This window comes from Xenopus tropicalis, chromosome 3 (assembly GCF_000004195.4).
Source record: "Xenopus tropicalis strain Nigerian chromosome 3, UCB_Xtro_10.0, whole genome shotgun sequence".
Taxonomy (NCBI): Eukaryota; Metazoa; Chordata; class Amphibia; order Anura; family Pipidae; genus Xenopus; species Xenopus tropicalis.
In genome coordinates, this window is record NC_030679.2 from 1,057,303 (window position 1) to 1,177,855 (window position 120,553).

At 51.3% G+C, this 120,553-nt stretch overlaps 3 protein-coding genes across 11 annotated transcripts; 2 read left to right on the forward strand and 1 right to left on the reverse strand.

Annotated features, from left to right (window-relative positions):
• Window positions 1–1,599: 1,599 nt before the first annotated feature.
• On the forward strand, window positions 1,600–77,342 carry abcc9 (ATP binding cassette subfamily C member 9). Of its 8 annotated transcripts, XM_031898431.1 has the most exons (41): window positions 14,088–14,297; window positions 18,790–18,945; window positions 19,879–20,020; window positions 20,218–20,339; window positions 24,884–25,050; window positions 25,151–25,393; window positions 26,112–26,300; window positions 26,393–26,569; window positions 28,261–28,416; window positions 29,093–29,227; window positions 30,039–30,201; window positions 30,622–30,662; window positions 30,854–30,996; window positions 31,528–31,636; window positions 32,178–32,288; window positions 32,544–32,616; window positions 32,692–32,797; window positions 37,255–37,287; window positions 37,661–37,699; window positions 38,724–38,825; window positions 39,016–39,100; window positions 39,919–39,999; window positions 48,894–49,031; window positions 50,015–50,140; window positions 52,011–52,104; window positions 52,636–52,883; window positions 53,123–53,286; window positions 53,932–54,001; window positions 54,162–54,319; window positions 55,431–55,523; window positions 57,340–57,442; window positions 61,968–62,069; window positions 62,304–62,424; window positions 62,550–62,680; window positions 64,731–64,809; window positions 67,101–67,209; window positions 70,150–70,253; window positions 70,335–70,468; window positions 71,599–71,661; window positions 75,092–75,255; window positions 77,040–77,342. In XM_031898431.1, the coding sequence occupies exons 2-40, from the start codon at window positions 18,804–18,806 to the stop codon at window positions 75,227–75,229; spliced, it is 4,734 nt and encodes a 1,577-aa protein (XP_031754291.1). In that variant the 5' UTR covers window positions 14,088–14,297; window positions 18,790–18,803; the 3' UTR covers window positions 75,230–75,255; window positions 77,040–77,342. The 8 variants fall into 8 exon arrangements, with proteins under 8 accessions (XP_031754289.1, XP_031754291.1, XP_031754295.1 ...); XM_031898429.1 differs by lacking the exons at window positions 14,088–14,297; window positions 75,092–75,255 and adding an exon at window positions 1,600–1,837; XM_031898428.1 differs by lacking the exon at window positions 75,092–75,255 and having other exon boundaries at window positions 14,091–14,297.
• Window positions 77,343–84,981: 7,639 nt separating this feature from the next.
• kcnj8 (potassium inwardly rectifying channel subfamily J member 8) lies at window positions 84,982–91,822 on the forward strand. Its single transcript, NM_001102855.1, is given in 3 exon segments — window positions 84,982–85,354; window positions 88,527–88,974; window positions 90,545–91,822. Coding segments are annotated over 2 exon segments (1,242 nt in total). The 5' UTR covers window positions 84,982–85,354; window positions 88,527–88,621; the 3' UTR covers window positions 91,434–91,822.
• Window positions 91,823–109,918: 18,096 nt separating this feature from the next.
• On the reverse strand, window positions 109,919–116,379 carry kiss2 (kisspeptin 2). 2 transcript variants are annotated; one of them, XM_031897746.1, is made up of 3 exons: window positions 116,294–116,379; window positions 112,363–112,486; window positions 110,005–110,379 (listed from the first exon to the last, which is right to left on the reverse strand). In XM_031897746.1, exons 2-3 carry the CDS (start codon window positions 112,475–112,477, stop codon window positions 110,051–110,053), a joined length of 444 nt encoding a protein of 147 aa, XP_031753606.1. In that variant the 5' UTR covers window positions 112,478–112,486; window positions 116,294–116,379; the 3' UTR covers window positions 110,005–110,050.
• Window positions 116,380–120,553: the final 4,174 nt, after the last annotated feature.

Here is a 120,553-nt window from a genome sequence, read left to right on the forward strand (position 1 = left end):
TGGGATAGTCTCAGTGCCTTCTGGATTATAGAGTTTTAAGAGATCGTTTAATATATATATGAGTTTAGGTTGGGGAGATTCGTGGGTTTTGGGGGGGAATTGTGCATAGGGGGGAGGATCACAGGGGAGGGCAGTATAGAGGGGGGAGGATCACAGGGGAGGGCAGTAATAGGGGGGTAGGACCACAGTGGAGGGCAGTATAGAGGGGTAGTATCACAGTGGAGGGCAGTATGGGGGGTAGGATCACAGGGGAGGGTAGTATGGGGGGGTAGGATCACAGGGGAGGGTAGTATGCGGGGGTAGGATCACAGGGAGGGCAGTATGGGGGGTAGTATCACAGGGGAGGGCAGTATAGGGGGGTAGTATCACAGGGGAGGGCAGTATGGGGGGTCGTAAAGTATCACAGGGGAGGGCAGTATAGGGGGGTAGGATCACAGGGGAGGGCAGTATGGGGGGTAGGATCACAGGGGAGGGCAGTATGGGGGCACGGTAGTATCACAGGGGAGGGCAGTTATTAGGGGGGTAGTATCACAGGGTGAGGGCAGTATAGGGGGGTAGGATCACAGTTGAGGGCAGTATAGGGGGGTAGGATCACAGTGGAGGGCAGTATAGGGGGGTAGTATCACACTGGGAGGGCGTATGGGGGGTAGGATCACAGGGGAGGGCAGTATGGGGGGTAGGATCACAGGGAGAGGGCCAGTAATGGGGGTAGGATCACAGTTGAGGCAGTATGGGGGGGTAGTATCACAGTGGAGGGCAGTATAGGGAAGGTAGTATCAACAGGGGAGGGCAGTATAGGGGTAGGATCACAGTGGAGGGCAGTATAGGGGAGTAGTATCACAGGGGAGGGCAGTATAGGGGGGTAGTATCACAGGGGAGGGCAGTATGGGCGGGTAGTATCACAGGGGAGGGCAGTATGGGGGGATGGATCACAGATGGAGGGCAGTATAGGGGGGTAGTATCACAGGCGGAGGGCAGTATGGGGGGTAGTATCACAGGAGGAGGGCAGTATGGGGGGTCAGGATCACAGGGCAGGGCAGTATAGGGAGGTAGGATCACAGGGGAGGGCAGTATGGGGGGGTAGGATCACAGGGGAGGGTAGTATGGGGTAGGATCACAGAGGGAGGGTTAATATGGGGGGGGTAGGATCACAGGGGGAGGGCGTTATAGGGGGGTAGTATCACAGGGGAGGGTAAGTTATGGGTGGGTTAGGATCACAGGAGAGAGGGTAGTAGTTATGGGGGTAGGTCACAGGGCGAAGGCAGTATAGGGTAGTATCACAGGGAGGGTAGTACTGGGGGTTGGATTCCAGGGGAGCGCAGTATAGGGGGGTAGTATCACAGGGGAGGGTAGTATGGGTGGGTAGGATCACAGGGGAGGGTAGTATGGGGGGGTAGGATCACAGGGGAGGGCAGTATAGGGGGGTAGTATCACAGGGGAGGGTAGTATGTGGGGGGTAGTATCACAGGGGAGGGATGTATTGGGGGGCGGTAGGATCACAGGGGAGGGTAGTATGGGGGGGTAGTATCACAGGGGAGGGCAGTGTGGGGTAGGATGAAGCTATTAGGGGTGCTGGGGACAGAGTTTGGGGGTACAGCTGGGTGGGAGGCAGGAATATGGGTCTCTGGATGGCAGATGCTCTGGGTTTCCCTTCCATTCTCCTGCTCGGTGAGCGAGCCCCCCCTCCCAACCCCCAACGCTATACATGCTGCAGATTGCTCTCTCGGCTGATTCCCTGGGACTGGAGGATTCCGTCAGTGGAGGTCACAGCATTTGCAGCAGCTCCTCGGGCCGAGCGGAGGCAGAAACCAATGGACTGATCCCCCCTTTCCTACTGGTAGGTCCCCCCAGTGACTGGGTGATTGCCCCGGGGTACATTGGCCTCAGAACCAACATTCTTTTATCTACTCGCTTCTGCCCCAGGATCTGGTGTCTTCGTTGTACCCCGGGAAACGTGCCATAGGCTCTGTGTGTCCCATAGGCTCTGTGTGTCCCATAGGCTCTGTGTGTCCCATAGGCTCTGTGTGTCCCATAGGCTCTGTGTGTCCCATAGGCTCTGTGTGTCCCATAGGCTCTGCGTGTCCCGTAGGCTCTGCGTGTCCCACAGGTTCTGCGTGTCCCATAGGTTCTGTGTGTCCCATAGGCTCTGAATGTTCCATAGGCTCTGTGTGTCCCATAGGCTCTGTGTGTCCCATAGGCTCTGTGTATCCCATTGGCTCTGTATGTCCAATAGGCTCTGTGTGTCCCATAGGCTCTGTGTGTCCCATTGGCTCTGTGTGTCCCAAGGCTCTGTGTGTCCCATAGGCTCTGCGATGTTCCCATATAGGCTCTGCGTTTTATGTCCCATAGGCCTGCCGTGTTCCATTGGCTCTGTATGTCCCATAGGCCTCTGTATTGTACCCAGAAGGCTCTGAATGTGTCCCAAGAAGCGTCTGTGTGTGCCCATAGGCCTGTATGTCCCATAGGCCTCTGTATGTCCCATAGGTCTGATGTCCCCATAGGCTCTGTATGTCCCATGGCCTCTATATTGTCCCAATTAGGCCCAGTATGTCCCATAGGCTCTATATAGTCCCTAGGCCCTGTATTGCCCATAGGACTCTGTATGTCCATAGGCTCTGTAATGTTCCATAGGCTTCTGTGTGTCCCTTAGGCTCTGTATGTCAAACATAGGGCTTATATGTCCCATAGGCTCTGCGATGTTCCATAGGCTCTGCAGTGTCCCATAGGCTCTGTATTGTCCATAGGCATCTATCAATGTCCCATGGCCTGATATGCCCCCAATAGTCTCTGTATGTCCCAATAGGCTCAGTGTGTCCCAGAGGCTTGTTGTCCCATAGGCTCTGTATGTCCCATAGCCCTGCTATGTTTCCCATAGGCTCTGTTATGTCCCATAGGCCCGCTATGTCCCATAGGCTCTGTATGTCCCATAGGCTCTCATATGTCCCGATAGGCTCTGTAATGCCCATATCAGGCTCTGTATGCCCTATAGGCTCATGTATGCTCGCCACTAGGCCCTGTATGCCCTAGGCTCTGTATGTCCATGGCCCTTGTATGCACATAGCTCTGTATGTCCCATAGGCTCAGTATGTCCAGAGGCTCAGTTATGTCCATTAGGCTCTGTATTCCCATAGGCCCTGTAATGTCCCATAGGTCTGTATGTCCCATAGTCTCTGTAATTCCCATCAGGCCACTGTAATGCCCTATAGGCCCTGTATGCCCTATAGGACTCTGTATGTCCAATAGCCCGTGTATGTCCCATAGGTCTAGTATGTCCCATAGGCTCTGTATGCCCCATAGGCTCTATATGATCCCATAGGCTCTGTATGTCCCATAGGCTCTATATGTCCATAGGCTCTGTATGCTCCCAATAGGCTCTAGTGTTGTCCCATAGGCGCTGTAATGTCCCATACGGCTCTGTATGTCCCATAGGCTGCTGTATGATCCATAGGCTTGTATGCGCCATTAGGCTTCTGTATGTCCCATAGGCTCTGTCTATGTTCCCATAGGCTCTGTGTGTCCCATCAGCGCTGTGTGCTCCCATAGCGCTGATGTGTCCATAGGCTCTGTATGTCCCATAAGCTCTGTAATGTTCCCATAGGCTCCTGCCGTGTCCCATAAGCTCTGTATGGCCCATAGGCTGCTGCGAATGTCCTATATACTCTGTAGTCCCATAGGCCCAATGTAGTAAACCATAGGCTCTGTATAGTTCCCATAGGCTCTGGTATGTCCCACTAGGCCCTGTATGTCCCATAAGGCTTCGTGTCATGTCCATAGGCTCTTGTTATGTCCCATAGGGCTCTGTATGCCCTATAGGCTCTATATGTCCCATAGGCTCTGCGTTGTCCCATATTTTGCTCTGCTGTTTACCCATAGGCTATGCGTTATTGTCCCATAGGCTCTGCTATGTCCCATAGTGGCTCTGTATGTTCCCCATAGTCTCTGTATTTTCCCATTAGGCTCTATATGTCCCATAGGCTCTGTACTGTCCATAGGCTCTGTGTGTCCCATAGGCGCTGTTAATGTCCCATAGGCTCTTGTATGTCCCATAGGCCCTCTGTAAGTCCATAGCTCTGTATGTCCCATAGGCTCTGTAATGCCCCATAGGCTTCTAACTGTCCCATAGGCTCTGTATGCTTCCATAGGCATCTGTGTGTCCCATAGGCGCTGTGTGTCCCATAGGCTCTGTATGTCCCATAAGCTCTGTATGTCCCATAGCTCTGCGTTCTGTCCCATAAGCTCTGTATGCCCCATAGGCTCTGCGATATGTCCTATAATACTCTGTTATAGGTCCCATAGGCCTGTATGTCCCATAGGCCCTGTAGATCCCATAGGCTCTGTATGTACCCATAGGGCCTGTATGTCCCTAGGCTCTGTATGTCCCATAGGCTCTGTATGTGCCCATAGGATCTGTGATGTCCCATAGGCTCATTGTATGCCCTATAGGCTATATATGTCCATAGGCTCTGCCGTGTTCCCATAGGCTGCTGTGTGTCCATAGGCTACATGCGTGTCCATAGGCTCTGTATGTCCCATAGCTCTGTATGTCACCATAGGCTTCTGCGGTTGTCCCATAGCTCGTATGTCCCATAGGCTCTGTATGTCCCATAGGCTCTATATGCCTCATAGGCTCTGTATGTCCCATAGGCTCTGTATGCCCTATAGGCTCTATATGTCCCATAGGCTCTGCGTGTCCCATAGGCTCTGCGTGTCCCATACGCTCTGTATGCCCCATAGGCTCTGTATGTCCCATAGGCCCTGTATGCCCCATAGGCTCTGTATGTCCCATAGGCTCAGTATGTCCCAGAGGCTCTGTATGTCCCATAGGCTCTGTATGTCCCATAGGCCCTGTATGTCCCATAGGCTCTGTATGTCCCATAGGCTCTGTATGTCCCATAGGCGCTGTATGCCCTATAGACCCTGTATGCCCTATAGGCTCTGTATGTCCCATAGGCCCTGTATGTCCCATAGGCTCTGTATGTCCCATAGGCTCTGTGTGTCCCATAGGCTCTGTATGCCCTATAGGCTCTATATGTCCCATAGGTTCTGCGTGTCCCATAGGCTCTGTATGTCCCATAGGCTCTGTATGTCCCATAGGCTCTGTATGCCCCATAGGCCCTGTATGTCCCATAGGCTCTGTATGTCCCGTAGGCTCTGTATGTCCCATAGGCTCTGTATGGCCTATAGGCTCTGTATGTCCCATAGGCTCTGCTTGTCCCATAGGCTCTGCGTGTCCCATAGGCTCTGCGTGTCCCATAGGCTCTGCATGTCCCATAGGCTCTGCTTGTCCCATAGGCTCTGCGTGTCCCATAGGCTCTGCGTGTCCCATAGGCTCTGTATGTCCCATAGGCTCTGTATGTCCCATAGGCTCTGTATGTCCCATAGGCTCTGTGTGTCCCATAGGCTCTGTATGTCCCATAGGCTCTGTATGTCCCATAGGCTCTGTGTGTCCCATAGGCTCTGTATGTCCCATAGGCTCTGTGTGTCACATAGGCTCTGTATGTCCCATAGGCTCTGTATGTCCCATAGGCTCTGTGTGTCCCATAGGCTCTGTATGTCCCATAGGCTCTATATGTCCCATAGGCTCTGCGTGTCCCATAGGCTCTGCGTGTCCCATAGGCTCTGTATGTCCCATAGGCTCTATATGCCCCATAGGCCCTGTATGCCCCATAGGCTCTGTATGTCCCATAGGCTCAGTATTCCAGAGGCTCTGTATGTCCCATAGGCTCTGTATGTCCCATAGGCCCTGTATGTCCCATAGGCTCTGTATGTCCCATAGGCCCTGTATGTCCCATAGGCTCTGTATGTCCCATAGGCTCTGTATGTCCCATAGGCTCTGTATGTCCCATAGGCTCTGTGTGTCCCATAGGCTCTGTATGTCCCATAGGCTCTGTATGTCCCATAGGCTCTGTGTGTCCCATAGGCTCTGTGTGTCCCATAGGCTCTGTGTGTCACATAGGCTCTGTATGTCCCATAGGCTCTGTGTGTCCCATAGGCTCTGTATGTCCCATAGGCTCTGCGTGTCCCATAGGCTCTGCGTGTCCCATAGGCTCTGTGTGTCCCATAGGCTCTATATGTCCCATAGGCCCTGTATGCCCCATAGGCTCTGTATGTCCCATAGGCTCAGTATGTCCCAGAGGCTCTGTATGTCCCATAGGCTCTGTATGTCCCATAGGCCCTGTATGTCCCATAGGCTCTGTATGTCCCATAGGCCCTGTATGTCCCATAGGCTCTGTATGTCCCATAGGCTCTATATGTCCCATAGGCTCTGTATGTCCCATAGGCTCTGTATGCCCTATAGGCTCTGTATGTCCCATAGGCCCTGTATGCCCCATAGGCTCTGTATGTCCCATAGGCTCTGTATGTCCCATAGGCTCTATATGCCCCATAGGCCCCTGTATGCCCCATAGGCTCTGTATGTCCCATAGGCTCAGTATGTCCCAGAGGCTCTGTATGTCCACATAGGCTCTGTATGTCCCATAGGCCCTGTATGTCCCATAGGCTCTGTTTGTCCCATAGGCTCTGTATGTCCCATAGGCCCTGTATGCCCTATAGGCCCTGTTATGCCCTATAGGCTCTGTATGTCCCATAGGCCCTGTATGTCCCATAGGCTCTGTATGTCCCATAGGCTCTGTATGCCCCATAGGCTCTGTATGTCCCATAGGCTCTGTATGTCCCATAGGCTCTGTATGTCCCATAGGCTCTGTATGTCCCATAGGCTCTGTGTCTCCCATAGGCGCTGTAAGTACCATAGGCTCTGTATGTCCCATAGGCTCTGTATGTCCCATAGGCTCTGTATGCCCCATAGGCTCTATATGTCCCATAGGCTCTGTGTGTCCCATAGGCGCTGTGTGTCCCATAGGCTCTGTATGTCCCATAAGCTCTGTATGTCCCATAGGCTCTGCGTGTCCCATAAGCTCTGTATGCCCCATAGGCTCTGCGTGTCCTATATACTCTGTATGTCCCATAGGCCCTGTATGTCCCATAGGCTCTGTATGTCCCATAGGCTCTGTATGTCCCATAGGCCCTGTATGTCCCATAGGCTCTGTATGACCCATAGGCTCTGTATGTCCCATAGGCTCTGTATGCCCTATAGGCTCTATATGTCCCATAGGCTCTGCGTGTCCCATAGGCTCTGCGTGTCCCATAGGCTCTGCGTGTCCCATAGGCTCTGCGTGTCCCATAGGCTCTGTATGTTTTTCCCCATTTTGGGGCTCTGGTATGTCCCATAGGCTCTATATGCGCCCATAGGCTCTGTATGTCGCATAGGCTCTGTACTGCCCTATAGGCTCTATATGTCCCATAGGCTCTGCGTGTCCCATAGGCTCTGCGTGTCCCATACGCTCTGTATGCCCATAAGGCTCTGTATGTCCCATAGGCTCTGTATGTCCCATAGGCTCTGTATGCCCCCATAGGCTCTGTATGTCCCATAGGCCCTGTATGCCCCATAGGCTCTGTATGTCCCATAGGCTCAGTATGTCCCAGAGGCTCTGTATGTCCCATAGGCTCTGTATGTCCCATAGGCCCTGTATGTCCCATAGGCTCTGTATGTCCCATAGGCTCTGTATGTCCCATAGGCCCTGTATGCCCTATAGGCCCTGTATGCCCTATAGGCTCTGTATGTCCCATAGGCCCTGTATGTCCCATAGGCTCTGCGTGTCCCATAGGCTCTGTATGCCCCATAGGCTCTGTATGTCCCAAGGCTCTGTATGTCCCATAGGCTCTATATGTCCCATAGGCTCTGTGTGTCCCATAGGCTCTGTGTGTCCCATAGGCTCTGTAGTCCCATAGGCTCTGTATGCCCCATAGGCTCTGTATGCCTATAGGCTCTGTATGTCCATAGGCCCTGTATGTCCCATAGGCTCTATATGTCCCATAGGCTCTGTATGTCCCATAGGCTCTGTATGTCCCATAGGCTCTATATGTCCCATAGGCTCTGCGTGTCCCATAGGCTCTGTGTGTCCCATAGGCTATGCGTGTCCCATAGGCTATGCGTGTCCCATAGGCTCTGTATGTCCCATAGGCTCTGTATGCCCCATAGGCTCTGTTTGCCCCATAGGCTCTATATGTCCCATAGGCTCTGTATGTCCCATAGGCTCTGTGTGTCCCATAGGCGCTGTGTGTCCCATAGGCTCTGTATGTCCCATAAGCTCTGTATGTCCCATAGGCTCTGCGTGTCCCATAAGCTCTGTATGCCCCATAGGCTCTGCGTGTCCTATATACTCTGTATGCCCCATAGGCTCTGCGTGTCCTATATACTCTGTATGTCCTATAGGCCCTGTATGTCCCATAGGCTCTGTATGTCCCATAGGCTCTGTATGTCCCATAGGCCCTGTATGTCCCATAGGCTCTGTATGTCCCATAGGCTCTGTATGTCCCATAGGCTCTGTATGCCCTATAGGCTCTATATGTCCCATAGGCTCTGCGTGTCCCATAGGCTCTGCGTGTCCCATAGGCTCTGTATGCCCCATAGGCTCTGTATGTCCCATAGGCGCTGTGTGTCCCATAGGCTCTGCGTGTCCCATAGGCTCTGTATGTCCCATAGGCTCTGTATGTCCCATAGGCTCTGCGTGTCCCATAGGCTCTGCGTGTCCCATAGGCTCTGCGTGTCCCATAGGCTCTGCGTGTCCCATAGGCTCTGCGTGTCCCATAGGCTCTGTATGTCCCATAGGCTCTGCTTGTCCCATAGGCTCTGTGTGTCCCATAGGCTCTGTATGTCCCATAGGCTCTGTATGTCCCATAGGCTCTATATGTCCCATAGGCCCTGTATGTCCCATAGGCCCTGTATGCCCCATAGGCCCTGTATGTCCCATAGGCTCTGTATGTCCCATAGGCTCTGTGTGTCCCATAGGCTCTGTATGTCCCATAGGCTCTATATGTCCATAGGCTCTGCGTGTCCATAGTCTGCGTGTCCCTAGGCTCTGTATGTCCCATAGGCTCTATATGTCCCATAGGCCCTGTATGTCCCATAGGCTCTGTATGTCCCATAGGCTCTGTATGTCCCATAGGCTCTGTATGTCCCATAGGCTCTGTATGTCCCATAGGCTCTGTATGTCCCATAGGCCCTGTATGTCCCATAGGCTCTGTATGTCCCATAGGCTCTATATGTCCCATAGGCTCTGTATGTCCCATAGGCCCTGTATGCCCCATAGGCTCTGTATGCCCTATAGGCTCTGTATGTCCCATAGGCTCTGTATGCCCCATAGGCTCTGTATGTCCCATAGGCCCTGTATGCCCCATAGGCTCTGTATGTCCCATAGGCTCTGTATGTCCCATAGGCTCTGTATGTCCCATAGGCTCTGTATGTCCCATAGGCTCTGTATGTCCCATAGGCTCTGTATGTCCCATAGGCTCTGTATGTCCCATAGGCTCTGTATGTCCCATAGGCCCTGTATGCCCTATAGGCCCTGTATGCCCTATAGGCTCTGTATGTCCCATAGGCCCTGTATGTCCCATAGGCTCTGTATGTCCCATAGGCTCTGTATGCCCCATAGGCTCTGTATGTCCCATAGGCTCTGTATGTCCCATAGGCTCTATATGTCCACATAGGCTCTGTATGTCCCATAGGCTCTGTGTGTCCCATAGGCGCTGTATGTCCCATAGCCTCTGTATGTCCCATAGGCTCTGTATGTCCCATAGGCTCTGTATGTCCATAGGCTCTGTATGCCCCATAGGCTCTATATGTCCCATAGGCTCTGTATGTCCCATAGGCTCTGTGTGTCCCATAGGCGCTGTGTGTCCCATAGGCTCTGTATGTCCCATAAGCTCTGTATGTCCCATAGGCTCTGTATGTCCCATAGGCTCTGTATGTCCCATAGGCCCTGTATGTCCCATAGGCTCTGTATGTCCCATAGGCTCTGTATGCCCCATAGGCTCTGTATGTCCCATAGGCTCTGTATGTCCCATAGGCTCTATATGTCCCATAGGCTCTGTATGTCCCATAGGCTCTGTGTGTCCCATAGGCGCTGTATGTCCCATAGGCTCTGTATGTCCCATAGGCTCTGTATGTCCCATAGGCTCTGTATGTCCCATAGGCTCTGTATGCCCCATAGGCTCTGTATGTCCCATAGGCTCTGTATGTCCCATAGGCTCTGTGTGTCCCATAGGCGCTGTGTGTCCCATAGGCTCTGTATGTCCCATAAGCTCTGTATGTCCCATAGGCTCTGGGTGTCCCATAAGCTCTGTATGCCCCATAGGCTCTGCGTGTCCTATATACTCTGTGTGTCCCATAGGCTCTGTGTGTCTCAAAGCCTTCTGCCCAAACCCCCCCCCCCCACATTATCCAGAACCCCCTTTCACATGGTACAGTTCCCCAGTAATATACCTTTCCCCTCCCATTTATATAACATTGCCCCCAACCATTCCATTACAGCCCCCCCCCCCACTCCCCTTTGCAAGGATGCTGCTCCCCATAACCCCCCGTGTCTCTCTGTTCCCTATACTGCTCCCCCCCCCCCATCATCCTGCTGGTCCGGTAGTCACCATTCTTCTGCCTTACGTTGTGGTGGGACCCACATAAACCCCCCCCCATATGGGCTAATTTGAGCCAAGATGTCTTAGTGCCCAAGTGGCAATGCTGCCCGGCCCAGTGCCCTGACTGCCCCCCCCCCACAACTCACGCACCAACAGAGACCCCAGTGCCCATGGGGTACGGATCTCCCCTTGTTGCATGGTAGCAGCTCCCCTGCCCAGTGGCCAGTATGCCCATAGTGAGTGCCAGTTACGCCCATAGTCAGTGCCAGTTACGCCCATAGGGAATACCAGTCATGTGCATAGTGAATGCCAGTTACGCCCATAGTGAGTGCCAGTTACGCTCATAGTGAGTGCCAGTTACACCCATAGTGAATGCCAGTTACGCCCATAGTGAGTGCCAGTTACACCCATAGTCAGTGCCAGTTACACCCATAGGGAATACCAGTCACGTGCATAGTGAATGCCAGTTACGACCATAGTGAGTGCCAGTTATGCCCATAGTGAGTGCCAGTTACGCCCATAGTGAGTGCCAGTTACGCTCATAGTGAGTGTCAGTTACGCCCATAGTGAGTGTCAGTTATGCCCATAGTCAGTGCCAGTTACACCCATAGGGAATACCAGTCATGTGCATAGTGAGTGTCAGTTATGCCCATAGTCAGTGCCAGTTACACCCATAGGGAATACCAGTCACGTGCATAGTGAATACCAGTTACGACCATAGTGAGTGCCAGTTATGCCCATAGTGAGTGCCAGTTACGCCCATAGTGAGTGCCAGTTACGCCCATAGTGAATGCCAGTTACACCCATAGTGAGTGCCAGTTACACCCATAGTGAGTGCCAGTTACGCCCATAGTGAGTGCCAGTTACGCCCATAGTGATGTCGTTACGCCATAGTGAGTGCAGTTACGCCCATAGTGAGTGCCAGTTACACCCATAGTGAGTGCCAGTTACACCCATAGTGAGTGCCAGTTACGCCCATAGTGAATGCCAGTTACGCCCATAGTGAGTGCCAGTTACGCCCATAGTGAGTGTCAGTTACGCCCATAGTGAGTGCCAGTTACGCCCATAGTGAGTGCCAGTTACACCCATAGTGAATGCCAGTTACGCCCATAGTGAGTGCCAGTTACGCCCATAGTGAGTGCCAGTTACACCCATAGTGAATGCCAGTTACGCCCATAGTGAGTGCCAGTTACGCCCATAGTGAGTGCCAGTTACGACCATAGTGAGTGCCAGTTATGCCCATAGTGAGTGCCAGTTACGCTCATAGTGAGTGCCAGTTACGCCCATAGTCAGTGCCAGTTACACCCATAGGGAATACCAGTCATGTGCATAGTGAATGCCAGTTACGCCCATAGTGAGTGCCAGTTACGCTCATAGTGAGTGCCAGTTACGCCCATAGTGAGTGTCAGTTACGCCCATAGTGAATGCCAGTTACACCCATAGGGAATACCAGTTACACCCATAGTCAGTGCCAGTTACACCCATAGGGAATACCAGTCACGTGCATAGTGAATGCCAGTTACGACCATAGTGAGTGCCAGTTACACCCATAGTGAATGCCAGTTACGCCCATAGTGAGTGTCAGTTACGCCCATAGTGAGTGCCAGTTACACCCATAGGGAATACCAGTCATGTGCATAGTTACGCCCATAGTGAGTGCCAGTTACGCCCATAGTAAGTGCCAGTTACACCCATAGTAAGTGCCAGTTACGCCCATAGTGAGTGTCAGTTACGCCCATAGTGAATGCCAGTTACGCCCATAGTGAGTGCCAGTTACGCCCATAGTAAGTGCCAGTTACGCCCATAGTAAGTGCTAGTTACGCCCATAGTAAGTGCCAGTTACGCCATAGTGAGTGCCAGTTACACCCATAGTGAGTGCCAGTTACGCCCATAGGAAATACCAGTCACGTGCATAGTGAATGCCAGTTACGACCATAGTGAGTGCCAGTTACGACCATAGTGAGTGCCAGTTATGCCCATAGTGAGTGCCAGTTACGCCCATAGTGAATGCCAGTTACGCCCATAGTAAGTGCTAGTTACGCCCATAGTAAGTGCCAGTTACGCCATAGTGAGTGCCAGTTACACCCATAGTGAGTGCCAGTTACGCCCATAGGAAATACCACTCACGTGCATAGTGAATGCCAGTTACGACCATAGTGAGTGCCAGTTATGCCCATAGTGAGTGCCAGTTACGCCCATAGTGAATGCCAGTTACGCCCATAGTAAGTGCCAGTTACGCCCATAGTAAGTGCCAGTTACGCCATAGTGAGTGCCAGTTACACCCATAGTGAGTGCCAGTTACGCCCATAGTGAGTGCCAGTTACGCCCATAGTGAGTGCCAGTTACGCTCATAGTAAGTGCCAGTTACGCCCATAGTGAGTGCCAGTTACGCCATAGTGAGTGCCAGTTACACCCATAGTGAGTGCCAGTTATGCCCATAGTGAGTGCCAGTTACGCCCATAGTGAGTGCCAGTTACGCTCATAGTGAGTGCCAGTTACGCCATAGTGAGTGCCAGTTACGCTCATAGTGAGTGCCAGTTACACCCATAGTGAGTGCCAGTTACGCCCATAGTGAGTGCCAGTTACGCCCATAGTGAGTGTCAGTTACGCCCATAGGGAATACCAGTCATGTGCATAGTGAATGCCAGTTACGCCCATAGTGAGTGCCAGTTACACTCATAGTGAGTGCCAGTTACGCCCATAGTGAGTGTCAGTTACGCCCATAGTGAGTGCCAGTTACGCCCATAGTGAGTGCCAGTTACGCCCATAGTGAGTGCCAGTTACACCCATAGTGAGTGCCAGTTACGCCCATAGTGAGTGTCAGTTACGCCCATAGTGAGTGCCAGTTACGCCCATAGTGAGTGTCAGTTACGCCCATAGTGAGTGCCAGTTACGCCCATAGTGAGTGTCAGTTACGCCCATAGTGAGTGCCAGTTACACCCATAGGGAATACCAGTCATGTGCATAGTGAATGCCAGTTACGCCCATAGTGAGTGCCAGTTACGCTCATAGTGAGTGCCAGTTACGCCCATAGTGAGTGTGAGTTACGCCCATAGTGAGTGCCAGTTACGCCCATAGGGAATACCAGTCATGTGCATAGTGAATGCCAGTTACGCCCATAGTGAGTGCCAGTTACGCCCATAGTGAGTGCCAGTTACGCCCATAGTGAGTGCCAGTTACGCCCATAGTGAGTGCCAGTTACGCCCATAGTGAGTGCCAGTTACGCCCATAGTGAGTGCCAGTTACGCCCATAGTGAGTGCCAGTTACGCCCATAGTGAGTGCCAGTTACGCCCATAGTAAGTGCCAGTTATGCCCATAGTAAGTGCCAGTTACGCCCATAGTAAGTGCCAGTTACGCCCATAGTGAGTGCCAGTTATGCCCATAGTAAGTGCCAGTTATGCCCATAGTAAGTGCCAGTTATGCCCATAGTAAGTGCCAGTTACGCCCATAGTGTGTGTCCCATATGCTCTGTATGTCCCATTGGCTCTGTGTCCAATTGGCCCTACTCAGAGCTGCACTCACAGTTACACTCACTCACAGTTACACTCACTCACAGTTTTACTCACAGTCACACTCACAGGCTCCAGGTCGGTTACTTCATTGACTAGGGGGGGTAAGACGGCAGCTCCGCCGGTTGTTGCGCCCCCTGGGGTCGGTGTGGGGCAGTTGACCGCAGGAGAAGAGGTCGGACCCCCAGTTCCCCCCCAGGGAATGTCCCGGAGCAGTCGGAGAGAAACCCGATAGGAGCAGCAACTGATCTCAGAGCCTAAATATATCCCCTGAGCCCCCCCGCACCCACACTCCGCTACCCGGGGCCCTACAGCAGGTAAGGGCTCTCCCACTCACTGTGCCAGGGGCAGGGGGACCCCAACTGATCGGCCGGGGGTGCTGTGACCTTTGGAAAGGGACCGAGTGGGGGCAGTGGGTGGGACCATCTATGTGGGGGGGGGGGGCAGAATCAGTTCCGTGCTGGCAGGGGAGGGGGCAGAATGTCAGTACTGAGCTGGGAACCTGCCCCATGTCCCGGCCGGGAGCTGCACTAGGGTATTGGGGTTCTTCTTATTCCGCCCCCCGAATCAGGTAATGGGGTCGCACGGAATGTTCCTCTTCTTCCAGTGTCACTGGTGTCCCCCCCCCCCACCCAGTGTGTACAGCCACCCCCCACCCAGTGTGTACAGCCCCCCCCCACCCAGTGTGTACAGCCCCCCCCCCACCCAGTGTGTACAGCCCCCCCCCCACCCAGTGTGTACAGCCCCCCCCCCCACCCAGTGTGTACAGCCACCCCCCACCCAGTGTACAGCCCCCCCCACCCAGTGTGTACAGCCCCCCCCCACCCAGTGTGTACAGCCCCCCCCCACCCAGTGTGTACAGCCCCCCCCCCACCCAGTGTGTACAGCCCCCCCCCCCACCCAGTGTGTACAGCCCCCCCCCACCCAGTGTGTAGCAGCCCCCCCCCCTCTGATTCTATGCGCCCCCCCCCCAGTGTTACACTTTGTGTCCCTGGGTGTCTGGCACTGCCCATAGGTGCCCAATGAGTATTCCCAGCTAATAATGTGGGGGGGCAGGAATAATATATTATACAGTTACATTATGTGCATATATGATATGGGGGTTACACTGTGACAGTGGGGGGGGGAAAGATGGGGGTATATCTGTGCCTATATATTATACAGTTACATTATGTGCATATATGATATGGGGGTTACACTGTGACAGTGGGGGGGGGCTGGGGGAAAGATGGGGGGTATATCTGTGCCTATATATTATACAGTTACATTATGTGCATATATGATATGGGGGTTACACTGTGACAGTGGGGGGGGGGAGGGAAAGATGGGGGGTATATCTGTGCCTATATATTATACAGTTACATTATGTGCATATATGATATGGGGGTTACACTGTGACAGTGGGGGGGGGGCTGGGGGAAAGATGGGGGGTATATCTGTGCCTATATATTATACAGTTACATTATGTGCATATATGATATGGGGGTTACACTGTGACAGTGGGGGGGGGGCTGGGGGAAAGATGGGGGTATATCTGTGCCTATATATTATACAGTTACATTATGTGCATATATGATATGGGGGTTACACTGTGACAGTGGGGGGGGGGGGGCTGGGGGAAAGATGGGGGTATATCTGTGCCTATATATTATACAGTTACATTATGTGCATTTATGATATGGGGGTTACACTGTGACAGTGGGGGGGGGGGGAAAGATGGGGGGTATATCTGTGCCTATATATTATACAGTTACATTATGTGCATTTATGATATGGGGGTTACACTGTGACAGTGGGGGGGGGGGGGAAAGATGGGGGGTATATCTGTGCCTATATATTATACAGTTACATTATGTGCATATATGATATGGGGGTTACACTGTGACAGTGGGGGGGGGGGGGCTGGAGGAAAGATGGGGGTATATCTGTGCCTATATATTATACAGTTACATTATGTGCATATATGATATGGGGGTTACACTGTGACAGTGGGGGGGGGGGGGCTGGGGGAAAGATGGGGGGTATATCTGTGCCTATATATTATACAGTTACATTATGTGCATATATGATATGGGGGTTACACTGTGACAGTGGGGGGGGGGGCTGGGGGAAAGATGGGGGGTATATCTGTGCCTATATATTATACAGTTACATTATGTGCATATATGATATGGGGGTTACACTGTGACAGTGGGGGGGGGCTGGGGGAAAGATGGGGGGTATATCTGTGCCTATATATTATACAGTTACATTATGTGCATATATGATATGGGGGTTACACTGTGACAGTGGGGGGGGGGGGAAGATGGGGGGTATATCTGTGCCTATATATTATACAGTTACATTATGTGCATATATGATATGGGGGTTACACTGTGACAGTGGGGGGGGGGGGCTGGGGGAAAGATGGGGGGTATATCTGTGCCTATATATTATACAGTTACATTATGTGCATATATGATATGGGGGTTACACTGTGACAGTGGGGGGCTGGGAAAGATGGGGGTATATCTGTGCCTATATATTATACAGTTACATTATGTGCATATATGATATGGGGGTTACACTGTGACAGTGGGGGGGCTGGGGGAAGATGGGGGTATATCTGTGCCTATATATTATACAGTTACATTATGTGCATATATGATATGGGGGGTTTACACTGTGACAGTGGGGGGGGGGGGCTGGGGGAAAGATGGGGGGTATATCTGTGCCTATATATTATACAGTTACATTATGTGCATATATGATATGGGGGTTACACTGTGACAGTGGGGGGGGGGGGGAAGATGGGGGGTATATCTGTGCCTATATATTATACAGTTACATTATGTGCATATATGATATGGGGGTTACACTGTGACAGTGGGGGGGGGGGGGAAAGATGGGGGGTATATCTGTGCCTATATATTATACAGTTACATTATGTGCATATATGATATGGGGGTTACACTGTGACAGTGGGGGGGGCTGGGGGAAAGATGGGGGGTATATCTGTGCCTATATATTATACAGTTACATTATGTGCATATATGATATGGGGGTTACACTGTGACAGTGGGGGGGCTGGGGGAAAGATGGGGGGTATATCTGTGCCTATATATTATACAGTTACATTATGTGCATATATGATATGGGGGTTACACTGTGACAGTGGGGGGGGGGGCTGGGGGAAAGATGGGGGTATATCTGTGCCTATATATTATACAGTTACATTATGTGCATATATGATATGGGGGTTACACTGTGACAGTGGGGGGGGGGGGGAAAGATGGGGGGTATATCTGTGCCTATATATTATACAGTTACATTATGTGCATATATGATATGGGGGTTACACTGTGACAGTGGGGGGGGGCTGGGGGAAAGATGGGGGGTATATCTGTGCCTATATATTATACAGTTTCACATTAATGTGCATATATGATATGGGGTTATACTGTGACAGTGGGGGGGGGGCTGGGGGAAAGATGCGGGGGTTATATCTGTGCCTGTATATTATGACAGTTACATTATGTGGCATATATGATATGGGGGTTCATACTGTGGGACAAAGTGGGGGGGGGGCTGGGGAAAGAATGGGGGGTATATCTGTGCCTATATACTTATACAGTTACATTATGTGCATATATGGATATGGGGTTACACTTGTGACAGTGGGGGGGGGGGGGCCTGGGGGAATAGATGGGGGGTATATGCTGTGCCTATAGATTATACAGTTACATTATGTGCATATATCGTATATGGGGGTTACACTGTGACAGCGTGGGGGGGGTTGGGGGTAAAGCATGGGGCGCGATATATCTGTGCCTATATATTATAACAGTTACAATTATGTTGCATATATGATATGGGGGTTACACTGTGACAGTGGGGGGGGGGGGGAAAGATGGGGGGTATATCTGTGCCTATATATTATAACAGTTACATTATGTGCATATATGATATGGGGGTTACACTGTGACAGTGGGGGGGGGGGGGGGGGCTGGGGGAAAGATGGGGGTATATCTTGCCTATATATTATACAGTTACATTATGTGCATATATGATATGGGGGTTACACTGTGACAGTCGGGGGGGGGGGGGAGGGGGAAGATGGGGGGTATATCTGTGCCTATATATTATACAGTTACATTATGTGCATATATGATATGGGGGTTACACTGTGACAGTGGGGGGGGGGGGAAGATGGGGGGTATATCTGTGCCTATATATTATACAGTTACATTATGTGGCATATATGATATGGGGGTTACACTGTGACAGTGGGGGGGAAAGATGGGGGTATATCTGTGCCTATATATTATACAGTTACATTATGTGCATATATGATATGGGGGTTACACTGTGACAGTCGGGGGGGGGGGGAGGGGGAAAGATGGGGGGTATATCTGTGCCTATATATTATACAGTTACATTATGTGCATATATGATATGGGGGTTACACTGTGACAGTGGGGGGGGGGGGAAGATGGGGGTATATCTGTGCCTATATATTATACAGTTACATTATGTGCATATATGATATGGGGGTTACACTGTGACAGTGGGGGGGGGGGGAAAGATGGGGGGTATATCTGTGCCTATATATTATACAGTTACATTATGTGCATATATGATATGGGGGTTACACTGTGACAGTGGGGGGGGAAAGATGGGGGGTATATCTGTGCCTATATATTATACAGTTACATTATGTGCATATATGATATGGGGGTTACACTGTGACAGTGGGGGGGAAAGATGGGGGTATATCTCCCCTCAGAACCCGGTGGGTAGAATGATAATATTAACTCTTTCCTGACTCAGATTTCCCCAGAGAGATGAGCCTCTCCTTCTGCGGCAGTAAGAATTTCTCGTACAACGTTAATGCCGGGGTGCTGAACAACATCTGCTTCCTGGATGCCCTGAATCTGGTGCCCCACGTCTTCCTGCTCTTTATCACCTTCCCCATATTATTTATAGGTGAGTACCTACCCGCGCGCCATGGATTGCCCCCCCACAGAGAGGGGGGGTTCGTTTAGGTCTGAGCATTGAGAATAGGCCTCTAATGCTCTGATTGGCTACAGGTGGGTCTGGCCCTGGGAATGTTCTAATGCTCTGATTGGCTACAGGTTGGTCTGGCCCTGGGAATGTTCTAATGCTCTGATTGGCTACAGGTTGGTCTGGCCCTGGGAATGTTCTAATGCTCTGATTGGCTACAGGTTGGTCTGGCCCTGGGAATGTTCTAATGCTCTGATTGGCTACAGGTTGGTCTGGCCCTGGGAATGTTCTAATGCTCTGATTGGCTACAGGTTGGTCTGGCCCTGGGAATGTTCTAATGCTCTGATTGGCTACAGGTCGGTCTGGCCCTGGGAATGTTCTAATGCTCTGATTGGCTACAGGCTGGTCTGGCACTGGGAATGTTCTAATGCTCTGATTGGCTACAGGTTGGTCTGGCCCTGGGAATGTTCTAATGCTCTGATTGGCTACAGGTTGGTCTGGCCCTGGGAATGTTCTAATGCTCTGATTGGCTACAGGTTGGTCTGGCCCTGGGAATGTTCTAATGCTCTGATTGGCTACAGGTTGGTCTGGCCCTGGGAATGTTCTAATGCTCTGATTGGCTACAGGCTGGTCTGGCACTGGGAATGTTCTAATGCTCTACCTCAGGTAGATCAGAACAATATTCCTTGAGCCTATTTGCCAATTTCTGGGTCAGTATTGGTAGATCTGCCATCCAGCAACAGCTCCACCTATTGGTCACTAGAGTGCAATGCAGCAGAAAGTACCAAATTCTATGGCAGCTTCTTGTCCTACAGATTACTGGGTTAACAAAGACCATATTGGGGGGGGGGGTTCAATATCAGTCTGTCTAATGGTATTAATTGGATATTTCTTTTGTTCCTCTGGAATTTCCAGGCTGGGGAAGCCAAAGTTCCAAGGTTCAGATCCATCACAACACTTGGCTGCATTTCCCGGGACACAACCTACGATGGATCTTAACGTTCGCCCTCCTGTTTGTTCACGTGTGCGAAATCGCCGAAGGCATCGTATCCGACGCGTAAGTCTCAAAGTTTAACCCTTCCAGCTACAGGCTGGGCATGGCACCAACTGGCCACCGTAGGGCCCCATATTTCCCCTCAGTGATACATATGAGAGTGAGCTGTTGTGTTTTTTGATGAGATCCCTGATTTTGTTATTAGTCTTTTTCGTCTTTTAAAAATTATAAAATATAATTTAATTGTTGTTTTTCCCTAGAAAAATGTCATCGTGCCACTTGCACCTCTTCATGCCGGCCATCATCGGATTTATAGCGGCCACCACTTCCATCATCTATTATCACAACATCGAAACGTCCAATTTTCCCAAACTGCTACTAGGTAGGAGGAGCCTTCTACCACTCCCAGCATGCAATGGCATCCAGAAACAGCAATGAAATTGTGCCCCCCAGTGGCCAGAATAAAAAATGCATCTTTGTTTTACTGAGCAGTAACCTTGGCTCAGCCGTAGGGTCCAGACTGGGATTCAAAACAGCTCCCCCCCCCAGCCCAATAAATAGTGACTGTCTGTGGCACCTTACAGCCCCCCTGGCATTCCCAGTACCCAGAGGCACAAACAGCCCCCCCAGCCCAATAAATAGTGACTGTCTGTGGCACCTTACAGCCCCCCTGGCATTCCCAGTACCCAGAGGCACAAACAGCCCCCCCAGCCCAATAAATAGTGACTGTCTGTGGCACCTTACAGCCCCCCTGGCATTCCCAGTACCCAGAGGCACAAACAGCCCCCCCAGCCCAATAAATAGTGACTGTCTGTGGCACCTTACAGCCCCCCCGGCATTCCCAGTACCCAGAGGCACAAACAGCCCCCCCCCAGCCCAATAAATAGTGACTGTCTGTGGCACCTTACAGCCCCCCTGGCATTCCCAGTACCCAGAGGCACAAACAGCCCCCCCAGCCCAATAAATAGTGACTGTCTGTGGCACCTTACAGCCCCCCCGGCATTCCCAGTACCCAGAGGCACAAACAGCCCCCCCCCCCAGCCCAATAAATACTGACTGTCTGTGGCACCTTACAGCCCCTCTGGCATTCCCAGTACCCAGAGGCACAAACAGCCCCCCAGCCCAATAAATAGTGACTGTCTGTGGCACCTTACAGCCCCCCCTGGCATTCCCAGTACCCAGAGGCACAAACAGCCCCCCCAGCCCAATAAATAGTGACTGTCTGTGGCACCTTACAGCCCCCCTGGCATTCCCAGTACCCAGAGGCACAAACAGCCCCCCCCCCAGCCCAATAAATAGTGACTGTCTGTGGCACCTTACAGCCCCCCCGGCATTCCCAGTACCCAGAGGCACAAACAGCCCCCCCAGCCCAATAAATAGTGACTGTCTGTGGCACCTTACAGCCCCCCCCTGGCATTCCCAGTACCCAGAGGCACAAACAGCCCCCCCAGCCCAATAAATAGTGACTGTCTGTGGCACCTTACAGCCCCCCCGGCATTCCCATTACCCAGAGGCACAAACAGCCCCCCCAGCCCAATAAATAGTGACTGTCTGTGGCACCTTACAGCCCCCCTGGCATTCCCAGTACCCAGAGGCACAAACAGCCCCCCCAGCCCAATAAATAGTGACTGTCTGTGGCACCTTACAGCCCCCCCCTGGCATTCCCAGTACCCAGAGGCACAAACAGCCCCCCCAGCCCAATAAATAGTGACTGTCTGTGGCACCTTACAGCCCCCCCGGCATTCCCATTACCCAGAGGCACAAACAGCCCCCCCAGCCCAATAAATAGTGACTGTCTGTGGCACCTTACAGCCCCCCTGGCATTCCCAGTACCCAGAGGCACAAACAGCCCCCCCAGCCCAATAAATAGTGACTGTCTGTGGCACCTTACAGCCCCCCCTGGCATTCCCAGTACCCAGAGGCACAAACAGCCCCCCCCCCAGCCCAATAAATAGTGACTGTCTGTGGCACCTTACAGCCCCCCCGGCATTCCAGTACCCAGAGGCACAAACAGCCCCCCCCCCCAGCCCAATAAATAGTGACTGTCTGTGGCACCTTACAGCCCCCCTGGCATTCCCAGTACCCAGAGGCACAAACAGCCCCCCCAGCCCAATAAATAGTGACTGTCTGTGGCACCTTACAGCCCCCCCCTGGCATTCCCAGTACCCAGAGGCACAAACAGCCCCCCCAGCCCAATAAATAGTGACTGTCTGTGGCACCTTACAGCCCCCCCGGCATTCCCATTACCCAGAGGCACAAACAGCCCCCCCAGCCCAATAAATAGTGACTGTCTGTGGCACCTTACAGCCCCCCTGGCATTCCCAGTACCCAGAGGCACAAACAGCCCCCCCAGCCCAATAAATAGTGACTGTCTGTGGCACCTTACAGCCCCCCCCTGGCATTCCCAGTACCCAGAGGCACAAACAGCCCCCCCAGCCCAATAAATAGTGACTGTCTGTGGCACCTTACAGCCCCCCCGGCATTCCCAGTACCCAGAGGCACAAACAGCCCCCCCAGCCCAATAAATAGTGACTGTGGCACCTTACAGCCCCCCTGGCATTCCCAGTACCCAGAGGCACAAACAGCCCCCCCCCCAGCCCAATAAATAGTGACTGTCTGTGGCACCTTACAGCCCCCCTGGCATTCCCAGTACCCAGAGGCACAAACAGCCCCCCCCCCAGCCCAATAAATAGTGACTGTCTGTGGCACCTTACAGCCCCCCCCTGGCATTCCCAGTACCCAGAGGCACAAACAGCCCCCCCAGCCCAATAAATAGTGACTGTCTGTGGCACCTTACAGCCCCCCCTGGCATTCCCAGTACCCAGAGGCACAAACAGCCCCCCCAGCCCAATAAAATAGTGACTGTCTGTGGCACCTTACAGCCCCCCTGGCATTCCCAGTACCCAGAGGCACAAACAGCCCCCCCCAGCCCAATAAATAGTGACTGTCTGTGGCACCTTACAGCCCCCCTGGCATTCCCAGTACCCAGAGGCACAAACAGCCCCCCCCCCAGCCCAATAAATAGTGACTGTCTGTGGCACCTTACAGCCTCCCTGGCATTCCCAGTACCCAGAGGCACAAACAGCCCCCCAGCCCAATAAATAGTGACTGTCTGTGGCACCTTACAGCCCCCCCGGCATTCCCAGTACCCAGAGGCACAAACAGCCCCCCCAGCCCAATAAATAGTGACTGTCTGTGGCACCTTACAGCCCCCCTGGCATTCCCAGTACCCAGAGGCACAAACAGCCCCCCCAGCCCAATAAATAGTGACTGTCTGTGGCACCTTACAGCCCCCCCCCGGCATTCCCAGTACCCAGAGGCACAAACAGCCCCCCCCAGCCCAATAAATAGTGACTGTCTGTGGCACCTTACAGCCCCCCGGCATTCCCAGTACCCAGAGGCACAAACAGCCCCCCCAGCCCAATAAATAGTGACTGTCTGTGGCACCTTACAGCCCCCCCGGCATTCCCAGTACCCAGAGGCACAAACAGCCCCCCCCCCAGCCCAATAAATAGTGACTGTCTGTGGCACCTTACAGCCCCCCCCGGCATTCCAGTACCCAGAGGCACAAACAGCCCCCCCAGCCCAATAAATAGTGACTGTCTGTGGCACCTTACAGCCCCCCTGGCATTCCCAGTACCCAGAGGCACAAACAGCCCCCCCAGCCCAATAAATAGTGACTGTCTGTGGCACCTTACAGCCCCCCCGGCATTCCCAGTACCCAGAGGCACAAACAGCCCCCCCAGCCCAATAAATAGTGACTGTCTGTGGCACCTTACAGCCCCCTGGCATTCCCAGTACCCAGAGGCACAAACAGCCCCCCCAGCCCAATAAATAGTGACTGTCTGTGGCACCTTACAGCCCCCCCCCGGCATTCCCAGTACCCAGAGGCACAAACAGCCCCCCCCAGCCCAATAAATAGTGACTGTCTGTGGCACCTTACAGCCCCCCCGGCATTCCCAGTACCCAGAGGCACAAACAGCCCCCCCAGCCCAATAAATAGTGACTGTCTGTGGCACCTTACAGCCCCCCCGGCATTCCCAGTACCCAGAGGCACAAACAGCCCCCCCCCCCCCAGCCCAATAAATAGTGACTGCCTGTGGCACCTTACAGCCCCCCTGGCATTCCCAGTACCCAGAGGCACAAACAGCCCCCCCAGCCCAATAAATAGTGACTGTCTGTGGCACCTTACAGCCCCCCTGGCATTCCCAGTACCCAGAGGCACAAACAGCCCCCCCAGCCCAATAAATAGTGACTGTCTGTGGCACCTTACAGCCCCCCTGGCATTCCCAGTACCCAGAGGCACAAACAGCCCCCCCAGCCCAATAAATAGTGACTGTCTGTGGCACCTTACAGCCCCCCCGGCATTCCCAGTACCCAGAGGCACAAACAGCCCCCCCCCCCCAGCCCAATAAATAGTGACTGCCTGTGGCACCTTACAGCCCCCCTGGCATTCCCAGTACCCAGAGGCACAAACAGCCCCCCCAGCCCAATAAATAGTGACTGTCTGTGGCACCTTACAGCCCCCCTGGCATTCCCAGTACCCAGAGGCACAAACAGCCCCCCCAGCCCAATAAATAGTGACTGTCTGTGGCACCTTATAGCCCCCCTGGCATTCCTAGTACCCAGAGGCACAAACAGCCCCCCCAGCCCAATAAATAGTGACTGTCTGTGGCACCTTACAGCCCCCCTGGCATTCCCAGTACCCAGAGGCACAAACAGCCCCCCCCCCAGCCCAATAAATAGTGACTGTCTGTGGCACCTTACAGCCCCCCTGGCATTCCCAGTACCCAGAGGCACAAACAGCCCCCCCCCCCAGCCCAATAAACAGTGACTGTGGCACCATAAAGGGGAAGGTGGGATTTTGGGGTTCAGTTGAAGTGCTGGGGATGCTGGGGACCTACTGTCTATGTTTTATCCCGGCAGCGCTCTTTCTCTATTGGGTGCTGGCGTTTATCTCAAAGACCATCAAGCTGGTAAAGTACTGTGAGAACGGGATTGGGCTCCACCAACTGCGTTTCTGCATCACGGGGATCATGGTCGTTCTCTATGGGCTCCTCATGGCGGTCGAGATTAACGTTATCCGCGTGCGGGTTCGTATGTATTAATCTCCGTGGGAATTTACCCCCAGGACAATTATGTCCAAACTCTTCCATTAGTAATGGGTTTTTCTCTACTTTTGTTTATTTGTAGAAATATGTGTTTTTCTCGAGCCAACAGAAGGTGAAGCCCCCCGAGGACCTGCAGGATTTGGGGGTGAGGTTCTTACAGCCCTTCGTCAACTTGCTGTCCAAGGCCACTTACTGGTGGATGAACCCCCTGATCATTTCAGCGCACAAGCGCCCCATCGACCTAAAGACCATCGGCAAGTTGCCCATAGCTATGAGGGCCCTCACCAACTATCTCAGCCTGAAGACCGCCTACGAAGAACAGAAGGTGAGAAGTCAGATTTACCATAAATAGGGCAATAAGGCTCCATCTATCCTGCAACTTTGGCCACTCCATCCGGGGGGGGGGGTTTATAATTGGAAACCCCTGAAATTCTGTTGGGGGGGGTCTCATTGTAGAGGTTCTTGATGGACTCTGGTCAGCCCTATGTAGTTTCTGAGCTTTTAGTAATCTGGAACATTTCTCTACTTTGTGTTTGAGCCTTGGCCAATCAGAACGCTCGATCAGAAGTGATGAGCCTTGGCCAATCAGGACGCTCAATCAGAAGTGCTGAGCCTTGGCCAATCAGAACGCTCAAGTTCTGACATATTTCCCATTGTCATTGGTTATGGATGAAGAGCCACATTTAAACGATGTCACTTCCAGGATTGGACAGTCCTGTCATTGATTAGTTGTATTTAATCAGGGTTTAATCACGCCCCCAGCCAGTGCTCCGCCCCTTCCTCCGTGCGTGCATAAGCAGATGTGTTCGGAGGAAGGCCAGCTGGGATTGGGTCTGGCCCAGTGTCCCGCTGGCCCAGTCCAACCCTGTATAAAGATACCAGGGCTATTGGAATATCAGGGGGACTGTCCCCAATGTTTCACACAACTTTTCATCTTTTATGAAATGGCTCTTGACCCCCATTGGGCCCATTATGGTTCTGTGCCCTCGGTGTGGTCCAGTCCCCCCACAACAATCCAGTACTCTTTAACCCCTTCCTTGCAGAAGAAACTGGTAGACCGGCCCCATAAAGACCCGTCTATCTGGAAGGCCATCTACAGAGCCTTTGGCCGGCCCATTCTCCTGAGCAGCACCTTCCGGTACTTGGCCGATCTGTTGGGATTCGCCGGTCCGCTCTGTATCTCCGGGATTGTCCAGCTGCTGGATAGTCGGAACAAAGGCCCAACGGATCAGGTGACCAACGCTGACTTTCTGATTATCTGGTTGTTTCTATTCAATATATCAATATATTCACGTTCAAGTTGATGTTTCTCCTCTTCCCGTAGGATTTCCCCAAGACCAATTTCAGCAGCGTCTATTTCCTCTCCTCCAAGGGGTTAATCGAGAATTATTACGTCCTCGCTGTTCTGCTCTTTCTGGCCCTCATTTTGCAAAGGACCTTTCTGCAAGCCTCCTATTATGTTACCATAGAGACCGGCATTAACCTGCGAGGTGCCTTACTGGTAATGTATTCCCTACGAAATTATAGGGATTCCGCTATTTGTCGGGGGAAATTTGCCGATAATATGGAATTATTTATGGTTATTACGTGTAAATATAGGTAGGGAATCTCATTCTGTTCTATAAATATGTTACCAGTCAGTATCTAATATACTGTCTAATATAGGCCAAAGTGCTGTAATTATAAAGGAAATGTTATTTGCCTAAATGAGGGAATGTATTTCCTTGTACCCGTGTGACTGTCTCTGCTTCCTTTGACACAGGGGAGTTTATTTCCTGGTACCCGTGTGACTGTCTCTGCTTCCTTTGCACGGGGGAGTGTATTTCCTGGTACCCGTGTGACTGTCTCTGCTCCCTTTGCACGGGGGAGTGTATTTCCCGGTACCCGTGTGACTGTCTCTGCTTCCTTTGCACGGGGGAGTGTATTTTCTGTTACCCGTGTGACTGTCTCTGCTTCCTTTGCACGGGGGAGTGTATTTCCTGGTACCCATGTGACTGTCTCTACTTCCTTTGCACGGGGGAGTGTATTTCCCGGTACCCGTGTGACTGTCTCTGCTTCCTTTGCACGGGGGAGTGTATTTCCCGGTACCCGTGTGACTGTCTCTGCTTCCTTTGTACGGGGGAGTGTATTTCCTGGTACCCGTGTGACTGTCTCTGCTCCCTTTGCACGGGGGAGTGTATTTCCCGGTACCCGTGTGACTGTCTCTGCTTCCTTTGCACGGGGGAGTGTATTTCCCGGTACCCATGTGACTGTCTCTGCTTCCTGTGCACGGGGGAGTGTATTTCCCGGTACCCATGTGACTGTCTCTGTTTCCTTTGCACGGGGGAGTGTATTTCCCGGTACCCATGTGACTGTCTCTGCTTCCTTTGCACGGGGGAGTGTATTTCCTGGTACCCGTGTGACTCTCTCTGCTTCCTTTGCACGGGGAAGTGTATTTCCTGGTACCCGTGTGACTGTCTCAGCTTCCTTTGCACGGGGGAGTGTATTTCCTGGTACCCTTGTGACTGTCTCTGCTTCCTTTGCACGGGGGAGTGTTTTTTCTGGTACCCGTGTGACAGTCTCTGCTTCCTTTGCACGGGGGAGTGTATTTCCTGGTACCCGTGTGACTCTCTCTGCTTCCTTTGCACAGGGGAGTGTATTTCCTGGTACCCTTGTGACTGTCTCTGCTTCCTTTGCACGGGGGAGTGTATTTCCTGGTACCCGTGTGACTGTCTCTGCTTCCTTTGCACGGGGGAGTGTATTTCCCGGTACCCTTGTGACTGTCTCTGCTTCCTTTGCACGGGGGAGTGTATTTCCTGGTACCCATGTGACTGTCTCTGCTCCCTTTGCACGGGGGAGTGTATTTCCCGGTACCCGTGTGACTGTCTCAGCTTCCTTTGCACGGGGGAGTGTTTTTTCTAGTACCCGTGTGACAGTCTCTGCTTCCTTTGCACGGGGGAGTGTATTTCCTGGTACCCGTGTGACTATCTCTGCTTCCTTTGCACGGGGGAGTGTATTTCCCGGTACCCTTGTGACTGTCTCTGCTTCCTTTGCATGGGGGGAGTGTATTTCCTGAATGGCTGGTTTACAATTACAGCACTGCTGCTTGGCAGAACCTTTGAAAGTGAAATGAACTGGGGTTATTATGTAATGATTCGATGCCATTAATATGCCACAGATGAGACATGTCTAATGTTGGGCACTTTTTTGCAGTCTATGATCTATAACAAGATATTGAGGCTCTCAACGTCCAACATGTCCATGGGAGAGATGACCTTGGGGCAGATAAATAATCTGGTTGCCATAGAAACCAACCAGTTGATGTGGTTCTTATTCCTTTGCCCTAATCTCTGGGCAATGCCAATTCAGGTAGGGAATGAGTGTGTAAGTACAAGTAACATTAAACAGTGGAGCAAAACTGCTGCTTATGTTTTATGCTGAGTTGATACATTGCTAATTCGAGTACAACTGATTACCGCCGGGGTATAAAAGGCTCAAATACTAAAACAAGACAGTTTGGTCATTTTGTTGCATTTTATTCTCACCTATAACGATCCTAAAAATCATTCATCCGCTCTTCCATTTCTCTCCCAATGGTTTAGAGATCAGAGTTTGCTTCATGACAAACTTTTTTGTTCAAGAATTCAGTGAGCTCCAAGGCAATCGAATCCAGTTCTCTCCCGAGGGAGGGAGATTTTTCTGGGCAAAATGTCGACAAATCATATTAGTTTCTAAATATATTGAAAACTATATTGTGGATTCATTAAGGAACCAGTCATTTGGAAGGTTTCTATTGAGAAATATAGGCTTAAACTTGACTTTTATCTCTTACCAAGTTTTAGTTCCCATTCAAGTAGAGCTCGGCCTTTACATGTCTGTGCATTTACCCTCAGCTCTACTGTGTTCAGCCATGTCCTATTTCTTATCCAGTAAACCCCTACCCATTGTATTAAATGGAGCCTTAGCCAATGACTATTGAGGCTTAGTTAGAAAGCTCCTACATTCAGGAGACTTCTTAGAGTTTGAGTGATTGTCTCTTTTTCAGATTATAATGGGTGTGATCCTCCTGCACAAACTGGTCGGCGTCAGTGCCCTGGTTGGCGCGGCTGTCATTGTTCTGCTGGCCCCCATGCAGTATTTCATTGCCACAAAACTTGCCGAGGTTCAGAAGAACACATTGGTGAGTCCAATCTGCTCACCAGCCAGTTCGTATACTTCAGACTTTAAGTTATGTGGCTTTTGTATTGCGAATTTGAGGGATATGTTGCCTTTGTGAGATCATGAGGTTCAAAGCTTCCCCACCAGCTGTAACTGTTAGACCCCCTCACTATTTATTTTCTATTTACAACCCTCCTTCTCAGAGACCCTGAGCTCACTTTAACCCCTGTAGTGTCTAGCTACTAACTGCAGATGGGCCCAGGTAAACTCTAACACCAGTAATGTCGTGGAATGTATAAGTTATAAAGGGCAAGCCCTGCTAAATGGACCTACCTATGTGCTTTGTTTCCTTGATTGGCCTGTTGGGAACTTATGGGCTTCATTGGTTTATAAGCCCCCCAGACCAAGTAAAGTGGGGCAGACTGTGGGTGGAGCACAAACACTGATCTCCTCAGCATCTAAAAATTGCCACTGACAATTATGCTCCACTGGCAAGTAGACTATGCTACACAGGGTCGGACTGGGGGGTGAAGGGCCCAACGGGGCTCCTGCCGGGGCCCAATCAGGCCCTGATGCTACAGGATCCTTATTCTATACCCCTGCTTTATTGCCTTGTATGAGTTTTGTGTGTCTTGTAGAATATTAAATCTTCACCAAGGCTGTGGGGCCCTAAATAAAACTTTGCTCCAGGGTGAACTAACCCTACTGCCCTACTACTGCCCTATATACATGAAGGTCGTGGTTGTGAAGTCCTCAGCTACAATGGGGTCTCAATGAGGTCTTTAACTTCCTGTGCTGGGTGGCCCCTGACATTGTAACCTTCTATCTTCAAGGACTACTCCACGGAGCGTTTGAAGAAGACCAATGAGATCCTGAAGGGGATCAAGCTCCTCAAGCTCTACGCCTGGGAGAACATCTTCTGCAACAGCGTCGAGGAGACCCGAATAAAGGAACTGAAGAGCCTCAAGACCTTCGCCCTCCACACGTCCCTCTCCAGTACAGAACAAATAACGGCTTTATATTTGATACTTAGATTAAGGGGTGCATGTCCCCCTGAGAAATAGGGCTCCCACATACCCAACCTTGGTAGACCCGTGTAAATGGGAACTGCTATACCCAGGATTCCCAGCTGTCTGAAGAGTAGCAAAGAGATTTAATTGGTTTAACAGTTTTCTGAATGTCAATGATTTGCCATGCAGTTTAGGTCTCTAGTGATGAAAGGGTTAAACACCCTCCTTTAGCTGTTGCCCCCCCACAACTGAGGGGCTTATGTATTTACAAGCAGAGAAGTGATGGGCAAACAGACATATATACATTTTTTAAGTGTATAAGCGCCTAATTTAACCCCCTCTTCTCTGGCCGCTCTAGTTAACCCCTTCAGAGCCTCATATCCATGTGTTTTTTTTTTCTTTTCAGTCTTCATGAATGCGGCCATTCCCATTGCGGCGGTGCTCGCGGTAAGATCACTTTTTTCATCTCGAATCTATTTTCAAATAGAGTAGGTCCCGGCCAAACGGAATCCGAATCCTAATTAGCATAAATTAGCATATGCTAATTAGCATTCGGAAAGGGTTAAATGGTCAGGGGAAAAAAATTATAGTCCAGAGGGGGGAAGAATAGAATTTTACCATGGAATTGTTTTCCGTAGACATTCGTGACTCATGCGTACGTAAGCTCCTCCCACCTAACGCCGGCCAATGCGTTTGCGTCGCTCTCCTTGTTCCACATCCTGGTGACGCCGCTCTTCCTGCTCTCCACGGTGGTCAGATTCGCAGTAAAGGCGCTTGTGAGGTAAGTAAACTAAGGATATCCACTTATATTTCATGATACATTGCCCTAATTGGTCTTTTTACCAGTAGAAAATGCCCATTGGCCAAGGTGGGATTAGTGGGGGACACTCATTGGTGATTTCCTTTCCAATCAGTCATGTGGCCCTCGGCCGGACTCATTTAATCATGGGGGTTCTGGTTGCACAAGGGGTTGGTCTGATTGGTGGGCCACAGAGTGAGGTCTTCTGAGGGAAGTCCATTATTGATTGGTCAATGTAGCAGTGGGTGTGGCTACCATAGCTGCCAGGGTTCTGATGGCCCCTTGGCCCCAGGATATGAAGAAAAAAAGGAACCTGTGCTCTCAATGGGAATACAGCATTGCATTCTGGGGGAAATATCTCCAATTGGCTTTATAGTCCAACCTCTTTCTCTCAGACCCAAGTGGAGGCCCAATGCTAACTAGTTGGCTTTCAGAAATTTCCAGACAGTACAAATTAACCCATATGGGGTCATTTATATTGGAATTTGTTTGTTTTTTTTCCCCCCCCACCAGTGTCCAGAAGCTGAACGAGTTCTTCACCAGTGATGAGATCAGGGAAGACGGATTCAGGAATGGAGAGACCACCCTGCCCTTCGAATCTTGCAGAAAACACCCTGGAATTGTGAGTTCCTGGCTGTAAATTGCTCAGTCTGGGTGATTTTTGGGCACACCCACAGGGCACCATGGCCACGCCCTCTACTGTCCCAGTCACACCCCCTTGATCATCGCCCACTGTGGAAATAAATACAGTTAACTCAATGAAAATCCAGGAGGGCTGACTGGCCTGTGAGTCTCCTGCTAGAGCCCGTTCCATGTATCTATTGCAAGTGATCTAAAAAGGCCCTTTTTTCCCCCACTGGTCCCCTGGAGCCAACTCTTCTAGACCTAGAGTTTATGGGGTATCTCTACTTAACCCCAGAGAAAGATAGGGATGGGCTATGGGGGGGCTATAAATCATTAGTCCTTAACAAATATAAGAGACCTGGGGGCCCACTTAGGATTGGTAGGTGCTGTGCCGGGCCCTAAATAACATGTATCCCCTGGTTGCACCTACTTGCCCTTATCTATACTGGGGACACCCAAGTAATGGGCGAGTGAACCCCCCCTTGGGGCCCCTTTCCATGATCTTTACCGACAGCCATCTTTGTTTTTGTATTTCCCAGCATTCCAGAGCCTTTAACAGGAAACAGCCCCTGAGGTACCAAATGGATAAATACGACCAGGCTCCCAAGAGACAGGTCCGAACGTCGGACACGGAAGATGCGGCGCTGAAGGTTTGAATTCGCCGACTTACCTGTGTTTTTGTTAAGCCCCTCCCATGGGTGTCAGGTTCAGCTGGGCGGGGTTATGTATGATTTCAGGGGTGGAATAAGTCTGCCCCTTTAAGAGGAGGGATTATGACTAATGGTGGAAGGGAAATTCCTTAGGGATGATAATGGGGGGTATAAAAGGGGTGAGTTGTACCCTCGGCTCAGGGGGTGCCCATCAGGACTCACTAATAACGTCTCTTTGTATCTACCTGGGGGTAGGTGTGCGGCGGCTTTTTCTCTTGGGGCACCGGATTGGCCACGTTGGCCAACATAGACATCCAAATACCTACAGGTAAGTCTTTCCCTCCAACACAACATTATTTGCCCCAGATGCCTCCACCCTGACTGGGTTTCCTCTCTAATTAAGGGGAACTAACGATGATTGTGGGGCAAGTCGGCTGCGGCAAGTCCTCCCTACTGCTGGCGATACTGGGGGAGATGCAGACGCTGGAAGGGCGAGTGGTTTGGAACAAGTAAGTTGCACTGAGTGGGGTATTAAGGCAGGGAGGGGGCAGTTGCATTATGTACATTCCTTTATATTACCCCCTATCAATTTCTGCACTCATGGGGGGGGTAAAGTACCCCCTACTGTAAATGATAAGGATATTAGCAGTCACTGAGGGGTTCTGTGCCCCCCATATAAAGGCACAAGGCTACAGGCTGAGTTATACAGGGAACTCTGAGTATCACTCATGTATTATAAGGGATACTGTACCCCCTACTGTAAATGATAAGGATATTAGCAGTCACTGAGGGGTTCTGTGCCCCCCATATAAAGGCACAAGGCTGCAGGCTGAGTTATACAGGGAACTCTGAGTATCACTCATGTATTATAAGGGATAATGTACCCCCTACTGTAACTGATAAGGATATTAGCAGTCACTGAGGGGTTCTGTGCCCATATAAAGGCACAAGGCTGCAGGCTGAGTTATACAGGGAACTCTGAGTATCACTCATGTATTATAAGGGATAATGTACCCCCTACTGTAAATGATAAGGATATTAGCAGTCACTGAGGGGTTCTGTGCCCCCCATATAAAGGCACAAGGCTGCAGGCTGAGTTATACAGGGAACTCTGAGTATCACTCATGTATTATAAGGGATAATGTACCCCCTACTGTAAATGATAAGGATATTAGCAGGCACTGAGGGGTTCTGTGCCCCCCATATAAAGGCACAAGGCTGCAGGCTGAGTTATACAGGGAACTCTGAGTATCACTCATGTATTATAAGGGATAATGTACCCCCTACTGTAAATGATAAGGATATTAGCAGTCACTGAGGGGTTCTGTGCCCCCCATATAAAGGCACAAGGCTGCAGGCTGAGTTATACAGGGAACTCTGAGTATCACTCATGTATTATAAGGGATAATGTACCCCCTACTGTAAATGATAAGGATATTAGCAGTCACTGAGGGGTTCTGTGCCCCCCATATAAAGGCACAAGGCTGCAGGCTGAGTTATACAGGGAACTCTGAGTATCACTCATGTATTATAAGGGATAATGTACCCCCTACTGTAACTGATAAGGATATTAGCAGTCACTGAGGGGTTCTGTGCCCCCCATATAAAGGCACAAGGCTGCAGGCTGAGTTATACAGGTAACTCTGAGTATCACTCATGTATTATAAGGGATAATGTACCCCCTACTGTAAATGATAAGGATATTAGCAGTCACTGAGGGGTTCTGTGCCCATATAAAGGCACAAGGCTGCAGGCTGAGTTATACAGGGAACTCTGAGTATCACTCATGTATTATAAGGGATAATGCACCCCCTACTGTAAATGATAAGGATATTAGCAGTCACTGAGGGGTTCTGTGCCCCCCATATAAAGGCACAAGGCTGCAGGCTGAGTTATACAGGGAACTCTGAGTATCACTCATGTATTATAAGGGATAATGTACCCCCTACTGTAAATGATAAGGATATTAGCAGTCACTGAGGGGTTCTGTGCCCCCCATATAAAGGCACAAGGCTGCAGGCTGAGTTATACAGGGAACTCTGAGTATCACTCATGTATTATAAGGGATAATGTACCCCCTACTGTAAATGATAAGGATATTAGCAGTCACTGAGGGTGTGAGTTATTACACCCAGTGGGAATAGGGGCACATTATAAGGAAGATTACAGAAACCATTGAGTTTATCCTCACCTTCCGGTACCTCTGAGCTGGGCCGGGAGTCACCCTGTTCTGTTTAGTGCTGGTTCGGTGCTGGTTCCGTGCTGGTTCCGAGCTGGTTCCGTGCTGGTTCCGAGCTGGTTCCGTGCTGGTTCCGAGCTGACCTGTTAGACGTTTCAGTTGAACCAGACACAATGACATCTCACTGCCCCTTACAGACTGGCCGATGGGGAGAGCAGTACAGACGGACAATTAAGGTAACGATGTTGATAACGAATCATTGCCCTTTTTGTTGCATTGAACTTATAACGATTACTTACATCCCATTGGCCATTGCTGCCCAACCAATAATCTGTCTGATACCGAACTCTCCGGGAGCCATAATGTATAACATTATCATTATTGTCCTATGACATCATTTTGTCCTGTTTTCATTGGACACATTCCGAGGCGGAGTCTTAGTGGGGGGGCAGTTGGTGGGGCGATTGCCTTAAGCTGGACATACACTGAAAGTTCTGCTCGTATTCCCAATATGCCGACCCTGAGGTGGGAAATATCAGGTCAATCCAATCGTTTGGCCTTAGAGCTAACAATCGCATCATCATTGCTGCACAAACGAGAATATCTGCCCAATTTGTAGCCAGGTGTCGGCCAGGTAGGCCCATTGGAATGCCCCATAAAAGGGCAGATAAGCTGCTGACTTGGATTTGATAAGCCCAATGGGCAGCTAAATTCTGCCCCTGGGTGGCCACCTTTACTTGCCCTTGGGCCAGTGATCAGATGAGACATGGGGGGGGTCAGTAGTGGGGTCAGTAGTGGGGTCAGTAGTGGGGTCAGTAGTGGGGTCAGTAGTGGGGTCAGTAGTGGGGTCAGTAGTGGGGTCAGTTGTAGGGTCAGTAGTGGGGTCAGTAGTAGGGTCAGTAGTGGGGTCAGTAGTGGGGTCAGTAGTGGGGTCAGTAGTGGGGTCAGTAGTGGGGTCAGTAGTGGGGTCAGTAGTAGGGTCAGTAGTGGGGTCAGTAGTAGGGTCAGTAGTGGGGTCAGTAGTAGGGGTCAGTAGTGGGGTCAGTAGTGGGGTCAGTAGTGGGGTCAGTAGTGGGGTCAGTAGTAGGGTCAGTAGTGGGGTCAGTAGTGGGGTCAGTAGTAGGGTCAGTAGTGGGGTCAGTAGTGGGGTCAGTAGTAGGGTCAGTAGTAGGGTCAGTAGTGGGGTCAGTAGTAGGGTCAGTAGTAGGGTCAGTAGTGGGGTCAGTAGTGGGGTCAGTAGTAGGGTCAGTAGTAGGGTCAGTAGTGGGGTCAGTAGTGGGGTCAGTAGTGGGGTCAGTAGTAGGGTCAGTAGTGGGGTCAGTAGTGGGGTCAGTAGTGGGGTCAGTAGTGGGGTCAGTAGTGGGGTCAGTAGTGGGGTCAGTAGTAGGGTCAGTAGTAGGGTCAGTAGTGGGGTCAGTAGTGGGGTCAGTAGTGGGGTCAGTAGTGGGGTCAGTAGTGGGGTCAGTAGTAGGGTCAGTAGTGGGGTCAGTAGTGGGGTCAGTAGTAGGGTCAGTAGTGGGGTCAGTAGTGGGGTCAGTAGTGGGGTCAGTAGTGGGGTCAGTAGTGCCCGGCCTATACACAAGGAAGTGCAACTGGAAATGAGAAGGTTCAGCTTATCCTTAAACAATACTTTGCCCCTACACATCTGCCCCTAAACCAACTGCCCTGCCCCACTGGGCTCTCACCCCCCCCCCCCCCCCATACGCAGAATTCCCCCTACAGCCCATTTGTTCTACTGGTTCCCTACATCTTCCTCTCTCAGATCATATGGAACTTACTTTGCCTTTATCCATCTTTTCATATTTACCCCTGGATACTCCCATGCCACCCTTTCATGCCCCCCCAACAGTAGCCATCCCTTTGTGCCAATGTGCCAGTAGCCAAGCTCTCATCCCTTTGTGCCAATGTGCCAGTAGCCAAGCTCTCATCCCTTTGTGCCAATGTGCCAGTAGCCAAGCTCTCATCCCTTTGTGCCAATGTGCCAGTAGCCGAGCTCTCATCCCTTTGTGCCAATGTGCCAGTAGCCGAGCTCTCATCCCTTTGTGCCAATGTGCCAGTAGCCAAGCTCTCATCCCTTTGTGCCAATGTGCCAGTAGCCAAGCTCTCATCCCTTTGTGCCAATGTGCCAGTAGCCAAGCTCTCATCCCTTTGTGCCAATGTGCCAGTAGCCAAGCTCTCATCCCTTTGTGCCAATGTGCCAGTAGCCAAGCTCTCATCCCTTTGTGCCAATGTGCCAGTAGCCGAGCTCTCATCCCTTTGTGCCAATGTGCCAGTAGCCGAGCTCTCATCCCTTTGTGCCAATGTGTCAGTAGCCGAGCTCTCATCCCTTTGTGCCAATGTGCCAGTAGCCGAGCTCTCATCCCTTTGTGCCAATGTGCCAGTAGCCAAGCTCTCATCCCTTTGTGCCAATGTGCCAGTAGCCAAGCTCTCATCCCTTTGTGCCAATGTGCCAGTAGCCAAGCTCTCAATGCTTTGTGCCAATGTGCCAGTAGCCAAGCTCTCAATGCTTTGTGCCAATGTGCCAGTAGCCAAGCTCTCAATGCTTTGTGCCAATGTGCCAGTAGCCAAGCTCTTAATGCTTTGTGCCAATGTGCCAGTAGCCAAGCTCTCAATGCTTTGTGCCAATGTGCCAGTAGCCAAGCTCTCAATGCTTTGTGCCAATGTGCCAGTAGCCAAGCTCTCAATGCTTTGTGCCAATGTGCCAGTAGCCAAGCTCTCAATGCTTTGTGCCAATGTGCCAGTAGCCAAGCTCTCATTGCTTCCTGGTCTATCTGTTCCCTTCTGTAGATTTGGCTCCCAGAGACGGGCCCCGGGCAGTAGGTGAGCTCTCTTGGTTTGATAAGTTGCCATTAATTCCTCCCCCTGCGGCCACTAACCGCTTCCCCACTTGCCCCACTTGCCCCAACCCTAACGCTTACGTTGGAATTATGGGAATTTATGGAGGAAAAGAAGCCATTTGTGTCCAAATATTGGACTTTTCACTCAACCCTCTAGGGACCAATGAGAAGACTGCTTGCTGCTATTGGCTACTGCTGTTACCGCATTATTCCAATTATTTCCACCCAACCCCGTAACTATGGCAACAGCGACATGGTGGTGCCCCCTCCATCTCCATCTTTATTACCCCAAAGGTGCTTTTTTGTAATTACAATTTCCACCTTTTCAACACTGAACCTTCTTTGCCGACTTGCAGTGCAAATGGCTGGGATTCTGCCTGTGGATCCGAGAGAAGGTACCGTTGCCCCGTGTGACCCATTTGCTTTCTGTGCCGCTAACGCCTCTCACTGTCTGTTGTGCTGTGATATTTACCCCTAACTGTGGGGGGTGTCCGCCACTCTTCCAATGGCGCCGGTCCGATTGGAAGGTAATTGCCCCCCCCGTGTCCGTGATCTGTACGGAGATTCCTCTTGTGGCGCTGTCTGTTACCAAATAGACATCCAAGAACATGAAGGAAGTTTCCCTTTAGCACTTCCTGTCCCAAAGAGCGCAAGAGGAGCTGATATCACTAATTACCTGCCCACTGAGAAGCCCCTGACAATGAGCTGATCAAAGGCTGGATTCGGGAATTACTTTGCGTTGAACCCACTTTTTAGGATTTTGACTTCAAACTAATGTTTTTGTTATCCTCTATTCTTTCCTAATTCCCACAGGTCTCTCCTTCGTTCTTCATTCTCCTGCTGCTCTATGGGGGGTGGGGGGCTCTCCATAACGAGACCTTGCGGCCCCCCCTGCTGTGTGTTATGAGTAGTGCTATAGACATAGAAATCTGCCCAACAGAACAATAATGATCCACAGCTCAGGGTTTCCACTAGGGTTGGACTGGGCTGGTGGGGCGCCAGGAAAAACCCCGGTGGGCCCCGTGGCCCCTGCTAACCCAGGCCTGATCCCACCCATCAATAACTGGGGTGCAGACCATCGGGGTGGCGGGGGAAGGGGTGTGTTGCAGCTCTGGACTGGGGTGGAGGGCCCCCAGGTGGCAGCCCCGGTGGGCCCCGGGCACCCCAGTCCAACACTGGGTACCAATTCCTCCTGTATATTTCTAATATATCTAATATATTTTGTTTGGGTAACTGGCACCGCCAGTGGGGGCTTATTGTGGGGGCCCCAAAGCTTCACTAAACTATTTGGTAGATGACTGGGCCTGGCTACCTCTACCTCCACCACTGGTTTTGCCATTATAGTAACGGTGCCCTGCAATTGGACGGGGGTTATTGAGTCGATGTCACATGACTTATTCTTCCCGCGTTACTTTATAGCAAGAACAGACACTCGGTGGCCTACGCAGGACAGAAACCGTGGCTCCTAAATGCCACTTTAGAAGAGAACATCACCTTCGGGAGTCCTTTCAACAAGCAAAGGTGACTCACTTACTAAGTGGCTACTGCTCCTCGGGGGCGGGGCTGAACAAATAGCTTAATGTTATTTCAGGGGTGGGATTATTGCAGTTGCTTGGAGCCATGTACCCAGATATCTGAGCAATGCCCGTCGGGCACACCCATAGTCTCCCAATTAAATCTATCACATTCTGATGGGCTGTCTCTCCTGAAGGTACAAAGCTGTCACGGACGCCTGCTCCCTCCAACCTGATATCGACCTGTTGCCATTTGGAGACCAAACTGAGATTGGAGAGAGGGTAATTTCAAATCAATTTATGTTTTGGGGGTTATTTCCCAGGGTAGGACCCACCTATAGCTAATTAGGGTATTAGAATGTTCTCAGGGCCGGACCAACCTGTAGCCAATCAGAGCATTAGAACATTCCCAGGGCCAGACCAGCCTGTAGCCAATCAGAGCATTAGAACATTATCAGGGCCAGACCAACCTGGAGCCAATCAGAGCATTAGAACATTCCCAGGGCCAGACCAACCTGTAGCCAATCAGAGCATTAGAACATTCCCAGGACCAGACCAACCTATAGCCAATCAGAGCATTAGAACATTCCCAGGGCCAGACCAACCTGTAGCCAATCAGAGCATTAGAACATTCCCAGGGCCAGACCTATCTGTAGCCAATCACAGCATTAGAACATTCCCAGGGCCAGACCAACCTGTAGCCAATCAGAGCATTAGAACATTCCCAGGGCCAGACCAACCTGTAGCCAATCAGAGCATTAGCACAGCATGGATTGGTTAGTATTGTAACATACTGTTACACAGTTGCAGTTTCCCGTATCGGGGGGGGGGGGGGGGATACCAGTGACACAGGGGTCTGTATGTCGGACCCCCTTTGAGATGATTTTACAAAAAACCCAATACCAATTATAAGAGAAATAAGAAATGGGCCGGTTCTGAGAATGTTTCTCACAGTCAGAAACTTGTTACTTTGTTGCACAAAAAGAGCCTAAAGGGGAAGATGTTTGGGTTCCGTTCTATCAGCTGTTTGTTCCGCGCCGGCACCTGCCAAGGTTCCCTTCCCGTTATTTTGTCTGAGACGCAGATTGTTTCCTCCTCAGGGAATTAACCTCAGCGGGGGCCAACGGCAGCGCATCTGTGTAGCCCGGGCCCTCTATCAGAACACCAACATCGTCTTTCTGGTAAGAACCCCCATTCCTTTCATTGTGTTCCTGGTAAGAACCCCCATTCCTTTCATTGTATTCCTGGTAATAACCCCCATTCCTTTCATTATGTTCCTGGTAAGAACCCCCATTCCTTTCATTGTGTTCCTGGTAAGAACCCCCATTCCTTTCATTGTGTTCCTGGTAAGAACCCCCATTCCTTTCATTGTATTCCTGGTAAGAACCCCCATTCCTTTCATTATGTTCCTGGTAAGAACCCCCATTCCTTTCATTGTGTTCCTGGTAAGAACCCCCATTCCTTTCATTGTATTCCTGGTAAGAACCCCCATTCCTTTCATTATGTTCCTGGTAAGAACCCCCATTCCTTTCATTGTGTTCCTGGTAAGAACCCCCATTCCTTTCATTGTGTTCCTGGTAAGAACCCCCATTCCTTTCATTGTATTCCTGGTAAGAACCCCCATTCCTTTCATTATGTTCCTGGTAAGAACCCCCATTCCTTTCATTGTGTTCCTGGTAAGAACCCCCATTCCTTTCATTGTATTCCTGGTAAGAACCCCCATTCCTTTCATTCTGTTCCTGGTAAGAACCCCCATTCCTTTCATTGTATTCCTGGTAAGAACCCCCATTCCTTTCATTGTATTCCTGGTAAGAACCCCCATTCCTTTCATTGTGTTCCTGGTAAGAACCCCCATTCCTTTCATTGTGTTCCTGGTAAGAACCCCCATTCCTTTCATTGTGTTCCTGGTAAGAACCCCCATTCCTTTCATTGTGTTCCTGGTAAGAACCCCCATTCCTTTCATTGTGTTCCTGGTAAGAACCCCCATTCCTTTCATTGTATTCCTGGTAAGAACCCCCATTCCTTTCATTGTGTTCCTGGTAAGAACCCCCATTCCTTTCATTGTGTTCCTGGTAAGAACCCCCATTCCTTTCATTGTATTCCTGGTAAGAACCCCCATTCCTTTCATTCTGTTCCTGGTAAGAACCCCCATTCCTTTCATTGTATTCCTGGTAAGAACCCCCATTCCTTTCATTGTATTCCTGGTAAGAACCCCCATTCCTTTCATTGTGTTCCTGGTAAGAATCCCCATTCCTTTCATTGTGTTCCTGGTAAGAACCCCCATTCCTTTCATTGTGTTCCTGGTAAGAACCCCCATTCCTTTCATTGTATTCCTGGTAAGAACCCCCATTCCTTTCATTGTGTTCCTGGTAAGAACCCCCATTCCTTTCATTGTGTTCCTGGTAAGAACCCCCATTCCTTTCATTGTATTCCTGGTAAGAACCCCCATTCCTTTCATTGTGTTCCTGGTAAGAACCCCCATTCCTTTCATTGTGTTCCTGGTAAAAAAAAAAAACATTCCTTTCATTGTGTTCCTGGTAAGAACCCCCATTCCTTTTATTGTGTTCCTGGTAAGAACCCCCATTACTTTCATTGTATTCCTGGTAAGAACCCCCATCCTTTCATTGTGTTCCTGGTAAGAACCCCAATTCCTTTCATTGTGTTCCTGGTAAGAACCCCCATTCCTTTCATTGTATTCCTGGTAAGAACCCCCATTCCTTTCATTGTGTTCCTGGTAAGAATCCCCATTCCTTTCATTGTGTTCCTGGTAAGAACCCCCATTCCTTTCATTGTATTCCTGGTAAGAACCCCCATTCCTTTCATTGTGTTCCTGGTAAGAACCCCAATTCCTTTCATTGTGTTCCTGGTAAAAACCCCCATTCCTTTTATTGTGTTCCTGGTAAGAACCCCCATTACTTTTATTGTGTTCCTGGTAAGAACCCCCATTCCTTTTATTGTGTTCCTGGTAAGAACCCCCATTCCTTTAATTGTGTTCCTGGTAAGAACCCCCATTCCTTTCATTGTGTTCCTGGTAAGAACCCCCATTCCTTTTATTGTGTTCCTGGTAAGAACCCTCATTCTTTTCATTGTGTTCCTGGTAAAAAAAAACCCCATTCCTTTCATTGTGTTCCTGGTAAGAACCCCAATTCCTTTTATTATGTTCCTGGTAAGAACCCCCATTCCTTTCATTGCGTTCCTGGTAAGAACCCCCATTCCTTTCATTGTATTCCTGGTAAGAACCCCCATTCCTTTCATTGTGTTCCTGGTAAAAACCCCATTCCTTTCATTGTGTTCCTGGTAAAAAAAAAACCCCATTCCTTTTGTGTTCCTGGTAAAAAACGCCATTCCTTTCATTGTGTTCCTAGTATAAAAAAACCCCATTCCTTTCATTGTGTTCCTGGTAAGAACCCCCATTCCTTTCATTGTGTTCTGACCCCCATTCCTTTCATTGTATTCCTGGTAAGAACCCCCATTCCTTTCATTGTGTTCCTGGTAAGAACCCCCATTCCTTTCATTGTGTTCCTGGTAAGAACCCCCATTCCTTTCTTTGTATTCCTGGTAAGAACCCCCATTCCTTTTATTGTGTTCCTGGTAAGAACCCCCATTCCTTTCATTGTATTCCTGGTAAGAACCCCCATTCCTTTCATTGTGTTCCTGGTAAGAACCCCCATTCCTTTCATTGTGTTCCTGGTAAGAACCCCCATTCCTTTCTTTGTATTCCTGGTAAGAACCCCCATTCCTTTTATTGTGTTCCTGGTAAGAACCCCCATTCCTTTCATTGTGTTTTTGGCAAGAACCCCCATTCCTTTCATTGTATTCCTGGTAAGAACCCCCATTCCTTCCATTTTGTTCCTTGTAAGAACCCCCATTCCTTTTTATTATGTTCCTGGTAAGAACCCCCATTCCTTTCCTTGTGTTCCTGGTAAGAACCCCCATTCCTTTCCTTGTGTTCCTGGTAAGAACCCCCATTCCTTTTTATTATGTTCCTGGTAAGAACCCCCATTCCTTTCATTGTGTTCCTGGTAAGAACCCCCATTTCTTTCATTGTGTTCCTGGTAAGAACCCCCATTCCTTTCATTGTGTTCCTGGTAAGAACCCCCATTCCTTTCTTTGTATTCCTGGTAAGAACCCCCATTCCTTTTATTGTGTTCCTGGTAAGAACCCCCATTCCTTTCATTGTATTCCTGGTAAGAACCCCCATTCCTTTCATTGTGTTCCTGGTAAGAACCCCCATTCCTTTCATTGTGTTCCTGGTAAGAACCCCCATTCCTTTCTTTGTATTCCTGGTAAGAACCCCCATTCCTTTTATTGTGTTCCTGGTAAGAACCCCCATTCCTTTCTTTGTATTCCTGGTAAGAACCCCCATTCCTTTCTTTGTATTCCTGGTAAGAACCCCCATTCCTTCCATTTTGTTCCTTGTAAGAACCCCCATTCCTTTTTATTATGTTCCTGGTAAGAACCCCCATTCCTTTCCTTGTGTTCCTGGTAAGAACCCCCATTCCTTTCCTTGTGTTCCTGGTAAGAACCCCCATTTCTTTCATTGTGTTCCTGGTAAGAACCCCCATTCGTTTTATTATGTTCCTGGTAAGAACCCCCATTCCTTTCATTGTGTTTTTGGCAAGAACCCCCATTCCTTTCATTATATTCCTGGTAAGAACCCCCATTCCTTCCATTTTGTTCCTTGTAAGAACCCCCATTCCTTTTTATTATGTTCCTGGTAAGAACCCCCATTCCTTTCCTTGTGTTCCTGGTAAGAACCCCCATTCCTTTCCTTGTGTTCCTGGTAAGAACCCCCATTCCTTTTTATTATGTTCCTGGTAAGAACCCCCATTCCTTTCATTGTGTTCCTGGTAAGAGCCCCCATTCGTTTTATTATGTTCCTGGTAAGAACCCCCATTCCTTTTATTATGTTCCTGGTAAGAACCCCCATTCCTTTCATTGTGTTCCCGGTAAAAACCCCCATTCCTTTCATTGTGTTCCTGGTAAGAACCCCCATTCCTTTCATTGTGTTCCTGGTAAAAAAAACCATTCCTTTCATTGTGTTCCTGGTAAGAACCCCAATTCCTTTTATTATGTTCCTGGTAAGAACCCCCATTCCTTCCATTGTGTTCCTGGTAAGAACCCCCATTCCTTTTATTGTGTTCCTGGTAAGAACCCCCATTCCTTTTATTGTGTTCCTGGTAAAAAAAAACCCATTCCTTTCATTGTGTTCCTGGTAAGAACCCCCATTCCTTTTATTGTGTTCCTGGTAAGAACCCCCATTACTTTTATTGTGTTCCTGGTAAGAACCCCCATTCCTTTCATTGTGTTCCTGGTAAGAACCCCCATTCCTTTTATTGTGTTCCTGGTAAGAACCCCCATTCCTTTCATTGTGTTCCAACCCCCATTCCTTTCATTGTGTAAGAACCCTAATTCCTTTTATTATGTTCCTGGTAAGAACCCCCATTCCTTTCATTGTATTTCTGGTAAGAACCCCCATTCCTTTCATTGTGTTCCTGGTAAGAACCCCAATTCATTTTATTATGTTCCTGGTAAGAACCCCCATTCCTTTTATTGTGTTCCTGGTAAGAACCCCAATTCCTTTTATTGTGTTCCTGGTTAGAACCCCAATTCCTTTTATTGTGTTCCTGGTAAGAACCCCCATTCCTTTTATTGTGTTCCTGGTAAGAACCCCCATTCCTTTTATTGTGTTCCAGGTAAGAACCCCCATTCCTTTCATTGTGTTCCTGATAAGAACCCCCATTCCTTTCATTGTGTTCCTGGTAAGAACCCCCATTCCTTTTATTATGTTCCTGGTAAGAACCCCCCATTCCTTTCATTGTGTTCCTGGTAAGAACCCCCATTCCTTTCAATGTGTTCCAACCCCCATTCCTTTCATTGTGTTCCTGGTAAGAACCCCCATTCCTTTCATTGTGTTCCTGGTAAGAACCCCCATTCCTTTCATTGTGTTCTGACCCCCATTCCTTTCATTGTGTTCCTGGTAAGAACCCCCATTCCTTTTATTATGTTCCTGGTAAGAACCCCCATTCCTTTTATTGTGTTCCTGGTAAGAACCCCCATTCCTTTCATTGTGTTCCTGGTAAGAACCCCCATTCCTTTCATTGTATTCCTGGTAAGAACCCCCATTCCTTTCATTGTGTTCCTGGTAAGAACCCCAATTCATTTTATTATGTTCCTGGTAAGAACCCCCATTCCTTTCATTGTGTTCCTGGTAAGAACCCCCATTCCTTTCATTGTATTCCTGGTAAGAACCCCCATTCCTTTTATTGTGTTCCTGGTAAGAACCCCAATTCCTTTTATTGTGTTCCTGGTAAGAACCCCCATTCCTTTTATTGTGTTCCAGGTAAGAACCCCCATTCCTTTTATTGTGTTCCTGGTAAGAACCCCCATTCCTTTTATTGTGTTCCAGGTAAGAACCCCCATTCCTTTCATTGTGTTCCTGATAAGAACCCCCATTCCTTTCATTGTGTTCCTGGTAAGAACCCCCATTCCTTTTATTATGTTCCTGGTAAGAACCCCCATTCCTTTCATTGTGTTCCTGGTAAGAACCCCCATTCCTTTCAATGTGTTCCAACCCCCATTCCTTTCATTGTGTTCCTGGTAAGAACCCCCATTCCTTTCATTGTGTTCCTGGTAAGAACCCCCATTCCTTTCATTGTGTTCTGACCCCCATTCCTTTCATTGTGTTCCTGGTAAGAACCCCCATTCCTTTTATTGTGTTCCTGGTAAGAACCCCCATTCCTTTTATTGTGTTCCTGGTAAGAACCCCCATTCCTTTCATTGTGTTCCTGGTAAGAACCCCCATTCCTTTTTATTATGTTCCTGGTAAGAACCCCCATTCCTTTCCTTGTTTTCCTGGTAAGAACCCCCATTCCTTTCATTGTGTTCCTGATAAGAACCCCCATTCCTTTCATTGTGTTCCTGGTAAGAACCCCCATTCCTTTCATTGTGTTCCTGGTAAGAACCCCCATTCCTTTTATTATGTTCCTGGTAAGAACCCCCATTCCTTTCATTGTGTTCCTGGTAAGAACCCCCATTCCTTTCATTGTATTCCAACCCCCATTCCTTTCATTGTGTTCCTGGTAAGAACCCCCATTCCTTTTTATTATGTTCCTGGTAAGAACCCCCATTCCTTTCCTTGTGTTCCTGGTAAGAACCCCCATTCCTTTCCTTGTGTTCCTGGTAAGAACCCCCATTCCTTTTTATTATGTTCCTGGTAAGAACCCCCATTCCTTTCCTTGTGTTCCTGGTAAGAACCCCCATTCCTTTTTATTATGTTCCTGGTAAGAACCCCCATTCCTTTCATTGTGTTCCTGGTAAGAACCCCCATTCCTTTCCTTGTGTTCCTGGTAAGAACCCCCATTCCTTTCATTGTGTTCCTGGTAAGAACCCCCATTCCTTTCGTTGTATTCCTGGTAAGAACCCCCATTCCTTTTATTGTGTTCCTGGTAAGAACCCCCATTCCTTTCATTGTATTCCTGGTAAGAACCCCCATTCCTTTCATTGTGTTTTTGGCAAGAACCCCCATTCCTTTCATTGTGTTTTTGGCAAGAACCTCCATTCCTTCCATTTTGTTCCTGGTAAGAACCCCCATTCCTTTTATTGTGTTCCTGGTAAAAACCCCCATTCCTTTCATTGTATTCCTGGTAAGAACCCCCATTCCTTTCATTGTGTTTTTGGCAAGAACCCCCATTCCTTTTTATTATGTTCCTGGTAAGAACCCCCATTCCTTTCCTTGTTTTCCTGGTAAGAACCCCCATTCCTTTTATTGTGTTCCTGGTAAGAACCCCCATTCCTTTCCTTGTTTTCCTGGTAAGAACCCCCATTCCTTTTATTATGTTCCTGGTAAGAACCCCCATTCCTTTCATTGTGTTCCTGGTAAGAACCCCCATTCCTTTCATTGTGTTCCTGGTAAGAACCCCCATTCCTTTCCTTGTTTTCCTGGTAAGAACCCCCATTCCTTTTATTATGTTCCTGGTAAGAACCCCCATTCCTTTCATTGTGTTCCTGGTAAGAACCCCCATTCCTTTCATTGTGTTCCTGGTAAGAACCCCCATTCCTTTTTATTATGTTCCTGGTAAGAACCCCCATTCCTTTCCTTGTTTTCCTGGTAAGAACCCCCATTCCTTTTATTGTGTTCCTGGTAAGAACCCCCATTCCTTTCATTGTGTTCCTGATAAGAACCCCCATTCCTTTCATTGTGTTCCTGGTAAGAACCCCCATTCCTTTCCTTGTTTTCCTGGTAAGAACCCCCATTCCTTTTATTATGTTCCTGGTAAGAACCCCCATTCCTTTCATTGTGTTCCTGGTAAGAACCCCCATTCCTTTCATTGTATTCCAACCCCCATTCCTTTCATTGTGTTCCTGGTAAGAACCCCCATTCCTTTTTATTATGTTCCTGGTAAGAACCCCCATTCCTTTCCTTGTGTTCCTGGTAAGAACCCCCATTCCTTTCCTTGTGTTCCTGGTAAGAACCCCCATTCCTTTTTATTATGTTCCTGGTAAGAACCCCCATTCCTTTCATTGTGTTCCTGGTAAGAACCCCCATTCCTTTCCTTGTGTTCCTGGTAAGAACCCCCATTCCTTTCATTGTGTTCCTGGTAAGAACCCCCATTCCTTTCCTTGTGTTCCTGGTAAGAACCCCCATTCCTTTCCTTGTGTTCCTGGTAAGAACCCCCATTCCTTTTATTATGTTCCTGGTAAGAACCCCATTCCTTTCATTGTGTTCCTGGTAAGAACCCCCATTCCTTTCCTTGTGTTCCTGGTAAGAACCCCCATTCCTTTCATTGTGTTCCTGGTAAGAACCCCCATTCCTTTCCTTGTGTTCCTGGTAAGAACCCCCATTCCTTTCCTTGTGTTCCTGGTAAGAACCCCCATTCCTTTTTATTATGTTCCTGGTAAGAACCCCCATTCCTTTCATTGTGTTCCTGGTAAGAACCCCCATTCCTTTCCTTGTGTTCCTGGTAAGAACCCCCATTCCTTTCATTGTGTTCCTGGTAAGAACCCCCATTCCTTTCGTTGTATTCCTGGTAAGAACCCCCATTCCTTTTATTGTGTTCCTGGTAAGAACCCCCATTCCTTTCATTGTATTCCTGGTAAGAACCCCCATTCCTTTCATTGTGTTTTTGGCAAGAACCCCCATTCCTTTCATTGTGTTTTTGGCAAGAACCCCCATTCCTTCCATTTTGTTCCTGGTAAGAACCCCCATTCCTTTTATTGTGTTCCTGGTAAAAACCCCCATTCCTTTCATTGTATTCCTGGTAAGAACCCCCATTCCTTTCATTGTGTTTTTGGCAAGAACCCCCATTCCTTTCATTGTGTTCCTGGTAAGAACCCCCATTCCTTTCATTGTGTTTTTGGCAAAACCCCCATTCCTTTCATTGTTTTCCTGGTAAGAACCCCCATTCCTTTTAGTGTGTTTTTGGCAAGAACCCCCATTTCTTTATACTTTTATTCCCCTAAAAAGGGGGCTTACCCGGGTCAGTACCACATGATATAGTTATATATTATGGTTGGGCAGGGCTTTAGGTTCCCTCGCTAATAGACTCCCCCAATGTCCTGTGTCACCCCCCCCCCCCACTGGGGATCCTGCTCTTCTCACACAGGGGACAAGGAAATGGCCAATTATCCCCCAGCTGGGTGGGGGCTGCGTGGGAATATTCTCTGCTTATGTGGGAAGTTATTAAAGAGCTGGGGGTCCGGCACAAACACCCCCCCCCATGTGTCCGCCAGCAAAGTGACTGACACTGGTGGGGGGGGGTTGTGATTGTGTCCCTTGCAGTTCATGTTTAACCCTTTAGCAGCTGATCAGAGAGGGGCAACCTAGTGTGGGGCTGGAATGTGACGGGGTCATTAGGGGGGTGCAACTATTTTTTACCCATGGTGCCGCACTTTCCCTACTGATTCCGGGGTCACTGCCGCCATTCTCTAGGGGTCTCTGCCCCAGTTGCACCCGGTTGGGCGCCATTGCGCTTGGGCTTTGACACAAATCAGGAGGAATTTGCATTTCAGAGTTTGGGGGGGTAGCGCTGATTCTGGGGGCACGTTCAGAACCTCCCTGTTTGTGTCGCCCCAGGACGACCCGTTTTCTGCCCTCGATATTCATCTGAGCGACCACCTCATGCAGGAAGGGATCCTGAAGTTCCTCAGAGAAGATAAACGGACCGTGGTGCTGGTCACCCATAAACTGCAGTATCTGCCCCACGCAGACTGGGTAAGGTGCCACCCTCACCCCGTCACATTCCCAGTAGCCCCTACCCAGTGAGCTTACACTCTAATGTCCCTATCCCATTGCCATCAGCCCCTGCCCCAGTGAGCTTACAATCTAAGGCCCCTATCCCATTCCCATCAGCCCCTGCCCCAGTGAGCTTACAATCTAAGGTCCCTATCCCATTCCCATCAGCCCCTGCCCCAGTGAGCTTACACTCTAATATCCCTATCCCATTCCCATCAGCCCCTGCCCCAGTGAGCTTACACTCTAATGTCCCTATCCCATTCCCATCAGTCCCTGCCCCAGTGAGCTTACACTCTAATGTCCCTATCCCATTCCCATCAGCCCCTGCCCCAGTGAGCTTACAATCTATGGTCCCTATCCCATTCCCATCAGCTCCTGCCCCAGTGAGCTTACACTCTAAGGTCCCTATCCCATTCCCATCAGCCCCTGCCCCAGTGAGCTTACACTCTAAGGTCCCTATCCCATTCCCATCAGCCCCTGCCCCAGTGAGCTTACAATCTAAGGTCCCTATCCCATTCCCATCAGCCCCTGCCCCAGTAAGCTTACAATCTAAGGCCCCTATCCCATTCTCATCAGCCCCTGCCCCAGTGAGCTTACAATCTAAGGTCCCTATCACATTCCCATCAGTCCCTGCCCCAGTGAGCTTACAATCTAAGGTCCCTATCCCATTCCCATCAGTCCCTGCCCCAGTGTGCTTACAATCTAAGGTCCCTATCCCATTCCCATCAGTCCCTGCCCCAGTGAGCTTACACTCTAAGGTCCCTATCCCATTCCCATCAGTCCCTGCCCCAGTGAGCTTACAATCTAAGGTCCCTATCCCATTCCCATCAGCCCCTGCCCCAGTGAGCTTACAATCTAAGGTCCCTATCACATTCCCATCAGTCCCTGCCCCAGTGAGCTCTCAGTACTTTACATGACTATGCCGCTCTGTTAATTCTCTTGTGTTGCTGGAATTTATCTAGATAATTGCTATGAAGGATGGGTCAGTGCTCAGGGAGGGCACATTAAAGGATATTCAGAATAACGATAACGAGCTTTATGAGCACTGGAAGACTCTAATGAACCGCCAGGACCAGGAACTGGAGAAGGTAATTACTGAGTGTTTATAACGACGGATAATGAATGTTTATCTGGAAGGACTGTGAGTGGCCTTGGGCTGTATAAACCAAAGCTTTTTATCCGTTTCATTTCCACTTTATGAGTTTCTAAAAACCCCGTAATCCAACTCCAATCGAATCCTCCCATCCAGCCCGGGGCTATTTATATCCAATGGAAATACAGAAGGTTTGGGCTGTAAATACTTCTGCCTGCGAAACAAACCTGAGACTGTTCTAGGGCAAGGGGGGCACTTTATCTGTCTGTCAGTGGGTTCTACTTCCCTGCTGGGACAATATTGCCCTACTGTCTGTATCTCGCCTTAGGGCAATGGCTCCTGGGGAGGTTAGTTACCCCTAGTTAGGTCTTGGGGTAATTAAATCTCCTTCACAGGAAACTCTGGGAATTTATTGCCAGTGGATAGGCATTTCAGAAGATTAGTCACCGAGGTCTAACCATGGCCAACCAATCTCCCCATGTACCATTGTCCTACTGTCTCCATCTTGTGCTACTGTCTCCATCTTGTCCTACTGTCTCCATCTTGCCCTACTGTCCCCATCTTGTCCTACTGTCTCCATCTTGCCCTACTGTCTCCATCTTGTCCTACTGTCTCCATCTTGCCCTACTGTCTCCATCTTGTCCTACTGTCTCCATCTTGTCCTACTGTCTCCATCTTGCCCTACTGTCTCCATCTTGCCCTACTTTCTCCATCTTGCCCTACTGTCCTTTTCTTGCCCTACTTTCTCCATCTTGTCCTACTGTCTCCATCTTGCCCTACTGTCCCCATCTTGCCCTACTGTCCCCATCTTGCTCTACTTTCCCCATCTTGCCCTACTGTCTCCATCTTGCCCTACTGTCTCCATCTTGCCCTACTGTCTCCATCTTGCCCTACTGTCCCCATTTTGCCCTACTGTCCCCATCTTGCCCTACTGTCTCCATCTTGTCCTACTGTCTCCATCTCGCCCTACTGTCCCCATCTCGCCCTACTGTCTCCATCTCGCCCTACTGTCCCCATCTCGCCCTACTGTCTCCATCTCGCCCTACTGTCCCCATCTTGCCCTACTGTCCCCATCTTGCCCTACTGTCCCCATCTTGCCCTACTGTCTCCATCTTGTCCTACTGTCTCCATCTTGCCCTACTGTCCCCATCTTGCCCTACTGTCCCCATCTTGCCCTACTGTCCCAATCTTGCCCTACTGTCCCCATCTTGTCCTACTGTCCCCATCTTGTCCTACTGTCTCCATCTTGCCCTACTGTCTCCATCTTGCCCTACTGTCTCCATCTTGCCCTACTGTCCCCATCTTGCCCTACTGTCTCCATCTTGCCCTACTGTCCCCATCTTGCCCTACTGTCCCCATCTTGCCCTACTGTCTCCATCTTGCCCTACTGTCTCCATCTTGCCCTACTGTCCCCATCTTGCCCTACTGTCTCCATCTTGCCCTACTGTCTCCATCTTGCCCTACTGTCCCCATCTTGCCCTACTGTCTCCATCTTGCCCTACTGTCTCCATCTTGCCCTACTGTCCCCATCTTGCCCTACTGTCTCCATCTTGCCCTACTGTCTCCATCTTGCCCTACTGTCCCCATCTTGCCCTACTGTCCCCATCTTGCCCTACTGTCTCCATCTTTTCCTACTGTCCCCATCTTGCCTTACTGTCCCCATCTTGCCCTACTGTCCCCATCTTGTCCTACTGTCTCCATCTTGCCCTACTGACTCCATCTTGCCCTACTGACTCTAAGCATATTGCTCTAATGTTTCCATATTGCAACTCCTTCTATGACCCACCTAAATACAACAGTTTTGGGGCCCTAGATGTTTGCGGCTATTGGCATTTTCTCCATGGCACTAACACATGTCACCGTAGGACTCAGACGCAGACCAGGTGACGATGGAAAGAAAAACTCTCCGGAGAGCAATGTACTCGCGGGAAGCCAAAGTCCAAGCTGAGGAAGAAGAAGGTAATTAAATCCTCGTTAATGTCTCATTCTCCAACCCTTACCCCGTACCCTGCCCGAACACCAATGCCATGGCTAGTTGGTCCACAAGCTTCCCTAACCATCACTTGGTTGTCATGGTTCTCTCCCTTCTACTCCCCTCTAATTGCCCCCCACCCATTGGCTAGTGTTTAGTCCTAATGGCTTAGCTCTCAAGGGGCACCAATCACAACTCTACATAGATGTCTCTTACACAAGGACGTACTAGGGTCCCATTAACTCTTACACAAACACATTAGGCTTTTCATGGGCACGCTCTCAGGCCCAGTTGACCAAACTCTAAGGGCTCCCCACCAGGTACTGGAGGGTCGTTACTAATAGATCAATTGGGCACCACTACTGATAACCTTGCTCCAGGGGTACTTGAACAAAAAAAAATCCAAAACCCATACCCTAGAGCTCTTTCTTCTCACAGGGACCATGACCATGTGATCCTCACAAAGGTGGCCAGTAGTTAAAGCCTTAATATACACTCTCTCTGCTTGACATTTCCAGAGGAGGAAGAAGAGGAAGATGAAGATGAGACCATGTCCACGGCCATGAGGCTGAGGACCAAGTTCCCTTGGAGAACGTGCTGGAGATATCTCACCTCTGGGGGATATCTCTTACTCTTCCTCATGATATTCTCCAAGCTTCTGAAACACTCGGTGATCGTGGCCATTGACTACTGGCTGGCCAGTTGGACGTCAGAAACCAGCAACATCAGTTACGCCCAGAGCGATAACGTAACGTCAGCCAGTGAGGTAATTGCCCCAGTTACTGTAATGCACTGTATTGGGTTCATTAGCTGAGGAACCTTCCATAGAGTGTTCTGGTTCCTCTCAGTACATCTAAACCTACACCCACCCATACAGCCTGGCCAATCACATTGCAACAAACTAGTGAGACATTGGTACCTACGGGCGGGTAGGAGGAGAGTCTGTTACTATGTATCTGATAGAGAAACACATAACCCCTATGTATGTTCTGGCCCATTGTGCAGCTCAGCAGCATCCAGAGCTACTATGTAACCGGGTTCAGCGTCCTCAGTGCCACGGGAATAGTCCTCTGCCTCATCGCATCATTGACTGTGGAGTGGATGGGTCTCAACGCAGCCAAGAACCTTCACCATAACCTACTGAAGAAGATCATTCTGGCACCAATTCGGTAAATAATAATATTTCCCACAATAAGGAACCCCTTCCTGTGCTGATGGTGAGATCTCCTTTCCTCCCCACCCCCAATGTATCACTCATTCCCCCTCTCTTGGTAGGGAACCCCATAACCTGATTGCCCTTACAGTAAGGAACTTCTTTCTATGCTGATGGTGAGATCCCCTTTCCTCCCCACCCCCAATGAATCACTCATTCCCCCTCTCTTGGTAGGGAACCCCATAACCTGACTGCCCTTACTGTAAAGAACCCCTTCCTATGCTGATGGTGAGATCCCCTTTCCTCCCCACCCCCAATGTATCACTCATTCCCCCTCTCTTGGTAGGGAACCCCATAACCTGACTGCCCTTACAGTAAGAAACCCCTTCCTATGCTGATGGTGAGATCTCCTTTCCTCCCCACCCCCAATGTATCACTCATTCCCCCTCTCTTGGTAGGGAACCCCATAACCTGACTGCCCGTACAGTAAGGAACCCCTTCCTATGCTGATGGTGAGATCTCCTTTCCCCCCCCACCCCCAATGTATCACTCATTCTCTTGGTAGGACACCATAACCTTACTGCCCTTACAGTAATGAACTTTGGGGGGGGCTCCCTGTCCAGTATTTACAGTCACTCTTTATTCTTTCTGTTCTCATCAGGTTCTTTGACACCACTCCTCTTGGTTTGATCCTAAACCGATTTTCGGCCGACACAAACATTATAGATCAGGTGAGAATGTAAGAACCCTATGGGCGCCAGAGAATGGCTGCCCAACCCTTTCTACTGATTGTCCTGGGGTTCTGATTGGGGAGGGTAGACACCCCCTGTGATATTACTATATGGGGAATAGTGGGAGGTTTGGGGTTGTAACGATGTTCCTTTCCCGTAGCACATCCCCCCCACCCTGGAGTCACTCACAAGATCGACCCTGCTGTGTCTCTCAGCCATCGGAGTAATTTCCTACGCCACCCCCATCTCCATGGTGGCTCTTCTTCCCCTCGGCGTGGCTTTCTACTTCATCCAGAAATACTTTAGAGTTGCCTCCAAGTAAGTCCCGGGGGAGACCAACCTGCTGCCATGGATATGAGCATGTATTGCTGGACAAGGCCTAGTGGTATGGCTATAGCACCCAGAGGTGCTCCAGGTCCAAAGACTCATAGGGCCACAGCTCCATGTAAAGCCTTCAGCCATTGCTTTCTCCACCAATGGGAGAGCTCTCACATCTCTTCTGACCTCCATCATTTGGGCTCAACCAGAAGCCTCCTTAGCTTTCAACCATCATATGGGCTCAAGGAGAAGCCTCCTTAGATTTTATCCATCATATGGGCTCAACCAGAAGCCTCCTTAGCTTTCATCCATCATATGGGCTCAATGAAAAGCCTCCTTAGATTTCATCCATCATATGGACTCAACCAGAAGCCTTCTTAGCTTTCATCCATCATATGGGCTCAATGAGAAGCCTCCTTAGCTTTCATCCATCATATGGGCTCAATGAGAAGCCTCCTTAGCTTTCATCCATCATATGATCCATCATATGGGCTCAATGATGGCCTCCTTAGCTTTCATCCATCATATGGGCTCAACCAGAAGCCTCCTTAGCTTTCAACCATCATATGGGCTCAAGGAGAAGCCTCCTTAGATTTTATCCATCATATGGGCTCAACCAGAAGCCTCCTTAGCTTTCATCCATCATATGGGCTCAATGAAAAGCCTCCTTAGATTTCATCCATCATATGGACTCAATGAGAAGCCTCCTTAGCTTTCATCCATCATATGATCCATCATATGGGCTCAATGATGGCCTCCTTAGCTTTCATCCATCATATGGGCTCAACCAGAAGCCTCCTTAGCTTTCAGCCATCATATGGGCTCAATGAGAAGCCTCCTTAGCTTTCATCCATCATATGGGCTCAACCAGAAGCCTCTTTAGATTTCATGTATCATATGGGCTCAATGAGAAGTCTCCTTAGCGTTCATCCATCATATGGGCTCAACCAGAAGCCTCCTTAGCTTTCATCCATCATTTGGGCTCAATGAGAAGCCTCCTTAGCTTTCATCCATCATATGGGCTCAACCAGAAGCCTCCTTAGCTTTCATCCATCATATGGGCTCAACCAGAAGCCTCCTTAGCTTTCTGCCCTTTGTGTCCTCTATGCAGGGACCTTCAGGAACTCGATGACAGCACCCAGCTGCCCCTGCTGTGCCACTTCTCCGAGACGGCAGAAGGACTCACCACCATTCGGGCCTTCAGGTAAGGGGGTGGGATGAGGAACTTTGCGTTCATCCATGACCCAACCTCATCAGAGGTCAGTTTAGGATGTCCCTGTTCTCAGCCAATCAGTAGCCTCCCAGCAGGGCCAGTGGGACTAATACAGTAAAGGAATAGGGGGGGGGCTGAAAGGGAACATAAGGAAGTGCTACTTTACAGAAAGGGGGGTAGGTACAGGGAACAGCCTCCCAGCAGGGCCAGTGGGACTAATACAGTAAAGGAATAGGGGGGGGGCTGAAAGGGAACAATGTTTGATACATATCGGGGCTGATCTGAGGGGCGGAGCATATGGCGTTGCTCACAGACAGTTCCCATATTTAGTGCAGGCAGTTCCAGCTGGACTCTCTGTGTATTTACAGCAAAGGTGGAACATTTCAGCACTTAACCACCCCCCCCCCCAGGCTGGAGTCATCTCTTTCTGGGAAGAAGTTCAGTCATTAGCGGGTCGGCCATGACCCAGACCTGGGGTTGGAGGGGAGGAATCTCTGTACGTTGAGTGAGTAGAACAGAAGGTTCCGGGTCGGTAAGGGGGGAAGGAACGCAGGCGAGGGCTCCCCTACGGCAGCCAAGTTCTATCACTTGGGAAGAATGTTCCAACTCCCTCTGATTCCAGACTAAATCCTTATGATAAATGTGCGCCCCTCTGTCCCTACCGGCCCCTCTGTGCCCCCATTCCTTCCTTACAAACTAAATTCTGTAGAACTCGCCCCCAATCTGTCCTCCACCCCCCAAATTCATTCATTTCCCTGAACCCAAAATCGACCCACAACTTGTTCTGCGGAACAGAAGGGAGAGATTGAGGCATCGGCTCCTATATAAATATTTATATATAGACTATTTCTCCCCTTTAGGTGTTACAGGGGGTGATAGGGCTGAACCCCAAGATATCGGGGTTCATTTGAATGAGCTATTGGGGGTAAGTGGGTTCATATGACTGAGGCATTGGGGGGTAAGTAGGTTCATATGAATGAGGCATTGGGGGGTAAGTAGGTTCATATGAATGAGGCATTGGGGGGTAAGTAGGTTCATATGAATGAGGCATTGGGGGGTAAGTAGGTTCATATGAATGAGGCATTGGGGGTAAGTAGGTTCATATGAATGAGGCATTGGGGGGGTAAGTGGGTTCATATGAATGAGGCATTGGGGGGTAAGTAGGTTCATATGAATGAGGCATTGGGGGTAAGTAGGTTCATATGAATGAGGCATTGGGGGGGTAAGTGGGTTCATATGAATGAGGCATTGGGGGTAAGTGGGTTCATATGACTGAGGCATTGGGGGGTAAGTAGGTTCTTATGAATGAGGCATTGGGGGGTAAGTAGGTTCATATGAATGAGGCATTGGGGGGTAAGTAGGTTCATATGAATGAGGCATTGGGGGGTAAGTAGGTTCATATGAATGAGGCATTGGGGGTAAGTGGGTTCATATGAATGAGGCATTGGGGTAAGTGGGTTCATATGAATGAGGCATTGGGGGTAAGTAGGTTCATATGAATGAGGCATTGGGGGGTAAGTGGGTTCATATGAATGAGGCATTGGGGGGTAAGTAGGTTCATATGAATGAGGCATTGGGGGGTAAGTGGGTTCATATGAATGAGGCATTGGGGGGTAAGTAGATTCATATGAATGAGGCATTGGGGGTAAGTAGGTTCATATGAATGAGGCATTGGGGGGTAAGTAGGTTCATATGAATGAGGCATTGGGGGGTAAGTGGGTTGATTAGAGAGTTGGAAGAGACTGACAACAGTTCTGCATCAGTAAAGCCCCAGTAGTTGCCCCATTAACCCCTTTCCTCCCCTCAGGCACGAAGCCAGATTCAAGCAGCGGATGCTGGAACTGACCGACACCAATAACCTGGCCTACCTGTTCCTCTCTGCGGCCAATCGGTGGCTGGAGGTCCGAACGGTACGTAATGTACTTACCCCTGGGGGTCCGACGGTGCATAATGTTGTATTTACCCCTGGGGGTCCAAATGGTGCGTAATGTTGTATTTTCCCCTGGGGGTCCGAACGGTACGTAATGTACTTACCCCTGGGGGTCCGAACGGTGCGTAATGTTGTATTTACCCCTGGGGGTCCGAACGGTGCGTAATGTTGTATTTACCCCTGGGGGTCCAAATGGTGCGTAATGTTGTATTTACCCCTGGGGGTCCGAACGGTACGTAATGTACTTACCCCTGGGGGTCCGAACGGTGCGTAATGTTGTATTTACCCCTGGGGGTCTGAACAGTGCGTAATGTTGTATTTACCCCTGGGGGTCTGAACGGTGCGTAATGTTGTATTTACCCCTGGGGGTCCGAACGGTGCGTAATGTTGTATTTACCCCTGGGGGTCCGAACGGTGGGTAATGTTGTATTTACCCCTGGGGATCCGAACGGTGCGTAATGTTGTATTTACCCCTGGGGGTCCGAACGGTGCGTAATGTTGTATTTGCCCCTGGGGGTCCGAACGGTGCGTAATGTTGTATTTACCCCTGGGGATCCGAACGGTGCGTAATGTTGTATTTGCCCCTGGGGGTCCGAGCTGATGCATTCATTGGCTCTTACATTGTGTTCCGTTCCATTGGATCCATTTCCATTTTATCTAATTACATTGAATGCAGTTCCATTGTATTTTGTTCCATTGGATCCAGTTCCATTGAATCCAGTTCCATTGTATTTCGTTCCATTGGATCCAGTTCCATTTTATTTTGTTCCATTGGATCTAGTTCCATTTTATTTTGTTCCATTGGATCTAGTTCCATGGAATCCTGTTTCATTGTATTTCGTTCCATTGGATCCAGTTCCATGGAATCCTGTTTCATTGAATCCCGTTCCATTGGATCCAGGTCCATTGTATTCAGTTCCATTGGATCCAGTTCCATTGTATTTTGTACCATTGGATCCAGTTCCATTGTATTTTGTGCCATTGGATCCAGTTCCATTGTATTCAGTTCCATTGAAACCAGTTCCATTGTATTTCTTTCCATGGAATCCCATTTCATTGAATCCAGTTCCATTGTATTTCTTTCCATTGTATTTCTTTCCATTGGATCCAGTTCCATGGAATCCTGTTTCATTGAATCCTGTTCCATTGGATCCAGTTCCATTTTATTTTGTTCCATTGGATCCAGTTCCATTGTATTTCTTTCCATTGGATCCAGTTCCAGGGAATCCCATTTCATTGAATCCAGTTCCATTGTATTTCTTTCAATTGGATCCAGTTCCATGGAATCCTGTTTCATTGAATCCCGTTCCATTGGATCCAGTTCCATTTTATTTTGTTCCATTGAATCCAGTTCCATTATATTTTGTTCCATTGGATCCAGTTCCATGGAATCCTGTTTCATTGAATCCAGTTCCATTGGATCCAGTTCCATAGAATGCCGTTTCATTGAATCCAGTTCCATTGGATCCAGTTCCATGGAATCCTGTTTCATTGAATCCCGTTCCATTGGATCCAGTTTCATTGTATTCAGTTCCATTGGATCCAGTTCCATTTTATTTTGTTCCATTGGATCCAGTTACATTGTATTTCTTTCCATTGGATCCAGTTCCATGGAATCCCATTTCATTGAATCCAGTTCCATTGTATTTCGTTCCATTGGATCCAGTTCCATGGAATCCCATTTCATTGAATCCAGTTCCATTGTATTTCGTTCCATTGGATCCAGTTCCATGGAATCCAGTTCCATGGAATCCCGTTTCATTGAATCCAGTTCCATTGGATCCAGTTCCATAGAATGCCGTTTCATTGAATCCAGTTCCATGGAATCCTGTTTCATTGAATCCAGTTCCATTGAATCCAGTTCTATTGTATTTCTTTCCATTGGATCCAGTTCCATAGAATGCCGTTTCATTGAATCCAGTTCCATTGGATCCAGTTCCATGGAATCCCATTTCATTGAATCCAGTTCCATTGTATTTCGTTCCATTGGATCCAGTTCCATGGAATCCCGTTTCATTGAATCCAGTTCCATAGAATGCCGTTTCATTGAATCCAGTTCCATTGGATCCAGTTCCATAGAATGCCGTTTCATTGAATCCAGTTCCATTGGATCCAGTTCCATGGAATCCCGTTTCATTGAATCCAGTTCCATTGGATCCAGTTCCATAGAATGCCGTTTCATTGAATCCAGTTCCATTGGATCCAGTTCCATGGAATCCTGTTTCATTGAATCCAGTTCCATTGAATCCAGTTCTGTTGTATTTCTTTCCATTGGATCCAGTTCCATTTAATCCAGTATCTGAGTAGTATATACACAATCAGTATATATATATATATTCATGTCTGCTCGGTGTAACTGCCCCTTTAATTCCCCCAATGGAAGTGTTACATTTGGGCAGTTTCCAGCCCGTGTTTGTGTACAAAGTGCCCCGGGGTTGGTTTGGATCCAGTTGCACAAACAGTTCCACCATTTGGTGTTTTTCCACTGGGGGTGCAGCTCGGGCAGCGGAGAGAGTTGACCCCTCGGGCCGAGGATCTAAATATTTGTACAAAGACAAGAAGTTTATTTGATAGGGACACGGGGGGGGGGGGGGGGCTCAGATCCCCCGACACCTCTGGGTGAGTCCAAAGCAAATACTGGCAGTTTCCCAGGTGTCTCTGTGCGACTCCCCCCCCCCCCCCGGCCCATAACTCCCTGCGGCTCATAACTCCCTGCGGCCCATAACTCCCTGCGGGGGGGGGGTGAGTTTGCTTTTTTAATGGTCGTTCATTAAAGGAAAAGTAAATAATAAATCACTTACCTGATACCCCGGGCGCCTGATCACCTGTATTTTTATGGCAGTGGAGCTTTAAATAAGAGTCCTGCCTGCTCTGTGTACATGGGATCAGGGCTGGGGGGCCATCAACACATAAACAACACCCCCCCCAAATCATATATCAGCAGCTAAATTGACCAATCATATCCCGGTGCAAGAATTCTGCTCTAGAAAGGGGTAATTTGCTCATTCTGCCCTACTGCCACCTGTTTATGGAGTTCAACCGGAGAGCCTTATTGAAGGTTTATATGCCCTTTAATCTGCCATCTTGACTGTGCCCATCACTCCCTGGTTTCCCCGCAGGCAGAATAAACAAAGGAAATATTTAGGCTGTCGCTCTCTCTCCTCTGGTGAATGTTATCGGCCACTTACAGCCCCATAAAGACTTTATATGTTTGTCTCTTTAGGGAAGATTTGGTTTGTTTCCATGAGTCCAACAGATGCAGTTTTATTCCTTCCATAGAACAACCTGCTCCCCGGGAAATGCCCCAGCGCCGAAATAGCTGGTTGGGGACAGTAGGACAAGATGGGGACAGTAGGGCAAGATGGGGACAGTAGGACAAGATGGGGACAGTAGGACAAGATGGGGACAGTAAGACAAGATGGAGACAGTAGGACAAGATGGGGACAGTAGGGCAAGATGGAGACAGTAGGGCAAGATGGAGACAGTAGGGCAAGATGGAGACAGTAGGACAAGATGGAGACAGTAGGGCAAGATGGAGACAGTAGGGCAAGATGGAGACAGTAGGACAAGATGGAGACAGTAGGGCAAGATGGAGACAGTAGGACAAGATGGAGACAGTAGGGCAAGATGGAGACAGTAGGACAAGATGGAGACAGTAGGGCAAGATGGAGACAGTAGGACAAGATGGGGACAGTAGGGCAAGATGGGGACAGTAGGGCAAGATGGGGACAGTAGGGCAAGATGGAGACAGTAGGGCAAGATGGAGACAGTAGGGCAAGATGGAGACAGTAGGACAAGATGGAGACAGTAGGGCAAGATGGAGACAGTAGGACAAGATGGGGACAGTAGGGCAAGATGGAGACAGTAGGACAAGATGGAGACAGTAGGACAAGATGGAGACAGTAGGGCAAGATGGAGACAGTAGGGCAAGATGGAGACAGTAGGACAAGATGGGGACAGTAAGACAAGATGGAGACAGTAGGGCAAGATGGAGACAGTAGGGCAAGATGGGGACAGTAGAACAAGATGGAGACAGTAGGACAAGATGGAGACAGTAGGACAAGATGGAGACAGTAGGGCAAGATGGAGACAGTAGGGCAAGATGGAGACAGTAGGACAAGATGGAGACAGTAGGGCAAGATGGAGACAGTAGGGCAAGATGGAGACAGTAGGGCAAGATGGAGACAGTAGGACAAGATGGGGACAGTAAGACAAGATGGAGACAGTAGGGCAAGATGGAGACAGTAAGACAAGATGGGGACAGTAAGACAAGATGGAGACAGTAGGGCAAGATGGAGACAGTAAGACAAGATGGGGACAGTAAGACAAGATGGAGACAGTAGGGCAAGATGAGGACAGTAGGGCAAGATGAGGACAGTAGGGCAAGATGGGGACAGTAGGGCAATATGGGGACAGTAGGGCAAGAGGGAGACGGCAGTAGAAACATTATCATTTTGTTGGTGCCTTTGGTTTGGGCCAAGTTCTAACACAATGTTTCCCTTCAGGACTATCTCGGAGCCTGTATTGTTCTGACGGCAGCTGTTTTCTCTATAACGTATGGACTTGACTCTGGGATCGTTGGATTGGGCCTCACATACGCGCTAACGGTAGGTTTGGTCGTTAGATGATAAATATCGGTTGGTTTCTGACATGGAGGCCGTGGAACAAGTTGGGGCTCCACCTCCATTATCTCATGACCCAATGATGGACCGTTGGCAGGTCACCCGAGGCCTTCTACTGAAGGTCCCACCATTCCCAGGCAGGGCGCACTTATCTACATGAAGGTGAGGAGATGAGAGATGATTGGTTGACCTGAGGTACAATGTCTGTTGTTGGTGCAGGTGACAAATTACCTGAACTGGGTCGTTCGGAACCTCGCGGACCTGGAAGTGCAAATTGGAGCCGTGAAGAAAGTCAACAGTTTCTTGAACATTGAATCGGAGTGTTACGAGGGGTCGATGGGTAAAGTCTTCATTTTGTCTCACTGGGGGAGGTTCTGTGCTGGGTCCAAAACAAATACCTGTAAATACACAGGTTCTGTGGGCCCAACACCTGGTACCGTCTGATCTTTTCTCTCACTATTGCAGAGCAGCAACAGGTGCCGGAGGACTGGCCCCAGAGCGGAGAGATAAGGATCAGCGACTTGTGCGTCAGATACGAGAATAACCACAAGCCGGTTCTGAAGCACCTCAAGGCCTACATTAAACCGGGCCAGAAGGTACCGACCCAAGTGCCACTCCATAGGCAGCCAAATCCAATGAACTGTCCCATGAGTATCCGAGATATGAGACCTGAGTATCAATAATATGGTGTTTATACAGTAAGGATACACTAGCTATACAGTAAGGATATAGTATTGATACACTAGCTATACAGTAAGGATATAGTATTGATACACTAGCTATACAGTAAGGATACAGCAGTGATACACTAGCTATACAGTAAGGATACAGCAGTGATACAGTAAGGATACAGTAGCTATACAGTAAGGATATAGTATTGATACAGTAGCTATACAGTAAGGATACAGCAGTGATACAGTAAGGATACAGTAGCTATACAGTAAGGATACAGCAGTGATACAGTAAGGATACAGTAGCTATACAGTAAGGATATAGTATTGATACAGTAGCTATACAGTAAGGATACAGCAGTGATACAGTAAGGATACAGTAGTGATACAGTAAGGATACAGTAGCGATACAGTAAGGATATAGTATTGATACAGCAGTGATACAGTAAGGATACAGTAGTGATACAGTAGCTATACAGTAAGGATACAGCAGTGATACAGTAAGGATACAGTAGCGATACAGTAAGGATACAGCAGTGATACAGTAAGGATACAGTAGCGATACAGTAAGGATACAGTAGCTATACAGTAAGGATACAGTAGCGATACAGTAAGGATACAGTAGCTATACAGTAAGGATACAAGTGCTATACAGTAAGGATACAAGTGCTATACAGTAAGGATACAGTAGCTATACAGTAAGGATACAAGTGCTATACAGTAAGGATACAGTAGCTATACAGTAAGGATACAGTAGCTAAACAGTAAGGATACAGTAGCTATACAGTAAGGATACAAGTGCTATACAGTAAGGATACAGTAGCGATACAGTAAGGATACAGTAGCTATACAGTAAGGATACAAGTGCTATACAGTAAGGATACAGTAGCGATACAGTAAGGATACAGTAGCTATACAGTAAGGATACAGTAGCGATACAGTAAGGATACAGTAGCTATACAGTAAGGATACAAGTGCTATACAGTAAGGATACAGTAGCTATACAGTAAGGATACAGTAGCTATACAGTAAGGATACATCAGCTATACAGTTAGGATACATTAGTGATACAGTAGCTATACAGTAGTGATACAGTAAGGATACAGTTGCTATACAGTAAGGATATCATATTGATACAGCAGTGATACAGTAAGGATACAGTAGCTATACAGTAAGGATACAAGTGCTATACAGTAAGGATACAGTAGCTATACAGTAAGGATACAGTAGCTATACAGTAAGGATACATCAGCTATACAGTTAGGATACATTAGTGATACAGTAGCTATACAGTAGTGATACAGTAAGGATACAGTTGCTATACAGTAAGGATATCATATTGATACAGCAGTGATACAGTAAGGATACAGTTGCTATACAGTAAGGATATCATATTGATACAGCAGTGATACAGTAAGGATACAGTTGCTATACAGTAAGGATACAGTAAGGATATAGTATTAATACAGTAGTGATACAGTTGCTATACAGTTAGGATACAGGTGCTATACAGTAAGGATATATTAAGGATACAGTTGCTATACAGTAAGGATACAGGTGCTATACAGTAAGGATATATTAAGGATACAGTTGCTATACAGTAAGGATACAGTTGCTATACAGTAAGGATATATTAAGGATACAGTTGCTATACAGTAAGGATACAGTTGCTATACAGTAAGGATACAGGCAATTGGGTTCCATGTCCTCCTTAAGGAGCTAAAGTCTTGGGATTTTACAGAGGATTTGAGTTCTGTACAGCCCCCCCTCCCCTTGGGTATAAAGGGTTAAATGGGGGTTATTGTTTCTTTTCATTTATTTAGAGAATCTTCAGGCTGAAATTTGTATCCCGTGACCCCTCTGTTCTGTGACCCCTGACGTTTATATCCCCTATATATTTATGGTTGCCGGGGGGGGGGGGGCGCTTTTGCCTCAATCTGATTGGGTTCCTGGGGACCATGTGACTGTGTTGCAGGTGGGAATCTGCGGCCGAACCGGGAGCGGCAAATCTTCCCTGTCCCTCGCCTTCTTCCGAATGGTGGATATATTCGACGGTAGGTTCCCATATACACCCCTGTTATTGCCCCCCTACTGTATCCCTCTCCCTGGGGCAGTATTAGCACTAAGGGCAAGTTCCCCAAGTTATAAATCGACTGCTATTTTCCATCTGCATTAATCATGGCAAAGTATTGCCCCAATCCCCTCTATTTTGTATCATATTCTGCCCCCAGCAACACAAAATGCTCTCTGGTCGTCACGGTCGCTGACCCCGCTGCCATTAAACACATGGACTGTGAGGCTTCTAGGGATTTCGTTAATTACCCCTTTTATCTTATGGCTTATTACACCCTGGTATCTGCCCCCCCCCCCCCCCCCCCTGCTGCACAAAATGCCATTGTGTGGCTGCTGCATTTGCTGTACTCAATAGGCCAGTTTGCTCAGGATAGATAGAAACACTTGGGACTGATGTACCTAGTAGGTCAGGCCTCATTGCTCAGTGGGCTTTGGGGGTACCACAACAACTCCCAGCACCCCCTGACAGCAGCACTTTTATTGTGCCCCCCCCCCCCCCACCAGACAGCCTTTAGAATTAGAACCCTCCCTGGGAATAGTTTTACTCTACAGATGAAACCAATGGACAGGGGGCAGCTATCAGCCCCAGATACCCCCCTGCCCCCCCAGACAGCCTTTAGAATTAGAACCCCCCTCCCTGGGAATAGTTTTACTCTACAGATGAAACCAATGGACAGGGGGCAGCTATCAGCCCCAGATACCCCCCTGTGCCCCCCCGACATGCCTTTAGAATTAGAATCCCCCCCGGGAATAGTTTATATTCTACAGACAGGGGGCAGCTATCAGCCCCAGATACCCCCCTGCCCCCCCGACATGCCTTTAGAATTAGAATCCCCCCTGGGAATAGTTTATATTCTACAGACAGGGGGCAGCTATCAGCCCCAGATACCCCCCTGCCCCCCCGACATGCCTTTAGAATTAGAATCCCCCCCGGGAATAGTTTATATTCTACAGACAGGGGGCAGCTATCAGCCCCAGATACCCCCCTGCCCCCCCGACATGCCTTTAGAATTAGAATCCCCCCCGGGAATAGTTTATATTCTACAGACAGGGGGCAGCTATCAGCCCCAGATACCCCCCTGCCCCCCCGACATGCCTTTAGAATTAGAATCCCCCCCGGGAATAGTTTATATTCTACAGACAGGGGGCAGCTATCAGCCCCAGATACCCCCCTGCCCCCCCAGACAGCCTTTAGAATTAGAATCCCCCCCGGGAATAGTTTATATTCTACAGACAGGGGGCAGCTATCAGCCCCAGATACCCCCCTGCCCCCCCGACATGCCTTTAGAATTAGAATCCCCCCCGGGAATAGTTTATATTCTACAGACAGGGGGCAGCTATCAGCCCGAGATACCCCCCTGTGCCCCCCCGACATGCCTTTAGAATTAGAATCCCCCCTGGGAATAGTTTATATTCTACAGACAGGGGGCAGCTATCAGCCCCAGATACCCCCCTGCCCCCCCAGACAGCCTTTAGAATTAGAACCACCCCCCAGAAATAGTTTCTACTCTACAGATGAAACCAATGGACAGGGGGCAGCTATCAGCCCCAGATACCCCCCCGCCCCCCCCCCCCCCCCCAACCGTGAGTAATATCCCAGAACATGAGGTGATGTCTGTTCCCTTAACAGGAATATCCCCGGCATGTAAATATTATTGAGGCTTCTGCTCCTCAGGGACAAATAAGGGAATAGAGGGCCGGGGGGGGGGGGCCGGGGGGGGGGGGGTGACAGCCGGCGGTGTTGGAAGATTTCAAGCAGGAATGAGACCTACACTGTGTGTCTGGGATTATTATACTCAATATACACGGCTGGGGGGGGGGTTCTCCTGTCTGTTATGCGTGGGGGGCTCAGCCACCTCTGCGCTTCCTGCAGTGCAAGCTCCTCCTACAGGGGCAATTGCTGAGTCATTAGTCATTGGCTGAGGGGGGTTACATGGTGTCAGGGCAGCTGGACATCTTCATGCCCCTTCCAACCCTCAAACTTACCCCCAAGAGGTATTATTATCAATAGGAGGGTATTGTCTGCCTTAGAGTAGATATAATTGTTAGGGGTTCTAGTGGATCAGTTGCAGTACCGCAGCCCCCCAGTACCTGCCAGTCATAAATGCCCCCCCCATAGGGCAGCAACAGAACAGCGCCACCCTTCCGTTTGTGCAGCAGGGAGGGGGGGAAATGGAATCCCAGGTGGGTCGGGATTGGTTCTAATCACATATATGGGGGGGCTGGGGGGGTCGGGCCAGGGGCCAAAGGTCACCGCTCTTTTCTTTTGCAGGGAAAATTGTTATAGACGGAATAGACATTTCCAAACTGCCCCTAAATACCCTGCGCTCCAGGCTCTCCATCATCCTGCAGGACCCCATCCTGTTCAGCGGCTCCATCCGGTCAGTAACGGGCAGGGGGAGATGGGGCAGTAATGTATGGGGCTGGGGCAGTCATGGGTTAATCAGGGGCTGGGGCAGTAATGTATGGGGCTGGGGCAGTCATGGGTTAATCAGGGGCTGGGGCAGTAATGTATGGGGCTGGGGCAGTAATGGGTTAATCAGGGGCTGGGGCAGTAATGTATGGGGCTGGGGCAGTCATGAGTTAATCAGGGGCTGGGGCAGTAATGTATGGGGCTGGGGCAGTAATGGGTTAATCAGGGGCTGGGGCAGTAATGTATGGGGCTGGGGCAGTCATGAGTTAATCAGGGGCTGGGGCAGTAATGTTTGGGGCTGGGGCAGTAATGGGTTAATCAGGGGCTGGGGCAGTAATGGGTTAATCAGGGGCTGGGGCAGTAATGTGTTGGGCTGGGGCAGTAATGTATGGGGCTGGGGCAGAAATGGGTTAATCAGGGGCTGGGGCAGTAATGTGTGGGGCTGGGGCAGAAATGGGTTAATCAGGGGCTGGGGCAGTAATGGGTTAATCAGGGGCTGGGGCAGTAATGTATGGATCTGGGGCAGAAATGGGTTAATCTGGGGCTGGGGCAGTAATGAGTATGGCTCTGGGACTGGGGCAGTAATGGGTTAATCAGGGGCTGGGGCAGTGATATATGGATCTGGGGCTGGGGCAGAAATGGGTGAATCAGGGGCTGGGGTAGCAATGGGTTAATCTGGGGCTGGGGTAGTAATGGGTTAATCAGGGGCTGGGGCAGTAATGGGTTAATCTGGGGCTGGGGTAGTAATGGGTTAATCAGGGGCTGGGGCAGTGATATATGGATCTGGGGCTGGGGCAGAAATGGGTGAATCAGGGGCTGGGGTAGCAATGGGTTAATCTGGGGCTGGGGTAGTAATGGGTTAATCAGGGGCTGGGGCAGTGATATATGGATCTGGGGCTGGGGCAGAAATGGGTGAATCAGGGGCTGGGGTAGCAATGGGTTAATCTGGGGCTGGGGTAGTAATGGGTTAATCAGGGGCTGGGGTAGTAATGGGTTAATCTGGGGCTGGGGTAGTAATGGGTTAATCAGGGGCTGGGGCAGTAATGGGTTAATCAGGGGCTGGGGCAGTGATATATGGATCTGGGGCTGGGGCAGAAATGGGTGAATCAGGGGCTGGGGTAGCAATGGGTTAATCTGGGGCTGGGGTAGTAATGGGTTAATCAGGGGGCTGGGGTAGTAATGGGTTAATCTGGGGCTGGGGTAGTAATGGGTTAATCAGGGGCTGGGGCAGTAATGGGTTAATCAGGGGCTGGGGCAGTAATGGGTTAATCAGGGGCTGGGGTAGTTATGGGTTAATCTGGGGCTGGGGTAGTAATGGGTTAATCAGGGGCTGGGGTAGTAATGGGTTAATCTGGGGCTGGGGCAGTAATGGGTTAATCAGGGGCTGGGGCAGTAATGTATGGGGCTGGGGCAGTAATGGGTTAATCAGGGGCTGGGGCAGTAATGTATGGGGCTGGGGCAGTCATGAGTTAATCAGGGGCTGGGGCAGTAATGTTTGGGGCTGGGGCAGTAATGGGTTAATCAGGGGCTGGGGCAGTAATGGGTTAATCAGGGGCTGGGGCAGTAATGTGTTGGGCTGGGGCAGTAATGTATGGGGCTGGGGCAGAAATGGGTTAATCAGGGGCTGGGGCAGTAATGTGTGGGGCTGGGGCAGAAATGGGTTAATCAGGGGCTGGGGCAGTAATGGGTTAATCAGGGGCTGGGGCAGTAATGTATGGATCTGGGGCAGAAATGGGTTAATCTGGGGCTGGGGCAGTAATGAGTATGGCTCTGGACTGGGGCAGTAATGGGTTAATCAGGGCTGGGGCAGTGATATATGGATCTGGGGCTGGGGCAGAAATGGGTGAATCAGGGGCTGGGGTAGCAATGGGTTAATCTGGGGCTGGGGTAGTAATGGGTTAATCAGGGGCTGGGGCAGTAATGGGTTAATCTGGGGCTGGGGTAGTAATGGGTTAATCAGGGGCTGGGGCAGTGATATATGGATCTGGGGCTGGGGCAGAAATGGGTGAATCAGGGGCTGGGGTAGCAATGGGTTAATCTGGGGCTGGGGGTAGTAATGGGTTAATCAGGGGCTGGGTAGTAATGGGTTAATCTGGGGCTGGGGTAGTAATGGGTTAATCAGGGGCTGGGGCAGTAATGGGTTAATCAGGGGCTGGGGCAGTGATATATGGATCTGGGGCTGGGGCAGAAATGGGTGAATCAGGGGCTGGGGTAGCAATGGGTTAATCTGGGGCTGGGGTAGTAATGGGTTAATCAGGGGCTGGGGTAGTAATGGGTTAATCTGGGGCTGGGGTAGTAATGGGTTAATCAGGGGCTGGGGCAGTAATGGGTTAATCAGGGGCTGGGGCAGTAATGGGTTAATCAGGGGCTGGGGTAGTTATGGGTTAATCTGGGGCTGGGGTAGTAATGGGTTAATCAGGGGCTGGGGTAGTAATGGGTTAATCTGGGGCTGGGGCAGTAATGGGTTAATCAGGGGCTGGGGTAGTTATGGGTTAATCTGGGGCTGGGGTAGTAATGGGTTAATCAGGGGCTGGGGTAGTAATGGGTTAATCAGGGGCTGGGGCAGTAATATGTGGGGCTGGGGCAGTAATGGGTTAATCTGGGGCTAGGGCAGTAATGGGTTAATCAGGGACTGGGGTAGTAATGGGTTAATCTGGGGCTGGGTTGAAGGGTTTATGGGTCAGCACTTGGGTCCCACTCTCAGGGCTGGAAGTAAGGAGGAGGAGCCAATGAAGGTTACAGCACAGGTATTACTTCCCCTTTAATCCCGAGCCTACTTGCTTGTTCCCCTGTAATTATCTTTCCTCTGTAACATGAAAGTCACATGTCCTGCCCCTCAGGGAACTACAGCTCCCAGCATGCCTAGCGAATCCCCATTCAGCCCCACTTTGTGCCCCTTTGTGCCCAGGTTCAACCTGGATCCCGAGTGCAAATGCAGCGACGAGCGGCTCTGGGAGGGGCTGGACATCGCGCAGCTGAAGAACCTGGTGAAGGCGCTGCCCGGGGGTCTGGGTAGGTGGGGGAACTCCTGGGGGGCAATTGGCTTTCTGCCCATGCCTGCCCTCTGTTAACCCTTTCATGGCCGCATTGCAGATGCCATGGTGACAGAAGGAGGGGAGAATTTCAGCGTGGGGCAGAGGCAGCTGTTCTGCTTGGCCCGGGCCTTCGTACGGAACAGCAGCATCCTCATTATGGACGAAGCCACGGCCTCCATTGATATGGCCACTGTGAGTACCCCCCCCGTGTGTGGCTTCTCCCATAGAGAAACATGGGGAGTAAATGTAGATGCCTCCCTGCACATCTACAGTAGGTTTCTGTTTGTGTGTGTGACATCCCTAAGCACTGCCCTGAACTACTGACTGCCCCCAACTACTGACTGCCCCCAACTACTGACTGCCCCCAACTACTGACTGCCCCCAACTACTGACTGCCCCCAACTACTGACTGCCCCCAACTACTGACTGCCCCCAACTACTGACTGCCCCCAACTACTGACTGCCCCGAACTACTGACTGCCCCCAACTACTGACTGCCCCGAACTACTGACTGCCCCGAACTACTGACTGCCCCGAACCCCAAACTACTGACTGCCCCGAACTACTGACTGCCCCGAAGTACTGACTGCCCCGAACCCCGAACTACTGACTGCCCCGAACTACTGACTGCCCCGAACCCCAACTACTGACTGCCCCGAACCCAGAAACTACTGACTGCCCCGAACTACTGACTGCCCCGAACTACTGACTGCCCCGAACTACTGACTGCCCCGACACTGACTGCCCGAACCCCGAACTACTGACTGCCCCCGACTACTGACTGCCCCGAACCCCAAACTACTGACTGCCCGAACCCAGAACTACTGACTGCCCCGAACTACTGACTGCCCCGAACTACTGACTGCCCCGAACCCCAAACTACTGACTGCCCCGAACTACTGACTGCCCCGAAAGTACTGACTGCCCCGAACCCCGAACTACTGACTGCCCCGAACTACTGACTGCCCCGAACCCCAAACTACTGACTGCCCCGAACCCAGAACTACTGACTGCCCGAACTACTGACTGCCCCGAACTACTGACTGCCCCGAACTACTGACTGCCCCGAACTACTGACTGCCCCGAACCCCAAACTACTGACTGCCCCGAACCCCAAACTACTGACTGCCCGAACCCAGAAACTACTGACTGCCCCGAACCCCAAACTACTGACTGCCCCGAACCCCGAACTACTGACTGCCCCGAACCCCAAACTACTGACTGCCCCGAACCCCGAACTACTGACTGCGATATGGTGGGGCCCATGGGACAAAATAGACTTTGTAGGGCCCCATTATAAAACCCCCCACTTTCTTTTGCAGGAGAACATTCTGCAGAAGGTGGTAATGACGGCATTCGCCGACCGAACCGTAGTCACCATCGCAGTAAGTACCGGGGTGTCAGCCTTAGTATTAAAGGGGATGTAAACCCAAAGGTATTATTCTGCCTAATAACAGAAAATCGTTGTGCCTGTCCCTTTCCCTTCCCTGCACTGCTGGTTCTGACTCCTGATACAACTCCCCAATATCCATTCATTCCTCATTCTCACTGGGTTTATAGTTATGTGTAACTGTCACTGTGTCTGTCCCTTTCCCTTCCCTGCACTGCTGGTTCTGACTCCTGATACAACTCCCCAATATCCATTCATCCCTCATTCTCACTGGGTTTATAGTTATGTGTAACTGTCACTGTGTCTGTCCCTTTCCCTTCCCTGCACTGCTGGTTCTGACTCCTGATACAACTCCCCAATATCCATTCATTCCTCATTCTCACTGGGTTTATAGTTATGTGTAACTGTCACTGTGTCTGTCCCTTTCCCTTCCCTGCACTGCTGGTTCTGACTCCTGATACAACTCCCCAATATCCATTCATTCCTCATTCTCACTGGGTTTATAGTTATGTGTAACTGTCACTGTGTCTGTCCCTTCCCTTCCCTGCACTGCTGGTTCTGACTCCTGATACAACTCCCCAATACCCATTCATTCCTCATTCTCATTGGGTTTATAGTTATGTGTAACTGTCACTGTGTCTGTCCCTTTCCCTTCCCTGCACTGCTGGTTCTGACTCCTGATACAACTCCCCAATACCCATTCATTCCTCATTCTCTCTGGGTTTATAGTTATGTGTAACTGTCACTGTGTCTGTCCCTTTCCCTTCCCTGCACTGCTGGTTCTGACTCCTGATACAACTCCCCAATATCCATTCATTCCTCATTCTCACTGGGTTTATAGTTATGTGTAACTGTCACTGTGTCTGTCCCTTTCCCTTCCCTGCACTGCTGGTTCTGACTCCTGATACAACTCCCCAATACCCATTCATTCCTCATTCTCTCTGGGTTTATAGTTATGTGTAACTGTCACTGTGTCTGTCCCTTTCCCTTCCCTGCACTGCTGGTTCTGACTCCTGATACAACTCCCCAATACCCATTTCATTCCTCATTCTCTCTGGGTTTTATAGTTATGTGTAACTGTCACTGTGTCTGTCCCTTTCCCTTCCCTGCACTGCTGGTTCTGACTCCTGATACAACTCCCCAATACCCATTCATCCCTCATTCTCACTGGGTTTATAGTTATGTGTAACTGTCACTGTGTCTGTCCCTTTCCCTTCCCTGCACTGCTGGTTCTGACTCCTGATACAACTCCCCAATACCCATTCATCCCTCATTCTCACTGGGTTTATAGTTATGTGTAACTGTCACTGTGTCTGTCCCTTTCCCTTCCCTGCACTGCTGGTTCTGACTCCTGATACAACTCACCAATATCCATTCATCCCTCATTCTCACTGGGTTTATAGTTATGTGTAACTGTCACTGTGTCTGTCCCTTTCCCTTCCCTGCACTGCTGGTTCTGACTCCTGATACAACTCCCCAATACCCATTCATTCCTCATTCTCACTGGGTTTATAGTTATGTGTAACTGTCACTGTGTCTGTCCCTTTCCTGCACTGCTGGTTCTGACTCCTGATACAACTCCCCAATATCCATTCATTCCTCATTCTCACTGGGTTTATAGTTATGTGTAACTGTCACTGTGTCTGTCCCTTTCCCTTCCCTGCACTGCTGGTTCTGACTCCTGATACAACTCCCCAATACCCATTCATTCCTCATTCTCACTGGGTTTATAGTTATGTGTAACTGTCACTGTGTCTGTCCTTTCCCTTCCCTGCACTGCTGGTTCTGACTCCTGATACAACTCCCCAATATCCATTCATTCCTCATTCTCACTGGGTTTATAGTTATGTGTAACTGTCACTGTGTCTGTCCCTTTCCCTTCCCTGCACTGCTGGTTCTGACTCCTGATACAACTCCCCAATATCCATTCATTCCTCATTCTCACTGGGTTTATAGTTATGTGTAACTGTCACTGTGCCTGTCCCTTTCCCTTCCCTGCACTGCTGGTTCTGACTCCTGATACAACTCCCCAATATCCATTCATTCCTCATTCTCACTGGGTTTATAGTTATGTGTAACTGTCACTGTGTCTGTCCCTTTCCCTTCCCTGCACTGCTGGTTCTGACTCCTGATACAACTCCCCAATATCCATTCATTCCTCATTCTCACTGGGTTTATAGTTATGTGTAACTGTCACTGTGTCTGTCCCTTTCCCTTCCCTGCACTGCTGGTTCTGACTCCTGATACAACTCCCCAATATCCATTCATTCCTCATTCTCACTGGGTTTATAGTTATGTGTAACTGTCACTGTGTCTGTCCCTTCCCTGCACTGCTGGTTCTGACTCCTGATACAACTCCCCAATATCCATTCATTCCTCATTCTCACTGGGTTTATAGTTATGTGTAACTGTCACTGTGTCTGTCCCTTTCCCTTCCCTGCACTGCTGGTTCTGACTCCTGATACAACTCCCCAATACCCATTCATCCCTCATTCTCACTGGGTTTATAGTTATGTGTAACTGTCACTGTGTCTGTCCCTTTCCCTTCCCTGCACTGCTGGTTCTGACTCCTGATACAACTCCCCAATATCCATTCATCCCTCATTCTCACTGGGTTTATAGTTATGTGTAACTGTCACTGTGTCTGTCCCTTTCCCTTCCCTGCACTGCTGGTTCTGACTCCTGATACAACTCCCCAATACCCATTCATTCCTCATTCTCACTGGGTTTATAGTTATGTGTAACTGTCACTGTGTCTGTCCCTTTCCTGCACTGCTGGTTCTGACTCCTGATACAACTCCCCAATATCCATTCATTCCTCATTCTCACTGGGTTTATAGTTATGTGTAACTGTCACTGTGTCTGTCCCTTTCCCTTCCCTGCACTGCTGGTTCTGACTCCTGATACAACTCCCCAATACCCATTCATTCCTCATTCTCACTGGGTTTATAGTTATGTGTAACTGTCACTGTGTCTGTCCCTTCCCTGCACTGCTGGTTCTGACTCCTGATACAACTCCCCAATACCCATTCATCCCTCATTCTCACTGGGTTTATAGTTATGTGTAACTGTCACTGTGTCTGTCCCTTTCCCTTCCCTGCACTGCTGGTTCTGACTCCTGATACAACTCCCCAATATCCATTCATCCCTCATTCTCACTGGGTTTATAGTTATGTGTAACTGTCACTGTGTCTGTCCCTTTCCCTTCCCTGCACTGCTGGTTCTGACTCCTGATACAACTCCCCAATACCCATTCATTCCTCATTCTCACTGGGTTTATAGTTATGTGTAACTGTCACTGTGTCTGTCCCTTTCCCTTCCCTGCACTGCTGGTTCTGACTCCTGATACTTTGCTGCATTTGCCTGTCTCTCCCACTTGCCCCTTTGCCTGTCTCTTTTCTCTCTCTCTCTGTCTCTCTCTGTAGCACCGTGTCTCTTCCATTCTGGACGCAGATCTCGTATTAGTCTTTTCCGAGGGTATTTTGATAGAAAGTGACGCTCCCGGCACTCTACTCGCCAACGCCGACGGTCTCTTTACTTACCTGGTTAAGAGTCACAAGTAGATTGGGCCCAGTCTGCTGCCCGGCCGGTCGGTACCTAATTGCCCCCCTGCCCCAATTTATTGTAATTGTCGGCCCAGTTATTTCTATCCAGTACCAGTACCAGTACATATGCAGCTCTGGATCTGCCCCATATCGCTGGCACCCCCAGGGCAGTATGGACATTCCCCCCAGGAGAGACCACCCTGCCCGACTGTCCCCCAATTACGAATGGGGGGGGCACATTGCCGAGTGAAATTCCAGAATGACACAATGTTTAAAGGAATTCCCCAGTGTGATCTAAAGGCCCCCGGAGACTGTGCAAAGGGTGGGGGTCTCCCAGGGTGGGACAGTCTTTAGACCACCCATAATGCTGCTGGGACAGATTATTCTGACCCCCCCACACAAAGAGTTAAGTGGATTCTCCATATTTATTTCTGTGATCACCCCCCACCCCCCCACATTCTCCCCAATGTGCAACAAAGCCAACTTGGCACAATAAGCCCCTTATTAATTTTATTGCCTCTCCCTGTACATTTCCCAGTACTGAGCTTATAGGGCTATATATATATATATACATTGAATTCTGTCCCTTGGGGGGGGGGGGTGATCCAGTGGGTCTGGACCTTATTTCTCCCTAACACAGCATTACATTTAGTCCCCCCAGATCCCTGGAACAGCCCCCCCATAATGAGAGAGAGTGTGGGATACAGTGAATGAGGTACAGGAAGGGTCAGTATAGAACCAGGGAGACCCAGACCATTAGAGAAGTTACAAAGGCAGAGTTAGGGGGCACTGGGGGGCCAATGTCACCCCCTTCCCACTATAGAAACCTACCGCTGTATAGGGTGCACTGTCAGTTCTCCCCACATATCAGTATGTATCGTTTCTCCCCATTGGCCATGGAGCTGTAGAATGGTCAGTTCTGACTCAGTAGAACCATTTATAATGGAGATGGTCAGTTCTGACTCGGTAGAACAATATATAATGGAGCTGGTCAGTTCTGACTCAGTAGAACAATATATAAAGGAGCCGGTCAGTTCTGACTCAGTAGAACAGTTTATAATAGAGCTGGTCAGTTCTGACTCAGTAGAGCTGTTTATAATGGAGCTGCTAAGTTCTGACTCGGTAGAACAATATATAATGGAGCTGATCAGTTCTGACTCGGTAGAACAATATATAACGGAGCTGGTCAGTTCTGACTCGGTAGAACAATGTATAACGGAGCTATAGAACAGTCAGTTCTGACTCGGTAGAACAATGTATAACGGAGCTATAGAACGGTCAGTTCTGACTCGGTAGAACAATATATAACGGAGCTGGTCAGTTCTGACTCGGTAGAACAATGTATAACGGAGCTATAGAACAGTCAGTTCTGACTCGGTAGAACAATGTATAACGGAGCTATAGAACAGTCAGTTCTGACTCGGTAGAACAATGTATAACGGATCTATAGAACAGTCAGTTCTGACTCGGTAGAACAATGTATAACGGAGCTATAGAACGGTCAGTTCTGACTCGGTAGAACAATATATAACGGAGCTATAGAACGGTCAGTTCTGACTCAGTAGAACAATATATAACGGAGCTATAGAACGGTCAGTTCTGACTCAGTAGAACAATATATAACGGAGCTATACAACAGTCAGTTCTGACTCAGTAGAACAATATATAACGGAGCTATACAACAGTCAGTTCTGACTCGGTAGAACAATGTATAACGGAGTTATAGAACGGTCAGTTCTGACTCAGTAGAACAATGTATAACGGAGCCGGTCAGTTCTGACTCGTTAGACCCAATTAGCCGGTGAGTAACTATTCTCCCCCCCCCCAGCACCGGGTTCACACCATCCTGACGGGGGACGTGGCGATCGTGATGCGCCGGGGGAACATTCTGGAACACGACACCCCGGGGAACCTCCTGGCGCAGGAAGACAGTATTTTCGCCTCCTTCGTCCGCGCCGACATGTGACCCCTTTTCTACCGGATTTTTATAGAATTTTTTGTGTATTTTATAAGAAATAAAAGGAAGTTTCTATTTTGTATTTCAACTCACGGAGGAGTCGGAGTCGGACCTCTCGCTCTTTCCTGTTTGTATCTCGCACGGAAATAAACGCCCGGTACCGGGGAAACAGCAGCGTCTGGTTATTTGTCATCCGGGGTCACCGGGGGGCCCCCACCCCTTAATCAGGGATCCCCCCCTTTAGTTAGGGATCTGCCCCCCACCCCTTAGCTAGGGACCCCCCACCCCTCAGTTAGGGACCCCCCCACCCCTTAGTTAGGGACCCCCCCAGCCCTTAGTTAGGGACCCCCCCACCCCTTAGTTAGGGATCCCCCCCACCCCTTAGTTAGGGACCCCCCCACCCCTTAGCTAGGGATCCCCCCCACCCCTTAGTTAGGGACCACCCTTAGTTATGGACCCCCCACCCCTTAGTAAGGGATCCCCCCACCCTTAGTTAGGGACCCCCCCACCCCTTAGTTAGGAATCCCCCCACCCCTTAGTTAGGGATCCCCCCACCCCTTAGTTAGGGACCCCCCCCACCCCTTAGCTAGGGATCCCCCCCACCCCTTAGCTAGGGATCCCCCCCACCCGTTAGTTAGGGACCACCCCTTAGTTATGGACCCCCCACCCCTTAGTTAGGGACCCCCCACCCCTTAGTTAGGAATCCCCCCACCCCTTATTTAGGCACCTCCCCCCCACCCCTTAGTTAGGTACCTCCCCCCCACCCCTTAGTTAGGTACATCCCCCCCCACCCCTTAGATTGGGATCCCCCCCTTACTTAGGGACCTCCCCCCCCTTAGTTAGGGACCCCACCACCCATAGTTAGGGACCCCCCCACCCCTTAGCTAGGGATCCCCCCTTAGTTAGGGACCTCCCCCCCACCCCTTAGTTAGGGACCCCCCCTTAGTTAGGGACCCCCCCCCTTAGCTAGGGATCCCCCCTTAGTTAGGGATCGCCCCCACCCCTTAGTTAGGAACCTCCCCCCTTAGTTAGGGACCTCCCCCCCACCCCTTAGTTAGGGATCGCCCCCACCCCTTAGTTAGGAACCTCCCCCTTAGTTAGGGATCCCCCCCACCCCACAGTTTGGGATCCCCCCCCCTTAGTTAGGGACCTCCCCCCATTTAGTTAGGGACGCCCCCACCCCTTAGTTAGGTACCTCCCCCCCACCCCTTAGTTAGGGATCTGCCCCCCTGGGGGTATAAGCCAACCTGGGCTGCACCACTGACCACGCCCCTAACCATCTTCCACCTCCCTCTTCCACTCAGACCCCACCCACTGTACAAGCCCAGCCCCTTTTGCTGTCTATACAGAGTCAGACTGAGCCAATGGGGTACTGGGCCCCCAATGACCCAGGCCCACACCCCCTGCCACAAAATGTGGGGTGTTAGTAATGGGGTGGGGCCTCGAATGTGGTGGGGGGGCCCCAAGCAGCAGCCCCAGTGGGCCCCTGACACCCCAGTCTGACACTATGCCCCCTAATCTACCCTTTGCTTTCCTCTACCCTGGGGCCCCTGATTCCAGCACCCACTGTACCCACTGTACCCCACTCAGCGACAGGAATATCTGTGACCAATCAGGACCCTCTCGCCAGAGCCAATGAGAGAGCAGCATATGAAAGCGAAGTTGCCCCACTTGGTGCCAATGGCACTTGGGGCATTTAAAGGCCACTTTTACCTCCTGGGTCCGTGTAAATCCCTTTATAGGGGACACAGTCTATAGTCCCCGCCCCCCCAGCTTCCACCAATCAGAGCTTTGTCTGTGGGAGGCTGCTGGGAGTTATTAGGGACGCGCCGAGGATTCGTCCAAATCCCAAAGATCTGGATTGGCTCCTCACTTGTGGATGTGGACCAATCAGAATCTGGTACCAAATGTTGGATCCAGCCAATCCCTCGCTACCGAGGGGATGCTGGGACCCCCAATGCAAAAGCCCTTCCTCTCTCCCCCCCCCCGCCCATGAGAAGCACTGCCCCATCAGAACCGAACCAGAACCCTAGTCATGTGACCAGTCATGGAGATTCTGAGCAGCCTGTGTAGGGCAATACAACTCCCAGTGCCCCTGAGCAGTCTGTGTAGGGCAATACAACTCCCAGTGCCCCTGAGCAGTCTGTGTAGGGCAATACAACTCCCAGTGCCCCTGAGCAGTCTGTGTAGGGCAATACAACTCCCAGTGCCCCGGCCAGCCTGTGTAGGGCAATACACTCCCAGTGCCCCTGAGCAGCCTGTGTAGGGCAATACAACTCCCAGTGCCCCTGAGCAGCCTGTGTAGGGCAATACAACTCCCAGTGCCCCTGAGCAGTCTGTGTAGGGCAATACAACTCCCAGTGCCCCTGAGCAGTCTGTGTAGGCAATACAACTCCCAGTGCCCTGAGCAGCCTGTGTAGGGCAATACAACTCCCAGTGCCCCTGAGCAGTCTGTGTAGGGCAAAACAACCCCAGTGCCCCTGAGCAGCCCGTGTAGGGCAATACAACTCCCAGTGCTCCTGAGCAGTCTGTGTAGGGCAATACAACTCCCGGTGCCCCTGAGCAGCCCGTGTAGGGCAATACAACTCCCAGTGCCCCTGAGCAGCCCGTGTAGGGCAATACAACTCCCAGTGCCTGAGCAGTCTGTGTAGGGCAATACAACTCCCAGTGCCCCTGAGCAGCCTGTGTAGGGGCAATACAACTCCCAGTGCCCTGAGCAGTCTGTGTAGGGCAATACAACTCCCAGTGCCCCTGAGCAGCCTGTGTAGGGCAATACAACTCCAGTGCCCCTGAGCAGTCTGTGTAGGGCAATACAACTCCCAGTGCCCTGAGCAGCCCGTGTAGGGCAATACAACTCCCAGTGCCCTGAGCAGCCCGTGTAGGGCAATACAACTCCCAGTGCGCCCTGAGCAGCCCCGGTAGGGCAATACAACTCCCAGTGCCCCTGAGCAGTCTGTGTAGGCAATACAACTCCCAGTGCCCCTGAGCAGCCCGTGTAGGGCAATACAACTCCCAGTGGCCCCTGAGCAGCCCGTGTGGGCAATACAACTCCCAGTGCCCCTGAGCAGCCCGTGTAGGGCAATACAACTCCCAGTGCCCTGAGCAGCCTGTGTAGGGCAATACAAACTCCCAGTGGCTCCCTGAGCAGTCTGTGTAGGGCAATACAATCCAGTGCCCCTGAGCAGTCTGTGTAGGGCAATAACAACTCCCAGTGCCCCTGAGCAGTCTGTGTAGGGCAATACAACTCCCAGTGCCCTGAGCAGTCTGTGTAGGCAATAAACTCCCAGTGCCCCTGAGCAGTCTGTGTAGGGCAATACAACTCCCAGTGCCCCTGAGCAGTCTGTGTAGGGCAATACAACTCCCAGTGCCCCTGAGCAGCCTGTGTAGGGCAATACAACTCCCCCAGTGCCCCTGAGCAGCCCGTGTAGGGCAATACAACTCCCAGTGCCCTGAGCACCCGTGTAGGGCAATACAACTCCAGTGCCCCTGAGCAGCCTGTGTAGGGCAATACAACTCCCAGTGCCCCTGAGCAGCCTGTGTAGGGCAATACAAACTCCAGTGCCCCTGAGCAGCCCGTGTAGGGCAATACAACTCCCCGTGCCCCTGAGCAGTGCCTGTGTAGGGCAATACAACTCCAGTGCCCCTGAGCAGCCTGTGTAGGGCAATACAACTCCCAGTGCCCCTGAGCAGCCCGTGTAGGGCAATACAACTCCCAGTGCCCCTGAGCAGTCTGTGTAGGGCAATAACAACTCCCGGTGCCCCTGAGCAGCCTGTGTAGGGCAATACAACTCCCGGTGCCCCTGAGCAGCCCGTGTAGGGCAATACAGACTCCCAGTGCCCTGAGCAGCCGTGTAGGGCAATACAACTCCCAGTGGCCCCTGAGCAGCCTGTGTAGGGCAATACAACTCCCAGTGCCCTGAGCAGTCTGTGTAGGGCAATACAACTCCCAGTGCCCCTGAGCAGTCTGTGTAGGGCAATACAACTCCCGTGCCCCTGAGCAGCCTGTGTAGGGCAATACAAACTCCCAGTGCCCCTGAGCATCTGTGTAGGGCAATACAACTCCCAGTGCCCTGAGCAGCCTGTGTAGGGCAATACAACTCCAGTGCCCCTGAGCAGCTTGTGTAGGGCAATACAACTCCCAGTGCCCCTGAGCAGCCTGTGTAGGGCAATACAACTCCCAGTGCCCTGAGCAGCCCGTGTAGGGCAATACAACTCCCGGTGCCCCCTGAGCAGCCCGTGTAGGGCAATACAACTCCCAGTGCCCCTGAGCAGCCCGTGTAGGGCAATACAACCCGGTGCCCTGAGCAGCTCGTGTAGGGCAATACAACTCCCAGTGCCCTGAGCAGTCTGTGCAGGGCAATACAACTCCCAGTGCCCCTGAGCAGCCTGTGCGTGCCCTGAGCAGTCTGTGTAGGGCAATACAACTCCCGGTGCCCCTGAGCAGCCTGTGTAGGGCAATACAACTCCCGGTGCCCCTGAGCAGTCTGTGTAGGGCAATACAACTCCCAGTGCCCCTGAGCAGCCCGTGTAGGGCAATACAACTCCCAGTGCCCCTGAGCAGCCCGTGTAGGGCAATACAACTCCCAGTGCCCCTGAGCAGCCCGTGTAGGGCAATACAACTCCCAGTGCCCCTGAGCAGTCTGTGTAGGGCAATACAACTCCCAGTGCCCCTGAGCAGTCTGTGTAGGGCAATACAACTCCCAGTGCCCCTGAGCAGCTCTGTGTAGGGCAATACAACTCCCAGTGCCCCTGAGCAGTCTGTGTAAGGGCAATACAAACTCCCAGTGCCCCTGAGCAGCCGTGTAGGGCAATACAACTCCATGCCGCCTGAGCAGCCTGTGTAGGGCATACAACTCCCAGTGCCCTGAGCAGTCTTGTAGGGCAATACAACTCCCAGTGCCCCTGAGCAGCCCGTGTAGGGCAATACAACTCCCAGTGCCCCTGAGCAGTCTGTGTAGGGCAATACAACTCCCAGTGCCCTGAGCAGCCTGTGTAGGGCAATACAACTCCCAGTGCCCTGAGCAGTCTGTGTAGGGCAATACAACTCCCAGTGCCCCTGAGCAGTCTGTGGTAGGGCAATACAACTCCCAGTGCCCCTGAGCAGTCTGTTTAGGGCAAATCACAACTCCAGTGCCCCTGAGCAGTCCGTGTAGGGCAATACAACTCCCAGTGCCCCTGAGCAGCCTGTGTAGGGCAATACAACTCCCAGTGCCCCTGAGCAGCCCGTGTAGGGCAATACAACTCCCAGTGCCCCTGAGCAGCCTGTGTAGGGCAATACAACTCCCAGTGCCCCTGAGCAGTCTGTGTAGGGCAATACAACTCCCAGTGCCCCTGAGCAGCCTGTGTAGGGCAATACAACTCCCAGTGCCCCTGAGCAGCCCGTGTAGGGCAATACAACTCCCAGTGCCCCTGAGCAGCCCGTGTAGGGCAATACAACTCCCCAGTGCCCTGAGCAGTCTGTGTAGGGCAATACAACTCCGGTGCCCCTGAGCAGTCTGTGTAGGGGCACATACAACTCCCGGTGCCCCCTGAGCAGTCTGTGTAAGGGCAATACAACTCCCAGTGCCCCTGAGCAGCCTGTGTAGGGCAATACAACTCCCAGTGCCCTGAGCAGCCCGTTAGGGCAATACAACTCCCAGTGCCCCTGAGCAGCCCGTGTAGGGCAATACAAGTCCCAGTGCCCCTGAGCAGTCTGTGTAGGGCAATACAACTGCCCAGGGTGCCCCTGGAGCAGCCCGTGTAAAAGGCAAATACAACTCCAGTGCCCCCTGAGCAGTCCTGTGTAGGGCAATACAACTCCCAGTGCCCCTGAGCAGCCTGTGTAGGGCAATACAACTCCCAGTGCCCCTGAGCAGTCTGTGTAGGGCAATACAACTCCCAGTGCCCCTGAGCAGTCTGTGTAGGGCAATACAACTCCCAGTGCCCCTGAGCAGTCTGTGTAGGGCAATACAACTCCCAGTGCCCCTGAGCAGTCTGTGTAGGGCAATACAACTCCCAGTGCCCCTGAGCAGTCTGTGTAGGGCAATACCAAACTCCCAGTGCCCCTGAGCAGTCTGTGTAGGGCAATACAACTCCGCAGTGCCCTGAGCAGCCCGTGTAGGGCAATACAACTCCAGTGCCCCTGAGCAGCCCGTGTAGGCAATACAAACTCCTATAGTGCCCCCTGAGCAGCCCGTGTAGGGCAATACAGCTCCCAGTGCCCCTGAGCAGCTGTGTAGGGGCAATACAATCCCAGTGCCCTGAGCAGTCTTCGTGTAGGGCAATACAACTCCCAGTGCCCCTGAGGCAGCCCGTGTAGGGCAATACAAACTCCAGTGCCCCTGAGCAGTCTGTGTAGGGCAATACAACTCCCAGTGCCCGAAGTGTCCTGTGTAGGGCAATACCAACTCCCACTGCCCCCTGGACAGCCTGTGTAGGGCAATACAACTCCCGTGCCCTGAGCAGCCCCGTGTAGGGCAATACAGCCCGTGTAGGTAGGCAATACAACTCCAGTGCCCCTGAGCAGCCTGTGTATGGGCAATACACTCCCGGTGCCCCTGAGCAGCCCCGGTGTAGGGCAATAAACAAACTCCCAGTGCCCTGGCAGCCCGTGTAGGGCAATACAACTTCCCCGGTGCTCCTGAGCAGCCTGTGTAGGGCAATAACAACTCCCAGTGCCCCTGAGCAGTCCTGTGTAGGGCAATACACCTCCCAGTGCCCCTGAGCAGGACCCGGTAGGGGCAATACAACTCCCAGGCCCCTGAGCAGCCTGTGTAGGGCAAATACAAACTCCAGGCCCTGAATTGTCTGTTTAGGGCAATACAACTCCCAGTCACCTGGTAGGGCAATACAACTCCCAGTGCCCCTGAGCAGTCTGTGTAGGGCAATACAACTCCCAGTGCCCCTGAGCAGTCTGTGTAGGGCAATACAACTCCCAGTGCCCCTGAGCAGTCTGTGTAGGGCAATACAACTCCCCGTGCCCCTGAGCAGTCTGTGTAGGGCAATCAACCCCAGGCCCCTGAGCTAGCCCGTGTAGGGCAATACAACTCCCAGTGCCCCTGAGCAGTCTGTGTAGGGCAAACACTCCAGTGCCCTGAAGCAGTCCTGTGTAGGGCAATACAACTCCCAGTGCCCCTGAGCAGTCTGTGTAGGGCAACATACACTCCCGTGCCCCCTGAGCAGTCTGAGTAGGCATACAACTCCCAGTGCCCGAGCAGTCTGTGTAGGGCAATACAACTCCCATGAGCATCTGTGTAGGGCAAACATACAACTCCGCGTGCCCCTGAGCAGTCTGTGGTGAGAGGCAATACAACTCCCAGTGGCCCTGAGCGGGCCCCGGTAGGGCAATTACAACTCCCAGTGCCCGACAGTCTGTGTAGGGCAATACAACTCCCGGTGCCCCTGAGCAGTCTGTGTAGGGCAATACAACTCCCAGTGCCCCTGAGCAGCCTGTGTAGGGCAATACAACTCCCAGTGCCCCTGAGCAGTCTGTTCCGTCCCAGTCTATACAAATATTTATATAATGATAACCTGAACCAGAACCGGAGCCAGAGATCAGTCGGTGCCCTCTGTGCCCAGGGAGTGGGGGTATTGGGGTTCAGCCCCCCCTCCCAGCCCCCCCCCCCCCGGTCGCCCCCCCTGAGCCACAGGCTGGAACATCTGCTCCGGACCCACAGATTCCTCCCCTTGACGTCAGTGCCGGGGGCTCTCACTGCTTAAAGGGGAAATGGCAGGAAAGTTTGTAAAGTGAGAGGCTGAATAGAGGGGTCCCACCGGCCGGACTCACAGCCTGACTGGGACAGGGGCATCTCTGGGCAGGGAGGGGCATCTGTGGGCAGGAAGGGGCATCTGTGGGCAGGAAGGGGCATCTGTGGGCAGGAAGGGGCATCTGTGGGCAGGCAGGGGCATCTCTGGGCAGGCAGGGGCATCTGTGGGCAGGCAGGGGCATCTGTGGGCAGGGAGGGGGCATCTCTGGGCAGGCAGGGGCATCTCTGGGCAGGGAGGGGGCATCTCTGGGCAGGCAGGGGCATCTCTGGGCAGGGAGGGGGCATCTCTGATCTGGGCAAAGGGCATTCGGGAGACCATATCAACAATACCGGGGAGGCTGGAACCAAGCCCGGCTGTGGGCAAAGGGCAACTGACTCCAGGAGCTGCCACTCTGCCCCCGACACAGAAACCTCCAGTCTGCGCTGCAATGTGGCCCCCAGGTATGTTCCCTTCTTCCTTTACTTGCCCTCAGGGGTCTGTTACTTGCCCTCAGGGGTCTGTTACTTGCCCTTATTGATCTGTAACTTGCCCTCAGGGATCTGTTACTTGCCCTTATTGATCTGTAACTTGCCCTCAGGGATCTGTTACTTGCCCTCAGGGGTCTTTCTTGCCCTCAGGGATTTGTTACTTGACCTCAGGGATTTGTTAATTGCCCTCAGGAATCTGTTACTTGCCCTCAGGGATCTGTTACTTGCCCTCAGGGATCTGTTACTTGCCCTTATTGATCTGTAACTTGCCCTCAGGGATCTGTTACTTGCCCTTATTGATCTGTAACTTGCCCTCAGGGATCTGTTACTTGCCCTCAGGGGTCTTTCTTGCCCTCAGGGATTTGTTACTTGCCCTCAGGAATCTGTTACTCTCCCTTTATTTTGGTAGAGAAATGAGAGGGGGGAAAGGGTTATTTGCCCCCCCCCCCATATTTAGGGGCAGTAACAAAGCCTCGGTGGGTAAGAGACACAGTTTGTGCTGATCTGGGGGTGGGGGTTAATGGGATTGTGCGGCCAAACTGGGCAGCTGAGGGGGTACTTAAAACCCAGTTGATGGATGGAGGTTCTGTTCTCTGTCTCTGTCCAATATATCCACCATGCAGTACCCCAATACTGTGCCCCCCAACCTTTCCCACCCTACAGTGCCCCCCAACCTCTCCCACCCTACAGTGCCCCCCAACCTTTCCCACCTTACAGTGCCCCCAACCCTCCCACCCTACAGTGCCCCCAACCTCTCCCACCCTACAGTGCCCCCCAACCCTCTCCCACCCTACAGTGCCCCCAACCTTTCCCACCCTACAGTGCCCCCCAACCTCTCCCACCCTACAGTGCCCCCCAACCTCTCCCACCCTACAGTGCCCCCCAACCTCTCCCACCCTACAGTGCCCCCCAACCTCTTCCCACCCTACAGTGCCCCCCAACCCTTCCCACCTACAGTGCCCCCAACCTCTCCCCAACCCCTACAGTGCCCCCCAACCTCTCCCACCCTACAGTGCCCCCCCAACCTTTCCCACCCTACAGCTGCCCCCCAACCTTTCCCACCCTACAGTGCCCCCCAACCTCTCCCACCCTACAGTGCCCCCCAACCTTCTCCACCCTACACTGCCCCCCAACCTCTCCCACCCTACAGTGCCCCCCAACCTCTCCCACCCTACAGTGCCCCCAACCTCTCCCACCCTACACTGCCCCCCAACCTCTCCCACCCTACAGTGCCCCCAATCTCTCCACCCTACAGTGCCCCCAATCTCTCCCACCCTACAGTGCCCCCAATCTCTCCCACCCTACAGTGCCCCCAACCTCCCACCCTACAGTGCCCCCAACCCACAGTGCCCCCAATCTCTCCCACCTACAGTTCCCACCCCTAACAGTGCCCCAATCTCTCCACCTACAGTGCCCCCAAATCTCTCCCCCCTACAGTGCCCCCCCAACTCTCCCACCCTACAGTGCCCCCAACTCTCCCCACCCTACAGTGCCCCCCAACCTCTCCCACCCTACAGTGCCCCCAACCTTTCCCACCTACAGTGCCCCCCAACCTCTCCCACCCTAACAGTGCCCCCAAACCTTTCCCACCACCAGTGCCCCCAACCTCTCCCACCCTACAGTGCCCCCCAACCTCTCCCACCCTACAGTGCCCCCAACCTTTCCCACCCTACAGTGCCCCCCAACCTTTCCCACCCTACAGTGCCCCCAACCCTCCCACCCTACAGTGTGCCCCAACCTCTCCCACCCTACAGTGCCCCCCAACCTCCCCACCCTACAGTGCCCCCCAACCTCTCCCACCCTACAGTGCCCCCCAACCTCTCCACCCTACAGTGTCCTCCCACCTACAGTGCCCCCACCTCTCCCACTACAGTCTCCCACCCTACAGTGCCCCCAACCTCTCCACCTACATGCCCCCCAACCTCTCCCACCCTACAGTGCCCCCAACTCTCCCACCCTACACTGCCCCCCAACCTCTCCCACCCTACAGTGCCCCCCAACCTCTCCCACCCTACAGTGCCCCCAATCTCTCCCACCCTACAGTGCCCCCAATCTCTCCCACCCTACAGTGCCCCCAATCTCTCCCACCCTACAGTGCCCCCAACCTCTCCCACCCTACAGTGCCCCCCAACCTCTCCCACCCTACAGTGCCCCCAATCTCTCCCACCCTACAGTGCCCCAACCTCTCCCACCCTACAGTGCCCCCAACCTCTCCCCACCCTACAGTGCCCCAATCTCTCCCACCCTACAGTGCCCCCAACCTCTCCCACCCTACAGTGCCCCCCAACCTCTCATTCTCTAATATGCCCCTCAAACCCAGTATCTCCCTTCCTGCAGAGGACAATAAACCCTAAACTCTCCCTGGCCAACCTACCTACCTATCTATGGGCAAAAAGTTCTACCTACCTATAAAGTACATTCAACCCAAAACTACAGACTCTGCCCCATAACCCCCCCCCCCCACTGTACCCTAATGTTCTGTCTGCAGTGTTTCCCAACCCCCGCTGTGCCTACAGGGACCCCTACTGCATCCTTAACTGCCTACCATAAGGGCAAACTAACTGCCATCCCCTATCTACCTACAGTGCACCCTCTACCTACCCAACCTCCATCCCTTTCCAACATACAGGGAACTCCAACCTGCACCCACCCAGGGCTCACTAACAACCCTCTACAGTGTGAGCACCCCCACCCCCACCCTGCCCGCCTTCAGAGCCCTCCAACTCTGAAATTCAGCAAAATATCAAGGCAACCTAACCCAGAGCCGGGTAATTACCCTCTATCTATTGCTAGTGCAACCTAACCTGTTGTGTCTGCCTTTGTACTGAGTTCTATAAACTCTACCTAACCTTGTGCCACTGACCTACACTGCAACCTACCCCACCCACTGCCACCTACAGTGCAACCTACCCCACTCACTGCCACCTACAGTGCAACCTACCTCACTCACTGCCACCTACAGTGCAACCCACCCCACCCACTGCCACCTACAGTGCAACCCACCCCACACACTGCCCTAGGGCCCACCAGAAAACTTCAGGTCCATCCTCACAGCTATTGTGTAGAACATTATGAAGACAAAAGAGATAGATGTCACATAACTGCCCTACACTAACGACCTTCTGCCCTGTTACATTTGCTTTAGAGTCCACCTTCCGATGACAGAAGATCCCACCGGGGCTATTGCACCAACCTAAGTAGCACTTTTCTGGTGGGGCAGTAGAGTATGCCAGCAGCAGAATGCTAGCACGGAAGAGCATCATTCCAGAGGAGTATGTCCTAGCCAGAATTGCGGCTGAGAATTTACGGAAGCCAAGAGTCCATGACCACCAACGCAAAGCCAGATTTGTGGCCAAGAGCGGGGCATGCAACGTGGCTCACAAAAACATCCGGGAACAAGGCCGCTTCCTGCAGGACGTCTTCACCACACTGGTTGACCTGAAATGGCGCCACACATTGGTCATCTTCACCATGACCTTTCTCTGCAGCTGGTTGCTCTTTGCCATGATGTGGTGGTTGGTGGCCTTTGCACATGGAGACATGGACATCAAGGACAACGTCAAGAATCCGGAGCCGTGTGTGACCAACGTCAAGTAAGTCAAGTGGTAGGACTGGCCATTTAATCCACTTCTAGATGTTCCAAGAATATTACTTCTTCTTTCAGAACAAGGTGGCCAGGGCAAGTTCTCCTAAAAGTGGCTGATTGTATCCCATAGGTTCCAAGTGTTGGCCATTCCCTTTAGAGGATCAACGGCTTCCAAGGCAACGATAGCTTCCTTAAACACAAAGTGACCCCTAAATAATTAAGCCCCCAAAACAAGAAAGAGTTAAGTCAACAATGGCTTAGACTTCCAAACTCTTTGACTAGGTAGACCCAAGGTACTTGCTGGAGGTGGGAATGACAGGTCTGTAGAGAGGTTGGGCTGAGATTTGGGGGGTATATCTATTGGTCCTTTCTAAATACCCATGGAAGACCAGAAGGCCTGGAATGGCCTGGGCACCCTATTGCTACCCCTTGATGGCACACAAAAGTGGGGTGTTCCCATGTTCACTCATGTGGCACCTATTGTGTATATCAGAAGAGTAGCAACTGTCCATGGTCAGGGCTTATCCAGAAAGTGCAGGTGCATTGTGGGCATTTTTGACCTCCAACCAAAGATAAACGAACCCTTATTGGTCCATTGTTGATTGAATTTTGCATTCATGTAGGCCTTTGTCTTCTCCATTGAGGTTCAAGTGACAAAGTGACCCCTAAATAATTAAACCCCCAAAACAAGAAAGGGTTATGGCTTAGTCTTAAGGCAGTGGCTTCCAAACTCCTTGACTAGGTAGACCCAAGGTACTTGCTGGAGGTGGGAATGACAGCCTGTAGGGCAGTTGGGCTGAGATTTGGGGGGGCATATCTATTGGTCCTTTCTAAATACCCATGGAAGACCAGAAGCTCATGTGGCACCTTTTGTGTATCCCAGAAGAGTAGCATCTGTCCATAAGAGAATGCAGGTGCATTGTGGGTAAAATACATGGTGCGTTGAGCCTTTTAATTAGTACTTTGCTCCTTGACCCCCAACCAAAGATAAACGAACCCTTATTGGTCCATTGTTGATTGAATTTTGCATTCGAGCGATGGTTTGCTTTGCCTTTAGGTCCTTCACGTCGGCCTTTGTCTTCTCCATTGAGGGGCAATTGACAAAGTGACCCCTAAATAGTTAAACCCCCAAAACAAGAAAGGGTTATGGCTTGACTAGGTAGACCCAAGGTACTTGCTGAAGGTGGGAATGACAGCCTGTAGGGCAGTTGGGCTGAGATTTGGGGGGGCATATCTATTGGTGCTTTCTAAATACCCATGGAAGACCAGAAGCTCATGTGGCACCTATTGTGATCCCAGAAGAGTACCAACTGTCCATAAGAGAATGCAGGTGCATTGTGGGTAAAAGACATGGTTCATTGAGCGTTTGAATTAGTACTTTGCTCCTTGACCCCCAGCCAAAGAGAAACGAACCCTTATTGGTCCGTTGTTGATTGAATTTTGATGGTTTGCTTTGCCTTTAGGTCCTTCACGTCGGCCTTTCCCTTCTCCATCGAGGTGCAAGTGACCATCGATGGAGAAACGAACCCTTATTGGTCCGTTGTTGATTGAATTTTGATGGTTTGCTTTGCCTTTAGGTCCTTCACGTCGGCCTTTCTCTTCTCCATCGAGGTGCAAGTGACCATCGGCTTCGGAGGGAGGATGATGACGGAAGAATGCCTCTTGGCCATCACCCTTTTGATCATGCAAAACATCGTGGGGTTGATTGTGAACGCCGTCATGTTGGGGTGCATCTTCATGAAGACAGCGCAGTCCCACCGGCGGGCCGAGACCTTGATATTCAGCCGCCACGCCGTCATCGCCGTCAGGAACAACCGACTTTGCTTCATGTTCCGGGTCGGCGACCTCCGCAAGAGCATGATCATCAGCGCCTCGGTGCGCATCCAGGTGGTGAGGAAAACCGTCACCCCGGAAGGGGAGGTCATTCCCATTCACCAAATCGACATTCCGGTGGAAAACCCCATCGAGAGCAACAACATCTTCCTGGTGGCCCCCCTGATCATTTGCCACGTGATCGACAAGCGGAGCCCCTTGTACGAGATCTCGTATTCCGACTTGTCGACTCAGGACTTGGAGGTCATCGTCATACTGGAAGGAGTGGTGGAAACCACGGGCATCACCACCCAAGCCAGGACGTCCTACATTGCCGAGGAGATCCTCTGGGGCCATCGCTTCGTGTCCATTGTGACGGAGGAGGAAGGCGTCTACTCGGTGGATTACTCCAAGTTCGGGAACACGGTGAAAGTGGCGGCTCCGCAGTGCAGCGCCAGGGAGTTGGACGAGAAGCCATCGATTCTGATCCAGACCCTACAGAAGAGCGAATTGTCCCATCAGAACTCGCTGAGGAAGCGCAATTCCATGAGGCGCAACAACTCCATGAGGCGCAACAACTCCATGAGGCGCAACAACTCGGGGCTGATTATGCCCAAAGTCCAGTTCATGGCCCCCGAGCAGATCGATACTTGACGCGGAGATGTGGTGGCTTTTCTACCCCAGAGAGGCTACTGTTGCCATTTATTACCCTACTCTTTAACCCCCATCCTTATAAAGTATATTAAATAGCACTACCCAAGGGGGCAATATCCAAAGTACGATGCCCCTTAGTGCCCTGGACTAATGGACTTATCTGCAAGCATTTCCTTTAGCTGCTCCGCCCCCAGTGATGTCACGGCCAGAAAGCGAGCCCGGCTTCGCAGCAGGGATGTGGCCAATGGGCTTGGGGTTACACAGTAGGGTTATGAATGCCGACGGTGCATCTATAAGGTATTTATTATACTGTATATACAGAGCACTGGGGTACTGGCCCTCGGGATGGTACATTGGGCACTTTCAATAAAACGTTTACACTCAGGTCATTCATTGTCATTGGCTTTTATTTCTTTGTGTCCCTTTAATGTTTAAATATAAATTTGGGTATTTTGACTCCCCGCCCCCTTCTACTGTAAGTTGCCATCAGAGTGTGCTAGTCCCACCCACTGCTTGAGTCACAGACTCCCAGCCCCTCCCCCTATAACCTTTAATCATTGTGTTCTAGTCCCACCCACTGCTTGAGTCACAGACTCCTTGCCTCTCCCCCTGTAACCTTTAATCAGAGTGTTCTAGCCCCACCCACTGCTTGAGTCACAGACTCCCTGCCCCTCCCCCTGTAACCTGCTTTCGGTGTTCTAGTCCCACCCACTGTTTGAGTCACAGACTCCCTGCCCCTCCCCCTGTAACCTCATTCAGTGTTCTAGTCCCACCCACTGTTTGAGTCACAGACTCCCTGCCCCTCCCCCTGTAACCTCATTCAGTGTTCTAGTCCCACCCACTGTTTGAGTCACAGACTCCCTGCCCCTCCCCCTGTAACCTCATTCAGTGTTCTAGTCCCACCCACTGTTTGAGTCACAGACTCCCTGCCCCTCCCCCTGTAACCTCATTCAGTGTTCTAGCCCCACCCACTGTTTGAGTCACAGACTCTCTGCCCCTCCCCCTGTAACCTCATTCAGTGTTCTAGTCCCACCCACTGCTTGAGTCAGACTCCCTGCCCCTCCCCCTGTAACCTTCGATCAGAGTGTTCTAGTCCCTCCCACTGCTTGAGTCACAGACTCCCTGCCCCTCCCCCTGTAACCTTCGATCAGACAGTTCTAGCCCCACCCACTGCTTGAGTCACAGACTCCTTGCCCCACCCTCTGCATTTCATATAAATAACTAATGTAGAACACGGCTGTTCCTTCTTGATTCACCCCAGTTTTACTGACCCTTCTGTGCCTGACCCCCCAGGACTGACACTCGGTGCAACTGCAGCTCTCACGTTTGTTAGTATATTGTACCATAGAGCAGTACTACCCACACTGTAATGGGCCCCTCGCTGATCCCTAGCAACCGTGAGAATGGAGCGACGGGGGGATCACATTGGCCCAAACAGCCAATCCGGGTCACAGCCCAGAGGAACATTTGCTGTAATTACTGAGTCGCTTCCATTTCCAGCGGCCTCGTCTGATTCCAGCACAGTCTGCGGCGGCCGGAGCCCCGGGGTGAATCTTATACACAAAATATGGGGGTTCAGCCCCCTGGCCCCCGCTCTGTGTTTGTGTCCAGCTGGTGCCTCACTGCCCAATCCCATAATCCCCAGAATATTGCATTAGCCCTGACCTATAGCCTCTGTGTGCAACTGGGGGCCCCCCAAGAAATGTCCGACCTCAGGCCCTCCAGCCGCTTTCCTCTCTATTAGTCGCCTTCTCTCTTCATTTCTCTGAACCCCTAAACCCTTATTTATTACCCCTTTCCCTTGTTGCCCCCCCCATCCTCCCTCTTCTCCCCCCTTCTATATTTCCCCTCTCCCCCCATTTGTCTCTCTACTCCCCGAACCCCCTTTCCCTTCCCCTCTCTCCTTCTGTCTCTCATCCCCTCTCCTTTCCTTTTCTATCCCCCCCCCAACTGTTTGGCCTTACTCCCCCCCATCCTCCCTCTTCTCCCCCCTTCTATATTTCCCCTCTCCCCCCATTTGTCTCTCCCCGAACCCCCTTTCCCTTCCCCTCTCTCCTTCTGTCTCTCATCCCCTCTCCTTTCCTTTTCTATTCCCCCCCCCAACTGTTTGGCCTTACTCCCCCCATCCTCCCTCTTCTCCCCCCTTCTATATTTCCCCTCTCCCCCCATTTGTCTCTCTACTCCCCGAACCCCCTTTCCCTTCCCCTCTCTCCTTCTGTCTCTCATCCCCTCTCCTTTCCTTTTCTATTCCCCCCCCCAACTGTTTGGCCTTACTCCCCCCCATCCTCCCTCTTCTCCCCCCTTCTATATTTCCCCTCTCCCCCCATTTGTCTCTCTACTCCCCGAACCCCCTTTCCCTTCCCCTCTCTCCTTCTGTCTCTCATCCCCTCTCCTTTCCTTTTCTATTCCCCCCCCCAACTGTTTGGCCTTACTCCCCCCCATCCTCCCTCTTCTCCCCCTTCTATATTTCCCCTCTCCCCCCATTTGTCTCTCCCCGAACCCCCTTCCCCTTCCCCTCTCTCCTTCTGTCTCTCATCCCCTCTCCTTTCCTTTTCTATTCCCCACCCCCCCAACTGTTTGGCCTTACTCCCCCCCATCCTCCCTCTTCTCCCCCCTTCTATATTTCCCCTCTCCCCCCATTTGTCTCTCTACTCCCCGAACCCCCTTTCCCTTCCCCTCTCTCCTTCTGTCTCTCATCCCCTCTCCTTTCCTTTTCTATCCCCCCCCCAACTGTTTGGCCTTACTCCCCCCCATCCTCCCTCTTCCCTCCCCAGTAACGTCAGTGTTTACATGGAGCACTGGGGGAGGGAATATATAATATACAGTATAATCTGGACTTGCCATGTCTCCGTGTAGCCACACATAGGCCTGGGAGTAGGAATACCCACCCTGGGTCAGACTTACCGGCCCTGATATTATGGGAAGAGCGCGGCCATTGCTCCCACATTGTGTTTCCCATGGACAAGTGAAAAGCTCTCGTTATAAAGCCACACCGGCATCAATAGTGAGTGTGGGGGTCAGTAGTTGGGTCACTAACATCTCACACTCACACTAACACCTCCTATACATTCCCTGGTACAAGTCCATTGAGGATCCTATAATCACATTTATATACGGTCACAGTGTTATAAGTGGATCAATCCTTATTAGTGACTGCCTGGGGGTGCTGGGCAGACAGGACACCTGGAAGGTTCCGGAGCATAAGGAGCCCCCCGGCCCAGTATGTGAGCTCTAATTCTACAGAAACATCTCTCGGGTCACGCGTTCTACATCCTTAGTAAGAGTATTTGGGAACTGGGCCAGAACCTCTGCAGTGCCAATTCCCCAGCGCGACCCCCCCCCCCCCCCATGTAAGCGCTGCGCTCTCTCAGGCACGGAAAATGATCATCTATCAGCGGCGCTTTGGGCCGAGAGCGCTCCAGCACTTTATACCGGGTCCTTCCATAAATCACTTTAACGTAAGCTTTAAAGGGCAAGTTCACTTCTTGTTAAATAAACAGAGAGGAGAAATGAGTTGGCAGCGAGGCACCAACTGCCGACACTCAAAGGGAACTTTATTTCTACATAGATTTGTATATCCTCATAGATAAACCTTTGCCCCGGGGGGAGACAGGCGGGGGGGGGCCAACGGGGGGGACAGACAGACGGGGGGGACACAGGGTTGGACTGGGGGGGTGACCCAGGGGCCCTGCAGGTACCCGTGCCCCCCCCCCGAGCGCGTAAATTTAATGTGTCGGGGCAGGAGCGGTCAGGCAGGGGGGCGCGGGCAAGAGTCGGCCCAGTGCGACCGTGGGGGGGCAGACTGACGGGGGGGACAGACGGGGGACAGACAGACGGGGGGACAGACAGAAGGGGGGACAGACAGACGGGGGGACAGACAGACGGGGGGCAGACTGACGGGGGGACAGACAGATGGGGGACAGACAGACGGGGGGACAGACAGACGGGGGGACAGACTGACGGGGGGACAGACAGACGGGGGCACAGACAGACGGGGGGACAGACAGACGGGGGGACAGACAGACGGGGTCAGATGGGGGGACAGACAGACAGGGGACAGACAGACGGGGGGACAGACAGACGGGGTCAGATGGGGGGACAGACAGACGGGGGGACAGACAGAAGGGGAACTGACGGGGGGACAGACAGACGGGGGGACAGATTGGGGAACTGACGGGGGGACAGACAGAAGGGGAGACAGACAGAAGGGGGGACAGACAGACGGGGGGACAGACAGAAGGGGGGACAGACAGACGGGGGGACAGATTGGGGAACTGACGGGGGGACAGACAGAAGGGGAGACAGACAGTCGGGGGGACAGACAGAAGGGGGGACAGACTGATGGGGGGACAGGCAGACGGGGGGACAAATGGGGGGACAGACGGGGGACAGACAGACGGGGGGACAGACAGAAGGGGGGACAGATGGGGGGACAGACAGACGGGGGGACAGACAGACGGGGGGACAGACAGACGGGGGGACAGATTGGGGAACTGACGGGGGGACAGACAGACGGGGGGACAGACGGGGGGGACAGACAGTTGGGGGACAGACAGACGAGGGACAGATGGGGGGGACAGGCGGGGGACAGACAGACGGGGGGACAGATGGGAGGACAGATGGGAGGACAGATGGGGGGACAGACGGGGGGACAGATTGGGGAACTGACGGGGGGACAGACAGACGGGGGGACACAGGGTTGGACTGGGGGGTGAAGGGCCCACCGGGGCTCCCGCCCCAGGGGCCCTGCAGGTACCCGTGCCCCCCCCCCGCAGGGCCCCCCACCCGACGTCCTCCCCTGAGCGCGTAAATTTAATGTGTCGGGGCAGGGGGCGCGGGCAAGGGTCGGCCCAGTGTGACCCTGGGGGGGCAGACTGATGGGGGGACAGATGGGGGGGACAGACGGGGGACAGACAGACAGACGGGGGGGGACAGATGGGGGGGACAGACGGGGACAGACAGACGGGGTCAGATGGGGGGGACAGACAGACGGGGGGACAGACAGATGGGGGGACAGACAGAAGGGGGGACAGACAGACGGGGGGACAGATTGGGGAACTGACGGGGGGACAGACAGACGGGGGGGACAGACAGTTGGGGGGACAGGCGGGGGACAAATGGGGGGACAGACGGGGGACAGACTGATGGGGGACAGGCAGACGGGGGGACAAATGGGGGGACAGACAGATGGGGGGACAGATTGGGGAACTGACGGGGGGACAGACAGACGGGGGGACAGATTGGGAAACTGACGGGGGGACAGACAGACAGGGGGGGACAGACAGTTGGGGGGACAGACAGACGAGGGACAGATGGGGGGGACAGGCGGGGGACAGACAGACAGGGGGGACAGATGGGAGGACAGATGGGGGACAGACAGACGGGGGGACAGATGGCGGGGACAGACGGGGGGGACAGATGGGGGGACAGATGTGGGAGACAGACGGGGGGACAGATTGGGGAACTGACGGGGGGACAGACAGATGGGGGGACAGACGGGGGGGACAGACAGTTGGGGGGACAGACGGGGGACAGACAGGGGGACAGACTGATGGGGGACAGGCAGACGGGGGGACAAATGGGGGGACAGACAGATGGGGGGACAGACAGACGAGGGACAGATGGGGGGACAGGTGGGGGACAGACAGACGGGGGACAGGCAAACGGGGAGGACAGATGGGGGACAGACAGATGGGGGGACAGATGGGGGGACAGATGTGGGAGACAGATGGGGGGACAGATTGGGGAACTGACGGGGGGACAGACAGACGGGGGGACACAGGGTTGGACTGGGGGGTGAAGGGCCCACCGGGGCTCCCGCCCCAGGGGCCCTGCAGGTACCTGTGCCCCCCCCCGCAGGGCCCCCCACCCGACGTCCTCCCCTGAGCGCGTAAATTTAATGTGTCGGGGCAGGAGCGGTCAGGCAGGGGGCGCGGGCAAGGGTCGGCCCAGTGTGACCCTGGGGGGGCAGACTGACGGGGGGACAGATGGGGGGGACAGACGGGGGACAGACAGACAGACGGGGGGACAGATGGGGGGACAGACGGGGGACAGACAGACGGGGTCAGATGGGGGGACAGACAGACGGGGGGACAGACAGATGGGGGGACAGACAGAAGGGGGGACAGACGGGGGGACAGATTGGGGAACTGACGGGGGGACAGACAGACGGGGGGGACAGACAGTTGGGGGGACAGACGGGGGGACAGACTGATGGGGGGACAGGCAGACGGGGGGACAAATGGGGGGACAGACAGACGGGGGGACAGACAGACGAGGGACAGATGGGGGGACAGGTGGGGGACAGACAGACGGGGGACAGGCAAACGGGGAGGACAGATGGGGGACAGACGGGGGACAGATGGGGGACAGACAGACGGGGAGACAGACGGGGGGACAGATGGGGGACAGACAGACGGGGGACAGACGGGGGGACAGATGGCGGGGACAGACGGGGGGACAGATGGGGGGACAGATGTGGGAGACAGACGGGGGGACAGATGGGGGGACAGATGTGGGAGACAGACGGGGGGACAGATGGGGGGACAGATGGGGAGACAGATGTGGGAGACAGACGGGGGGACAGATAGGGGGAAAGACAGATGGGGGACAGATGGGGGGGCAGACAGACGGGGGGGACAGACATTACCTACAATGGAGGGCTGAGGGCTCCATGTCAATGTGTTCTACCCTCATGTGGGGGCATCATTCTCTGTACCCATGGGGGCAAATAGGTGCAGTTGCTGTGGGTCAACTTGTCCTTTTGTTTTGCATTAAAGGTAATGATTAAATCCCCTTAACATGAAGCCGGACAAACACTGAGTTGAGAGGAACCTTGAAAGAGCCCAGAGTGGCCAACATTTCATATCTATCTCCACTCAGGGCTGGATTATATACTGATCTGACCACAAAGAAAATCATCGAGGTCAACATCTACCAGGCCAATCAGTCGTCCCACCCATCCAATAGAACATTCTTGGGTCAATGTACTATGGGTGCAGAGAATACAGTCACACTTCTGGGACCCCCAGGTTTGGGTGCTGGCTGTAAGAGGCAAGTTGGAGCCCTCTTAGGTTGGAAGTTACATGAGAAACATTAAAAGGTGAAAGAACTGAGACTCAAATGTGGCCTTCCCAGGGGGGAATATCATCATCATCGTTGTTATCATCATGACTATGTTTAGTATCATCATCATTATCATCAGTATCATCATTGCCGTCATCATTATGATTATAATCAGTATCATGATCATTATCTTCATCATAATCATCTTTATCATCATCATCGTCATCTTCATCATCGGCATCATGATTATGTTCGGTATCATTATCAGAATTGTCATCATCATTATCATCTTCATCATCATTGCCGTCAGTATCATGATCATTATCTTCATCATCGTTATCATCATCATCATCGTCATCTATATCATTGCTGCAGTCATCATCATCATGATTATGATCAGTATCATCATCTTCATTGTTGTCATCATCATCATGATTATGTTTGGTATCATTATCATCTTCATCGTCATTGCCGTCATCATCATATTAATCAGTATCATGATCATTATATTCATCATAATCATCTTTATCATCATCATCATCGTCATCTTTATAATTGTAGCCGCCATCATGATCATAATTATCATCATCATCATCATCTTCATTGTTGTCATCATCATTATCATGATTATGTCCGCTATCATCATCATCTTCATCATCGTCATCATTATCAGGATTATGTTAGGTATCATTATCATCATTGTCATCATCATTATTATCTTCATCATCATTGCCGCCATCATCATCATGATTATAAGCAGTATCATGATCATTATCTTCCTCATCATCATCATCATCATCTTCATTGTTGTCAACATCATTATCATGATTATGTTCAGTATCATTATGATCAGTATCATCATCATTTATGAGGAGGTGCCAAGGGGAAGTTCTGCAGTCTGGGATTGGGGGGCCCTTTCTCTCATTGGGGGGTTGGGTTCAAGTAGGAGCCACTGTTTGGCAATAAGGGAAAATCTCTGATTTATGGCAAATTGACTTATAAGTTGATTTTTTCAAGTTAAAAAAAATACATCAACAACTTTTTCAAAAAATATTTTTTTAAGAATCTGCTTCTTTTGGCTTTTCTCTATAATAAATATGTAGAGACCCGATTACAGCCTTAAACTGTTTTCCTAGTAACCGGCACCGACATCAGAAACAGAGACTGGAGCCAACGGCAACAAGTGGAAAATAAACTGCAGGGACTTCATGTTGTTATTGCCTTGGGCTCAGATTTATGGGCCCCTCTGTCCTCCTACATTCTTATATCAATTGGCTCTAGTGTGTGCGAATGGGATAGGGACCTTAGATTGTAAGCTCACTGGGGCAGGGACTGATGGGAATGGGATAGGGACCTTAGATTGTAAGCTCATTGGGGCAGGGGCTGATGGGAATGGGATAGGGACCTTAGATTGTAAGCTCACTGGGGCAGGGGCTGATGGGAATGGGATAGGGACCTTAGAGTGTAAGCTCACTGGGGCAGGGACTGATGGGAATGGGATAGGGACATTAGATTGTAAGCTCACTGGGGCAGGGACTGATGGGAATGGGATAGGGACATTAGATTGTAAGCTCACTGGGGCAGGGACTGATGGGAATGTGATAGGGCCCTTAGATTGTAAGCTCACTGGGGCAGGGGCTGATGGGAATGGGATAGGGACCTTAGAGTGTAAGCTCACTGGGGCAGGGGCTGATGGGAATGTGATAGGGACCTTAGATTGTAAGCTCACTGGGGCAGGGGCTGATGGGAATGGGATAGGGACCTTAGATTGTAAGCTCACTGGGGCAGGGACTGATAGGAATGTGATAGGGACCTTAGAGTGTAAGCTCACTGGGGCAGGGACTGATGGGAATGGGATAGGGACCTTAGATTGTAAGCTCACTGGGGCAGGGGCTGATGGGAATGGGATAGGGACCTTAGATTGTAAGCTCACTGGGGCAGGGGCTGATGGGAATGGGATAGGGACCTTAGATTGTAAGCTCACTGGGGCAGGGACTGATGGGAATGGGATAGGGACCTTAGATTGTAAGCTCACTGGGGCAGGGACTGATAGGAATGTGATAGGGACCTTAGAGTGTAAGCTCACTGGGGCAGGGGCTGATGGGAATGGGATAGGGACCTTAGATTGTAAGCTCACTGGGGCAGGGACTGATGGGAATGGGATAGGGACCTTAGATTGTAAGCTCACTGGGGCAGGGGCTGATGGGAATGGGATAGGGACCTTAGATTGTAAGCTCACTGGGGCAGGGGCTGATGGGAATGGGATAGGGACCTTAGATTGTAAGCTCACTGGGGCAGGGACTGATGGGAATGTGATAGGGACATTAGAGTGTAAGCTCACTGGGGCAGGGACTGATGGGAATGGGATAGGGACCTTAGATTGTAAGCTCACTGGGGCAGGGACTGATGGGAATGGGATAGGGACCTTAGATTGTAAGCTCACTGGGGCAGGGACTAATGGCTGGTATTTGGGGTTGGCAGTGGGGTTGGTATTTCTAAAAAAGATCAGTGACCCCCCACTATATCTGAGCATTTGATGCCCCCCATGATGGAAGTGGCTCCCTATAGGAAATATCTGGGAGAGGGGATTTAAAGGGAAACTAATCCAAACAAAGTGCAAATCCCGGCGCAGTTTAGGGAGGTTGATGTTGTTGGAGCAGAACTGGCAGTCGGCCAGGCGCTTGTGGCCTGAGCCCAACCCTCCGGGGCCCAATGGCCGCCATGATATCTGCGCATTAGCCAAGAGGATGTCACCCATTGGCCGCCGGCATTTCCCACGACCTTCCCTGCGCCCCCCCAGCTGTTTCCTACCGAGATTATCTGCCAATGTTACAACTCATTAATTATCTGCTCGTTAGCCCCCCCCCCCCCCCCCCGGGAACCAGAGCTGCTGCTCCCTGTAAATAATGGGCCTCATTCACTAAGACTGGGCAAAATGCATGAACAGGGGCAATACCTGTATGGGGGGGGTAGTTGGGTCCATTCTGCCCAGGGCACTGTCTGTATAGGGTCGGGGTGTCTCATTGGCTCAGACTAATTGTACAGAGAATAAAGCTCACCCCCCCGAGGGCCAGTGATTGGCCAGTAATAGCCCCACTCGGTGTGACCCCCCCATCAGAGTCGGACAGATGTGGGACGTCAGCCCCTCGCACAGGAAGTGGGAACTGTGGGAAAACATCAACTAAATACACAAAAGTGCAGGGTTGGGGGTCCCGGGGGGGTCGGATTATCACAAGGGGCGTAATTACAGCTCTCAGCGCCCAAATGTGGCCCAGGGGTGTCAGTCGGGGCAGTTAGTGCTGGGAATGTACTAAAGAGTTACCGGGGGGGGGGGGCAGATGGGATGTGGATTCCCCTTTACTGGGAGTTGTCATGGTAACGTTACTGTTTCACAGCAAATTTAGAAAATTAGGGATATAATAAAGGGAAAGTAAAAATGGGGCTATTTCTGCTCCGGCAAAGGGGGTAACACTGGCACAGGGGGCAGATTCCCAAACTGCCCACGATTGGCCATTTTCTCCAAGCGAGGGTTAATCAATGCCAGGGTGCCCCCCCCCCCATTCACTTTCCATTAATCTTCAATGTCACGTTGTGGGTCTTTATCAGGTTTGTGTCCCTGAGGAACCGCCGGAACGTTCCCCCCCCCCCCCCAGGGGGCAGAAATCAGTCATGTGATGTTGTTATTCTCCTTACTGTTTGTGCCAAAGGCTGTTTGTGAACTGAGGAGCTTACAATCTAATTATCTAATACTGGAACAAGGGAGACAGTAGGGCAAGATGGAGACAGTAGGGCAAGATGGAGACAGTAGGACAAGATGGGGACAGTAGGACAAGATGGAGACAGTAGGACAAGATGGGGACAGTAGGACAAGATTGAGACAGTAGGACAAGATGGGGACAGTAGGGCAAGATTGAGACAGTAGGACAAGATGGGGACAGTAGGGCAAGATTGAGACAGTAGGACAAGATGGGGACAGTAGGGCAAGATGGAGACAGTAGGGCAAGATGGGGACAGTAGGGCAAGATGGGGACAGTAGGACAAGATGGGGACAGTAGGACAAGATTGAGACAGTAGGACAAGATGGGGACAGTAGGACAAGATGGGGACAGTAGGACAAGATGGGGGCAGTAGGGCAAGATTGAGACAGTAGGACAAGATGGGGACAGTAGGGCAAGATTGAGACAGTAGGACAAGATGGGGACAGTAGGACAAGATGGGGACAGTAGGACAAGATGGGGACAGTAGGGCAAGATGGGGACAGTAGGGCAAGATGGGGACAGTAGGGCAAGATGGAGACAGTAGGACAAGATGGAGACAGTAGGGCAAGATGGAGACAGTAGGACAAGATGGGGACAGTAGGACAAGATGGGGAGAGTAGGACAAGATGGAGACAGTAGGACAAGATGGGGAGAGTAGGACAAGATGGGGACAGTAGGACAAGATGGAGACAGTAGGACAAGATGGGGACAGTAGGACAAGATGGGGAGAGTAGGACAAGATGGAGACAGTAGGACAAGATGGAGACAGTTGGACAAGATGGGGACAGTAGGGCAAGATGGAGACAGTAGGACAAGATGGAGACAGTAGGGCAAGATGGAGACAGTAGGACAAGATGGAGACAGTTGGACAAGATGGGGACAGTAGGGCAAGATGGGGACAGTAGGACAAGATGGAGACAGTAGGACAAGATGGAGACAGTAGGGCAAGATGGAGACAGTAGGACAAGATGGGGACAGTAGGACAAGATGGAGACAGTAGGACAAGATGGGGACAGTAGGGCAAGATTGAGACAGTAGGACAAGATGGGGACAGTAGGACAAGATGGGGACAGTAGGGCAAGATGGGGACAGTAGGGCAAGATGGGGACAGTAGGGCAAGATGGAGACAGTAGGACAAGATGGAGACAGTAGGGCAAGATGGAGACAGTAGGACAAAATGGGGACAGTAGGACAAGATGGGGACAGTAGGGCAAGATGGAGACAGTAGGACAAGATGGAGACAGTAGGGCAAGATGGAGACAGTAGGACAAGATGGGGACAGTAGGGCAAGATGGGGACAGTAGGACAAGATGGAGACAGTAGGGCAAGATGGAGACAGTAGGACAAGATGGAGACAGTTGGACAAGATGGGGACAGTAGGGCAAGATGGGGACAGTAGGACAAGATGGAGACAGTAGGACAAGATGGAGACAGTAGGGCAAGATGGAGACAGTAGGACAAGATGGGGACAGTAGGACAAGATGGAGACAGTAGGACAAGATGGGGACAGTAGGGCAAGATTGAGACAGTAGGACAAGATGGGGACAGTAGGACAAGATGGGGACAGTAGGGCAAGATGGGGACAGTAGGGCAAGATGGGGACAGTAGGGCAAGATGGGGACAGTAGGACAAGATGGAGACAGTAGGGCAAGATGGAGACAGTAGGGCAAGATGGAGACAGTAGGGCAAGATGGGGACAGTAGGGCAAGATGGAGACAGTAGGGCAAGATGGGGACAGTAGGGCAAGATGGAGACAGTAGGGCAAGATGGAGACAGTAGGGCAAGATGGAGACAGTAGGGCAAGATGGAGACAGTAGGGCAAGATGGAGACAGTAGGGCAAGATGGAGACAGTAGGGCAAGATGGAGACAGTAGGACAAGATGGAGACAGTAGGACAAGATGGAGACAGTAGGGCAAGATGGAGACAGTAGGGCAAGATGGAGACAGTAGGGCAAGATGGGGACAGTAGGGCAAGATGGAGACAGTAGGGCAAGATGGGGACAGTAGGACAAGATGGAGACAGTAGGGCAAGATGGAGACAGTAGGACAAGATGGGGACAGTAGGGCAAGATGGGGACAGTAGGGCAAGATGGGGACAGTAGGGCAAGATGGGGACAGTAGGGCAAGATGGAGACAGTAGGACAAGATGGGGACAGTAGGGCAAGATGGGGACAGTAGGGCAAGATGGGGACAGTAGGGCAAGATGGGGACAGTAGGGCAAGATGGGGACAGTAGGGCAAGATGGGGACAGTAGGGCAAGATGGAGACAGTAGGACAAGATGGGGACAGTAGGGCAAGATGGGGACAGTAGGGCAAGATGGGGACAGTAGGGCAAGATGGGGACAGTAGGACAAGATGGAGACAGTAGGGCAAGATGGAGACAGTAGGACAAGATGGGGACAGTAGGGCAAGATGGGGACAGTAGGGCAAGATGGGGACAGTAGGACAAGATGGGGACAGTAGGGCAAGATGGAGACAGTAGGGCAAGATGGGGACAGTAGGGCAAGATGGAGACAGTAGGACAAGATGGAGACAGTAGGACAAGATGGAGACAGTAACTCCAGGCACTGAAGCTCCAATAGGAAGTTGCTGTTGATGTAGGAGGAGTTGGGGTCACCCAATAGATTGGGGGGCAGAGTAAGATGAGTGCAGCTGATGGCACTAAGTGAGTCGGGGCAGGCAGAAGCCCAGGGTGCAATGCTTGGGGGGGCACGTACCCCTCAGTGCTGGCGGGTATGTGGGTGCAGGGGAACTGACAGGGGTGGGAGAGGCGCCCGGTGGGTAAATACAGGGAACCAATCGCTGCGGATCAGTGCGACTCCCCCAGCTACACAGAGGAGATGGGTTAATGGAGAAAATTTCAGAGAATTATGGAACAAATGAGTCAAAACTCACATTAATGTGGAACAATCCGTGACTGCCATCTAGTGGCCAATCTACTGGCAGTTCTGCTCCTGGGAGATAGGGATCCATTAGATACAATGTAACAGCGCAGAGCTCCCCTGAACCCCAAACTCCCACCCCCTGTACCCCCAAACCTTATTAACAATGTTCTAATTCTCTGATTGGCTACAGGCTGGTCTGGCCCTGGGAATGTTCTAATGCTCTGATTGGCTACAGGTTGGTCTGGCCCTGGGAATGTTCTAATGTTCTGATTGGCTACAGGTTGGTCTGGCCCTGGGAATGTTCTAATGTTCTGATTGGCTACAGGTTGGGTCTGGCCCTGGGAATGTTCTAATGCTCTGATTGGCTACAGGTTGGTCTGGCCCTGGGAATGTTCTAATGTTCTGATTGGCTACAGGTTGGTCTGGCCCTGGGAATGTTCCAATGCTCTGATTGGCTACAGGTGGGTCTGGCCCTGGGAATGTTTTAATGTTCTGATTGGCTACAGGTTGGTCTGGCCCTGGGAATGTTCTAATGCTCTGATTGGCTACAGGTTGGTCTGGCCCTGGGAATGTTCTAATGCTCTGATTGGCTACAGGTTGGTCTGGCCCTGGGAATGTTCCAATGCTCTGATTGGCTACAGGTTGGTCTGGCCCTGGGAATGTTCTAATGCTCTGATTGGCTACAGGTTGGTTTGACCCTATGAAAGGTCTAATTGCCTCATTAATGGCTAAACCTTTGAAAGGCTCTAATCTTCTAAAGGTTCCAGCAGGTAACGGATCATTCCAAGCCCAGAATATTTCCAATAAATGTGGAATTTATATAAATACAGTAATGTTCCCTTTAATGACTGCGCTACAGAATATCTGTCCCCCCCCCCCGGCCCAATCAGCGAGATGAATTCTGCGTCACCGCGTCACTCTCACATCTCGTTGCCGCCGCATTTATAATAATAACGAGGGAAATAAACGGCCAAATTACCGGCTCCATTTAATCCGGAGGATCCCGCGAGTGGCAGATAAATCGTGTGCCCTAAATTCACGGCGCAAATTGCCCGGAAGGGAATGGAAAAATATAAAAAAACGCACAAAGTCATTTCCAGTCGAATGAAAAGTGTAAATGAGCCCATTTCCATGGAGTGCCCCTCAAAAACTCTCCCGCCGATGGGGGGGCAAACCCATTACGACTCTATCCCCCCCACACATTAACCCATGCATGTCAGACAAATGGTTAATGTTCTAATATCATAACTTGCCCTTATTTGTAGTCACCAGTTGCCAACACACCCACCAGTCACATGACTGACAACTTGCCCCGCCCCCCTTCTTTCAACCTAATAAACATAACGTTTTTTTTTTGGGGGGGGGGAGAGATAAAACCTTGAACGATAAACGTTGGATCCGAAAAGAATTCAGTTCTTACTTTTCTGAAGCTGAAATATTGCAGCAAAGCATTCCCGCATTCTCCACCATTTCTACGGGGGAAATATTCTGATATGGGGGTTGTTAAGTTGAATTTTGGGGCAAACACCATAGGGGACTGATTTATTCGTTTATATCCTATATACAGTAGTGACACGCAGATATTATACACCCGCAGCCCCTCCCCCAGCAGAGCTTACAATCTAATTCCCATAATAATAGACCCAAGGGACAATTTTATCAGGAGCCAATTAAACGTCAGTCTCTAAATGCCTCCAGCGAATGTGATTTCCTTGGATTATAGACCTGCTGATAGAGAGAATAAATGGGCAATAACCCCCCCCCCCCCCCCCAGAAGCCAATAACGCAACAGAGACATTTTGACTCTTTAAATTACCGTGTGACTTGGAAAAAAATCCAATGTCCCATCTCCTGTAAATTACATGTAATTTGGTGCAAATAAAGCCGAAACCCTCGAGAAAATCACAGATAATGTAACCGGTGTAATTGCACTCGGCCGGGAAACGACCAACCGCAAAGGAACCAGCCTGTGTCGCACCCGCCAGCAGCCAGAGGGTTAAGGTGACAGATAAGCAGAGAAATATATATATATATACAGCAGGGACGTATGTAATTCATATGCACAGCAGAACCTTCATAGCATTAAAGTGATTGTTATAGAGATACGATCCTACTGGGAACTGTAATCACCCGGGAACTGGGAGACCGGGACTTTGTTATATGTTATATATATATGTATAAATATACTTCCTGTGAATGGGGGGAGTGTATTTCCCGGTACCCATGTGACTGTCTCTGCTTCCTTTGCACGGGGGAGTGTATTTCCCGGTACCCATGTGACTGTCTCTGCTTCCTTTGCACGGGGGAGTGTATTTCCCGGTACCCGTGTGACTGTCTCTGCTTCCTTTGCACGGGGGAGTGTATTTCCCGGTACCCATGTGACTGTCTCTGCTTCCTTTGCACGGGGGAGTGTATTTCCCGGTACCCATGTGACTGTCTCTGCTTCCTTTGCACGAGGGAGTGTATTTCCCGGTACCCGTGTGACTGTCTCTGCTTCCTTTGCACGGGGGAGTGTATTTCCCGGTACCCGTGTGACTGTCTCTGCTTCCTGTGCACGGGGGAGTGTATTTCCCGGTACCCATGTGACTGTCTCTGCTTCCTTTGCACGGGGGAGTGTATTTCCCGGTACCCATGTGACTGTCTCTGCTTCCTTTGCACGGGGGAGTGTATTTCCCGGTACCCGTGTGACTGTCTCTGCTCCCTTTGCACGGGGGAGTGTATTTCCCGGTACCCATGTGACTGTCTCTGCTTCCTTTGCACGGGGAGTGTATTTCCCGGTACCCATGTGACTGTCTCTGCTTCCTTTGCACGGGGGAGTGTATTTCCCGGTACCCATGTGACTGTCTCTGCTTCCTTTGCACGGGGGAGTGTATTTCCCGGTACCCATGTGACTGTCTCTGCTTCCTTTGCACGGGGGAGTGTATTTCCCGGTACCCATGTGACTGTCTCTGCTTCCTTTGCAAATCTTGCATTCTCACAGCCCTCGGGTTCCTTCTAGCCCCTCCCACTTTATTTATTTACCTATGCTGTTTATTGTTTAGTCATTATGCTCTTTAGCTCCCCCTAGTGGATAAGATATGACAGATTTCTCATTGATTCTCTATGGGACCATTTTTATTCGTGAACCAAACTGATATGATATAATTGCTGGGGAGTCACACATGTATGAATAAAGTTCTTTGGGGGTGCCAAATAAGGGCTGTGATTGGCTATTGAGTTGCCCCTATGCAGGAGGGAAATACCCCTGTTTTTTATGCAACCAAAACTTGCCCCCAGGCTATAAATGATAAAATGGGCACCTACCTGAGGCCACTGGGAGCAACATCCAATGGGTGAGGTTCCCTGCTCTGGGGGCGGGGTTTGCCTCCCTGTCTCTGTTACTGATTCCTATCAATGTGAGAGTTCTGCCAGCGCCACCTACTGACCAGCCGGGGGTATTGCAGCAAACAGACAAAGGGTAACTGCCCCTTTCCGATCGTTTTATGGCGCAAATACATTTATATCATTTTATAGAAATTTAATTGATTTGAGAGGAAACATCTGTCCCCCATGAATCATTTGTTCCACGTTTCCGCGGCTCATTCAGCCAATGATGTCAGTCCCAGCGCCCCTGTGACCCCCTCACGGATCATTAATACCCCGGGGCAGTAGTGAGAGGGCAATAGGGGGCAGGTATGGCGTCTCTGTGAGTAATTACAGGACAATGGGCTTTTGTGTGAGAGACAATCACTTCCCACGCGTCCAACTCCCATTCACTGCTTTATTGTTTCACACAGAGACGGAACCACATGGAAATGCAAAAATACAATTAATTTCTCATCAGCAGAATTAGTCCTCTAATTAATGCCCGAAATATCCCTCAGCTCCGCCTCCAGGGTGCCTAGTGAGCTTACAATCTAAGGTCCCTATCACATTCTCACTGGGGCAGGGGCTGATGGGAATGGGATAGCGACCTTAGATTGTAAGCTCACTGGGGCAGGGGCTGATGGGAATGGGATAGGGACCTTAGATTGTAAGCTCACTGGGGCAGGGGCTGATGGGAATGTGATAGGGACCTTAGATTGTAAGCTCACTGGGGCAGGGACTGATGGGAATGGGATAGGGGCCTTAGATTGTAAGCTCACTGGGGCAGGGGCTGATGGGAATGGGATAGGGACCTTAGATTGTAAGCTCACTGGGGCAGGGGCTGATGGGAATGGGATAGGGACCTTAGATTGTAAGCTCACTGGGGCAGGGACTGATGGGAATGGTATAGGGACCTTAGATTGTAAGTTCACTGGGGCAGGGGCTGATGGGAATTTGATAGGGACCTTAGATTGTAAGCTCACTGGGGCAGGGGCTGATGGGAATGGGATAGGGACCTTAGATTGTAAGCTCACTGGGGCAGGGACTGATGGGAATGGGATAGGACCTTAGATTGTAAGCTCACTGGGGCAGGGGCTGATGGGAATGGATAGGGACCTTAGATTGTAAGCTCACTGGGGCAGGGGCTGATGGGAATGGGATAGGGACCTTAGATTGTAAGCTCACTGGGGCAGGGGCTGATGGGAATGGGATAGGGACCTTAGATTGTAAGCTCACTGGGGCAGGGGCTGATGGGAATGGGATAGGGACCTTAGATTGTAAGCTCACTGGGGCAGGGGCTGATGGGAATGGGATAGGGGACCTTAGATTGTAAGCTCACTGGGGCAGGGACTGATGGGAATGGGATAGGGACCTTAGATTGTAAGCTCAGTGGGACAGACGGTACCACAGTGGAAAGGAGTTAATGGGAGACTTGGCAGAACATGAAGGCAAAGTAAACCCAAACACGACGATACAGAGGAATCTCCCGGCGTCACCGCCAGGTAGAAAATAAATATCTGAGATGAACTTGCCCTTTAATGGAGAGAATACAAAGTTTTGGGGCTCAGCAGGTTTCCCCGACGCTCTCGCTGCACCGTTTGTCCTTCAGCTTCAGCAGGAAAGGGAGGAGCCGTCGGGGCACGAGGGGCGCCAGTCCCTCCCCATTGGCATCGCCACGCGCCCGCTTCCCGAAACGCAGCCCGAAAGGGTTAAAGTTAAATTTGCTCCGGGTGAAACGGAGGTGGCAGGAGAGCTGACTCTCTAATCTCCCCTCACGGATAAAGTAGCAGATGTTGGAGCGGCCCGGCCAGCTTAGAGTGTCAGCACTTGGGATCAGCTCATAGGACTCACTCTTCTCCCGTGGGTCTCCTTCTGGGTAACTTGTCTCTGGGCCTGGAGGGAGAGAGAGGGGCAATTACTTCTACATACCCCACCCAATATACCCCTGTACTGAGTAATGAAACCCTATGGCACCCCCTACCCATATGTATAAATACAAATATACAGAGAGGGAATGTTCTGGGCACACAATAAGCTGTACCCCCATACTGTACTGTCTAAGGGAAACACTATGGCACCTCCTACCCATATGTATAAATACAAATATACAGAGAGGGAATGTTCTGGGCACACAATAAGCTGTACCCCCATACTGTACTGTCTAAGGGAAACACTATGGCACCCCCTACCCATATGTATAAATACAAATATACAGAGAGGGAATGTTCTGGGCACACAATAAGCTGTACCCCCATACTGTACTGTCTAAGGGAAACACTATGGCACCCCCTACCCATATGTATAAATACAAATATACAGAGAAGGAATGTTCTGGGCACACAATAAGCTGTACCCCCATACTGTACTGTCTAAGGGAAACACTATGGCACCCCCTACCCATATGTATAAATACAAATATACAGAGAGGGAATGTTCTGGGCACACAATAAGCTGTACCCCAATACTGTACTGTCTAAGGGAAACACTATGGCACCCCCTACCCATATGTATAAATACAAATATACAGAGAGGGAATGTTCTGGGCACACAATAAGCTGTACCCCCATACTGTACTGTCTAAGGGAAACACTATGGCACCCCCTACCCATATGTATAAATACAAATATACAGAGAGGGAATGTTCTGGGCACACAATAAGCTGTACCCCCATACTGTACTGTCTAAGGGAAACACTATGGCACCCCCTACCCATATGTATAAATACAAATATACAGAGAGGGAATGTTCTGGGCACACAATAAGCTGTACCCCCATACTGTACTGTCTAAGGGAAACACTATGGCACCTCCTACCCATATGTATAAATACAAATATACAGAGAAGGAATGTTCTGGGCACACAATAAGCTGTACCCCCATACTGTACTGTCTAAGGGAAACACTATGGCACCCCCTACCCATATGTATAAATACAAATATACAGAGAAGGAATGTTCTGGGCACACAATAAGCTGTACCCCCATACTGTACTGTCTAAGGGAAACACTATGGCACCTCCTACCCATATGTATAAATACAAATATACAGAGAAGGAATGTTCTGGGCACACAATAAGCTGTACCCCCATACTGTACTGTCTAAGGGAAACACTATGGCACCCCCTACCCATATGTATAAATACAAATATACAGAGAGGGAATGTTCTGGGCACACAATAAGCTGTACCCCCATACTGTACTGTCTAAGGGAAACACTATGGCACCCCCTACCCATATGTATAAATACAAATATACAGAGAGGGAATGTTCTGGGCACACAATAAGCTGTACCCCCATACTGTACTGTCTAAGGGAAACCACTATGGCACCCCCTACCCATATGTATAAATACAAATATACAGAGAAGGAATGTTCTGGGCACACAATAAGCTGTACCCCCATACTGTACTGTCTAAGGGAAACACTATGGCACCCCCTACCCATATGTATAAATACAAATATACAGAGAGGGAATGCTCTGGGCACACAATAAGCTGTACCCCCATACTGTACTGTCTAAGGGAAACACTATGGCACCCCCTACCCATATGTATAAATACAAATATACAGAGAGGGAATGCTCTGGGCACACAATAACAATCCCACATAACTAAATACAGAGATTCCTAGAATCACAATCCATGTTCCTGGGGGAGTAATTGACGCTGTTTCCATGCATTAGGCTTATTATGGGATGTCTCTAGGGACAAAAGGCTGGGGGACCCCCTTGCTGCATATGATTCATTATTACTATGTGTTATTTCTGCTCCTCTTCTCTTATTAAAGGGGAAGTTCGCCTGCGGATTGAGGTTATAGTAACATTTTACTTGCCCTTTATTGTCCCTGGTGCAATTACATGGTCGGTTCTAGATACTCACCGCCAATCTCCTCAAGTTCTAGACCCTCCTCGTCGCCCCTGAACATGGTTCCCCCCACGGCATGTTGGGAAATCACCAGGGTGAGAAGGAGGAGGAGCAGCATTGTCCTGGCCATTGCCTTCAACTGGGGAGAGAAAGGGGAAAATCGGAAATTCTGAGCGAAATAAATATTGTGGGTTTATATCTAGAATGTTTGTTCATACACAGGGTGGGGAGTTGTAGTTCAGCAGCAGCTGGAGGTGCCATAAAGCAATGTGTTCCTGTTGCAGGGCGACCCCACAGAGTAGGGCACCATGGGATTTATTTATATTCCCCCCCAGGATAGTGGGGGCCGAGAGCGGTCACCCTTGATTAAACCACAGTTTTTTATAAATTGGGGTGCCCCGGCCCCGATACTAAAACCTTTGGGCTTTACCTGCCCCATAACTATCTGCCCCATAACTGTACCTGCCCTATAACTGTATCTGCCCCATAACTGTATCTGCCCCATAACTGTATCTGCCCCATAACTGTATCTGCCCCATAACTGTATCTGCCCCATAACTGTATCTGCCCCATAACTGTATCTGCCCCATAACTGTATCTGCCCCATAACTATCTGCCCCATAACTGTATCTGCCCCATAACTGTATCTGCCCCATAACTGTATCTGCCCCATAACTATCTGCCCCATAACTGTATCTGCCCCATAACTATCTGCCCTATAACTGTACCTGCCCCATAACTATCTGCCCCATAACTATCTGCCCCATAACTGTATCTGCCCCATAACTGTATCTGCCCCATAACTGTACCTGCCCCATAACTGTACCTGCCCCATAACTGTATCTGCCCCATAACTGTATCTGCCCCGACCCCCTGAGTTCTGACCCGACCCCCTGAGTTCTGACCCGACCCTCTGAGTTCTGACCCGACCCCCTGAGTTCTGACCCGACCCCCTGAGTTCTGACCCGACCCCCTGAGTTCTGTCCCGACCCCCTGAGTTCTGACCCGGCTCCCTGAGTTCTGTCCCGGCTCCCTGAGTTCTGACCCGGCTCCCTGAGTTCTGACCCGGCTCCCTGAGTTCTGTCCCGGCTCCCTGAGTTCTGTCCCGGCTCCCTGAGTTCTGACCCGGCTCCCTGAGTTCTGTCCCGACCCCCTGAGTTCTGTCCCGACCCCCTGAGTTCTGTCCCGACCCCCTGAGTTCTGTCCCGGCTCCCTGAGTTCTGACCCGGCTCCCTGAGTTCTGACCCGGCTCCCTGAGTTCTGTCCCGACCCCCTGAGTTCTGACCCGGCTCCCTGAGTTCTGTCCCGACCCCCTGAGTTCTGTCCCGACCCCCTGAGTTCTGACCCGGCTCCTGAGTTCTGTCCCGGCTCCCTGAGTTCTGACCGGCTCCCTGAGTTCTGTCCCGACCCCCTGAGTTCTGTCCCGGCTCCCTGAGTTCTGTCCCGACCCCCTGAGTTCTGTCCCGACCCCCTGAGTTCTGACCCGGCTCCCTGAGTTCTGTCCCGGCTCCCTGAGTTCTGACCCGGCTCCCTGAGTTCTGACCCGGCTCCCTGAGTTCTGACCCAACCCCCTGAGTTCTGTCCCGACCCCCTGAGTTCTGACCCGACCCCCTGAGTTCTGACCCGGCTCCCTGAGTTCTGACCCGACCCCTTGAGTTCTGACCCGACCCCCTGAGTTCTGACCCGGCTCCCTGAGTTCTGACCCGGCTCCCTGAGTTCTGACCCGACTCCCTGAGTTCTGTCCCGACCCCTTGAGTTCTTTCCCGACCCCATGAGTTCTGACCCGGCTCCCTGAGTTCTGACCCGGCTCCCTGAGTTCTGTCCCGACTCCCTGAGTTCTGTCCCGACCCCCTGAGTTCTGACCCGGCTCCCTGAGTTCTGTCCCGACCCCCTGAGTTCTGACCCGGCTCCCTGAGTTCTGACCCAATCCCTTGGGTTCTGACCCAACTCCCTGAGTTCTGACCCGACTCCCTGAGTTCTGACCCGGCTCCCTGAGTTCTGACCCGGCTCCCTGAGTTCTGACCTGACCCCTTGAGTTCTGACCCGACCCCCTGAGTTCTGACCCGACTCCCTGAGTTCTGACCCGACTCCCTGAGTTCTGCCCCGACCCCTTGAGTTCTGACCCAGCTCCCTGAGTTCTGTCCCGACTCCCTGAGTTCTGTCCCGACTCCCTGAGTTCTGTCCCGACCCCCTGAGTTCTGACCCGACCCCCTGAGTTCTGACCCGGCTCCCAGAGTTCTGACCCGACCCCTTGAGTTCTGTCCCGGCTCCCTGAGTTCTGACCCGACCCCTTGGGTTCTGACCCGACCCCCTGAGTTCTGACCCGACTCCCTGAGTTTTGACCCGACTCCCTGAGTTCTGACCCGACTCCCTGAGTTCTGACCCGGCTCCCTGAGTTCTGACCCAGCTCCCTGAGTTCTGACCCGACCCGACCCCCTGAGTTCTGTCCCGACCCCCTGAGTTCTGACCTGGCTCCCTGAGTTCTGTCCCGACCCCCTGAGTTCTGACCCGGCTCCCTGAGTTCTGTCCCGACCCCCTGAGTTCTGACCCGGCTCCCTGAGTTCTGTCCCGACCCCCTGAGTTCTGACCCGGCTCCCTGAGTTCTGACCCGGCTCCCTGAGTTCTGTCCCGACCCCCTGAGTTCTGACCCGACCCCCTGAGTTCTGTCCCGACCCCCTGAGTTCTGACCCGGCTCCCTGAGTTCTGACCCGGCTCCCTGAGTTCTGTCCCGACCCCATGAGTTCTGACCCGACCCGACCCCCTGAGTTCTGACCCGACCCCCTGAGTTCTGACCCGACCCCATGAGTTCTGACCCGGCTCCCTGAGTTCTGACCCGGCCCCCTGAGTTCTGTCCCGACCCCCTGAGTTCTGACCCGACCCCATGAGTTCTGACCCGGCTCCCTGAGTTCTGACCCGGCTCCCTGAGTTCTGACCCGGCTCCCTGAGTTCTGTCCCGACCCCCTGAGTTCTGTCCCGACCCTCTGAGTTCTGACCCGACCCCCTGAGTTCTGTCCCGACCCCCTGAGTTCTGTCCCGACCCCCTGAGTTCTGTCCCGACCCCCTGAGTTCTGACCCGACCCCCTGAGTTCTGACCCGACTCCCTGAGTTCTGACCCGGCTCCCTGAGTTCTGACCCGGTAGCTTGAGTTCTGACCCGGCTCCCTGAGTTCTGACCCGGTACCTTGAGTTCTGACCCGGCTCCCTGAGTTCTGACCCGGTACCTTGAGTTCTGACCCGGCTCCCTGAGTTCTGACCCGGCTCCCTGAGTTCTGACCCGGCTCCCTGAGTTCTGACCCGGCTCCCTGAGTTCTGACCCGACCCCCTGAGTTCTGTCCCGACCCCCTGAGTTCTGTCCCGACCCCCTGAGTTCTGACCCGACCCCCTGAGTTCTGTCCCGACCCCCTGAGTTCTGTCCCGACCCCCTGAGTTCTGACCCGACCCCCTGAGTTCTGACCCGACTCCCTGAGTTCTGTCCCGACCCCCTGAGTTCTGTCCCGACCCCCTGAGTTCTGACCCGACCCCCTGAGTTCTGACCCGGCTCCCTGAGTTCTGTCCCGACCCCCTGAGTTCTGACCCGACCCCCTGAGTTCTGTCCCGACCCCCTGAGTTCTGTCCCGACCCCCTGAGTTCTGACCCGACCCCCTGAGTTCTGACCCGGCTCCCTGAGTTCTGACCCAGTACCTTGAGTTCTGACCCGGCTCCCTGAGTTCTGACCCGGTACCTTGAGTTCTGACCCGGCTCCCTGAGTTCTGACCCGACTCCCTGAGTTCTGACCCGGTACCTTGAGTTCTGACCCGGTACCTTGAACGGAGCAACTGGATTTTTGGGAAAATCATATTTCTGTGCAAATGGTTATCGCTCCCCCTGAGCCCAAGTTGATAGCAAGTTGCCCCCAAAGTGCAGAATTGCCCCCAGTGCCCCCTGTACCCCCCCCCGGCAGCACTTACCTCCCCTTGTGTCGCTTTGTACAGACTGAGTGCGACTCCGGCCGTGCGACTGCTCCGTGCTCTGCGCTTTCCTGCGATTTATACCCTGTCGCTTTCTATGAATCACAGCGATTACCTGCGACAGGAGCGCCCCCTGCTGCCCCCACCCGGCACCACGGCCACAAACTGCCCCCCGAATCCCCTGTCTCCCCCAAACAAACAAACTCCCCTGATGGGAAACGATTCGTTTGGAACCGAATTAGAGAATTAAAGGGAAACTTTACCTTTCAAATCGGCTTTAAAATGATATGAGGAGAGGAAGATACAGACCGGCAGGTAAGGGGTTAATCAGGGACCGCCCCCCCCCCCCAGGTCTTATTCTCAGGGGCCCCACACACCTTGTTCCAATAGGATTCAGTGCTAAAATGGTTAATGACCCCCCCCCATTGGCTAATGGCCCCCAGTTACTGTATAATCCTGGGGCTCATCTGCCCCCCCTCACTGTAACCTTCCCTCTCATTGGCTCCTCTGATGGGGATAATGGAATATTGATGGGGGTCTCTCTGGCCCAATCAGCTTGAATGATTTGATTCTTTAACTGTTTCATCAACATTAATACAAATAGGGGGGAAATTCACAGAATTAGGGGCTATTAATTGTCTGAAACAGTGACCCCCCCCCATAAGGGATTTATGTGTTTTTGTAATAGAACCCCCACACATTCTGGGGCATCTATAGAGATGGGGACAGTAGGGCAAGATGGGGACAGTAGGACAAGATGGGGGGACAGTAGGGCAAGATGGAGACAAGTTAGGGCAAAAGGATGGGCGACAGTTAGGGCAAGGGAGACAGTAGGGAGAGATGGAACAGTAGGGCAAGATGGAGACAGTAGGACAAGATGGAGACAGGTAGGGCAAGATGGAGACAGTACGGAAAAAGATGGGGACAGTTAGGGCAAGATGGGCGACAGTAGGCAAGATGGGCGACAGTAGTGACAAGATGGAAGACAGAGTAGGCAAGGATGGAGACAGTAGGGCAAGATGGATGGACAGAGGGCCAAGTGGAGAAGTAGGACAGACTGGAGACAGTAGGGCAAGATGGAGACAGTAGGAAAAAGATGGGGACAGTAGGGCAAGATGGGGACAGTAGGGCAAGATGGGCGACAGTTTAGACAAGATGGAGACGTTAGGGCAAGATGGGGACAAAGTTAGGGCAAGATGGGGACCAGTAGGGCCAAGATGGGGACAGAGGACAAGATGGGGACAGTAGGGCAAGATGGAGGACAGTAGGACAAGATGGAGACAGTAGGGCAAGAATGGAAGAACAGTAGGGCAAGATGGGGGCAGTAGGGCAAGATGGGAGACAGTAGGCCAAGATGGAGACAGTAGGGCAAGATGGAGACAGTAGACAAGATGGGGACAGTAGGGCCAAGATGGGGGACAGTAGGACAAGATGGGGACAGTAGGACAAGATGGAGAACAGTAGGGCAAGATGGAGACAGTAGGACAAGATGGCGACAGTAGGACAAGATGGAACAGTAGGGCAAGATGGAGACAGTAGGACAGGGATGGGAAGACAGTAGGGGCAAGATGGAGACGTTAGGGCAAAGATGGATACAGAGCAAGATGGGGGCAGTAGGGCAAGATGGAGACAGTTAGGCAAGATGAGACAGTAGGGCAAGATGGGGACAGTAGGCAAGATGGGGACAGTAGGGGCAAGATGGGGGACAGTAGGGCAAGATGGGGACAGTTAGGGCAAGATGGGGACAGTAGGACAAGATGGGGGCAGTAGGGCCAAGATGGAGACCCAGTTAGGGCAAGATGGAGACAGTAGGACAAGATGGGGACAGTAGGGCAAGATGGGGACAGTTTAGGGCAAGATGAGACAGTAGGCAAGATGGGGACAGTTAGGACAAGAATGGGCGGCAGTTAGGCAAGATGGAGACAGTAGGCAAAGATGGAGACAGTTAGAGGCAAGATGGGGACAGTAGGACCAAGGATGGGGACAGTAGAGCAAGAATGGGGACCAGTAGGGCAAGATGGGGACAGGTAGGGCAAGATGGGGGACAGTAGGACAAAGATGGGGGCGTAGGGCAAGATCGGGACAGGTAGGGCAAGAATGGGGACAGTAGAGCAAGCATGGAGACAGATAGGGCAGATGGGACAGTAGGCAAGATGGAGACAGTAGGGGCAAGATGGTGTGAGAGGAGGACTGAGGACAGATAGGGGCAGGATGGGACACTAGGACAAGATGGAGACAGTAGGGCAAGGATGGAGACAGTAGGAAAAGATGGGGACAGTTAGTGGCAAGATGGGGACAGTAGGGCAAGATGGGGACAGTAGGGGACAAGAATGGAGGACAGTTAGGCAAAGATGGAGACAGTAGGACAAGAATGGAGACACCGTAGGACAAGATGGAGACAGTTAGGCCAAGATAGAGACAAGTTGTAGGGCCAACGATGGGGGCAGTAGGCGCAAGATGGAGACAGTAGGGCAAGATGAGACAGTAGGGCATAGAGGCCAGTAGGGGCAAGATGGAGACCAGTTAGGGCAAGATGGAGACAGTAGGGCAAGATGGGGACAGTAGGCAAGATGGGACAGTAGGGCAAGATGGCGGACAGTAGGGGCAGATGGGACAGATAGGAAAGATGGGGGCCAGTAGCGGCCAAGATGGAACAGTAGGGCAAGAGGAGGGAACAGTAGGCCAAGATGGGACAGTAGGGCAGAGATGGGGACAGTAGGCAAGATGAGACAGTTAGGGCAAGATGGGGACAGTGGACAAGAGGGGGCAGTAGGGCAAGATGGAGACAGTAGGGCAAGATGGAGACAGGTAGGGCAACGTGGGGACAGTTTAGGACAAGATGGGGGACAGTAGAGCAAGATGTGGACAGTAGGGCGCAAGATGGGGGACAGTAGGGCAAGATGGAGACAGTAGGGCAAGAGGGGGACAGTAGGACAAGATGGGGGCAGCTAGGGCAAAAGATGGGGACAGTAGTGGCCAAGATGGGGACAGTAGAGCAAGATGGGGACAGTTTAGGGCAAGGATGGGCGACAGTAAAGCAAATGGGGACAGTAGGGCAAATGGGGACAAGTAGGGGCAACTGATGGGGACAGTAGGACAAGATGGGACAGTAGGGCAAGATGGGAGACAGTAGGCAAGTGGGCGACAGTAGGGCAAGATGGGGACAGTAGGACAAGATGGGCGACAGTTACGCGACAAAGATGGGGACAGTAGGGACAAGATGGCGGGACATAGGGCAAGATGGAGACAGTAGGACAAGATGGAGACAGTAGGGCAAGATGGGACAGTAGGCAAGATGGGGACAAGTAAGTGGCAAGATGGAGACAGTAGGGCCAAGATGGGGAACAGTAGGACAGATGGAGACAGTTAGGACAAGATGGAGACAGTTAGGGCAAGATGGAGACAGTAGGGCCAAGATGAGACAGTAGGGCAAGATTGGAGGACAGTAGGACAAGATTGGGACAGCTAGTTAGGGCAAGATGAGAGACCGCTAGGACAAGATGAGGGACAGTAGGACAAGATGGAGACAGTAGGACAAGATGGAGGACAGCTAGGGCAAGATGGGGACAGTAGGGCAAGGATGGAGACAGTAGGACAAGATGGGAGACAGTAGGACAGATGGAGACAGTAGGAAAGATCGGGGACAGTAGTAACAAAAAAAAAAAAAAAAAAAAAAAAAAAAAAAAAAAAAAAAAAATGATGGGGACAGTAGGGCAAGATGGGCAGTAGGACAAGAAATTGGAGACAGTAGGGGCAAGATGGGGACAGTAGGGCAAGATGGAGACAGATAGGGCAAGATGGAGACAGTAGGGCAAGATGGAACAGTTAGGGAACAAGATGGATGACAGTAGGGACAAGATGGGACATTTAGGACAAGATTGGAGACCAGTAGGGACAAGATGAACAGTTAGGACAAGATGCGAGACAGTAGGACCAAGATGGGGGACATGTAGGGCAAGGAGTGTGAGAGCGAGTGGAGTGTGCAAGATGGGACAGATTGGTAGGACGAGATGGGACAGTAGGGAAGAGGAGACAGTAGGGCAAGATGGGGACAGTAGGAACAAGATGGGGACAGTTAGGACAAGATGGGACCAGTAGAGCAACATGGCAACAATCCTTATGGTTCTGAGGAACCCAGGGGCCCAAACCCATGTCCGCCAGGAGGTTATCCATACAGACAGATAGAGTTCTCCTGGTATTCTTCCCAACCCAGCCAGAACAAAGACAGGCGGTTAAAAGGGGGCTATTTTAATTATTGCC

What these genes read in the sequence shown, in the direction of transcription:
- kiss2 (XM_031897746.1), bottom strand. Translation starts at nt 112,477, where the DNA reads ATGGCCAGGACAATGCTGCTCCTCCTCCTTCTCACCCTGGTGATTTCC. An exon ending in AGAACTTGAGGAGATTGGCG is followed by an intron (nt 110,380 to 112,362) that starts GTGAGTATCTAG and finishes CTCTCCCTCCAG; the next exon opens with GCCCAGAGACAAGTTACCCA.
- abcc9 (XM_031898429.1), top strand. Translation starts at nt 18,804, where the DNA reads ATGAGCCTCTCCTTCTGCGGCAGTAAGAATTTCTCGTACAACGTTAAT. An exon ending in TTAACGTTATCCGCGTGCGG is followed by an intron (nt 25,051 to 25,150) that starts GTTCGTATGTAT and finishes GTTTATTTGTAG; the next exon opens with AAATATGTGTTTTTCTCGAG. An exon ending in GCCTCACATACGCGCTAACG is followed by an intron (nt 62,070 to 62,303) that starts GTAGGTTTGGTC and finishes TTGTTGGTGCAG; the next exon opens with GTGACAAATTACCTGAACTG.